This window comes from Paroedura picta, chromosome 7 (genome assembly GCF_049243985.1).
Source record: "Paroedura picta isolate Pp20150507F chromosome 7, Ppicta_v3.0, whole genome shotgun sequence".
Lineage (NCBI taxonomy): Eukaryota > Metazoa > Chordata > Lepidosauria > Squamata > Gekkonidae > Paroedura > Paroedura picta.
Genome location: NC_135375.1, coordinates 101,387,554 through 101,527,920, shown reverse-complemented (window position 1 = coordinate 101,527,920; position 140,367 = coordinate 101,387,554). Strand labels below are relative to the sequence as shown.

At 49.6% G+C, this 140,367-nt stretch overlaps 5 protein-coding genes across 7 annotated transcripts in view; 1 reads left to right on the top strand and 4 right to left on the bottom strand.

Moving 5' to 3' along the window:
• C1R (complement C1r) overlaps positions 1-25,913 on the bottom strand; it is a 31,248-nt gene extending 5,335 nt beyond the window's left edge. The window contains exons 1-8 of the mRNA XM_077345745.1: positions 25,780-25,913; positions 22,002-22,224; positions 18,776-18,968; positions 13,929-14,072; positions 11,661-11,857; positions 9,830-9,977; positions 9,622-9,743; positions 6,190-6,268 (exon numbers count right to left, since the gene is read on the bottom strand). Coding sequence (XP_077201860.1) covers positions 6,190-6,268; positions 9,622-9,743; positions 9,830-9,977; positions 11,661-11,857; positions 13,929-14,072; positions 18,776-18,968; positions 22,002-22,224; positions 25,780-25,781 — 1,108 coding nt within the window. The 5' untranslated portion in view covers positions 25,782-25,913. The remainder of the gene's footprint in view (positions 1-6,189; positions 6,269-9,621; positions 9,744-9,829; positions 9,978-11,660; positions 11,858-13,928; positions 14,073-18,775; positions 18,969-22,001; positions 22,225-25,779) is intronic.
• Positions 25,914-41,314: 15,401 nt separating this feature from the next.
• RBP5 (retinol binding protein 5) lies at positions 41,315-62,608 on the bottom strand. Of its 2 annotated transcripts, none has more exons than XM_077345743.1 (4): positions 62,333-62,608; positions 60,585-60,763; positions 46,987-47,155; positions 41,315-41,520 (listed from the first exon to the last, which is right to left on the bottom strand). In XM_077345743.1, exons 1-3 carry the CDS (start codon positions 62,403-62,405, stop codon positions 46,991-46,993), a joined length of 417 nt encoding a protein of 138 aa, XP_077201858.1. In that variant the 5' UTR covers positions 62,406-62,608; the 3' UTR covers positions 41,315-41,520; positions 46,987-46,990. The 2 variants fall into 2 exon arrangements, with proteins under 2 accessions (XP_077201858.1, XP_077201859.1); XM_077345744.1 differs by having other exon boundaries at positions 47,054-47,155; positions 62,333-62,602.
• A 9,824-nt stretch (positions 62,609-72,432) lies between these two features.
• CLSTN3 (calsyntenin 3) lies at positions 72,433-105,192 on the top strand. The gene is made up of 18 exons (XM_077345738.1): positions 72,433-72,723; positions 80,862-80,984; positions 84,879-85,074; positions 86,056-86,264; positions 87,915-88,064; positions 89,459-89,644; positions 91,482-91,751; positions 93,813-93,925; positions 94,073-94,235; positions 97,057-97,113; positions 97,745-97,902; positions 98,087-98,235; positions 99,476-99,702; positions 100,006-100,176; positions 101,048-101,193; positions 101,278-101,413; positions 101,909-102,126; positions 104,028-105,192. Exons 1-18 carry the CDS (start codon positions 72,648-72,650, stop codon positions 104,193-104,195), a joined length of 2,916 nt encoding a protein of 971 aa, XP_077201853.1. The 5' UTR covers positions 72,433-72,647; the 3' UTR covers positions 104,196-105,192.
• Positions 105,193-107,342: 2,150 nt separating this feature from the next.
• On the bottom strand, positions 107,343-121,316 carry LOC143841438 (solute carrier family 25 member 36-A-like). Its single transcript, XM_077345742.1, has 7 exons — positions 120,904-121,316; positions 114,082-114,258; positions 112,361-112,438; positions 111,349-111,449; positions 110,360-110,426; positions 108,790-109,073; positions 107,343-108,679 (listed from the first exon to the last, which is right to left on the bottom strand). The coding sequence occupies exons 1-7, from the start codon at positions 120,942-120,944 to the stop codon at positions 108,483-108,485; spliced, it is 945 nt and encodes a 314-aa protein (XP_077201857.1). The 5' UTR covers positions 120,945-121,316; the 3' UTR covers positions 107,343-108,482.
• On the bottom strand, positions 121,288-135,409 carry LOC143841437 (atrial natriuretic peptide receptor 2-like). Of its 2 annotated transcripts, none has more exons than XM_077345739.1 (9): positions 134,603-135,409; positions 133,417-133,619; positions 129,996-130,109; positions 128,688-128,826; positions 128,339-128,418; positions 124,643-128,078; positions 124,156-124,316; positions 123,758-123,912; positions 121,288-121,423 (listed from the first exon to the last, which is right to left on the bottom strand). In XM_077345739.1, exons 1-6 carry the CDS (start codon positions 135,267-135,269, stop codon positions 127,404-127,406), a joined length of 1,878 nt encoding a protein of 625 aa, XP_077201854.1. In that variant the 5' UTR covers positions 135,270-135,409; the 3' UTR covers positions 121,288-121,423; positions 123,758-123,912; positions 124,156-124,316; positions 124,643-127,403. The 2 variants fall into 2 exon arrangements, with proteins under 2 accessions (XP_077201854.1, XP_077201855.1); XM_077345740.1 differs by having other exon boundaries at positions 123,758-123,908.
• Positions 135,410-140,367: the final 4,958 nt, after the last annotated feature.

Sequence of the window (140,367 nt, the reverse complement as noted above, 5' to 3'; positions counted from 1 at the left end):
GCCCTGGTTTAATTGTATTTTTTTTTACGGCTTTAGAGGACCATGGTCTCTCTCACACATATCTCCTGGGAGTGTTTTATTGTTTTGGCCTTCCTAGGCTGATGCATCTCTTAGGAATGCCTTTGTAGTGTCTAAGCTGCTGCTCACTTTTGTGTGGGAAATGCTGTTCAGGCCTGGCCTTTCATCCAGCGTGCCTAATTTCAAATTGGGGGGAGGGGAATCATAGAACCATAGGGATTTAGAGAAAGTACATAGTCTGTTTGCTAGTCTGGTTCTTCAGTTTTAGCAAGGAACTACCTTGTTCACTGTTATTTCTTTTCAATAAAGCGATTTCCTTCAACATATGAGTCCGCTTATTGAGAGTTTGACAGAAGCTTGACCGATTGATAAAACTGTGATAGGCTCCTTCCTCTTTCTGGCTGATGAACCAGAGGGGGCAGTTTTATGATGTTTCAGAAGTCATCAGCTCCAACTCTGCCACAAATGTGCTGAGGTTAATGACTGTGGGGGGAATGAGAGAACCACCATCCCTGGCCCAGAAATACAAGTCTGGTAATGACCAAGGCGCAAAACGTACAATGCTTAAAACATGCAGTACTTAATTAGATGAATTAGATGGCTCTATCCCTGACAGGATTATTCAAATTAAAAGCAGACTCAGAAACTGCAATGGAGAATAGGAAAAACCAGAGAGGTGTCTTGAAAGTCCCTGACAACGGCAGGAAGATTGAGGATGTCCCACTTGAGTCTGAACTCACTGATGTCACAATGTTCCATGTGGGTGCAACCTGGAAGTGACAATGGGTGACTCTAGGAATTGCCAGAGAGTTTTACCATAGAGTTTCTGGCAGTTCCTAGAGCTATCCATTATCACTTCTGAGTGACATACCAGCACAGAGGCCAGAAGCGTTTTTATCTTATATATTTTTTCACTACAGTTTGCAGAAGAGATGATCAATGGAAGGCTTCCAGCTATACTGTTAAAAAAAAGAGGTGGATCACAATGTAGCTAACATCTAAGAAATAAACACATTGTGAAAGAGCTTATAGAAAATGTTATACCTCCCCCCTCCCTGAAAAAGTACCTGAATTTATAGTGTACACAAGAAAGGTATACAATGTTATGGACCTCTGCACATCAGCATTTTACATAACTCCACAAGACTACATATATCTCACCTCACTTGAATTCTCAGCTGTTATATGTTACCAGCTCAGGTGGAATCTATTTAAATGGTCTTTGTCTGTGAGGCTGCCTCCTCCAGGAATAGCTGCAGTTCCAGAGGGCTGTCCCACCAGGCCAGGGACTAAGATTGCTGACCTCCCCACTGACCCATTGACCTGAACGTTCAATCTGGAAGCCACCCATTAAAAAGGGGAAATCGCCTCAACACAAAACACAATCAGGACATAGGTTTTAACTGTAAATTAGAAAAAGAAGAAGAGTTGGTTCTTATATGCCGCTTTTCTCTACCTGAAGGAGTCTCAAAGCGGTTTACAGTCGCCTTCCCTTCCCTTTCCCCAAAACAGACACCCTGTGAAGTGGGTGAGGCTGAGAGAGCCCTGATTTTACTGCTCGGTCAGAACAGCTTTATCAGTGCTGTGGCAAGGCCACGGTCACCCAGCTGGCTGCATGTGGGGGAGTGCAGAATCGAACCTGGCATGCCAGATTAGAAGTCCGCACTCCTAACCACTACACCAAACTGGCTCTTAATGGTTTTTAGAGTTTTAAAACCTTAATTATTATATGACATGACTGTTTTGATTGTTTAAAGCTGCTTGTTCTCCACCCTGGGCTGCATAGGCAAGGGTGAGTTATAACAATAAAGTTTTGTTGGTGTTGTTAGGTGCGAAGTCGTCTCTGAGACCCATCGCGACCCCATGGACAATAAAGTTTAATTTTATGTAATTTAATTTAATTGCATCCTTGCAAAATGATCAAGATCTAGTGAGCCAAGTCTTCTCAGGGTCCCCAGCCCCAAAGAAGTTAAACCGGTCTCAACCAGGGCCATGGGTTTTTCAGCCCTGGCTGCGGTCTGCTAGAACGCTCTGCTGGATGAGATCAGGGCCTTACAGGACCACAGACAGCTCCACGGGGCCTGCAAGACACAGCTGTTTTGCCAGGCCTATGGCTGAGGCGTAGAAATACCACCAGTTGTCTGGCCTGACCTGAGGCACCAGTAACGCCCACCTACTGAATCCTAAAGATGCACTTTAGGTATTCCTGTCTCTCAATAGAAGGATGTGGCCCTTCTGAAATGCTTGAATTTGAATCTGTCATTGTATTTATTTAACTAAATCAGGATTTCATGTCTTATTACATAATGTTAGATTATTATGTCATGAGCTGCCCTGAGTCCCCAAGGGAAGAGTGGCATATAAACAGAAGAATAAATACAAATAAAAGCATCTTCTATACATTTAGGTACTATTTCACTGAAGTGTATACAACATTCTTTATAAGCCCTTTCATGGTACGTTTCACTGAAGCAGTAGGTGCAAACTTAAATGGACTCCAGGGAATGGCAGAGGACAGGAAGGCCTGAAGGGTCCATGGGGTCACGATGGGTCGGACACGACTTCGCACCTAACAACAACAACATGGTGCGTTTATTTATTTATTTATTTATTTATTTATTTGATTTGTATGACCGCCGCTCTCGGAAACCGGCTCGCGGCGGTTCACAAATACAATATATTAACCATTAAAATTCCCCATTAAAACCCCATTAAAATAATGACTGAGTCACAATGATGGCGATTAAAAAACTATTCCCGTACAGGCCCACTGGATGAGCAGAAGGGAACGGATGGATAATTGGGCATAGGGTGGAACAATCTGGGGAACCAGGTCAGTCTAGTACTGGCCTCCCCTCTCCGGGGAGAGGGGTCCAATCTTAGCCCCGGGCCATCACCCGGCCTTAGACAAACGCCTGGCGGAAGAGCTCCGTTTTGCAGGCTCTGCGGAACTCAGAGAGCTCCGACAGGGCCCGCAGCTCTTCAGGGAGCTCGTTCCACCAGGTAGGGGCCAGGACCGAAAAGGCCCTGGCCCTTGTCGAGGCCAGGCGTGCCTCCCGGGGTCCTGGGATCATCAGCAGATTCTTACCCGCAGAGCGAAGTACCCTGCGGGGGGCATAAGGAGATAGGCAGTCCCTCAAGTATGCAGGACCCAAGCCGCGTATAGTCTTGAAGGTTAATACCAAAACCTTGAACCTAATCCGGAAACAAACTGGCAACCAGTGCAGCTGATTCAGCAGAGGCTGAACATGGGACCTCCAAGATGATTTAGTGAGGACCCGTGCAGCTGCATTCTGTACCAGCTGTAACTTCCGGGTTAGAGACAAGGGTAGGCCCGCGTAGAGCGAGTTACAGAAGTCTAATCTAGAAGTAACCGTTGCATGGATCACAGTGGCCAGGTGTTCCGGGGGCAGGTAGGGCGCTAGTAGCCGAGCTTGGCGTAGATGGAGAAACGCCGTCCGAGCTACCTTAGTGACCTGGGCCTCCATGGAAAGTGAGGTATCCAGAATCACTCCCAAATTCCTGGCTTGGGGCACAGATGACAATTGTACCCCGTCCAGGCAGGGAAGACGCGCTTCCTGTTCCTGCTCCCTTCGGCCTAGCCAAAGGACCTCCGTCTTGGAGGGGTTGAGTCTCAGGCGGCTCCTCCTGATCCATCCAGCCACTGCTTCCAAACAACTGGCGAATTTTTCTGGGGGGAGATCTGGCCGGCCATCCATCAAGAGATAGAGCTGGGTATCATCAGCGTACTGATGACACCCAAGCCCATAGCTCCGTACCAGCTGAGCCAGGGGACGCATATAGATGTTAAATAACGTGGGGGAGAGCACCGCTCCCTGTGGCACCCCACATGGGAGTGCAAAGGAGTCGGATAACTCCTCCCCCACAGCGACCCTCTGTGACCTGTTCTCTAGAAAGGAAGATAGCCATTTAAGAGCCACCCTTCCAATCCCAGTATCAGCGAGGCGGTGAACCAAGAGCTCGTGGTCAACCACATCAAATGCGGCTGACAGGTCTAATAGCACGAGAATGGCCGACCCGCCCCGGTCTAGCTGGCGCCGGAGATCATCTGTCAGGGCGACCAGCACGGTCTCCACCCCATGGCCAGGACGGAAGCCAGACTGGTATGGATCAAGGGCCGAAGTTTCCTCCAAAAATGCTAGGAGCTGGTCCGCGGCGGCCCTCTCAACCACCTTGCCCAGGAATGCAAGATGCGATACCAGGCGGTAGCTGGCGGGGTCCCGCGGATTCAGCGATGGTTTTTTCAGAAGAGGGCGAACCACTGCCTCCTTGAGCCACTGAGGGAATTCTCCCGATGTAAGGGAGAGGTTTATAATCTCCCTCAGGGGAACACCTATCCGTGGGTCGCTGGTCTTAAGCAACCACGACGGACAGGGATCAAGGGGGCAAGTGGTTGCCCTCACTGACCCTAGCAATTTGTCCACTTCGGATAAAGAGAGCCGCCTGAAGCCATCAAACCTGATCCCCCGTAACGGCCACGGAGCTTCTAGTTCACAAACTGTATCAACTGTGGCAGTAAGGTCACGACGGAGCGACAAGATCTTATCCGCAAAATAGCTCGCAAAAGCCTCGCAGCCAAGTTCCAATTGTCTACTATTTTGGTGCCCTCCTTCGAGGGCAGTAAGAGTCCGAACTACCCTAAATAATTGGGCTGGGCGAGAGCTAGCGGACGCGATTTCCGCAGCAAAGTAGTCACACTTTGCCGCTTTCACCGCCATTTCATACGCCCTCATAAGCGTGCGATGAGATGTTCTTGTAGCTTCGTCGCGGGTCTTCCGCCACACTCGCTCTAGCCGTCTCACCTCCCTCTTCCTCTCCCGAAGCTCCGCGGTAAACCACGGAGCCTGCTTGAGGCGAGGGCGGAGAGGGCGCTCAGGGGCTATCTCGTCAATGGCGGCCAACAGGCGGGACTGCCAGTCCTCTACCAAGGCCTCCAACGAGACACCGGAGGGCATCGGGTCCCGCAGAGCATTCAGGAATCCTTCGGATTCCATAAGTCTCCGTGGGCGGACTAAAATGCGTCCGTCACCCAAACAGGGGAGGGGTGGCATCCGTAGGCGAGCCTTCAGGGTATGGTGGTCAGACCACGGAACGATGTTGTTTATTCCATAGTGGGAGGCCTGGCAACCCCACCTTTCCCTGCTTGCTGCTTGTATTCTGAGAAGGGCACACATCCCCCAGAACCTGGTCACAAAGGCCCCTGCATCTTCTCCCTGCTTGGGAAAGGCCTTTTTGAGGATTGGTTTGGGGTAGATGGAAGGAAAAGGTAGCTCCTCCCTCTGACTCCCATTCCTGCTCTTGAGTGTGGCCACTGCAAAAACCCACAAGCCAACAGTATGTTTGTGCAATCACACAGCTGAGCACTGCATGTAGCTGCATCCTAAAGCAATCTGAGGGTTATCCCATATTATATGCCCCAAGGCCAAAATCTTGGCAGGTGCTGGGCCATAGACTGGGGAAATTTAGAATGGTAAAACAACTCTGCAGCAAGCTGAGCAATGGGGCTCCTGTGGGACCACTCAGCCCACCTGGCTTCCTGGCTGCCCATTGCAGGAGGTCACTGGGGGAAAAAAACACACCCTGTCTCTTTAAGAGAGACTTCATGTGTGGAAATGGACAAGGGAAGCTTTTCATGGCATGGCAGTCAACAACATCAGCCTGGCAAATGGCTGGAACATGCAAGATCTGTTTCTTGGGCCAACACAAGGCATTTGGGCACTGGGGGGGTGCAGAAACTCCAGAAGGTGCCAGGAGTCTCTCTCTTGCACAGCCAAGTGCTAGAGAAAGACAGTCAGTCATTGGCCACCAGCCACCCATTGGTGCCACCAAGTTGCAACGAATTTTCAGTGACCTCTTAGGGTTTTCAAGACAAGAGCCATTCAGAGATGGTTGGCCATTGCCTACCTCTGTGGGGCATCCCTAGGCTTCCTTGGGGGTCTCCCACCCAAGTATTAACCAGAGCTGACCTTGCTTAGCTCCCAACATGTGACAAAGTTGGTCTAGGCTGTGCTGGGCCACCCAGGGCAGGCCAGGACCCCTTTAATGGCGCTCAGAATCTGCTACTCAGGATCACCACCTTGCTCTGGGACATGGTAGGCCTGCCTCCACTTGGAACCCACTGCCACCTGTAACAACCATTTTGTCACTCACTTTGACACCTGGGCATGGGGCGGTGCCAGGTCCCGTCAGCTTCACAGACAGCAGTGAAAGATGGCAGCCGCTTGTCTCCCTACTCAGAACAGAAGAGATGAAAATTAGGAATGTAGGCTGGGGGGTGCCTGGCGGTTTGGACTGTGGAGCTGAGGAGGGGGAGGTTTGGGGAGGGAGAGGGACTTCAAGAGGGTACAATGCCGTAGAGTCCAACCTTCCATAGTGGCCATTTTCTCCAGGGGAATTGATCACTGCCACCAGGAAAACTCCAGCCACCACCTGGAGGTTGGCAACACTATGCTCTGTTCTTGCTCGCACCCCCCCAACCTAAAATTAGGGACTGCTTCTTGCATCACCAGATTCACTTCAACTCCTTGCATATTCCAGAAGACTTCTCCATTATTTTGCTTTCCTCATCTAACACATTTTTTCTTAAAATTTTAGAAATGGTAAAAGCAATATTTTGCATGCAATTAGAAGAAAAGTTTTATACTCCGCTTTTCACTACCCAGAAGAGTCTCAAAGCAGCTTACAATTGCCTTCCCTTCCTCTCTCCACAACAGACACCCTGTGAGGGAGGTGGGGCTGAGAGAGCTCTGACAGGACTGCTCTGTGAGAACAGCTCTGACAGGACTGTGACTGGCCCAAGGACACCCAGCTGGCTGCATGTGGAGGAGCAGGGAATCTAACTCGGCTCACCAGATTAGAGGCCGCTGCTCTTAATCACTACACCAGTCTGGCTCTCTGAAACAACAAAATAACTCAAATATGCTTCATAATATACTAATATTACTTTATATATATTGAGAGAGAGAGCCAGTGAACTTGGAAGAAGCCTGCACTGAAGACAATAAAGAAGAGAAATCATATATTCACCCCCTCAAAAAAGGATTAACTCGGTCAGTTAAAAACAAGAGGTTGTTTTACAGGGGATTGCATCACAAAAAGTTCTCAAACAAACAAAAGCAAGCCATTTGGCTTGAAAAAACTTGTGTGTTTACCCAATCTCTTGGGTAAGCAAATGCAATAGGCAAGCTTTTCCCATAAACATGCAGTCTCACAGCTGCAGATTCCAAACAACTATGGCTTTCTGACATCATGCAAGCACTGAACCCTCTGTCGTGTCTAAAGAAGTAAGCAAGCTGTGGCTGTCAAAAGTCCCGAAAGGTAGTCAAAAGGACTACCTCAGGTGTGAGAATGTTGGAATGACAGGTGAGTCTTCCTATTCCTAGAGAAAATGAGATACCACCGTTGCTGAATCCACAAAGCCAAATCTGAACCTTGATCTATCAAGATTGGTAATGTCTACGATGAGGTCCAAGTTCATCCCGTCTTTTTAACTAGAGACAGTGGGGATTGAACCTGTGACCTTTTGCAATGCCAAGCAGATGCTCCACCACTGAGCCTGGCTGTTCCAGGATTTGGTTCCTTCAAAAGTTCAAATGGGGGCTGGTAGTGCTCAAGTCCGCAAGGAAGCTACAAATCCTTCCATAAACTACATGAACATTTTTGCGGGGAGGACTGTTACTCAGTCATGAGGGGAAGTCACTTTGTGCATGCTCAGAGGGGCTCACAGTTGTTTGCTAACGATTTGTCTCAAGCCAAGTCCCGACATGCAAATCAAATTCCAGACAAGCCCCAGGGCAGATTTAGCCATTTCCTTGTTTTATGCTGAGCTCTCGGTTTCTGCTACTTCTGCATTAGCCAACCCCAAAATATTGTGCAAGCCTCAGATCTCCTTCTGCCTCAAATCAGATCCTCCAGCACGGCACGACTCTGCCTTGCCTTCGAGGCAGAGGTTCTGTTAGACTTCTAAAATGTCTCTCATGCCCTGACGTGTTAGATCTCATACCTGTCAGAGAGACAAAGAATTGTAGGGAAGTATGTAGGGAAGAGAGAGGTCAAAGCAAAATGCAGAGGTAGGAGACAGGTAAAAATGAAATGCAGGGGTGGTTCTCCAGACAAACCACCCAAGCGACTGTTTGAGATGTTAATACTCACTCCCAAACATTCAGGATTGGAGTATACAACTGACACTCCCTCCTAGGCCCATGTTGCCTCTGGCAATGTAAAAGCCTGTCTTGGCATAAGCCTGCAGTGGCATAAGCCCAGGAGATCACACAGAGCTGGAAGTTATCACCAAGGGCCATCCAGTCCAGACCGTGACCTTCTTGGGGACTTAAAAATCACACACCCTCCTGACAGGCGCTCATGAAGAAGAGGAGTTGTTTTTCATATCCCGCTTTTCACTGCCTGAAGGAGTCTCAAAGTGGCTTCCAATCGCCTTCCCTTTCCTCTTCGCACAACAGACACCCTGTGAGGGAAGTGAGGCTGAGCGAGTTCTGACAGGACTGCTCGGTCAGAACAGCACTATCAGGGCTGTGACGAGCCCAAGGTCACCCAACTGACTGCATTTGGAGGAGCAGGGAATCAAACCCAGCTCGCCAACTTAAAAGCTGCCATTCTTAACCACTACACCACACTGGCTCATCCAATCTCCTCCTGAAAACTTCCAACCAAGGAGACTCCATCCCCTTCCAAGGCAGCATATTTCATCTACAAACAACTCTCACTGTCAGAAAATGCTTTCAAATATTTCAGTGGAACCTCTGTTCCCTATAATTTGAACTCATTGTTCCCAGTCCTCATCTGTAAAGTTGCAGTAAACAGTCTGGCCCCATCTTCAACATGTCTACCTTTTACATAACTATCCTATCACCGCTTGCCCTCCTCTTCTCCAAGCTACACATACCCAACTCTCTCAGCCTCTCCTTAGTAAGGTGTGAATTCCAACCCCTCCACCATCTCAGTTGTCCTTCTCTGAACACATTCCAACTTGACAATGTCCTTCTTGGACTGCAGCACCCAGAACTGGGAACAATATTCCAAATGAGGTCTAACCAGTGTGGAATAGAGTCGTATTATAAGTTCCCTTGCTCTAGATTCTGTGGTCCTAGTAATACAGCCTAATATTGCATTAACCTTCTTAGCTGCTGTATCACACTGTTGGCTCATACTCAAGAACACCTAAGTCGCTTTCACATGTACTTCTCTTAAGCCAGGTATCCCCCATCTTACATGATTAGGGTTTCTGGCTCTGCGCTGGTGCCCAGTAGGAGCCTTAGAAAGAGAACTGGGTGCTTTTGTATCCTTGCTTTTTACTACCTGAATAAGTAGTATTCAAACCATCTTACAATCGTCCACCCTACCTCTCCCCACAACAGATGCCCTGTGAGGTAGGTGAGGCTGAGAGAGCCCTGATACTGCTGCTCAGTCAGAACAGTTTTATCAGTGCTGTGGTGAGCCTGTGGAGGAGGAGTGGGGAATCGAACTCGGCTCTCCAGACCAGAGGGCACCACTCTTCATCGTGACACCAAGCTGGCCCTCCAAGAAAGAGGCAAAGGCACGCAGGAGCCAGAATGACGGCCTCACCTCCATTAGGTTATAACCCTTCTGACAGCGGACAATGAAGTAGTCCTGGAACCGATAGATGGGCTGTGGGTTTTTGATGACGGTGAACTGGTCATTGGGCACGGGCTGCGGGCAACGGATCCCTGTTGAGGACAAGGCAAGAATGAGGCAGGGCTCAGCAGATGGCCGGATACTGCTTATCGGAGCGTGCTGGGTGGGGAAACATTACTTTCTGTGCTGTACCGGATCTTCCACCCACGGCCGAACCCCGACTCGTCTGTGAGGAAGAAAAGGTCCACCGAAGAGCTGTTGGTTTCAATGCTGTCTGGGGTCACCGTGCCGCAGAACTCGCCAATCTCCTCGCCCCCAGCCTGGATCTGGAGAGGGACAAAATAGTGCAGCTGAGATCTTTCCTCCTCACAAGTCAGACCAGCAGGCCTCATTGCCCAGGAACAGCAAACCTGTGCATTCCAGTGCCAGGAAGCAACATTACGGGAACACCTCGGCCTCTACGCCCTGCTTATTTGCCCCCTCTGTGAGAACTGGTTGGTCGCTCTGCAAGACAGGGTGCTGGATTAGATGGACCACTGGTCTGATCCAGCCCAGATCTCGTATTACGCCTGCCAGCTTAATATCTCTGGTATGCCTAAAGAGACTAGCAGGAGGCAAATCTTCCTCTTTTGGGCTCAGAAGCGAGACTTGGTGTTCCAGGAATGGAGCTCCCTGCATTTTGTTTTCAAAATATCACACATGTGGCACCTGATTAGGATTGGGCCTGTGATGGGTGGGCCTGAATCTCTCTTGGGTGTCATTTCTCTGACTGGAAACAGCACTAGTGAGCTGTCATTTGCCACACTGGGACGGGAAATGGTCGAGAAAATCCCCACAGACACAGGGAAGAACAAAGATAGAAGAACATACTAGAGGAAGTGAGAAATTCAAATCTTCATGCTCAGCAATAAACACATCTGAGTCAGCAATACTGGTGTTTTCAAAACACCAGGATGTGCGCTAGCTGCCCATCGCAATACGTCTTTTTGTCTTGTTATAAAAATCACAAATTTGTGTTGTGCTTTGGTTTCTCACTCCTCCAAGTAAGTTGTTTGACCTTTGCTCTTGCCACTGGGGGAAACGTGCAAGGACCCATATCAGCCTCTCTGGAGGCCAATGGGACTTCCCAATTCTCTCCCCAAATCCATTCACATCTGCTTCGCTCATGTGTAATTGGATGATTAAAATGTTCACTTCATGGTCTCGGTAAATGGGCTGTCCCAGACTAGAACTTTCATATCATGTCCAAAACACAGATTGGGGGAAATGAGAATATGTCCCTAGAAAAGACCCACGAGCCATTCCTAGGAAAGACACCGCACCCTTTAATTTGGGGACCCCTAAATGTGGTGCCTGTGGGCACAATGGCACCCACTGACACATTTTCTGGCACCCACTAAGAAGGGTTTCCAGTTCTGGGTTGAGAAATATCTGGAGACTTTGGGGGGTGGAGACAGGAGTGGGTGGGATTTGGGAGTGGGAGGACCTCAGTGTTGTATCATACTATGGAGCCCACCCTCTGAAGCAGCCATTTTCTCCAGGGGAACTCATCTCTGTCCCCTGGAGGTGAGACTGCATCGTAACACAATCCCAGAGTATTAAAAATGAAAAGATATGCCCCGTGCTGCCGCAAAGTGAGGCAGACCCTCTCTGCCCCGGCTGTCTCGTCTAGAGGCAGAAATCTGGGGTGGTTTACTGGTGAAAACAGTCCCCCATGGGGATGCAGAAAGTGGCAGGGCAGGCTGCCCCATTGCAAACACATGGTGGCAGCCTGGTGCAGAAAGGGTATCAGACTCAAAAAAATTATCCGCTTCTGAGCACAGGGAATGAGACCCTGCAAACAAATAGATCCCGTGGGCAACTGCATCTTCATTCTTTTCTCCTTGACAATCTGCTTCAGGGAATATTCCTCCTTTGGCTGCCATTTTGTGGCTGCCTATTCTTCCTTTGGCAGCCATTTTGTGGCCGAGAGGGGCCTTCCCGGCCGGGGTGTGATTGAGCCACTATACCTTGAGCTGGTCATAAGGACAGCGGACTTGCTGATGATCCTCGATGTCAAAGGGCGTGAGGAATTTGAGCGAGATGGCCAGCCCCCTCTCCACTCGGATGCTGTAGTTGCACCGCAGGTCTGGCGGGTAGGGTCGAGGGTATCCAGGGCTTGACACGTATCCACTGAGCTCCGTGAACACCTCGTTGCTGCAGTCCACTGCAAGGCAAGAAGCCGCAAGAAGGTTGAGTGGAAGCCAAGTCTGTGGGGGAAGGGCTTGGCTCAGTGACAGAGCCTCTGCTTTGCATACAGGAAATCCCAGGTTCAAAACCAGGCATCGCCGGTTAAAATGATCACCTGGTAATGTGGAAAAGACCACTAGAGAAGATGCTGGAGAGTCGCTGTCAGGCTGAGCAAATGATACTATCATTGATGGGCTGAGATTCAAAAGTAGGCAGCTCCATGTGTATTAGGTTACCTGTGGGTCATCTTTTATACCAGGCTTTCTCAACCAGGGTTTCACTTCATCATCATCGCTAATCATAATAATCATAACAATCATAACAACAACAACAACAACAATAACAACAACAACAATAACAACAATTCCATTTATAGCCTGCTTTATTTCAAAGCTCAAGGTGGGTTACATACATATGAGGAATTATTGAAGCCATGGTTCCCTTAGAACGGATCCCATGGAGATACCTTCCACTGTCAAGACCCTTGGTTCACAGCAAGGGTAGCCAAACTATTGCTCTCCAGATATCTATGGACCACACCAATGTCTGGAGCTCAGGTGATTGTTCATGAAAGAAGCTTTTTAAGTGAGGTTAAGCTTATCCAAAGAGCCTCTTGTCGCGCAGATTGGTAGGGCAGCAGACATGCAGTCTGAAAGCTCTGCCCATGAGGCTGGGAGTTCAATCCCAGCAGCTGGCTCAAGGTTGACTCAGCCTTTCATCCTTCCGAGGTTGGTAAAATGAGTACCCAGGTTGCTACTGGGGGGTAAATGGTAATGACTGGAGAAGGTACTGGCATGGTACTGAGTCTGCCATGAAAACGCTAGAGGGCAAGCACCATGACCCGGTGCTTGCACAGGGGATACCTTTACCTTTACCTTAAGCGTATCCATATATGCAATTTAGACATGTGATCGGGTTTGTATGATGTTTTACCAATGACCTGATGTGGGTTTTTTTTTTTTGCTGTACATTATCTTAAGAGATTAATTTTGGATGTCAGTCCTGGTAAAGAGGTTTTGAAAACAGCTATGACCAAAAGCCAGTTTGAAGAAGAAGAAGAAGAAGAAGAAGAAGAAGAAGAAGAAGAAGAAGAAGAAGAGTTGGTTCTTATATGCTGCTTTTCTTTACCCGAAGGAGTCTCAAAGCGGCTTACAGTCGCCTTCCCTTTCCTCTCCCCACAACAGACACCCTGTGAGGTTGGTGAGGCTGAGAGAGCCCTGATATTATTGAAGAAGGAGGAGGAGAGCTGGTTCTTATATGCTGCTTTTCTCTACCCAAAGGAATCTCAAAGCGACTTAAAGTTCCCTTCCCTTTCCTCTCCCCATAATAGACACCCTGTGAGGTGGGTGAGGCTGAAAGAGCCCTGATATTACTGAAGAAGAAGAGTTGGTTCTTATATGTCACTTTTCTCTACCTGAAGGAGTCTCAAAGCAGCTTACTTTCGCCTTCCCTTTCCTCTACTCACAACAGACACCCTGTGAGGTGGGTGAGGCTGAGAGAGCCCTGAAATCACTGCTCGGTCAGAACAGCTCTATCAGTGCTGTGGGGAGCCAAGGTCACCCAGCTGGCTGCATGTGGAAGAGGAGTGGGGAATCAAACCCGGCTCACCAGATTAGAAGTCTGCACTCCTAACCACTACATCAAACTGGCTGTATGCACAACTCTCTCTTGAAAAAAAAATTAAAAGAAGTAGGAGACATTTTAGTATTAGAAGATTTGTTTTGCCTCAGATGGTTTCCCTCTCACTCTCACCTGGGGACTGGCATCCCTAACATACGGGGTGTGGCCTTCTTTTGATATTGCCTCTGAACATGGGTGTTCCCTTTGGTTACCATGACTCACAACCACAGATAGACCTGGCTCTCATGAACCTGTCTAATCTCCTTTCAAAGCTGTTGATACTTGTGGCCAATTCTGGCAGCATATTCCCCATTTAAATCCCTCATTTTGTAAAGATGTATTTCCTTTAAAGCTGTCCAGAACCTACTGCCCATCCACTCAGCCGCAGCTATCTGACCTTCTTAGTTCTTAGTACTTGTTCCTGGTACCTTTGCAAGAATGCTGGTCACTCTGGAGACGGTAACCAGGCTGGCAGGAGCAGAAGTAGCCGCCTACATAGTTGTGGCAGAAGTGCTGGCACCGTGGTCTCTGTTCGTCTTCGATGCCGTTTCTTCGGGCACATTCATCCAAATCTGAGAAGTTCATAAATCAAGAGATGGAACGAGATTACAACTGAACCCGGCTTAAAGGTTTATAGTTTTCCAAGACTCTACAAGTCCTGGGTACATTCTGCACACACATTTTTTTCCCACTGTAAATCTTGCCGAATTCTGGTCGATTCGAACCTGTATCTACAGTCTTCCTTTCCCCGAATTTAAACCCCTCGCCCTTCTGCATTAGCATTGTGCAAACTTTCACTCTTGATTGGGGAGGGGTTGGGTGAAGCTCCAGCCAGCATTGAAGGAGCACAAGGCTGGAGAGTGCTTTATTTACTGCCTTTTGACTCCCGAGTCTACAGCCAGAGCAAGCCAGGGGAGGGGCAAGTGGAGCACGGGAGTCTGGGGAGTGTAGGAATTGGGGACGGGAGGGACCTCCTCTGTATGTAATGCCATAGAGCAGGGATCCTCAACCTGTGGTCCTCCAGATGTTCATGGACTACAATTCCCATGAGCCCCTGCCAGCAAATGCTGGCAGGGGCTCATGGGAATTGTAGTCCATGAACATCTGGAGGACCACAGGTTGACTACCCCTGCCAGAGAGTCCTCCCTCCAAAGCAGACAATTTCTCCAGGGGGACTGATCTCTGTAGTCTGGGAATTAGCTGTAATTCCAGGAGATCTCCAGGCACCACCTGGAGGCTGGCACCCTAGGAACAAGCCTCTTACAAGCCAAGTGAAGGAGACTGGTGGCATCTTGATTCCAGCCTCAATCTTCCCGAGTCAGAGCTCACTTCTTTCAGAGGCAGAGGAATGTCATTCATGTTCCCGACACGCTCTCAAAGTAAACCCTTCTTGCTATAAGCATGATGTTTGCTTCCGATTTTGTTTCTCTCTGTGTGGGGGAAAGTATGCCTTAACCATCAGAAACCTGGGAAAGGCAGCTATAAACCCTGCAGTGTCCCTTAATTTGATATACTGTAGAAATTGCCTCTGCTTATGGCTAATACAAATGTTTTGTATATATTTTGTCATGAAATCATATTCAAGGTCGCATATTAAAAGCAAAACCATGACAACGTTGCAAGCAGCTGAACTTTAAGAATGGGGAGTATTCCAGTTGGTTCGCAAAGTGTAATCCAGAAATCTCCAACTAAACCAAGGGAACTAACCAAGAGTTATCAGGAGAGAACCATGCAGTCAATTAGCTACTAAGTGCTTAGATGCAGCATTGGTGGGGGCTCATGGGAACTGTAGTCTATGGACATCTGGTGAGCCACCCCTGGCACCTGGCTTAAGCATGGCATAATGACATCACTGCATGGTGCTGTGTTTGAGCAGCCATGGCGCTCTTTAACCATTTCACAATTTCTACTGGCAAGAGGTCAACTTTTCCTTCTGTTTTCAGTGGCTATTTAGGGCTTGGCTACATCTTACAGGTTCTTCCTCCTTTTTTCCAATTTAGCAAATCTAGGTTCCAAGACTGCTTTATCCGGGTGGGGGTGGGGGTGGGGGTTGCACACAGGGAACCATTAACCCTTCCCTCTCTTTCTATTATCATGCTGGAAAAGCTACACCTGAGCTGTTATAAGCCCCCTCTTCGGCAAAACATAGACTGTTTCCACATTAGTGATATCGTTCAGATTTGCATTTTTAAAGGGTTGATGTTTTTGTGACTAGATGTGACTAGCCCAAGGCCACCCAGCTGGCTGCATGTGCAGGAGTGGGGAAACAAGCCTGACTTGCCAGATTAGAAGCTGCCACTCTTAACCACTATCGCAAGCAGGCTCTCCAGCAAGTCACACAGTGAAGATTCTTAGAATCATAGAATCATAGAGTTGGAAGGGACCTCATGGGTCATCTAGTCCAACCCCCTGCACTGTGCAGGACACTCACATCCCTATCACTCATCTACTGTAACCTGCCACCCCTTTGCCTTCACAGAATCAGCCTCTCTGTCAGATGGCTATCCAGCCTTTGTTTAAAAATTTTCAAAGATGAAGAACCCACCATCTCCCGAGGAAGCCTGTTCCACTGAGAAACCGCTCTAACAGTCAGGAACTTCTTCTGGATGTTGAGACGGAATTTCTTTTGAATTAATTTCATCCCATTGGTTCTGGTCCATCTCTCCAGGGCAAGAGAGAACAATTCTGCTCCATCCTCCATATGGCAGCCTTTTAAATACTTGAAGATGGCTATCAGATCCCCTCTCAATCATCTCCTCTCCACACTAAAGAATGTTGCAGTGGCTGCTGCTGTCAAAGTAATATTTAAAAACAATCTCCCTGGCGAATCAAAGCTCCACTAGCTAACCTTGCTGGGCAAAAAACCCATATTCCCCCACCTACTTTCTAAAAACACTTGGTGGAGGCCAGAAAAGGTTTCTTTGAGGTGGGGACTCCTGCTGCTGTAAAGGAGAGTTGAGTCCTTAGAATGGCGAATGATTGCTCAAAGGAACTCCTCACATGCCAGATGTGAGTCGTCAATCGCCCGGACCCTCCTTTTGGCAAGTGAGTTTTGACCTCTGCCCAAATTTTGTCAGTTCCAGACATGATACTGTGTTCTACGGCAGCGATCCCCAACCTTTTTATGGTTGAGGACCGCCTCCGGGGGTGGGGAAGAGCCGGCGGCCCAAGTGCCACGCATGCACGTTCGCGCCCCCTGGTGGCGAAAACGTGCATGCATGGAGCTGCTGCGCATGTGTGTTTTCACCACCAGAGGACGCTAATGCACATGCATGCCAGCTCCGCGCATGCTCGTTTGTGTCCGCTGGCAGCCACGTCTACCTCTTCCCCCCTCTCGCAGCAAGAAGCTAGCCGGGCTGCGAGCGAAGCGGCCGCATTGGCAGCCCCCTCTCTCGTGGCCTAGTGAGCTTCTCGCTGCAGTGGGGGAGAGGCAGGCGTGGCCGGCGGCGGCCCATTACTGAGGCCTTTGCGGCCCGATACCGGGCCGCAGACCGAGGGTTGATGACTCCCGTTCTACGGGGAACAAAGCTTGTCACTTATATCAGCAACATCCAGGAAGTCAGTCAGAGCAGGGGTTGGGAATAAGGGCAGCAAGGGATGGGATTGCGTGAAATTTCAGCAAATCAACGAGCTTTACAGCCCAGAATGCGGTTGCTCCTGGAAAGCAGATGATTCCGTAGGGTCAACCTTGCTCCTGATGTAAGTCTGGAAGTAACCATTGTGTGGATCACAGTGGCTAGGTGTACTGGGGCTAGTTAGGGTGCTAGCAGCCCTGCTCGGCTAAGATGGAGAAACACCAGCTGTGCTACCTTTGTGACTTGAGCCTCCAGCATTAAGGAGGTGTCGAGGATCACTCCCAGGTTCCTGGCCAATTGTGCTGCACACCGTTCAGCCTGGGAAGGCACGCTTCCTGGGTCCTTTCTGCACTCACAGTTTAATTTCGATTTGAAGCAGTCTCTCTCTAATCCTCATTCTGTTCACATCTGTTCCTGCCCTCTGCACCTATGTTCTTTCTCGGATATTGTCCTCCAAATCACAGCATTTAAATCTGCATGCTAATAAGAAAAGTCGGATTGCCAAGGTTTTTTCCTCACCCTCCCTCCATTTGTTTGAGCTGTTAATTGGTCTCTGTTGATTGGTTTCCGGCAGGAGATGAGCTTTCTCTGCTGGGCTTTGCATTTTGCATTTCAGTGCTTCTTGTTTTAAGGTTAAGAGGACGCTTAGCAGTTGCTTAAAAAAATTATTGTATGTGGGGGGAGGCAGGGAAACACTTTTCAAAATCTTTGCTGATGAGCCACATACTGCATTCAAAGCCTCTATGACAGGTTTTCTGGTGTTTTCTCACAGGCAATGTCTCCTCCTCACTTTAAGTAACAAATTGCCAAGCTTGGAAGGAGAGAGCAACCCTTTTCTCCTCCCCCCTCCTTGTGTAGCATGTGTGGGCTGACCTTTAACTCTTTCTTGAATGTGTGCTTCTCGCATTACTTAAAGAGGACTTGTACATTAGGGGAAACAGCTTAGCTCAGGCAAATTTTAGGAAGCACCAAAAATGAAAGAGTCTTCTACTGCCAGGAGCCAGCCACTCAGCAGAGACCTCAGCACAATGTCCGTGATGAAGGCATGGGTGGGGGGTGAGGAAAGAAACTCCACAAGAGGCAAAGGCATCTGCACCTGAAAGAGAACGATGTGGGCCCACATTTCCCTGCTGATGCAGAGGAAATCCATTGTTGACTATGCCGGCGAATAGGGAGTGTGACTGCAGAGTCAACTGTCAGCTGTGCAAATGGGAGAAAAAACCCAAGCAGCATCAGAGTGGAAATCAGAGTCAGGTGCAGACGGCTTTTTAAAACTGAGCCCAATGAGCTTTAAAATCCCAGTGCAGATCCTAGCCTGGACCCTTCTTCCCCAGCCACAGGACCTCTGTCTTTGAAGGGTTCAGTTTAAGATGGCTTGCTTTGAGCCACTTAGTAATTCCCTCCAGACACTAGACCAATGTGCTCAGAAGGGCATCTGGCCGATCATCCATCAGGGGATAGAGCTGGGTGTCATCAGGGTACTTTCTCAGCTGCTTTCTCTCAGGGTGAGCAGATGGATGGTGGAAAAGGCTATTTGTCTGCATCCGATTGGCATGGATGGCCAAGGGATCACCATTTCCAACCAAAGGCTTCTGCTAAGCACAATTCAGGTCCCTCATTTAGGCCTCTACTGATAGGCTCATATTATCCCATTAGCGCAACATGCTTCTTCCCCAGGGTCTGGGGGGTCAGATGCTTACCTACAGCTTCATAATAGGCCAGGAAGCCTTTGTAGAAGACGAGCTCTCCATTATCTTCATTGGAAAAGTCAGAGTGGAACTGCAGCCGCATTCGGTTCCCAGAAGACACCAGCTCTCGCCTCCCGGGGTGGTTACCCGTGGTTGAGTCCAGCTGGCCACAGAACCGGCCCAAGTCCTTCTTGTCTGCTGTGATCTGGTAGAGCCCAGTTGGAGGATACACGGAGGAGAAGGAAGCATGAAAATCAATGAATTTGACATGAAAGAACAGCACAACTGGGTCTATAAACCCAACAGGACTTTGGCCAGATAATTCTCCATCAAATCTATGTCTCCATCAAATCTTAGGCCTCACTTGGAGTACTGTGTTCAGTCTTGGGCACCCCAGTTGAAGAGGGATGTTGACAAACTGGAACGTGTCCACAGGAGGGCAACAAAGATGGTAGCAGGTTTGGAGACCAAGACCTATGAGGAAAGCTTGAGGGAGCTTGGTCTGTTTAGCCTAGAGAGGAGACGACTGAGAGGGGATCTGATAGCCATCTTCAAGTATTTAAAAGGCTGCCATATAGAGGATGGAGCAGAGTTGTTCTCTCTTGCCCCAGAGGGACAGACCTGAATGAATGGGATGAAATTAATTCAAAAGAAATTCCATCTAAACATTCGGAAGAAGTTCCTGACAGAGCAGTTTCTCAGTGGAATAGGCTTCCTCGGGAGGTGGTGGGTTCTCCATCTTTGGAAAATTTTAAACAGAGGATAGATAGCCATCTGACGGAGAGGCTGATTCTGTGAAGGCAAAGGGGTGGCAGGTTACAGTAGATGAGCGATTGGGATGTGAGTGTCTTGCATAGTGCAGGGGGCTGGACTAGATGACCCATGAGGTCCCTTCCAACTCTATGATTCTATGATTCTATGTCCATTTGTGGAAGGGGGGGGAGGAGAAAGACACATGGATGATTGTCTTGGAAAGGGAGGTGAATGTAAACACCTGTCTCTGCTAGGGGCTTGCTATTCAATAGCAGGAAAAGGGGAAATTCCTACTTGGGTTGTTTCCATGTGGCAACGGATCTCTCACTGCTACCGCAAATGCAGAGGCATTCACAGCAGTAAGAGAACACCTACCTGCTGGTTTGCCCTGCAATTTCCCTGCCCAGTCCCCTGAATAGGTCACCCCAACTCGACCTATAGAAAGCTTGGAGGGGGTGGGGTTTTACTTGGTAATTGATATTTCACAATATTCACAATGATACATCAGTTGCCATTTTCCAAATGCCCCCCATAGCCCTCAGGTGACATGAAGGGAGAAAACATCAGCTATGACAGTGGTGTAAGGAAAATAGTGCTTATGTGAGTGCTACTGGGAAAGATTCTGATTTTCCCATCCATACAGCTCCCACCCCAGATTTGCTGTGATACTTTCCAAAAGATCGTAGGACAATGAATTTTGATAGATGGGGGGAAAGCCAAAAGGCGCATGAGAACACCAGCATACTGCACAGAAGCAGGGAAATAGCCCTCTCCCTATCTGCACCTATGTCAGACCAAATGCCAATGTGGATGCAGCCCTAGCAAGCCCTTGGTTGGGGCTAAAGAGGATCTTGGGGAGGGGGTCAGATAAGGAAATGGCTAATGCATGATATGGAAGAGGATAACACAGGTAAGAAAGAGGAGCAAAGATCATAACAATGAGGGTAATGCATGGCAAAGAAGAGGTTAATGCATGATAAGTAAGAAGGTAATATAGATAAGGTAATGTAGATAAGAAAGAGCGTAGTGTAAGGTAATCAAAAGGGGGGGGGTGTGGAATGGAAGAGGGGAATGCTTGAGAGCCACGGCATGCCTAGCCTGAGATCATTAGATCTTGGAAGCTATACAGGGTTTGCCTTGGTCTGTGTTTGGATAATAGACCTCCAAGGAATAGGAGGAATAGTAGGATTGCTACACAGAGGCAAGCCATGGCAAACCACTCTGAATGTTTGTTGCCTTGGGGCCCTAAATTGGCTGCAACTTGACAGTACTTTCCACCCCTCTCAATGCATGATAAGCAAGAAGGTAATGCACAAGAAGGAAGAAGGTAATGCCTGGTGAGGATCGTGTTAATGCATAAGAATGAAGAAGGAAGAGGGTCATGCAGATTAGTAAGAGAATACTGTAAGCATAACATTTCTCCTTTTTTGGGGGTTCCTTTTCTCTTTTTCTTGGCTGAGCAGGCCATTTTTCTTCTTCTTTGTTTTTTTCTGTCTGTCCCACCCAATTGTTTAAATGTATATAATATGTTGACCCAGCCTAGGCAACTGAGAGACCAACTAAAATCCTTCTTGTGTCTTTGTCTGATAATGGAACACAGGAGGCTGATGGTAAATCAATACTAACAAACTGCTTTATTTCACTTGTGAGGGGGAATGGGCAGGTAGGCATTAGGCTTAGGACTTAGATGGAGAACAGGCAACAGGAAATTATAGAAATATAAACAATAGCTAGTCTGTCAGAAACAAGTAGATGTTTAGTTATATAGACAGATTTTTAAAGTTGAGGAAGGAGATTTCTTGGCACTCTACTTAAATAAGCCATAAACTTTCCTTGACTCAAAGATACTTATGTTGTTTAAGGCGGGAACATTCACACAAGTTCCCTTTCTTAACCACTTGATAAGTGTACTTGGAGCTATTTCTCTCAGACGATAGGGATTGCCTCCCTGTTAGTTGGAGGGGATGTTTACCTTTGGCTTAACAGGGATTTCCCCCTCTTACTAGTAGCATTTATCTCCAGCTTGATAGGGATCACCCCACTTTATTAGGAGCTATTTGCTATAGGAAAGGGCAACTGGGCAACTCATACTAATTCCATAACTCAGGATCCTTCTTGATCCTCTCACTCTGTTTAACTCCACTTCATACTCAACAGTCTGAGTCTTAACTGCCCCTCTCAACTGTACAATTCCATTTGAAGCCCCTGTCACTCAAGATTCTCAGACCGGGTTAAAGCATTAACCATTTACTGTCTGTCACAGTAGGAAAAAGGGTAATGCATAATAAAGAAGGGGAGTAATACATTATAAGGAAGAGGGTACTGCATAATGACAAAGAGGGTATTGTGCCAAGAAGGAGGGTAGCGTTTCTCATTCAGCAGAAAGGCAGCATACGATTGTTGTAAATATAAAAATAGACATGGCTATCTCCAGATACCCCCTTCTCAGTCCACACTGCACCCCTGTCTCTATTCACACACACACCTTGACATAGTCGTACAAACAAGCCTCAGAGGGCTCCAAATCGAACTCCCAGAACTTCAGCTTCACTCGGAAGCCCTTGGGCACTGCAATATCCCAGGTTTTGACGTTGTTGTTCGGGTATGGCTTGGGGTAATTGGGGGACCTGATCTCTCCAAACTGGGCTGGACTGGAATAGACCATTCCAAAGAGGAGAGCTCCTTGCAGGAGGAGGACTGGAGTGAACCTGTAAATAGAGCCAACAACAAGGAGAGTGAGAGATGTATCAAAGACTCAGGGCTTATAGGGACTCCCACCTCCCAGATTTTGCACCATGAACACCTCAACTGTGCAACTGGTAAAAATGTCTTAAATTTCACTGATTTTGCATGACTTATTATGCTTCCGTTAATTATTGGGACTTGGGGCTGTCAGGTCCCTCTGGTTACTGGTGGTGGTGGGTTGCCAGCTCCAGGCTGGGGAACTCCTGGAAATTTGGGGGTGGAGCCTGGGGAGGACCTCAGCCCGCCTGCTAAAACATTCCATTTCTTTGAGGAAACTGATCTCTAGTCTGGAGATGAGCTGAAATTCAGGAAGATCCCCAAGTCCCACTTGGCATCCCTATTAGGACTGTCAAGGAACCGGGTGCCTTGGGAATGCTAACCTGTACCATAAATAAAGATGGAGAGGGATGATGGGAGGAGTTTGGACTCATCGCCTTCTAATTGGGCCCCTGGGGAGTCACTCGCCACGGAGCACCAATCGGGCAAGGGATGGCCTGCTCCTGCCTCCACATCCCTGATTGGCCATCAGGGAAGGCACTCATCCCCCAAAGGACCAATCAGGTGGGAGACATGCCATCCCCCAACTGCCTCCCCCTCCATCTTCCAGCCGCATAAAGGAGCAGTCAGATAAGGTGGCCCCAGCCCGAGCAGCCCCACTCAGCCTCACCAGGTCTTGGTGAGACTGCCCAGGTGGGTGGGTGGGTGGGGGGGGGGAGAGAGGCAAGAAGTGCCCACCCAAGCTTGCCCATACCCTGACCAGCCTCGCCACATCCTGGTGAGGCCTTGGCAGGATTGCCTGGGTGGGTGGGTGGGTGGGTGGGGAGCAAGGCAAGGAACGCCTGCTTGAGCTCGCCCTTGCCCCTGCCCCGAGCAGCCTCATGGTGGCCTGGTGAGGCTGAGGCAGGGCTGCCCAGGTGGGTGCATGGGTGGGGAGGGAGGTGGGGAGTGCCCACTTGAGTTTGCCCCCATCCTGACCAGCCTTGTTGCAGCCTGGCGAGGTCTCAGTGGGGCTGCCCAGATGGGTGGGTGCGGAGGTGGGGAGCACCTGTCCAAGCTTGCCCCTGCTCCAAGCAGCCTCTCTGTAGCCTGGCGAGGCCTTGGTGGGGCTGCCCCAGTGGGTGGGTGCGGGGAGGTGGGTAGAACCTGCCAGAATTCACCCCTGCCCTGACCAGACTCACTGTGGCCTGGCTAGGGCTTGGGTGCTTTGGAAGGCGGACTCCATGGCGGTATACCCCATTGATGTCACTCTTCTCAGGCTCCATCCCCCCCCCCCAAATCTCCATGTATTTCCCAACCTGGAACTGCTAACCCTGTGTATCTTGGGCTCAGGCTGCACCCATTGGATAATGTGCCTTTGCAGCTGAATTTTCCCGTGTCAACAGGAAAATCTCCTTCTAAAGGGCACTGAAAGTGGATTATCCAATGTGTGCAGAAGGGTCAGCAATAGTATTGTCTGCTCTGACTGGGGGCAGCTCTCCGGGGTCTCAGGAAGAAGTCTTTCACATTCCCTGCTACCTGAGCCTTTCAACTGCAGATGCTGGGTATTGAACCTTGGCCCTTTTGCTACTGAGCCAGAAAAGGTTGGAAGCTGTAGCAAAAAAGAACACAAGTTTTGCATCCTGGGGGCAACACTGGAGCTGGGGAGTGAGGTTGAAAGCTCACACAAAAACAACTTGCAAGCCTTTGCCTGACTCTTGGTTTTGCTTTCATTTCTCCTCTGCTGAGCTTTGTTCGTTGTGCCCCTGAGTCCTTTCCGCACACGCAGCTGTTTGGATTTTAAGAGCACAGAGTTTCTGAGGGAAAAATCCCCAGCCAATTTGAAGAACCTGGGCCTAGGTAGATGAAGGCCTGCCTTTCTCTGCAGTGGTTGAAACGAAAATGGCTTCAAGAAAGGAAGCCACATGGCTTGTAGATACTCACTTCTCCAAAAATTCCTCCATAGGATTTTCTTCAAACGAACTGGAATTTGAAATATCTTGTCTTTTAACACAAATGCTTTTGTTATGCCAATAAAGGTATTTTAACTTTGATACTAACTTCTTCTGCTTCATGGGGCAAAAACCATCACAGGGCTCCTGGGAGCAAAGATGTGTAAGCACATGCTATGGGAACTGCACTTCCAGGGCCCGCAGGGTGCTGAACAGTTAGGGGGCCTGAACACTGTGATTCTTGGGGGTCTTTGTTCTTATGAGCCTTGTGGACTGTAAGAATGAAGAAAAGGGCAGTATGCATGCTCTATTCGTAACTTGCATACACACCACTCACTGAACAAACCTGTGGACCACGAGCTGCGTAAGTGTGAAGGCCCCTTAGATACTGGGGCATTACGCTGGTGCCAGTTGTGCTCTGCTAAGGTCCCATTAATCCTCAAATTGGTTCTGGTGCTACGGCCCACCACAAATCCTTAAACCAGGCTTGCCTGGAAGGCCAGATACTTTGGTAGATCACAATCAACAGTAGGGCAAAACCTTACATTAGGATCGACCACGACATCTTAATGGACCAGCAGAAAACAGATTGGCCCTTAGCTGTAGCAAGATAGTTCCCAGTGGCCCATTCGCATGGATAATGGCTTCGCATGGCCAGAAGCAATTTGAAGAGGATTGCCAATCTCCTGATGGAGTCTGGAGATCTTCCAGCCTTGTACCTGATCTCCAGCCTATAAGGATCAGCTTCCTTGGAGAAAACAGCTGCTTTGGAGAATGAACTCCATGTAGGGTTGTCGGGTCGGGTTTGGGAAACAGCAGGAGATTCTGTGGGTGGAGCCTGAGGAGGGTGGGGTCTGTGGAGGGGGAGGGACTTCAATGGGGATTAATTCCATAGAGTCCACCTTCCATAGTGGCCATTTTTTTCAGGTGATCTCTGTCTCTATCACCTGGAGATCAGTTGTAATCCAGGAGATCTCCAGCCATCCCCTGAAGGTTGGCAGACCTAATCCCAATTGAGGTCCCTCTCCAACCCAAACCCAGGTTCTAATCTTCAGTGCTCCTGGAATTTCCCAGTTTGGACCTAACAACCTTTAAAGTTCTCCCGCTTGGTTCATCTTGCTTAGGTGGAATTTTAAGGTCCTGATTCACCACCGTGGAGAAACACAGGGACTTGAAGCTTCTGCTTGCTTTTAGACCAGCCTTTTCCAATCTGGTGACTGTGGAGGAGCCCCAGAGATATTTTTCAGGCTTCAAGGAGACCTGGAATCAGGCCGTCCATTGAGGCAGGTTAAAGGGGAAAGGCTGGGGAGCCCTTAAGGAGCTCCCACGAAATCCCCAGGATCCAAGGAGCCTGGTTGGGAATCTGTTTTAGACTGTTGTTACACATCCCCATAAAGACAGCTCTGAAGGTCCATCTCAGGGTGACCCCAGTTGATTCATTTGAACCTAGAGCTGTATCCTAGCTTAGTTGTGGGGCAAAGAGTTAACGCTGCCCTTTGCCAGAGACAACCAAATCTTTTTAGTGTCTCCTTGCCAAGCCTGTGCCTTGCTCAAATCACCCGCTCCCTTCCCCACAGATTAAACACTCACATGGTCAGCGGGTTGACTTAATCTCTGTCTCTTTCACCCTCCGGTTCTCTTTGACTGTTGTGTTTGGGAGATGCAAAGGCGGCTCTGGGAACTCTCAGCCCTGCTTGCCGTGATTCACTGAACTAGGGGCAAGACCATGCTGGGAGGGAGGGAAGGCAGATAGCGGGAGTCCAAAATTAATTGGGCAATCTGATGATGGTTACTTTTGGGATGGAGTCTGCTGCCCCCTGCTGCCCTTGTCTGGAATGGGCCAGACATTTTAGGCCTATTATGCAGGGATGTTTCGCCTTGTTTTCACTGTGCATGTCCATTGGATTTTCTTTGTTGCTCTGCAATGATTTTCCTCCCTTCAGTGCCCCGGCTCGCTTTCTGGTTGCTGTTTCCTTGGATTTTCTGAGAGTGTTTTTGTGCCAATTATTCCTTGGTTTCACTTCACATCTGAAAGTACTTCAAAAGTGTACAGATTTCTTTGGATTTTCCCTTTGCCCTTTTGCTGCCCCTCAAAGGTCACTCCACCATCCACATCAAGGTTGTTTGCTGCTCCTGTATCTTTGGTTATCTTCTACCCTTCATTGGTTTACAAGCCCCATCCCCCCCATTGTGTGTGTGTTTTTTTTAAAGATAAACAGCATGAGTCTAGTGATTCAAAACTATTGCTAGTCTTGGATTACTGAACTTTAAAAATTTTAATGATGGGGGAATTTAAAAGGAGCTGTGCAAGGTTTAGTTCCCTGCTAGTATTGACTTGAAAGGGGGATCAGAGAGGAGGCAAACGGCAGCATCCCCACTGTTCTCCTGAGGATTTCAGTGCTGCAACCACCAAAATAAAGGAGGGGGATAACCAGCGTGGAATGGAATTGACATGAGATGGGGGAGAGAGAGAGACTGGGATGGGAAGCCGAAAGCTTTGAAAATATTTTCCCCATTGATGCTTTAGTGAACAAAATTGTCCAGAAGCCTAACATTAAAATAGCAGCTGAACCACATGGATTTTCTGCAAACTGCCAAACCTAAGGATCTTTTGGGCTCGACAGAGTGCAATCAGAACAGGACCGGTTTTAAAAACCTGACCAGTGTGCAGGATCAAATTAGGGAATCACAAGGTTAAAACCATGAACATTTGCAAGGAAGAGAAGGAAATTGCTATGCTAGGGCTTAGGCAAAATAGTCCCCCACATTTTTTTTCCAATTTAGTGGCACAAGACTAAAAAATCTCTCCAGAGATTCTGCCAGAGGACTCCACTCCCATACAAACTGCAGCCTTGTGCAAACCATGGTGGAATTGCAGCTGACTTTGCACAGGTGTACACACACACACACATTTGCTAATGATCACAGCTTGCAGGGACCAGTGTCAGTGAGTTCTATGTACATTCTGTACACTCAACATGTTCCCCTACATTATGAGGTCAGGTGATACGATCATATATGGTCATGCCCACCTGCCCCTCCCAAATGGCCAATGAAGGACTTTGCAAAAATTTACTCTCCATATCTTTTGAAGTCCATTGTGGTCCCTTCCAAGATTGGTAGAAAACAGTTTATCCACATTAACAATCTTCTTACAGTTACTGTAATTATTAGTTATTTGTCTTTGATCAGATGATACTGAGGATGTTTTTAGCCTAGCTGAATTGTGGAATGTCTTTAAGAACTTTATTTCCATCTTTGCTGCCTTTCATGCTGACAGGGCTGCTCCAAAAGTTGCCGATTGGTGAAACTGGTGGAAATGGCTTTTCTCTTCTGCGCTGCTTATTTAAACATGAAGCACTTATCTAACCTCCTTGTAATTCCTTGCAATTCTAATTTATCCAACTGCCTTCTTTTCTGTTCTCTTCTACTTAACAAATTAATGCCAGAATGCACATAGAAAGCCTAAACCACACGGATTTAAATGGAAGGAGCTTTCTGCATGCTACCGCACAGGTGCGATAGGGCAACTGTGTACATTTCTTTAAAAATTGGACAATCTGCCCTCCCCCCCGCATCACAAATGATGTTCCACCCTGACTTAGAAAAGTGAGGTTTTAAAAATTGTAGCTGCAGAATAAATATACCGGAAGAAAAAGGATAATGTGTAAGGCGGGCACAGTATCCGAAGTCAGGATTAAAGGCTTATTGCTCTGTAAATCTGCAGTAAGATGCGTGTGCGTAATGGTCCTAATGGGCCTTAGAATTCACTTTCAGATTAGCAAATGTTGATCCCTTCTTGAAGGGGAACAAACCCAAGTAAAACCACCAACGATTCTGCTAGCATCCTCTTGGTGTATCTTTAAGGCATGAGCTTTTGATAGGGAATGGTTACTTCATCTAAACCAGCTGACGTGGTATAGCAGTTAGAACATCGGACTAGGATCTAGGAGACGCAAGCTGGAGTAGGGTTTCCAGACAGTGGGTGGCAACTGTTGGGAGACAGGAGGATGGGGATACAGGGGGGCTGCCAGCATTGCTTACGCAGTGCTGTCATTTCCAGGGAAAATCAGAAGTGATGTCAGGTTGCTCTAGGAATTGATGGAAACTCTATGGTAAAAGCAGTTTTCCTCGGAAGTGATGTCATATTTTTCTCCTACTGCCCTACAACTTGGCCAAGGAAGGTGACTGAGCCAGCTTGGTGTAGTGGTTAGGAGTGCAGACTTCTAATCTGGCGAGCTGGGTTTGAATCTGCGTTCTCCCACATGCAGCCAGTTGGGTGACCTTGGGCTCACCACAGCACTGAAAAAACTTCTCTTGGGCCAGTAGAGGCTTTTCTCTTCTCTGTTGCTTATTTAAACATGAAGCACTTACCTAACTTCCTCGTAATTCCTTGTGATTCTAATTTACCCAATTGCTACACCATGCTGGCTCCCATGCATAGTGTGGTCAGTACAATCGAGGGTTGGAACATTTAGCAAGCAGTGCATTAAGGCAGGGATAGGCAAACTGCAGCCCTCCAGATCTCCATGGACTACAATTCCCATGAGCCCCTGCCATTTGCTGGCAGGGGCTCATGGGAATTGTAGTCCATGGACATCTGGAGGGCCACAGTTTGCCTACCCCTGCACTAGGGTTAGAGCTGTAGCACTATAATGTATTTTATTGATGTTAGCCGCCACACCATTCTAGGGAGGGGCAGACAATAAATCTAATTAATAATAATTTAAAAAATATTAATAGACGGTCATAGCCAAAACTGACCAGAGTCAAGACTAACAAGATTTTATCCTAGCACAAGAGCATGGCCTAGACCAGCCTTTCTCAAATATTTTTACTGTTGAAACCCCCCTGAAACATTTCTCAGGCTTCGAGAAACCCCAAAAGTGGCATGATCGTGCAGAATATGGCTGGGAAGCAGAGTTGTGGACACACCCATCTCGGGCCCCTCCCCTTCCCACCCTCTCCAGGCCCATTATAGGCCATTTTGGGGGTGGTGGTGGTGGCTCAACACAACCATATATAGTTGTATCACCCAATATCTGTTTAACCAATTAAAAATATATATATTTAAAAATGATTAACTCCCACCCATTCAGGAAACCCTTCTAGAGCCATCAAGGAACTCCAGGGTTTCACGAAACCCTGGTTGAGAAAGCCTGACCTAGACAGAGCCTGAAAATCTATCCTGAAAAAAATAATCTTGAAAGTGACATTAGACTGTTGTCGAATTTTGGCTGCTTCACATATCAAATGAAGAATATCTCACAGTGTCCATGGTGTGGGCTTTCTTTTCATTGCAAATCAGATCTCACAAGGCTGAACATCTTTTGAGGGGCGGTAGAATACAAGCAACCCCTGTGGCAGGCCTTGCTTTGCAAGGGCTTCAAAAACGATGTGAGGGAGATCAACGAGGGTGTTTGAGAATCCTCCATGTGTCTTCAAAGCCCATCCTGCTTCATTGAACATTATTCAGAGAAGCTTTCATTCTTTAGGAGATCTCTCCCACAGGGAAAGGAGGAAATGTGTTTACTGTTTTAATAATTCACTGGGCACAATGAAAAAGAGATACATATGCTTAAACCAAGAAACTGCTTATCCTAGTAGCAAATGCGGCACATGCAGTTCCAGGGCCCCTGTGGTGCTGTCCGGTTAGGGGACCTTCATACTGCATGGGGTCCAATGAACATTTGTGACTTCCACCAGCAGCTTGGGGGTGATTCTGGATTTCTCTTGACCATGGAGGCTCAGATAGTGAATTTCACTCGCCTGGCATTCTTCTACCGATGCCAGGCTCAACTATTAGCACTCTGCCGCTCACCGCTTGATCTAGCCATGGTGATCCATGCAACCATCACCTCCAGACTAGACTTCTGCAGCTTACTTTATACAGTGCTGCCCTTGAGACTGGTGCTCAGAGTATGTCACCGGATCAAGGCAACCTAGCAGGCTTCCAGGGCAAAGTGGGGACTCAAACCTGGCTCTCTCAGATCTTACTCCACTTACCACTGCATCACACTCTCTCTCAGCACCTGTGAGGGACCTCTCTGTCATTTGCCCATTGGGGAACTTAACATACTAAAAGTTACAGGCAGGTTTCTGCAGCTGGACAGATAAAAGCTTCCTGGGGTCATAGCAAGTCAATAGGCAGCAGGGATTTAGCCCCCTGCCCCTGAGGGCCAGTCCAAATCTTCACAGTCAGCTTTAGTTAATTTTGTGTCACTTGCTAGCTTGGCCACTGCACTACAAGCCCATAGTTCCAGATTATTTATGGGCCAGTGTGGTGCAGTGGTTAAGTGTGGTGGCTTCTAATCTGGTGAACTGGGTTCGATTTCCTGCTCCTCCACATGCAGCCAGTTGGGAGACCCCGGCCTTGTCATGGTCCCGATAGTGCTGTTCTCACAGAGCAGTTTCTCTCAGAGCTGCCTCAGCCCCACCTCCCTCACAGGGTGTCTGTTGTAGGGGGAGGAAGGGAAGGTGATTGTAAGCTCCTCTGAGACTCCTTCAGGTAGTAAGAAGCCGGGTACAAACAAAAACAGCTCTTCTTCAGGAATCTTTGACAAGATACCTTGTCAAAAGCCTATATGATGTCTACCGGGTCATCATTGTCTACAATGCTTGATCATCTTTCTTGTCCTCTATCAGCTCCACAGAGCTTTTGAGAAGTTCCAATTCAAACAAAGCCAGAAAATTGTCCTTCATTCACAGAAAGCCATTCTGACAACTCATGTTTCCTGACCAACCTGAATGTTCATGAACATTCTGTGGCGGCACCTTGACCAATCCCACACAGCTATAGGTCCAAAACCATGTCAGTTCTATGCAGTCTAGATTCTAAAAATACCAAGCACAAATTAAATGTCTCATAGCTAATTTTTAAAAGCTGCACTAGCTTCTAAGCCAAGTTGGTTCCACCAGAGAATCGCTCCATTTAGCTGTCTTCAGGGAGGGGGAAGTAAATACCCAGCTGGCAGAGAGGAAAGCCAGTGAATTATTGATTTGATTTTACTTTATTTATACCTCACTGGGGACCCAAAGGAGGTTACGCTGTTCTTTTCTCCTCTATTTTATCCACAAATCCGGTGAGGCTGATCAGGTTACGAGTGCGTTACCATCCTAAATTTCCATGGCAGAGTGGGGATTCGAACCCAGGTCTCCCAGATCTGAGCCCAATGCTTTTAACCACTACATTGTGTTGATTTAGTGCTTCTCTACACCCTCTCTGGAGCTGTTGCTCTCCATTTGTCACCAACCCTGCCTTCCTGCAGCTGAGACATTCGGTTAGAACAGCCATTCTCAGGGCAGGCCCTATGGTCCCCTCGGGGGTCCTGGCAAATTTGAAGGGGGGCACAGACTGAAAAAAATGTAAGAAGGGGAGCCCAAAGGGCTTAAGGGGGGCCCTGGTAACTGAACCGATGAAAATTCAATCTTCATCAAGGGAAAGAAAAAGAGATCACGTCATCCATTCCGTTGTGTGTGCATGAATTAACTGAAATGTCTTATATATTTGAACTGTGGTGCCAAAGGTTATACTACTCTAAATGACCACAGATAGAATCAAAGAATCATAGAGTTGGAAGGGACCTCATGTATCATCTACTCCAACCCCCTGCATCCCAATCGCTCATCCACTGTAACCTGCCACTCCCTTAAGCCACCACAGAATCAGCCTCTCCGTCGGATTGCTATCCAGCCTCTGCTTAAAAATTTCCAAAGATGGAGAACCCACAACTTCCTGAGGAAGCCTGTTCCACTGAGAAACCGCTCTGTCAGGAACTTCTTCTGGATGTTTAGATGGAATTTCTTTTGCATTAATTTAATTGCATTGGTTCTGGTCCGTCCCTCCGGGGCAAGCGAAAACAACTCTGCTCCATCTTTTATATGGCATCCTTTTAAATACTTGAAGATGGTTATCAAATTCCCTCTCAGTCATCTCCTCTCCAGGCTAAACAGACCAAGCTCCCCCAACCTTTCTTCATGTGTCTTTGTCTCCAAACCCCTCACCATCTTTGTTGCCCTCCTCTGGACACACTCCAGTTTGTCTACATCCCTCTTCAACTGGGGTGCCCAAAACTGAACACAGTACTCCAAGTGAGGCCGAACCAGAGCAGAGTAAAGCAGTACTATCACCTCCTGTGATCTGGACACGATACTCCGTTTGATGCAGGCCAAAATCCCATTTGCCTTTTTAGCCACTGATATAAATAGGCCAATTCTGCACATGTTGAATAATGCACTTTCAGTGTGCTTTTTCAGCTGGATTTTCCTGTGCAGAACAGGAAAATCTGCTTCTAAAGTGCATTGAATGTGCATTATCTAACATGCGCAGAATGGGTCCAGGATTATGTGCTTGAATTAGTGCATTCAAGAGAGAAAAAAAAAATGAATTCACAGGCTTCCCTTGGTTGAATTGGGCGGGGGGGGGGGGTCTGAAAAAGTGTTCCTGGCAGCAGAACCAATGTTTGGACCTGACACTACCATATGTTCTCTCAAAGGGGACAGTCCCTTGAATGTGGGGTGTATGACATGCGGTGCTCCAAGCATTATTTGGGGTGCATTTCCTTATTCAAAGTTCCGATTCAGGCATCTTGGGGGTGGACTAAAACAGTGCTTCTAGCTGCACAACCAATGTTTGCTTTCAGGGGACAGTCTCCCCAAGTAGGCGATGTGTCATTTGGGGTTGTCCGAAGATAGTCCTGGGGGCCAGCGTGGCCCCGGTGTCCTGATGTGCGGCCGACCTGGGGGCACCCCACTTTGGAGCAGCTGGTGCAAGAACCGGGCTTTGGACCAAGAACTAGCACATGGAATAGGGAACAAGGAACAAAGAACCAGCCTCAGCCTCCTCCCCAGGGCTTCATGAAACCCTGGTTTGAGAGACCCTGCTCCAAGGGATCGCCCTCAAGTGGCAGCAGATGGCAACAATAAAAAGTCACCATCAAGTTTCACCACAAGATATTTATAGAGAGAGATTGCAGCACAACAGGCTGAATCAAAGCTTAGGAGCTAAGCAAGGTTGACCACAGCCAGTGCTTGGGGACAAGATAGGGATGCCAACCTCCAGGCTGGAGATCTGGTCAGTTCCTCTGCCTTTTAGTAGTCTTAGCAGTAATAGGAATGTAATTAAGGGAATTATGGGGTTTTATTGTGCTTTTATCCTTTTATTGTTGTAAACCGCTGTGAACCCAACCGGGAACGGCGGTATAGAAATCAAAGTATGAATGAATGAATGAATGAATGAATGAATGAATGAATGAATGAATGAATGAATGAATGAATGAATGAATGAATGAATGAATGAATGAAAAAAAAATTGCTTTGGAGGGTGAACTGTATTATGCCATACAGTCCACCTTTTCCCAGGATCCACCCACAAAATCTCTAGGAAATTTCTCCATTGAATGCCAACTGTGGGGGAGGGAGGCTAAGATTGCAAAGCCATGTCTTGCTGTGCCAGGAAATTTCCCACCTAGAACTGGCAACTCTGCTTGCTATGCAGGGATGAATAGATTTCAATGCGCATAAATGGGTTTGCAGCTCTACCCTTTCTTTTTTTATATAAGAACCCAAAATCTGGGCCAGGTTTAGAAACGGCATGATCCAGGAGTTGCCATGAGTTGGGACACCGTTAGCATCACTGCAGCATCAGCTTGCATGGATGACGTCCCTTTCTGCCCTCACAGCACCCGATGCAGCCTGGCTTAATCCGTTTCCTTTGTTTTCTTCCCCTGGGTTTGCGGCGTGGATGCTCTGCATTTCATCTCACTTCCTGGGGACGTGGGGAGCTTCTTACCAGGTAGAACATGAATAGAAAATTTATGTTAAAATAAAAATAAACAGCAGGCTACAGGAGTCATCAAATGCAGGAAGCACAGGGTGACAATGTAATTATGTCAAGATCGAATCTAATTGATGAGATAAGAGAAACCATTCATGAGTTTGGCTGAGCCAATCAATGCCTCTGTAGTGAGCGGGGACCCCCAAACTTTGTTAAGGTTGTTCACCCCGATGGCGAGTCCAGAAATCCCAAGCCTGTGTAGGTCAGAACTCTTCCTGGGCTTCTGCTAGATGTGGCAGTAAAGCTGTTTTTAGAGAACACCGTCTCAGAGATGCATATCTGAATATGCTAATTACATATCTCTTCCCCCCCCATGCCCCCTGCAGGGTATTCTTCATATCCTTTTAAACCAGGTCTGCTACAGATCTTGCAGATGGAAGGCAGCATCAAGCATTCATGGATGATGAAGAAGAATTGTTTTTCATGCTCTGCTTTTCGCTACCCAAAGGAGTCTCAAAGCGGCTTCCAATCACCTTCCCTTCCTCGCCCCACAACAGACACCACATGTGGTAGGTGAGGCTGAGAGAGCTCTGAGAAAACTGGGACTGGTCCAAGGCTACCCAGCAGGGCTCATATGTCACAGAGGGGCTTACAATCACTTTCTCTCCCTCTCCCCACAACAGACCCCTTGTGAGGTAGGTCAGGCTGAGAGAGCTCTGACAGGGCTGCTCTGTGAAAGCAGCATTATCAGGATGTGAATGATGTGAGTGTCCTGCATAGTGCAGGGGGTTGGACTAGATGACCCATGAGGTCCCTTCCAACTCTATTATTCTATGATTCTAGGACTGTGAGTAGCCGAAGGCCACACAGCTGGCTGCACGGGGAGGAGCAGGGAATCCAATCCAGCTCTCCAGATTAGAAGCTGCCGCTCTTGACTGCAACACCAATCTTGCTGTATGTGGTCTTCAGTTAGGCAACGGTTATCATGGGGCAACCTTGATTCTACTATCTGGTCTTCAGGGTCACTCTTTGGCATAAACAGAGTGTGCTGGTGGGGTCAGTTCATGCCCAGGGTTCTTTGTGAGCATCATTTCTATCCTTTGCTGATGGAACTTTATGCTGCAAGGGAGCATTGCTTCCCCCTTGACACACCACAAACCCTCTTTTTACTTGGAGTGACAGGAAGCCACACTCCTTCCCACAATTCACAGTGGGAAATTCTCCAACCTACCTCGGACGCTTGTGTAACTGAAAAGCAAGAGCTGCAAACCAAGAGCGAAAATACAATAACATTTGTTACCTCTGCCACCTTTAATCTGCAGTAGGGATGTCAGTCTCCAGGTAGAACCTGGAGATCATCCAGAATTACAGCTGATCTCAGAGATCAGTTCCCCTAGAGAAAGTGGATGCTTTGAAGAAGAAGAAGAAGAAGAAGAGGAAGAAGAAGAAGAAGAAGAAGAAGAAGAAGAAGAAGAAGAAGAAGAAGAAGAAGAAGAAGAAGAGTTGGTTCTTTTCTCTACCCAAAGGAGGCTCAAAGCGGCTTATAGTCGCCTTCCCTTTCCTCTCCCCACAACAGACACCCTGTGGGGTGGGTGAGGCTGAGAGAGCCCTGATATCACTGCTCGGTCAGAACAGCTTTATCAGTGCCGTGGCGAGCCCAAGGTCACCCTGCTGGCTGTATGTGGGGGAGTGCAGAATCAAACCCGGCTCACCAGATTAGAAGTCCGTACTCCTAACCACTACACCAAACTTGGAGGGTGGACTCTGTGATATTGTACCCCACCAAGGTCCCTGTCCTTCCCAGGCTCCCTCCCCACATCTCCAGGAGTTTCCATACCTTGATCTGGCAACCTTACAAGTCCCCCTATTTCCTACCAGTGGCCAGGCACCCCAAAAAGAGCTGAATTCTGTGATCTATATAGTGGCACACCCAGTTTTAAAGGTGACTAAATACTATGCAAGTGTATATTAGCTATAAGCCAGCATCAGGATTGGGCTGCTTATTATGCAGAATGGACTCAACTGCAGGGTTTCTGCTATTTCAGACCATTTGCCAGATGTTTGGAAGCTGCAGCTGGATGATTAGAGCAGAGCCACCTGAAACTCAGCCCTTCCTAGACGGAGGTCCTGTGGCTGGGCACAACACCTACTCACCGTGGCTGGGGTGCAACTCAACATCTCACCCTCGGCCAGGAACTTGAGGGTGATCTTGGATGCTTCCCTTTCTACGGAGGCCCAGGTCACAGGAGTAGCACTCATGGTGTTTTTCCACCTACGCCAAGCAAAGCTTCTAGTGCTTTACCTGTTGTCACATTGCTCGGCCACAGTGATCCATGCAACGGTCGCCTCCAGACTGGGCTTCTGTGACTCGCTCTGTGCTAGTCTACCCTTGTCCCTGGCCCAGAAATTGCAGCTGATGCAAAATGCAGCTGCTAGGGTCCTCACAGGAACATCTTGCAGGGCTCACATCCAGCCGGTACTGAGGCAGTTGCCGGTTGCTGTCCGGATCAGGTTCAAAGTTCTGGTGTTAACCCTTAAGGTCATCCATGGTCTGCCCCCCTCATATCTGCAAGATTGCCTGTCTCCTTATGCCCCCACCTCAGGGCATTATGCTCTGCAGGTATGAATCTGTGGGAGGTCCCTGACCCAAGGGAGGTTCGCTTGGCCTCAACCCGGATCAGGGCCTTCTCGGTCCTGGCCCCAACCTGGTGGAATGAGCTCCTGATAGAGGAGGGCCCTGATGGAACTTTCTCAGTTCCGCAGGGCCTGCAAGACAAAGCTCTTGCACCAAGTTTTTGGTTGAGGTCAGGGCAAGTTAGATCTGGGCCCCTCTCTGCCTAGCCAGGTCATCAGGCACCCCTGGAATTGTCCCCGAGGCACTGCGCTATAATAGGGCCTGTTGTATCGGGATGTGTGTGTGGGATCTTTTGCTGCCTGGGGGTGGATTTTTATAGGGATTTTATTGTTTTAGGCGGCTTTTAACGTATATCTATGATCGTAACCTGCCACAAGCCATGTTATAGGAGTGGTGGGATATAAATAAAATAAAATAAATAAATTGGTGCTGCTTTTGCTAGTTAGAGGGAGGGACTCGGAGCACTGAAAACCCCAACCACAAGACACATTGCTTATTAATTCCTCTGATTTCTGAGGTGTCGTCCTAGTTTCACATCTATCCTTACAACAATAAGGACTAGAAACATGTAGGGTTTTTTTGTAAAGAGATTTCACAGGTAGCTTGAATTCCTCCCTTGGTATCTGTTCTACCCATTTTTCCCTGAGCTTCTGCAAGTCACAACCACCACACTGCCCCGCTCACAGCTTTGTCTACCAGAAGGCAATTCACCATCCTATCATGCGCCTAGCAAAATTGCTTGCAGAAAGAATGGCATCTCCCAGACATCAGCTCAGAACAAAATCTCATAATTACAATTCATCTGTCTGCGTCAACGTTCTCCCTCCTGCCCCTTGGGCAATTTGTGATGTTTCATTTCCTTCCCTTTTGTCTCTCTGAGATGCCTCCAATGATTAATTTTCATATGCACTGGCTTGTTCTGTGAATTGGTGTGTGTGTGTGTTTGTGCGGGGGTAAGATTTAAAAACCACCCCAGAGGCAGCCACAGAGATCTCCGCATCCTCTGGATATTGCCAACTTTGGTGTCTATGTGTGCAGGGCTCAAAAAGTAGTGGGCAGATGTGGATGGATGGAACCACAGCGGGGAGGAAAAGGATATTTTGGGAGCAGATGTGCAGCACGAAAATGATTTTGGGTTTTTTTTTGAAAACTCGAAAGGGGATGGCTAGGAGGCGATGCACAGCTTCTCCAAAACTGTTACGCCTTCCAGCAAGATGAGAACGGCCAATTATAATGGATGTAAATAAATAAAATAAATTTTGTGAAGGGCAGAACTTGGAAAAGCCCTTATACTGAATTAAGCCATCTACGGTTGCCAACTCTCCCCTGCCCACTGGCAGCGGATGGGGGAGTAGGGTTTATTTGTTTGTTTATTTATTAAACCTCTATGCTGCTGCTCCTAGCCAGCTAGCTCATGGTGGCTCACAACACTGGTTAAAAATGCCACACAATTCAGGTTAGGAAACTCCCAGAGATTTGAGGATGGAGTCTGGGGAGGACACGGACCACACAGAGCACCCTAGAAGCATCCATTCTCTCCAGGGGCGCTGATCTTGGTAGTATGGAGAATTCCAGGGGATCTCCAGGCCCCACCTGGAGCCTGGCATCTCTAAGGCCATCGGGTCCTTCGCAGTCAGTATTGCTTGCTCAGACCGGCAGCGGCTCTCCGGTTTCTCAGGCAGAGGTCTCCCGAGTCACCGCCTGCCCGAGCTCTTGAACTGGACACGCCGGGGATTGAACCCGAGACCTTCCGCACGTCGGACCGAGTTCCGCGCGGCTGCTAAATTGGCCGTTCGAAAGGCAGCCCTGGCCTCGTCGGATCCCCGAGCGACCCGGACCAAGGGACACCTTCAGCGGCGGGGAGGGGGTCTGAACCCCGGGGGCTTCCCTCTCCGCAGGCACAAGACTTCAGCCTCCCTCCCACGCCAGGATGTGAGCGACCTCTGGCCATGGAGAGAGGGAGGGGATAACATCGCGCCGCCTGCCCGCCCCTCCGTCGACGGGACCGCAGGGCTCGGTTCCCACCAGAGAATCGCCTTTGTCACGGACGGCTCCGCCCTCCCCTCTGCCGGGGAGTCCCGGGCTCTTATTCTGAAAGGACGGCCCCGCGGCCACTTGAAACCCTGGTCTCTCTCCCCCCCCCCCCCCGCCCCGGGGACCGCGCCTCGCAAGACTATCCCCCGTGTCTGCTATTAATTACTAACATGGCCAGTTTCATGTCTCCAGTGTTTTTGTGAACGGCAACGGAACTCAGAAGGACTGATGAGCTGTTTTAGCAAAGAATGATCACATGGCATTCTGTGGCAGGATTTGGATCTGATGACACAGTTTACTAATCGGCCACAATTTGCTTTTGCCTTATATCTGATCCTTGTTGCAGTAAGAAAGCTCATGCCTTGAATAAGCCTTTGTTGTTCGTAAAGGTGCTACTGGACTCCATTTTTGTGGTGCCCCTCCAGAAAGCCCTCCGAGCAGTCAGGAACTGCCTCGGCTGTGGCCTCCGGGGATGCCAAAACACCCCTCCCCCCCGCCAGACCCTCCCCCCCATCCCCCTTTCCTTCCTGCTGACGTGGGATGTCAAGAAGGGCAGCTGGAGGGCAGGTTGGGACATCTTAACCGCACATGAACCTTGGCGCGGTGTCAGTCCTTCCAGGGCCGGGGGAGATGAAGGGCAGGCATGAATAAATGAAGCAGTGGGTCTCTGGCACGGCAGACACGGGCTTAATTGCCCCCCAAGGGCTAAGCCTGGGGGGAGGGCAGCTGGGCCACTTCAGGCCATGGGTGGAAGGCTCCTCCAGACAAAATAATTTCACCTCCAGTGGAAAAGCAGCATTGCTGAAAGAGGACCAGAGGGACCGTGGGCTTTCTCCGTTGCTGTGGCGGTTACTGATGCACTGCTTTTGGGAGAGGGGTATTACAGGGCAGCTTTCCCCACATTTCCGTTGCTACAGTCCCTTGTAGTGGCATGGTGTCGTCTGATGGTATAGCCCCATCTTGTCAGATCTTGGAAGCTAAGCAGGGTCAGTATTTGAAAGGGAGACCACTAAGGAAGGATCTGAAGAGGAAGACAATGGCAAACCACCTCTCCCTCTCACCTGGAAGCATTTTGCTAGAGTCACCATAAATTGGCTACACTTACATACATAGGGACTCCCTATGGTGGCCCCCCAATAACACTGAGGGGTTTGTACAGTTTTTTTTTAAAAAATCAGCAAATGACATATATTACAGTGCTATCACATTACAGTGACCTATCTCTGAGGTTCTGCCGCCTCCGCTTTCATTTTAAAGTCTGTAGCCCTTTCTGTTATGGAGGTATAAGGGGAAAGGTGTACTTCCCAACAAAAGGGCTAAATACACACTTAAAAAAAAGAAAGTGGGGAATTCAGAGAAACGGACAGATTGTGACACAATTATAATGGTAGAGCAATATGACAATTGCTGAGTTTGGTTTTTTTAGTTTTTGCAAAGAAAGCCTTTAGGTGGTGGGGGAGAAATAATCTTGGCGGGAGACCAGGGCATGGAAAGCAACACTGTTGTGGGCAGGACAGGGACACTGGAATTCCCTGTCCACAGGGTAGCCAGTGTGGTGTAGTGGTTAGAGTGTGAGGGGGGACTCAATTTTGAATCTCCACCCTGCTGTGGAAGATATCTGAGTGACCTTGGGTCAATTACACACTCTTAGCCAAATCTACCCCACAGGGTTGTTGTAAGCATAAGCCTAAGCTGCTAAGGCAGGGGTAGTCAAACTGCGGCCCTCCAGATGTCCATGGACCACAATTCCCATGAGCCCCATGCAAATGCTGGCAGGGGCTCATGGGAATTGAAGTCCATGGACATCTGGAGGGCCGCAGTTTGGCTACCCCTGCGCTAAGGGGTCCTCTCTAGGGGAGAAAGATCCAATATTAAAACATCAATACAGAACATAAACAATAAATATCAGAGCAAAGATGGGAGAACACAGGAGCACCACAGTGCTGTGAGGAAATGGGGGGAACCCCTTGTTTCCCATTAGCACACAAACCAGGGCAAACAAGCCATGTTTAAGAGACCTTGTTGTTCTCTCTGACAGAGCAGTTTTCTAAGTTCATGGATTTGCATTGGAGGGGGGGGGGATGCATCACGTAGGCTGCCATGTGCAATCTGATGCTGTAGAGACCTGTTCTGTGGTTGCCAGCACAGTCAGAAAGGGGGTAGAAGATCTGTATCTCATGGCCCATAGATCCTAGCCCCTTTCACAAGTTACACCGACACGTACAATCCATGTGAGGGGTAGCCTCGATTTTTCTTCATACGCACCTCGAGTAATTCCCATGTCATGCTCAACACACTTACAGAGGAGTGTTTAACTCAAACCACACGATTATCCACATACAGGGCCCGTTTCATTTGGAAAGTGAGCCAGGGCTGGCTACTTTGTACAAACAGGTCTATGCACATAAAAGTCCCAATCTAGATAGCTGAGGCTAGCCCATCTTATCAGATCTTGGAAGTTAAAACAGGCTTGGTCTTGCTTAGCATCTGGATGGGAGACCAGCAAGGAAATCCAGGGTCTCTACACAGAAGCAGATGGAGTCACCATAAGCTGGCTGCAGTTTGACAGCACCTGCCATTCACCATCATGCACATTTGTGGAGAATGTATGTAACATGTTAATGCAACAAAAGCACACACCAACAGAGATGACAGTTAACAGAAAGAGGCTGACACAGAAGGGGTATCCACCGGGATTATTTTATTGCAAAATCTAGGGTTTGGGGCAAGTTGTGAGGAACAGACAGCTTTTACCGCTGGGCTATAACAGCTGCTGTATTCTGAAGTCAGTGCTTGGTATCAGGCGAGCCCTGGGTTGGGGGCTGGGCTCATTTCACTTCACTTTCTGGAAAACTTGGACACAGACCTCATCTTCTGCCGTCATGCGCTAGGAAATAAGAAAGGGAGAATAAGAAGAGCTGGTTTTATTCTACCCTGCTTTTTACTACCCAAAGGAACCTTAGAGGGGGTTACAATTGCCTACCCTTCCTGTTCCCACAAGAGACATTCTGTGAGGTAGTTGGGACTGAAAGAGGTCTGAGAAAACTGTGCCTGGCCCAAGGTCACCCAGGACGCCTCATATGCCTCAGAGAATCACCTAGCATTCCTCTCTCCACAACAGACACCCTGTGAGGTAGGTGAGACTGAGAGAGCTCTGAAAGAACTGACAATTCCAAGGTCACTCAGCAGACCTCACATGTCTCAGAGGGGTTTAAAATTGCCTTCCCTTCCTCTCCCCACAACAGACATGCTGTGAGGTAGGCAGGGCTGAGAGAGCTCTGGCCCAGGGTCACCCAGCTGGCTTTTATGTGAAGGAGTGGGGAATCAAACCTGGTTTTTCAGATTAGAGGCTACTGCTCTTGAACCATTACACCAGGAACCCCTCCTTCCTCAGGTGATGTTTAAACCAGCTCATGCCTCTTCTGGAAAATCTACACGGGCTGTGGTGAACTTTGTTCTTTAACGTTGGCACACGCCATATGTGAAAGGCTCTTTTAAACACAGGAGTAATTTCCCCCCAGATTCTGAAGAGGGAGATTCACAGCAAGGTTCAGCAAACCACTCTTCAATAAATCCAAGGTTGCAGCAGAAGAAGCTGTTTATTTTCAATTCCCACTTGCAGGATATTTTTAGCTCTCTGGATAACCAGAGGTATTAGGTGCGCCCGGTCCCCTTCGGTTGCCAGGTCCCCCCTAGTAGGGGATAAGAGGACAGGGTTGCCAGCTCCAGGTGGAGAAACTCCTGGAGATTTGGGGATGGACCCTGGGGAGGACAGGGACCCCAATGGGAAACAATGCCAAAACATCCATTGTCTCCAGGGGAACTGATCCCTGTAGTCTGGAGATAAGCAATAATTCCAGGGGATTCCCAGGTCCAACCTGGAGGCCGGCATCCCTATCAATCTCCTTTCTCCTGAAGTGGATATAAGGGATTCCTGGAACAGGATACAATTCCTTCCTTTCCTGTCTGGCTTCAAAAAGTCTCTGCCATTAGGCACCCCAACCCAAGCTCCCCTAGAGACAATGGCTGCTTTGGAGGATGGACTCCACAGCATTAGACGCCACTGAGGTCCCTCCCTGCCCCAAATCCGACCCACTGCTGGCTCCACCCCCAAAGCTTCCAGGGATTTCCCAACCCAGAGCCGGCCAGCCTACTTCCCCTGGAGAAAATGGCTGCTTTGGGGGGTGGACTCCATAATATTATACTCCACTGAGGTCCCTCCCTGCCCCAAATTCTGTCCAAACCCTGCCCACGCCCAGCTGCACCCCCAAAACCTCCAGGTATTCCCCAGCCCAGGGCTGGCAACCCTACGTAGCAGCCACAGGTCAGACCCATGGACAATGTCAAGTCTAGTTTGGCCCTCAGAAGGTGCCTTCCAGCCTGCTGATCCCCCTGAACAACACCCCAAATCTATTTAAGGCTAAGAAGCTGCTTTAGTGTGGGATCTCTGTGGTACCTCTGGGCATTGTGGCACCTGGTATATTTCCTGGGGCCCATTTGCTTCTTCCCCAACAGAGGACCAATCTTGGCTTTTTCTGGCCTCCTTTGTGTTGTTGTTATGTGCGAAGTCGTGTCCGACCCATCGCGACCCCATGGACAATGATCCTCCAGGCCTTCCTGTCCTCTACCATTCCCTGGAGTCCTTTTAAGTTTGCACCTACTGCTTCAGTGACTCCATCCATCCACCTCATTCTCTGTCGTCCCCTTCTTCTTTGGCCCTCGATCACTCCTAGCATTAGGCTCTTCTCCAGGGAGTCCTTCCTTCTCATGAGGTGGCCAAAGTATTTGAGTTTCATCTTCAGGATCTGGCCTTCTAAAGAGCAGTCAGGGCTGATCTCCTCTAGGACTGACCGGTTTGTTCGCCTTGCAGTCCAAGGGACTCGCAAGAGTCTTCTCCAGCACCAGAGTTCAAAAGCCTCAATTCTTTGACGCTCGGCCTTTCTTATGGTCCAACTTTCGCAGCCATACATTGCAACTGGGAATACCATAGCCTTGACTAAACGCACTTTTGTTGGCAGGGTGATGTCTCTGCTTTTTAGCATGCTGTCTAGATTTGCCATAGCTTTCCTCCCCAGGAGCAAGCGTCTTTTAATTTCTTTGCTGCAGTCCCCATCTGCAGTGATCTTGGAGCCCAGGAAAATAAAATCTGTCACTATCTCCATTTCTTCCCCATCTATTTGCCAGGAATTCAAAGGGCCGGCTGCCATGATCTTTGTTTTCTTGATGTTGAGTTTCAAGCCAACTTTTGCACTCTCCTCCTTCACCCGCATCAACAGGCTCTTTAGTTCCTCTTCACTTTCTGCCATTAGAGTGGTATCATCTGCATATCTGAGGTTGTTGATATTTCTCCCTGCAATCTTGATCCCAATTTGTGACTCCTCTAATCCCGCCTTTCTCATGATGTGCTCTGCATACAAGTTAAATAGACAAGGCGACAGTATACAGCCTTGCCGAACTCCTTTCTCAATTTTGAACCAATCCGTGATTCCATGTTCAGTTCTCACTGTTGCTTCTTGACCTGCATATAAATTTCTCAAGAGACAAATAAGATGCTCTGGTATTCCCATCTCTTTAAGAACTTGCCACAATTTGTTGTGCTCCACACAATCAAAGGCTTTTGCATAGTCAATGAAGCAGAAGTAGATGTTCTTCTGATACTCCCTAGCTTTTTCCATGATCCAGCGTATGTTGGCAATTTGATCTCTAGTTCCTCTGCCTCTTTGAAATCCTGCCTGTACTTCTGGAAGTTCTCGGTCGACATATTGCTGGAGCCTAGCTTGTAGGATTTTGAGCATAACTTTGCTAGCATGAGAAATTAGTGCAATGGTGCGGTAGTTTGAACATTCTTTGGCATTGCCCTTCTTTGGGATTGGAATGTAAACTGACCTTTTCCAATCCTGTGGCCATTGCTGAGTTTTCCAAATTTGCTGACATATTGAGTGTAGCACTTTTACTGCATCGTCCTTTAAGATTTTGAATAGTTCAACTGGAATGCTGTCACCACCACTAGCTTTATTGTTGCTCAGACTTCCTAAGGCCCATTTGACTTCACATTCCAGGATGTCTGGCTCCAGGTCAGTAACTACCCCATTGTGGTCATCAGGGATGTTAAGCTCGCTCTTGTATAGTTCTTCTGTATAATTTTGCCACCTTTGCTTAATCTCTTCTGCTTCTGTGAGGTCCCTACCATTTTGGTCCCTTATCATACCCATCTTTGCATGAAACGTTCTCTTCATATCTCCAATTTTCTTGAAAAGATCTCTGGTCCTCCCCATTCTATTGTTTTCTTCTATTTGTTTGCACTGTTCATTTAAGAAGGCATTCTTATCTCTTCTAGCTTTTCTCTGGAATTCTGGAGGTAATTCAGAAGGGCCCAGGTGGTCTCATCCCTGTGTCTTCTGGAACCACTCGTTTGGGAACAGCTGCATCCATCACAGGAGGAGAATTGGCTTGCGATCGGTCATTTTGTTCAGCTTCCTTTGTGGTAGCCATGGTGATTGCGCCTGCCTCCCGTGGCAGCCATTTTGTTGTGGGCCTGGGACATAACGTTCTGAAGAGCCCACTGCTCCTCTAGGAATCAGGAAGAGATCCATTCCAAACCACCCCTCAAAATCTGAGCTCCTTCCGTTTGGCTTCTGGACTTGTAAGGCAGTCAGCTTTGTGACTATCTTACATTCGTGCACGTCAGTCATTTCTGCAAACTCCAGCACACAGCAGCTTCTTTGCAGGGGCCTTTTAGCAAAGGGTGATATACGTCAATGCTTTTTAGGCGTTTTGTTTTTGTAAATTAATGTGCGCTCTTTCCTCATGACGGCTGTGGGCGTATCATCTGAGCTGACTTAGTTTTATCGGTTCAAGCTGTTCTGCACTGTTGTATTTTATAGAGGTCTTATATTTTAAAGTGAGGTTTTAAATAATCCGCTGTGGACGAACAAGCCATTTTGTAGCCTCTTAAAATACAATTGAGGAGGAGGGTTGTTTTGGGTTTTGTTTTTTTGCTCCTCTGAAATGTTTCATAGAATCCTAGAACCATGGTTGGAAGGGGTCATCCAAGCCATCTAGTCCAGCCCCCTGCTCAATGCAAGATCAGCCTGAAGCATGAGTGATAGGTATCTGTCCAGCAGCTGCTTGAAGACTGCCAGTGAAGGAGAGCTCAACACCTCCTTAGGCAGCCGATTCCATTCCTGAACTACTCTGTGAAATTTCCCCTCAATATTGTTCTCCACATTGTTTAAACCCATTACTGTGGGTCCTATCGTCTGCTGCCAACAGGAACCTTTCCCTGCCCTCCTCCAAGTGACAACCTTTCAAATACTCCAAGAGAGCCATCATGTCCCCTCTCAACCTCCCCTTCTCCACGCTGAACATTCCCAGCTTCCTCAGCCTTTTCTCGCAGGGCTTGGTCCCCAGGCCCTGGATCAACATCCTTGCTCTCCTCTGCACCCTCTCAATTTTGTCCATGCTGCCCTTTTGGAAGTGATTTTCAGTATATGCTTCTCTCCCCCCTACGCAAGTTCAGAGTGGCAAACATCCACCCGACACAGTCCAAAAAATCCACGGACACCTCCTGTGCCCTGCCAAGCAAACTCACACCCTTTTAAGCTTAAAAGGTCATAGCTCTGCACAGGACGGGACTCAGACTGCCAGTGACCTGCAGATACTCTGTGTGAATACAAGGCGAGGGAGGATTCATGCCTCTCTGTTCAACGCCCTGCAGGCCTGTTCGTTTGTTTCCCTCACCAGGCCTGCCAAGTCTCTTTCATCTCTGTCTGCAGGCGTCCACGTCAGAGCGTCTTTCCGAATTTCTGAACTGGTGATGGAGGAAGGTTATACGCTGACCCACCCTGCCTCCCTCCCTCCCCCTCACCAATGCTGGTATCAGTAGGTTCTAGGACAGGGGTAGTCAAACTGCGGCCCTCCAGATGTCCATGGACTACAATTCCCAGGAGTCCTTCCCAGCATTCGCCAGCGAATGCTGGCAAGGGCTCCTGGGAATTGTAGTCCATGGACATCTGGAGGGCCGCAGTTTGACTACCCCTGTTCTAGGAAGAGTGCCATACCTTGAGACAGTTCTGTTTTGATCCAGTGTGTTCTCCCTTCCTCTCTCTGAGCTTTGAGAGCAATGGGGTGAGGTGTGTGTGGAGGGGGGGGGGTCAGATTTCAAGGAAAGGATGTGACAAAGGGTGGATTCTGACTGAACTCAGCCAAGTCAACTTTTGAACTCTTGGGAAGGATGTTTTTGTGCAGCAGGCTGTTGCCCCCAGAGAAGGCGCACATAACTCATGAGGCCCAGCCCCGATTTCCCAAGGCGGGGGGTAGGGCTGTCCCATTCCCTACTCCTGAGAATACCCACAATGTTATCTCCCACAGCTTCCTGTGTCTTGAGCTCTGGGGTGCGGCGTTAGAGAGCCCCTCCTCACCAGATGCAGCCGGTCCCCTTCCAGCCAGTGCTTCCAGCCTCGATTCCTTTTCTCTCCACGCTGTTCACACACCAACTGGTCTCCGTCCCAGTCCACAATAGTCTGCAAAGGGAGGGGAAGGGGTTGGAGGAAGAGAAGCAAACAGCCATCAGCTGAAAGGGAACCTATTTTCAACTGAAGATCGTTTCAGAGTCTGCAATAGAATAATGAGATTCAAGTCTAGGAATCCACCCGAGTCCACGGAGACAGGGCAGAAAATAAATGAAATAAATGGTAATAGATAATAGAACCTAGAAGCAAACAGGATTCTCAGGGTATAAGCAAGGTTGGACTCGAGAGCCAGTTTGGTGTAGTGGTTAGGAGTGCGGACTTCTAAGCTGGCATGCCGGGTTCGATTCTGCACTCCCCCACATGCAACCAGCTGGGTGACCTTGGGCTCGCCACGGCACTGATAAAACTGTTCTGACCGAGCAGTGATATCAGGGCTCTCTCAGCCTCACCTCACTCACAGGGTGTCTGTTGTGGGGAGAGGAAAGGCAAGGCGACTGTAAGCTGCTTTGAGCCTCCTTCGGGTAGGGAAAAGCGGCATATAAGAACCAACTCTTCTTCTTCTTCTTCTCTTGGAAAGTTATACAAGTTTAGTTAAAAAACTAGTGGAGACAGCGGCAAAGAGACCAGATGCATGCTGGGCATTCCATGTCTGCGGCTTTCAGAAATATTTTGAAACTCCTTTCTCATCTTGAGCCCAGCCCTGAATATGGAACTTCCCGCAGACATTTACTTGGGCCCTGAGCAATAGGCGAAGAAGTCTCGGTTTCATATCTGAACTTGCCATGAACCTGGCAGGTGAGATTAAGCCAATGCTTGATTCTCTGCTTCCTATCTGCAGTAGGGAAACAAAGGTGCTGACCCATTCCACAGCGCTGTTATCGGTGAACATGAGATCATGCACACAGAGAGGCCTCTGAACATTCACAAGCGCTATACAAATCTTTTGCCAAGACTTGGGGATTTTGTTTTCTCGTGGCTGAAAAGATTTGAGACAAGAAGTAGAAGTTGGGTTTAATATCCCCTTTTTCACTACCCGAAGAGGTCTCAAAGTGGTTTACAATCATCTTCCTACAACAGACATCCTGCAAGGTAGGTGGGGCTGTGAGAGGTCTGAGAGAACTGTAACAAGCCCAAGGTCACCCAGCGGGCTGCATGGGGACAAGTGGGGATTACAGGCCACTGCTCTTAACCACTATACCACGGTGGAGGGAAAAATAGAAGACTCTGTCCTGAAATTTTGTAGGGCTACCGGGGGACATGTCCCAAAACCATTCCAATTTTAGACATCCTGGAAAGGAAATTATACCCACAGGTTCTTTGTGGAGTAGAAGTTTGGGATGTTTACTGCTGAGGTCAGAATTGCTTCTGAACATGCCTTGGCATGTTATTTTTGGCACCCCAACAGCGTTTGTTTTGTGAGGGGTTGAATTGCGAGTCAAGAACCAAGGGGAAAAGAAAAAAGAACATGCCCATCTTTGTTTGCTGGTTAAAATGCATCCATTGGGCCAAAAATGAGCTTCCAAGGATTAATTTTCATTCCTCTCCATGGCTGCTGAGCCTCCAAAGAAATAGTTTAGTGCAGGGGTAGTCAAACTGTAACCCTCCAGATGTCCATGGACTACAATTCCCATGAGCCCCTGCCAGTTTCTGCTGGCAGGGGCTCACGGGAATTGTAGTCCATGGACATCTGGAGGGCCGCAGCTTGACTGCCCCTAGTTTAGTGGGTCCTCCTCAGGGTCCCAGTCCCAGAGGAGGTGAAATTAACCTCAGCCAGGGCCATTTTCCCCCTTCAAGGATCGCTGCCTTGTTGTGGCAAGGGGGCTTGCGTAGCTCAGTGAAGCTATGAGCTATGCCGTGCAGGGCCACCCAAGACGGACAGGTCATAGCTGAGAGCTCTGACAAAAGGTGATCCACTGGAGAAGGAAATGGCAAACCACTCCAGTATCTTTGCCATGAAAACTCTATGGACAGTTCCAATAGGCATAACGATATGACGCTGGAAGATGAGCCCCTCAGGTCGGAAGGTGTCCAATATGCTACTGGGGATGAGCAGACGGCTAGTACGAGTAGCGCCAGAATGAATGAAGCGGCTGGGCCAAAGCCGAAAGGACGCTCAGTTGTGGAAGTAACTGGTGGCGAAAAGACAGTCCGATGCTGTAAAGATTTTTATTCCATAGGAACCTGGAACGTCAGATCCATGAATCAAGGCAAGCTGGACGTGGTTAAACAAGAAATGAGAAGACTGAACATCGACATTTTAGGAATCAGTGAACTAAAATGGACAGGAATGGGTGAATTTAATTCAGATGACCATCAGGTATACTACTGTGGACAAGAATCTCGCAGAAGAAATGGAGTAGCCTTCATAATCAATAAGAGAGTAGGAAAAGCAGTCTTGGGATACAATCCCCAAAATGACAGAATGATCTCAGTTCGAATCCAAGGCAAACCATTCAACATCACAGTGATCCAGGTCTATGCCCCAACCACTGCTGCTGAAGAGGATGAAGTTGATCAGTTCTATGAAGCCCTACAACACCTTATAGAAGCAACGCCAAAAAATGATGTGCTTATCATCATGGGGGATTGGAATGCTAAAGTAGGAAGCCAAAAGATAACTGGGATAACAGGCAAGTTTGGCCTTGGAGTACAAAATGAAGCAGGGCACAGGCTGGTAGAATTTTGTCAAGAGAATACAATGGTCATAGCAAACACTCTTTTCCAACAACCCAAGAGACGACTCTACACATGGACATCACCAGACGGTCAACACAGAAATCAGATTGACTATGTACTCTGCAGCCAAAGATGGAAAAGTTCTATACAGGCAATAAAAACAAGACCAGGAGCTGATTGTGGTTCAGATCATGAGCTTCTTGTTGCAAAATTTAGGCTTAAATTGAAGAAAGTAGGGAAAAGCACTAGGCCACTCAGGTACGAACTAAATCATATCCCCGACGAATATACAGTAGAGGTGACAAATAGATTTAAGGAATTAGATCTGATAGACAGAGTGCCTGAAGAACTATGGACGGAGGTTCGCGACATTGTACAAGAGGTAGCAACTAAAACCATCCCAAAGAAAAAGAAATGCAAGAAATCAAAATGGCTGTCTGAGGAAGCTTTACAAATAGCTAAGGAGAGAAGGGAAGTGAAAGGCAAGGGAGAAAGAGAAAGATACACCCAATTGAATGCAGAATTCCAGAGAAAAGCTAGAAGAGATAAGAATGCCTTCTTAAATGAACAGTGCAAACAAATAGAAGAAAACAATAGAATGGGGAGGACCAGAGATCTTTTCAAGAAAATTGGAGATATGAAGAGAACGTTTCATGCAAAGATGGGTATGATAAGGGACCAAAATGGTAGGGACCTCACAGAAGCAGAAGAGATTAAGCAAAGGGGGCAAAATTATACAGAAGAACTATACAAGAGCGAGCTTAACATCCCTGATGACCACAGTGGGGTAGTTACTGACCTGGAGCCAGACATCCTGGAATGTGAAGTCAAATGGGCCTTAGGAAGTCTGAGCAACAATAAAGCTAGTGGTGGTGACAGCATTCCAGTTGAACTATTCAAAATCTTAAAGGACGATGCAGTAAAAGTGCTACACTCAATATGCCAGCAAATTTGGAAAACTCAGCAATGGCCACAGGATTGGAAAAGGTCAGTTTACATTCCAATCCCAAAGAAGGGCAATGCCAAAGAATGTTCAAACTACCGCACCATTGCACTCATTTCTCATGCTAGCAAAGTTATGCTCAAAATGCTACAAGCTAGGCTCCAGCAATATGTGGACCGAGAACTTCCAGAAGTACAGGCAGGATTTCGAAGAGGTAGAGGAACTAGAGATCAAATTGCCAACATACGCTGGATCATGGAAAAAGCTAGGGAGTTCCAGAAGAACATCTACTTCTGCTTCATTGACTATGCTAAAGCCTTTGATTGTGTGGAGCACAACAAATTGTGGCAAGTTCTTAAAGAGATGGGAATACCAGAGCATCTTATTTGTCTCTTGAGAAATTTATATGCAGGTCAAGAAGCAACAGTGAGAACTGAACATGGAATCACGGATTGGTTCAAAATTGAGAAAGGAGTTCGGCAAGGCTGTATACTGTCGCCTTGCCTATTTAACTTGTATGCGGAGCACATCATGAGAAAGGCGGGATTAGAGGAGTCACAAATTGGGATCAAGATTGCAGGGAGAAATATCAACAACCTCAGATATGCAGATGATACCACTCTAATGGCAGAAAGTGAAGAGGAACTAAATAGCCTGTTGATGCGGGTGAAGGAGGAGAGTGCAAAAGTTGGCTTGAAACTCAACATCAAGAAAACAAAGATCATGGCAGCTGGCCCTCTCAATTCCTGGCAAATAGATGGGGAAGAAATGGAGATAGTGACAGATTTTATTTTCCTCGGCTCCAAGATCACTGCAGATGGGGACTGCAGCAAAGAAATTAAAAGACGCTTGCTCCTAGGGAGGAAAGCTATGGCAAATCTAGACAGCATCCTAAAAAGCAGAGACATCACCCTACCAACAAAAGTGCGTTTAGTCAAGGCTATGGTATTCCCAGTTGCAATGTATGGCTGCGAAAGTTGGACCATAAGGAAGGCCGAGCGTCAAAGAATTGAGGCTTTTGAACTCTGGTGCTGGAGAAGACTCTTGCGAGTCCCTTGGACTGCAAGGCGAACAAACCGGTCAGTCCTAGAGGAGATCAGCCCTGACTGCTCTTTAGAAGGCCAGATCCTGAAGATGAAACTCAAATACTTTGGCCACCTCATGAGAAGGAAGGACTCCCTGGAGAAGAGCCTAATGCTGGGAGTGATCGAGGGCAAAAGAAGAAGGGGACGACAGAGAATGAAGTGGATGGATGGAGTCTCTGAAGCAGTAGGTGCAAACTTAAAAGGACTCCAGGGAATGGTAGAGGACAGGAAGGCCTGGAGGATCATTGTCCATGGGGTCGCGATGGGTCGGACACGACTTCGCACATAACAACAACAACAACAGGGCCATTTTGGCTCTGGCCCCAGCCTGGTGGAATGCACTCCTGGGAGAGATCAGGGCCCCGTGGAATTTAAATCAGTTCAGCAGGGTCTGTAAAATGGAACTATTCCACCAGGCTTATGGACGAGGCCTAAAATAACATCCACCAATAAAAGTGGACCTCGCTGTAAGAGGAGTAAAGTTTGAAGACTGGCTCCTTTACCCAAAAATGTTCCATCTAGGAGTTTTAGCTGGAGTGCCTTAGTAATATTGTAAAGGCTTCAAATTTTTAAAACTTTGTATGATCTTTTAAATTGTTGTTATCCACTCCTGAGCAAAGCGGAAGAGCGGGAATTTATTATTATTATTAGAGTTGATTCTTCTATGCCGCTTTTCTCTACCCGAAGGAGTCTCAAAGTGGCTTACAGTCACCTTCCCTTCCTCTCCCCACAACAGGCACCCTGTGAGGGAGGTGAGGCTGAGAGAGCCCTGATATTATTGAAGAAGAAGAGTTGGTTCTTATATGCCACTTTTCTCTACACGAAGGAGTCTCAAAGCAGCTTACAGTCACCTTCCCTTTCCTCTCCCCACAACAGACACCCTGTCAGGTAGGTGAGGCTGAGAGAACCCTGATATCACTGCTTGGTCAGAACAGCTTTATCAGGGCATGTGGGAGAGCAGGGAATCAAACCCAGCTCAAGCTTATTTAAAGGGGAGGATGGGAGCAGTTGGCCTACTCAAGTGTCTGAGAGCATATAGAATCTTGGAGGGGAGATATTTGGGGGGGGGGGGAGAATGATCAAATTGTCCCATAACTCCTCCTGTGCCCCCAGCTTGTCTGTCTTCAAACGGCAAAAGCCCAGATGCTATCTGGCCTAGAATGAAGTGTCACCATGGCGTTGAGCATTCTTGAACAGATTTTATATTTTAAAAATCACAGTCTGTTTTTCAAACCCAAGCTTCTCAAAGGAGACTTACAGTGAAACAGTGAAAACTCAGCAGAGTAGGGGGGAAGACACATGTGTATTGGAACAGCTCTGCCCTGGGTAGCACAGGCTAACCTCCTCTTGTCAAATCTCGGAAGCTAAGCAGGGTCAGCCCTGTCTACCATTTGGATGGGAGACCATCAAAGAATACCAGGGTGGTGACAGAGAGGCAGGCAATGGCAGGCTACCTCCAAACCAGGGGTGAGCGCTTTGGCGCGGTTTGGCTGCCTCAGTGCAGAGGGGTGCTGGCTGCTTCGGGCTTTGTTGATCGCCGAACCGCACCAAAGTGCTCAGCCCTACTAAAAACATCTCTTGCCTTGAAAATCCTAGAGGGTCACCATAAATGACGGTATTTTCCACCACCGCTGGGACAGTCTAAACTATGCAGCAGCAGAAATATACAAGTCATGGTTCCTTAAGATAATTAAAAATCAAATGTTGGACCAAACCAAAAGTTCCTCATAAGGCCTAGCTCCTGAATGGGCAAGCCTCTGGTGGCAGGGATTTCCACAAGCGTAGGGTCAATACAGAGAAGGACCTGGATTTGCACTAAAGGAACTTTTAATATTCACATACTGTATTCCCTAAATCAAGTCCAAGGGTTTAACGTTTTCACAGTCCCTATTCTGCACGGTCCAAACAAAAATAACTTTACGTTGCTGGCCTTCCAAGGAGCACTCCCTGCTGTGTTAGACATCCTAACCCCCTTCGACTCAAGCCCTGGCCGAGACGCAAGACATTCCGTGCTGCTCTTCAGCTTCCACGATAACCAAGTCACAAACAGTCCGCTTCCTGTGCCTGCTACTGAAAAAGCATGTCAAGTGGCCAGGCCGGCAGAAATTAGACTCTTTCCTTGCAAAACAACCACGGAGGTCATCCAACCATGGCAACCTCAGCCTCTGCTGCGAGAAGACGTCAGCAGCAGCAGCAACAAAAATTTCTCGGTAGCCGTGAACCTGAAAGCCGAAGCTGATCTATTTTATGATGTATTGTGCTGTACTATGCCTTCTATTTTACCTTCAGGGTAACACAGGTTGGAGCAAATGGCAAAGCAGGTGCTATGCTTTAAGACAGGGGTAGTCAACCTGTGGTCCTCCAGATGTCCATGGACTACAATTCCCATGAGCCCCTGCCAGCAAATGCTGGCAGGGGCTCATGGGAATTGTAGTCCATGGACATCTGGAGGACCACAGGTTGACTACCCCTGCTTTAAGAGACAACAGGTCAGAAAGCTTAAAAGGAAGGAACCCCTCTTCCCAAAGAAACAAGAGGGGGAAGATCATCAGTGGTCCCCAAGCTTTTTCTCACAGGGGACCGGTCAATGCTTGACAATGTTACTGAGGCCGGGGGGGGGGTAGTTTTTTGCCAAGAAATGTCACCACCACCACCTGAGCCCCTCGTCCACTGGTGCCCCTGACTTCCCATCACCCGCTGGGGAGCACCAAAGGTGAGCTGGCGGCAGAGTGGCAGGGCAGCCCCCGAGGCAGCAGCCAGGGAGGAGGATGAGGAGGAGCCACGGCCAGGTACTGAATGATCCACGGACCGGTTCTGGTCCCCAGACCAGGGGTTGGGGACCACTGACAGCTTGGTGTGATGGTTAAGAGCGGCAGCCTCTAATCTGGAGAACTGGGTTTGATTCCCCACTCCTCCTTTACGTGCAGCCTGCTGGGTGACCTTGGGCCAGTCACAACTCTCTCAGCTCTTTCAGCCTCACCTATCTCGCAGGATGTCTGTTGTGGGGAAAGGCAGGCAATTCTAAACCTTTCTGAGCCAAAAGCTACTGAGCCAAAAACCTTGGACCAGTAACAATTCTCTCTGAGATCTCTCAGCCTCACCTACCTCACAGGGTGTCTGTTGTGGGGAGAGGAAAGAGAAGGTGAATGTAAGCCACTTTGAGACCCCTTTGGGTAGAGAAAAGCAGCATATAAGAACCAACTCTTCTTCTTCAGTAATATCAGAGCTCTCTCAGACTTGCCTACCTCACAGGGTGTCTGTTGTGGGGAGAGGAAAGGGAAGGCGAATGTAAGCCACTCTGAGATACATGAAACCTACTGGGTGTCTGTTGTGGGAAGAGGAAGGGAAGATGATTGTAAGCCACTTTGAGACTCCTTCAGGGATCCTACAAACAGCTGTTTCTTCTTTTGTACATGCTTGATAGAGAAAGAGGCTCCACAGAGGGAAGGAACCACGCTGCGCCCTTGGGCTCCCGGTTCTGGGCTAGCAAATACCTGGAGATTTGGGAAGTGGTACCTGGAGAGGTTTTGGGGAGGGGCAAGTCCTCAGCATGGCCCATTGCTGCAAAGCAGCCATTTTAAACAGCTCCCTGTAGCCTGGAGGCCGGTTGCAAAAGCAGGAGATCTCCAGGACCCACCTGGGGGTTGGCAAGGCTACTGAGCCTGCACAGACCATCAGCACCATTGTGGTGCCCAAACCTGGGGGGGGGGGGAGGTGTGATCTAGCTGGAAAAAAATTCCTGACTTCTTATTTCTCTCCCCCCTCCTCCCCCATGGGCTTGCTGCTTCTGGGTTTTCCTTAGTTCGGGATTCATTTTATCCCCTCCCCCTTCCTTCAAGGTGTGTCTTTGTTTGACTGATCAGCTTCCTGCGATCAAAGGCAGCAGACTCCCCCTTCTGTGCACAGACGCCCGTTGTCCTAGTGAAGCCCTCCCCATCAAGAGGTGGCTTCTGTCTGTCATGCAGAGGCTGGTTTTATTTTCTTCTCCAGTCGATATTCCTGTGTGGTTCTTAGAGAGGCTTTGTTGCTGTTGTTAGCCAGCCGATTGGGGGGGGGGGGATCTCTAGTTGATTCTTTTTTTAATTGCACAAGCAATTTTCAAATATTTTTCCCCAACAGAAAGGGAAGGCGTCACTCTCCTAGCAAGTTTTGAAGGATAAAACCGAAAGAATTCTGTTACACAGGCATCCTGTTCCCTATGATTGTTGTGTTATTTTCTCAGCCATCATTTCTTCCCCCCACCTTCCCCAAACACTCCAGGGACTGGATTAGATTCAATCCATTTATGTGCGTTAAAAAGAGAGGAGGGGGTTCCCTTTGACCACAAATAAGGCTACACTGGGGGTCATTTTCAAGAAGAAAATGCTGGTCACTTGGATAAAAAAAAAAGAGGAGAGAATTTAGGATAGCCAAGTGGCCAGAATTTTCTTCTTGATTTTTGGACTAGTCATCTGACCAGGCTTCTCAGCTTCCTGGTAAGAGCTGGAGATCTCCCAGAATTACAACAGAATCTCCAAACTTCACAAATTGCTGGCTTATTTATTTTAAACATTCTATTTCTCCTGGAGAAACGGGCTGTTTTGGAAGGTGGACTGCATGATCCAACCAAGGTCCCATCCATTCCCGCCCCCAACCCCGTCCTCCCCAGGCCGTACATCCAAATCTCCAGGTATTTTCAAATCTGGAGTTGGCAATTCCGGAGGATTTCCATGGATGTAAGTCACGTGCAGCAGAGGTTGTAGTAAGGAGAAGAACGGAATGAGATGACGACCAAGTGAAAAAGTTGGCTGGGTCCAACCCATTGCCTCCATAAACGGCATATGGAACAAGATGATCCGAACATCACAGGACCTGATTGGCTATTGCCAGTGAGGTCACAACTCTCCCCTGTCAACCATGTTTATGTATTGTAAACTTAAAACAGGAAGAACTCTACAAAAACAATAAAAAGACAAATAAGGTATCCTTGGTGACCAGGTACTCCGCTATGTCTTACTGCTACTTTTTTAAACATTAAAAAGACAGGTTTGAAAAAACAATCAGCAAAGCTTATGGGAGGTGACCTTACCCTAAAAAGAATGAGGAGATGTTAATTCAGACAACAGCTCCTGGGGTTGACAGTGATAGCAACAACTTCTCTGCCTCCAGCATCCAACTCTACGTCAAAAAGAGCTCCAGCCCAGAACACCTTGGATTGTGAAAACGTCCCTGAGGGTGGCCCTTACCTCATGCTGACCTCTGAGAGACAACTCGCCAGCTGCCATGTCAAGAGACTGTTAGGATCTTCCAATAATTGTATAAGTCCATTCTTTCATTAAATAGGTTTTCTGATTTTTTTGTTGCTGCTACCTTCATTGGGATACACATTTAACAAGAAACTGTCTTCTGAGCCAGAACCCTGGAAGCAGCTCTTCTGAGTCTCAGGCACAGAAGAAGAGCTTTTGGACCTACTTGTTACTACCTGAAGGAGCCTCAAAGCAGCTTACAATCGCCTCCCCTTCCTCCCCCCACAACAGAAACCCTGTGAGATAGGGGGGACTGAGAGAGCTCTGAGAGAACTGTGACTGGCCCAAGGTTACCCAGCTGGCTGCATGTGAGGGAGTAGTGGGGAATCAAACCCAGCTCTCCAGATTAGAGGCCGACATGTTTTGGAGACATTTCAGGGACCTTCCCTACCGTATGTCAGTCAGGCAGAAGACGGTACTCCTATTTTAACATCCTCTACTTTGAGCAGGCACAAGGAGGTGTATCAACACTGAATTTTCCCTCTTTTTCTAAGAGTTTCTAGGTCAGGGGTTGCCAATCTCTGGCTCCCCAGCCATCCATGGACTACAATTAACATAATTGCAGTCTGTGGATATCTGGAGAGCCAGTTTGGCCACGCCAGCTCTAGGTTAACTTAAAAACAAAAGAACAAGGCAGAATATGCACACAAAGGCAGCCATAGAATCCCCCAGTTGGAAGGGGCCATCCAGGCCATCTAGTCCAACCCCCTGCTCAATGCAGGATCGGCCGAAAGCATCCAGGATAAGGATCTGTCCAGCCGCTGCTTGAAGACGGCCAGTGAGCCAAGCCCAATTCATCCCTTTTCTCGAAGCTTGATTTGGATGCCAGCTGGTACTGAAAGCCACTGAACAACGCTTGCTCGCAAGCTGTGGTGTTGTTTAAAAATAGACCCCCCCCCACACACACACAATGCCTTTACATGTGAACCAACAAAAGCTGGGCATAAAATAGAATTTCTCTCATTTAGTTCCAAACAACAACAACCCCCCCCCCTCTGTTTTTCCTTCACAGTGCCTTGTGAGTTCAGAACCTACCTCATTTTTGCATGCCTTGTGTGTGTGTGTGTGTGTGTGTGTGTATGGGGGGGGTAGAAATTGTCTGAATTCCTCCCCATTACAACAGCCAGTCTGCATTTTGTGGAGTACAACTAACACATGTACCTTCTCTCTCCTGTAGATGCATGCTGCTGTGGGGGGGAGGGGTTTGCTTTGCCTCTGATTTCCTCCATGTCTGGATTTTACAGGATATAAGGGGGGAAAAAACATTTACATCTTTCAAGGAAATTGCCTCTTGTGCGAGAGGAGCCTCTGCTTCTCTTGTGCTTTCGTTCCCCCATGTAGCATCAGCTTTCAGAGAATACAGGCTAAATGTTTGCCGAAGCAGACAGTCAGCACTAAAACAGAAAGCAGACTGACAAGATACCTGAGCTCAAATGTCTGTTTGTACATGGCAGTGCCACAATGACCTGAAAGTGAAAATATTGGTCATGTAAATGTTGACTGAAACAAACCTCTTCGACACAAAGATCGGCTAACTCTTCTGGCTGGAAGATGCCCCTGTCAGTTAACATGCCAAGTCACTTTCTTCCTTCGCACAACAGTGAAATAACATGTAGCATGTCAAGATATGCATGTGAGAATTGCCCTGCTGGAATAGACCAGTAGTACATCTAGTCCAGAATTCCATTTCACCAGGGCCAGCCAGTTGCCCTGGAGGGCCAACAGACACAGCACAGAAGATAAGGCCTTCCTTGCTGTTACCTCATTGTTTAGAGCAGCATTTTTCAACCTTTGGACTGTGGAGTAACCCCTGAAGTATTCTTCAGGCTTCAAGTAACCCCAGGAGTGATGGCAGCTGGTCACACCTCCCTGCCACGCACCCAGAAGTAACATTGACTGTGTGCATGGCATCACTAATACAATAAAATAGTTAAATAAGAAGTTAACCATTTTTATGGGTGCAGTACCTTGCCTGAGCAAAACAGCTGTCATAAAGTTCATAAATACAAAGCAGCAGTTCTCCTCAGGGGAAATGCCAGGGCAAGAGGAAGCCTGGGAAGAAAGGAATCCTTAGGCAGGCTGAGCACAGTCCTTGCACTGGATCCAGGTGTAGTAGCTCTCTGCTAGGGATGCCAGCCTCCAAGTGGGACCTGGGGATCCCCTGGAATTACAGCTCATCTCCAGACTACAGAGGTCAGTTCCCCTGGTGAAAATGGCTGCTTTGGAGGGTGGAGTCTGTGGCACTGGACACAGTCCTCTTCTGCCTGAATATTTGAAACCTTTTGCTGGTGGAGCTCTGAGAAGAAATTCTGAGGGAGGGGAAGGAGTCAATGGGAGGAGTGCATCAGCTCTTCCCTCCCATTCCTATCCCACTGTGTATGAATTCAACAAGGCCACTCGGTCCCCCTGACTCCTCCCTTGGTTAGTCACACACACACACTAAAATATATCAATCCCCCTCTCCCCGAAAAAAAAAAAAAAACCCTGGAATAAGCCCTCTTGGGGTTACTAGAAATTCTGGTTGGGAATGACTGCTTTACTGCCTCTGATGAGGAAATTCCCTTTAGTCATCATGGCTCACAGCTCTTGACGGACCTCTCAGTGAACTTGTCTGATCCCCTCTGAATGAACAACTAGAATGTCTGAATATCCCCACCTGCCTTAATTTAGCAATTGCATTCAGGATATTCAAGAATCAGGACTGAGACTCCTTCAGCGGTGAAAAGCGGGGTATAAAAACAAATTCTTCTTCAAAATCGGTATTGTCTGCTCTCTAGGGAATTGGGCATAGGTCCTTCACACCACCTGTCACCTGCTCCTTTCAGTTGGAGATGCTGGGCATTGCACCTAGGGCCTTCTGCATGTCAAGCCGATGCTCTTACCACTGAGCTGCGGCCCCTCTCCTCTAAGTCACTTGCCCTTGGTGTAACCTACATTGCAGGGTTGTTAGGAAGATAATACAGAAGGGTATGCCCTCCAGAGCACCCTGGGAAAAAAGGACAAAATAAAAATTTCAGAGATTGGTAGATATTGATGGGCTTTGAAGGTAGGTCAGACAGCACAGCTAAGGTCGCCAACCTCCAGATGGGCCCTGGAGAGCTCCCAGAATTAGCACGAGCTCCAAACTACCAAGATTAGTTCCTTGGAGAAAATGGCTGCTTTGGAGGGTACAGTCTAGAGCAGGGGTGGCCAAACTGTGGCTCTCCAGATGTCCATGGACTACAATTCCCATGAGCTTCTGCAGGAGCTCATGGGAATTGTAGTCCATGGACATCTGGAGAACCACAGTTTGGCCACCCCTGCTCTAGAGCGCTATACCCTGATGGGGTTCTTCTCCAAACCCTCCGAAAATCCTCAGAACTTCCCAACTTAGAGCTGGCAACCTTCAGCACCACTCAAGGCCTCCAAAACCATTTCTGGCGACTCGGTTCTCTTCTCGGAGGGGGACAACACTCGAGTCTGCTCCCCTCAGCCCCACCGAGGCCTCTCACCTGGCACTTGCGCCCGTCCACCGGCCCCAAGTCCTCTTCGAACTCAACGCCCAAGTCAAAGTCCATGTTGTAGTTTCGAAGTGAAGTTAGTGTGCGGATGGTCATGTGGTTCCCGTTGTGGATGATCTCCTTGTCCGGCTTCAGGAGGCAAACCAGCTTCCTCAGCGCAACGTTAATGTCTGAGGGAAAGAGAACATAGGTGGGACTGAGAGAGGAGCTCAGGGAGGTGAGGCAGACTTATAAAGCTAACAGAGAAGAGACTGGCCATCACCTTTAGGTTCCTACTTCCCTACCCCATAAACACCCCAGTGTTTACAGCCTGTGGTAAGGAAGGTGGGAAGAGGCTTGTTTCACGGCCTACAAACACAGCAATCGCAGCTATTTATTTATTTATATATATATGTATATATCTGTGTATATATCTGTGTATATATATGTATATGTATACTTGGCCACTCAGGAGTTGAGTACAGATCAGTCCGCTTAAAACACACAAAACAAAATTTCTCCTTAGGCATGCTACGCTCTTTGTCTCAGCCCTTTGTTCCGTCTGCAGGGTGGAAGGCAGCAGGGTATAGTGGTTAGAGCAGTGCTTTTCAACCTTCCCAATGCCGCGACCCTTTAATACCGTTCCTCATGTTGTGGTGACTCCCGACCATAAAATTATGCAAGTGCTCTTTCACAGAAATTAAACTGAACTGGACCAATGGCGTGAAGATCCATTGTTCATGATTGTATATAAATTGGTTATAAATTGGTTATAAATTGACGGGCACCTTGAGGGGGGGCGGCAACAGTGGCAGGGTGTGTGTCTCTCCCCCCCCCCGCCAAGCTGCTCACCCTGCCGCGACCCCTGTGAAAGAGTCATTCGACCCCCAAAGAGGTCCTGACCCCCAGGTTGAGAACCACTGGGTTAGAGGAATTGTAAAAACATGTTAGAAATGTAACAATGCACCAAGCTTCAGTGGCTTGGGTTTCAAATCTTACTCTGCCAAGGATGCTTGCTAAGCAACCTGGGGCCGGTCACTCCCTCAACAGACAGCAAGGTGTAGTGGTTGAGGATGGTGGCTGCTAATAGGGAGAACCGGGTTTGATTCCACATTCTTACACATGCAGTCAGTGGGGTGAACCTTGGGCGAGTCACAGTTCTCCCCGAGCTCTCTCAGCCCCACCTACTTCACAGGGTGTCTATTATGAGGAGAGGAAGGGAAGGCGATTGGAAGCTCCTCTGAGGCTCGTTCGGGTAGTAAAAAAAGCAGGGTATAAAAAAACCACCTCTTCTTCTCAGCCTAACCAGCCTCATGGGGCTCTTGTGAGGAGAAAAATGATGCACGGTGACTCAAATTCCTTGGAAGGAGGGTGGGATGATATGTGCTAACATGTCCAAAAACAATAATCTACGTTAACAAAAATATTGTATACCGAGTGGTGTAGAAGTATTACAGCCAATTTACACATTGTTGCTGTTCGTACTTAAAAACCAAACAAACCCAAAACACCCAGGGATCTATGATGCCCCCCCCCCAAATCTCCTCTCCCAGATGGATCTGACAGCAGCAGAGCCTTCCAAAGCAACTCTGTACATGGCCAGAGACAATACTAACAAACGACAAAAATCACTCCCATGTTCCAAAACTGAACTCCAGCAGCCACAAAGTCGACAAGACAAAACGTTCCACAAAGACTACAAAGGGGACAAGACAAAAGGCGCAGAAAGGGGGGACGGCGGACGGCGGACGGCGGCTTACCTAAGGCACGGAGGTAATTCTCCATGTTGTCCTGGGAGACAAATCGGTAGTAGCCGGAGAGATTGGGAGGCATCCCGGGAAAGAGCAGGCGAAGGAAAGGGTCGCAAACGCGGCAAGGGGCACCCGACGCGCACGTGTGAATACAAAGGGGCAGGGCAGAGAGCGACTTCTGGACTCCCCGCGCCGGCTGTGGACTTTGGCGAGCGGAGTCCGCCCGGGCTTATATAGCGCCGCAGCGGTGCAGCGCTCCCGCCGCCGTAAGAGTCGCTGGGCTCCGGGGAAGAGGGCGGGGAGGCGCTGCGTGCCTGGCGGCCGGGGTGAGGGGGTTTGCCCGGGGAGGGCCCTGCCCGGCAGCCCCGCCTCCCGCCTCCTCCCCGCCTTCTTGCCAGACAGACGGAGGCTCCTTTGTCGCCTCGCACGAACTCGGGGAACTTCGCCCCGCGCTTCCTTTTGCAGGGCCAGGCTCGCGCGCTAGGGCGCTTGCTTTCGCACGCGCCAGACGGGGCATTTGTAAGGCGCTTGGCCACCGCAGTCAAACGGTCGCCGGATGGAAACCGCGTTTTGAAGCATGTGTGAAAGCGTCCGTGCGAAGAGCCAGCTTGGGAATGGTGAAGAACGGCGGCCTCTGATCTGGAGAGCCGGGATCTTAGGCCGGTCACAGCCCCGTTAGAGCTGTTCTCACTGAGCAGTTCTCTCAGAGCCCAACCTACCTCACAGGGTGAGAGGAAGGGAAGGCGATTGTAGGCTGCTTTGAGACTTCTTCGGGGTACAAAAACCTCCTCTTCCCCCTCCTCCTCCTCTTCTATAATCTTCAAGACGTGGTTTTGTCCTGAGCAAGAATGATGCCAGAGGTAGGGTTGCAATTGCATCGTCCTTACAACGCTCTTGTGAGGTAGGCTGGCAGTGCCATTGTTATCTCCAGATGCAAAGCGTGGCTCGAACGTGGTGGGCTTATTTCAGGCCGTAGGTGGGGGTTGCCAGCTTCCAGGCGCTACCTGAAGTTCCCCTTGGGAATGGCAAGGGGGCTCCCGATGATAGAGACCGGTTGCTAGGATAAAACGGCAGCTTCAGAGAGTAGCTCAGCCGTGGAATCGGCTGTCCAGGGAGATGGTGAGCTTCCCCTCACTGCCAGTTTTCAAGCAGTGGCTGGACTTTTTCAAATGTTGAAACTCTTCTGTTGTGGGTGGCACAATATGAGATGTTGGTTTATTTGCTGGGTTGTTACAGCCTATATGGGTATAACACGGTCAGGGCCCAGTGTACCTGAGGGACTGCCAGCCTGCCTATGTCCCTCAAAGAGCTTTACACTCCACCACCAACAACAACTGGCTAATGATCCCTGGCCCTAAAGAAGCTTGCCTGGCCTCAACCAGGGTCAAAGCTTTTGCTGTCCTGGCCCCCACCTGGTGGAATGAGCTCCCGGACAGTTCCGCAGGGCCTGTAAAAGGGAGCTCCTCCGCCAGGCATTTGGTTGAGACCAGGTGAGCAGCAACATCTGCAGGGCCCCTGCACCCTCCCAGAAATCCATCCATGCTTTGGACCTGTTTGCATTGTAATACTCTGTAACCTCTGTTACAGTTAATACAGAGAGCCAGTTTGGTGTAGTGGTTAGGAGTGCGGACTTCTAATCTGGCATGCCAGGTTCGATTCTCCGCTCCCCCACATGCAGCCAGCTGGGTGACCTTGGGCTCGCCACGGCACTGATAAAACTGTTCTGACCGGGCAGTGATATCAGGGCTCTCTCAGCCTCACCCACCCCACAGGGTGTCTGTTGTGGGGAGAGGAATGGGAAGGCGACTGTAAGCCGCTTTGATCTTCCTTTAAGTAGATTCTTCTTCTTCTATTGTTATTGTGAAAAGCTGAGTTTCATGTACTGTACAATTTTATGTAAACTGCCCTGAGCCTCAGGGGAGGGTGGTATACAAATAAATAAACAAACAAACAATAAATTGAAACAGACGCTCCTGTAGTGTGGTGTAGTGTGTATAGTGTAGCCAGAAGATCTGAGGATTGCCTGGAAGTCAGGGAGAGGTGGTTTGGAGGTAGTTTGCCCTTGCCTGCCTCTGCGTCATGACCCCTAGTGGTCCTTGGAGGAACCACCACCCAAATCCTTTGAGGTCTCCTATTCAAATACTATCTCTGCTTAGTTTCCGAGATCTGAGCAGGCTTTCTCAACCAGGGTTTTACGAAACCATGGGGTTTCCTGATGGCCCTGGAAGGGTTTCCCAAATGGCTGGGACTTAATTATTTAAATATTTTTGATGTGAAACATTTATCGGGTGGTATGACCATATATGGTCATGTCAAAACCCCCCCCCCCAATATGGCCAATGATGGGCCTGGGAGGGATGGGAAGGGGAGGGGCCCCAGGTGGGCGTGTCCACAGCTCTGCTTCCAACCATTTTCTGCACAATTGTGCCATTTTTGGGTTTTCTCAAAGCCTGAAAAATGTTTCAGGAGCTTCTCAATAGTGGAGAAGTTGAGAAAGGCTCTCGGAGAGGATTGAGCTTTCCTGGCCTACCCCGGTTAGAGCATCCAGTGTTATCCAAGGCTTCTTACAGTGAAGCGGACAGAAGTAACCACTTCACTGCCCAGCCTGCCAAGATGCAACAGCATACCTGGGTGGCTCCATTCTCCCTGAAAGCCCATGTTCAGAAACAAAAGTTGTCGGCAGGCCCAACGGCAGGGTGGTATCGCACGTTCAGAAACAAATGGGCAGCAAAGATGAGATAAACAGAGCGGTAGGAAAGCAGAAGGAGGGGAGCAGGATGCACTGTGTGTATACAGAAGCATGCCTGTAATTATTATTTACTCCCTACTTTAAATGCAGTGGTAATTATTGTTGTGTGCCATTCATCTTAGCAGAAAGTGGAGGTTATATGGCCCAAACCAGGCAGGCCCAGACCAGCCTAAACTCGGGAGATCTTGGCTACTAAGCTGGTTACTGCTTGGATGGGAGACCGCCAAAGAATTCCCAAATCCCTATGCAGAGAAGGCACCGGCAAACCACCACTGTCTCTTGCCTTGAAAACCGCCCTATAGGGTCACCATAAGTCAGCTGTGATTTGACATTCTGTGATTCCCCATTCTTCCACATGCAGCCAGCTGGGTGACCTCGGGCTAGTCACAGTCCTGTTATAGCTGTTCTCACAGAGTATTTGTCAGGGTTTTCTCAGCCTCACCTACCTCACAGAATATCTGCTATGGGGAGAGGAAAGGAAGGAATTGCAAGCTGTTTTGAGACTCCCCCTGGTAGAGGAAAATGGGGTATAAGAACCAACTCTTCTTCTATTATTCTGCATCTAAATTCTGGGATTTTGGGGAAGAAATTATGGTTATTAATTAGAGAAAAATGTTTTAGTTATTTTTAATCCATATTTCAAAAGAAAAAGTCTAGATATATGAATGTGATACTGGGCAGGAACAATCACATTAAAAACAGGGCGTGTGACGAAATTTAGAATATTAAAAGTTGTTAAGCTTTTTTGTTAATTATTTCCCTTCTTCTGGATGTACAAGAAAAATGTAGGCATTAATGTCAAAATGCAAGTTTCATTTATTACACTATACTCTATTTTTCTTTTCTTTAAATAAAAAAATATGTTTTTTAAAAAAAAGATGCCATATAGCACTTTCGAAGTCCTTTGCATATGTCCATTACAAGGGGCCTGATATTATTTGCCCCATTTTGGATGGTGGGGGTGGGGGTTTCCCCCAGAAAATGCCTTCTTCAAGCCACTGACAGTGCGTAGCTGAGGCAAATCAGTATGCCATGCACCAATATATATATATATATACACACACACACACACACACACACACACTGCCTCTTCCAGTTTGTGTTATGAACGTAGCTCTGTGTTCATGCCATGATCATATCGTGTTCTAAATCTGTACTCTGTCTATGCCATATTGATACCTTGATCTGAAATATGATGATTACATCCTGCCCAGTAGCTGCTTGGCCTAGCTTTGCTTGATTAGAATCCCAGGGCTGGCTGGGTAAACAGTATTATTCTAACTTTTAACCCTGGGGAAGATGATAGTTACATTCCATAAGTCTCTTCAAGGCCCCTTTCCTTATCTCTTATGACCTTGGGTGGTAGGCAGTGCTTGACTCCATTTTGCAGGCTAGTTCCCTGGGAACGCCCCTGGGTTTGGGTGCCAAGGGGTGCTATAGGAGAGGGGTTGGGAACATCTTAAATCTGGATCATTGCTTGTATGCTTAGTTTTGGCAAAGAGTTTTCATGTGCCTGTTTAGATTACTCCATAATAAAGAGAATTCTTCAACGAAGAGTCTGCTTATTGGGGAAATCAACTGGAATGTGACAGTTTTTCTCTTCTGTCTGGAACAGGGTCACCCTCTATCTGGCATGCCAGCATATTCAGGCTGACTCACATGTGCAATTTATTCACATCCTCAGTGGGTGCATGTGTGAATGCTGATGGGTCGCAGGCGTAAATTCAGCACCAGAGACAGAGCTTTCAATATAACCTAATGTCTATTGCAGGGATAGTCAAACTGCGGCCCTCCAGATGTCCATGGACTACAATTCCCAGAAGCCCCTGCCAGCATTCGCTGGCAGGGGCTCCTGGGAATTGTAGTCCATGGACATCTGGAGGGCCGCAGTTTGACTACCCCTGGTCTATTGGCTTATTTGGCTGCTGTCCCTGAGTCCCCGGTTCTGCCTTCATGTGTGAATGCCCCTTCGAGTCATGTTCAAGTCTTGCTTTTCACTGCCTCTCTTAGCCATGACTAACCTCACTTGACTTAACGCCTTGATTGTGTCAAGAGTTAATCCTTTCATTTATTGTCTGCTACACTCAAGGTGGATTAGACTGCAGTAAAGACTAGCTGAAGGTATGCAAGGAAGAATGCAATAAAAGTGGGTCATACAGTGAAAGCTGTAGCCCGATCTTGGAAGCTCAGCAGAGTTGGTACTTGGAGGCAGAACCACCAAGGAAGGCCATGCAGAGGAATGCAATGGCAGATCACTGCTGCTTCTCACTTGCCTTGAAAGCCTATTGCTGGGATCTCCATGAGTCAAATGCAACTTGACGGCACGCGCACACACGGATAAAGAACAATGAAATTAGAACAGTACAATATGTCCAATACTTTGGATTTCACCCATTTCACCCAATAAACTGAATTTCTCGGTTACAGCAAAAATGAGATAAACAATGCAGAATGAAGGTGGGAGGAAGGAAAATGAAGATTAGCTAAAATTGTCACTCTCCCAAAAAAATACTCTGTGCTCTCCCACTCATTTTCCTTGTATTTTACAGCAGTTTCATGCTTTGAGCAGGGCCTGTCCTCCATCTTTGCCTGGTAGGCTCTTGAGAGTGGCAAGAGCTTTTAGCGGCACTGAGAATCGTACAGTGCAATCCCAAAAACACTTTCCTGGGAGGAAGCCCCATCGAACAGACCCTAGCTGACTTGCATAGTTTGGAACTAAAAAAAAAAGCTGGAGTCCAGTGGCACTTTTAAGACCAACAAAGCTTCATTCAAGGTAATAAGGGCTAAGCCCGTTGCATTCAGGAATACAATGGGTTCTAGATGGGTGGTGGTGGTGGAAGAACTCTGTGGATGGCTTGCCCCTTCCCTCAGTACCTGGAAAGGCTGCAGGCAGCTGTTAGGGAACTCACCAACGGGTAGCTCTCACTCAGCAGGGATCTGCAGCCTCCGAGCCTCAGAGGGAAGTGGAAGGAGGAGGGCCATTGGCTGGCTGCTGGACAGACAGGCAAGCTGATTGGAGGAGGAGGTACTAAGGGGTGGGACAGCCACCCTGAGTGGGTGTTAAGTGCTGAGTGGCACTTAAGCCATGAGACACACTCCTCCCTCCTTACCAGGAATATTAAGTGGAACAGATAAGCTTTCATGTGCAAGCACATTTCTTCAGATATAATGGACCAGAGTTTCCTCAACCATACATATAGGCAGAGAAAGGGTGGGAGGCAAGTTTAATTGCCAGGAAGTTTAGCTAGAGTTCAGATGCAGAATTAACTGGGCTGCAGGATGGAGGCAGTTATCAGAATCATGCAAATGGCCATCAAGAAGAGTGAATGAACAGAAGTTTGAGATCAGTGGCCAACAAGTTCAACTCTGGGTGCAAACAGGAACTGAGAGACTAGTACATGCTGCAGAATACTCCTTAAGTTGCATTTGAAATAACTTTCCTTAAATGTTATCCATAGGCAAGGTTAATAAGAATAAAGATGTGACATTAACCAGGCAATAAATACAGCCAAGATTGGAACAGTACATTTGGCACGACATTACAATTGGCATAGAGATGAAAAAAGAACAAATAACAAATGTGAGAACTGAGTGTGAGTTCAGTGGTCCCCCCCCACCCCCCCAAAAAAAACCCAAACACACGGAATTCAATTTCTGGGGATAAGTAAGTCCTGAGTGACTTAGTATGTGTAGTGAGATTAGAAGCCAATGTTTCTGTTGAGTCCAGGGAGCTTCATTGTCATGATGGCCTTGTTTGTCTTAGCTGACACCAGTGGAGGAAGGGCCAATCTGAGTCCAGATCTGTACAGAATGATATGGTAGGATCCTGGTAGACCACATCATTTCATACTGCTAGTGGGGAATGTCACGCTTGCCACTTCCTGTGGGGAAAGAAACAGTTTCCTGCAAGCAACCGACCAGTGCAGAAAATTCTAGGTCAGACTTTGCTCTGTCCTTATGGGAATTGGAATGCTCCTTTATAAAAAAACAAAAAGCACCCACCCCCACCCCCTTCCCAGTACGCTCTGGAGCAGTAGACTCCATTCTGCCACTTTCTCCTCTGCAGAAATCTAAGAGAACTTTGGGGTGCAAAACCAAAGGGCAGCCAAATGTCTTGGCTCAAACTTCTTCCTATGGACACAATAATATAATGCACAGGGCAATGACAAAGGGACAAAGGAGAAAAGTCAGTTTTATCTTTATACCCCACTTTTCCTGTCTTAGGGAGTATCAAAGTGGCTGACAATTGCCGTTCCTCTCTCCACAACAAGACCCTTGTGAGGCAGGTGGGGCTGAGAGTATGGAGAGAACTGTGACTGGCCAAGGGGTACCCAGCAGGCTTCATGGGGAAGAGTAGGAAATCAAAACTGGCTCTCCAGATGAGAGTCCCCATCTCTTAACCATGACAGCACGATATGGCGATGTGGCATCATGGCTCAAAACTGAAGGTTTTTGTTGCTTCTTTCCCACAAAGTAGGCTTAGTTCTGAGACATTTAAAACCATGCTGTCAGACAAGAATCTTCAACTAACTTCTGCCCTTAATAAATTTGCATGGGCAACAAAAATAAGGAAAACCTGGGTGAAGCTGGAGTGATCTTGACAAAGTGGCATTAATTACTAGTTGGAATGTATTTTAATTTCAAATTGTAGCTCTATTGATTCTTACAGCTCTAATCTGGTTCCATTTTAACTTTTAGTGTATTTTATTTTTATTTGCATTGATGTTTCTGGTCTAAAAGGTAAAAAGGTAAAGGTATCCCCTGTGCAAGCACCGAGTCATGTCTGACCCTTGGGGTGACGCCCTCTAGCGTTTTCATGGCAGACTCAATACGGGGTGGTTTGCCAGTGCCTTCCCCAGTCATTACCGCTTACCCCCCAGCAAGCTGGGTACTCATTTTACCGACCTCGGAAGGATGGAAGGCTGAGTCAACCTTGAGCCGGCTGCTGGGATCGAACTCCCAACCTCATGGGCAGAAAGTTCCAGACAGCATATCGCTGCCTTACCACTCTGCGCCACAAGAGGCTCATTTCTGGTCTAGTACTGTATTAATACACCGTTTTTACTTTTTGGGGGAACACCTGAAACCACTTTGAGAATATGTTTCAAGAGAAGGCAGGATCCCAAGTTTTTAGTATTCCAGTATGTTAAAAATCCTGCCATCTCTCCAAGGAGCTAAGGACCTCTTACCTGGTTCTTCTGTCCTCATTTTATCTTCACAGCAACCCTGCAAAGTAGGCTTGGCCAGGAAAGCATTACTGGCCTAAAATCACCCAGTGAGCTTCCATTGTGGGGGATTTGAACTCAAGTCTCCCAGACCTTAATGCAGACATTCTAAGTGGTACATTACAGTAGTTGTCACTGAGGAAAGATTGAGCATGGCGCATATATGCAAGTAGCAGCCCTTTGCCTTTTTCAGCTACTATCTGCACTCGAGATCTCATTGCAAATTTTTGATGCTTACTGGAGTATACAAGAGAACTCCAGAAGAAATGTAACTTTCTTTTCCTAGATTACAAACAAAGCTCTTGACTGTGTGGCTTATGGAAAACTACGTCTGGCTTTAAAAGAAGCACATGCACTACAACACTGGATTGTTTTGATGTGCAACCTAGACAAAAGGCCTCTTTCAGGGCAGAATATGAGAAATAGGACGGTTTCCAGTTGGCAAAGGTGTCAGATCTGTCTCTTCGACCTGTATGCAGAACATCACAAAGAAAGCTGGATTAGGTTCAGATGAAGGCAGAGTGAAAACTCGTGGAAGGAACACTAACAATCTGAGATAGGCAGAGGACACCACATTATTGGCAGAAAACAGTAAAGGCCTGAAACGACTACTGATGAAGGTCAAAGCAGAAAGTGCCAAAGTAGAATTACAGCTGAACATCAAGAAGACACAAATTATGGCTGCTGGGGAACCGCACGACCTCAAGATGCTGCTGATGGAGAAACTGAAAGTGTTCAAGGTTTCTGTTCCTTTGCTGCATCTTCAACTCAAAGGGAGACTGCAACCCAGAAGTCGGAAGGGGATTGAAACCGGGGAGGGCAGCCATGGAGAAGCTAGAAAAGACCCTTAAAGCAGAGGTAGTCAAACTGCGGCCTTCCAGATGTCCATGGACTACAATTCCCAGAAGCCCCTGCCAGCATTTGCTGGCAGGGGCTTCTGGGAATTGTAGTCCATGGACATCTGGAGGGCCGCAGTTTGACTACCCCTGCCTTAAAGCGTAAGGATGGTGATCAAGATCACGGTAATTCATGCCATGGTATTCCCCATTACTGGGTATGGGTGTGAAAGGTGGGCAATGCAGGAAGCTGGTAGGAATTTTTTTTTAAAGATAATAACAAGAGAGTTTCTTTTATAATTAAGGGGTACACAATAAGTTATTGCAGGTGTATTTGTCATAGGGAAAATCCGAAGCTTCTTTTTTTTGCATTTTTTCCCCTTTTCCCCTTTCTTCCTCTGTATCAGTGTCCTTATTTTCCTTCTCTGTTTTTATTTTCATTTCTTTCCTTTTGACCAATTTGTTTTTGTTACGTTTTGTCTGCTCCCCCCCCCCCCAAAAAAAAAACTTTGAATAAAACTACTTTCACAAAGACGAGCAGGAGGAAGGCTCGTAAGGCTCGCCGGAAAGCGAGTCCACCCTTTGAAGGCACAGAGTCCACCCTTTGAAGGCTGACACGTTGCCCAGGGGAACCGATCTCTGCTGCCCGGAGACCAGCTGTAATCCGGGAGATTTCCAGGCCCCGCCTGGAGGTTGGCACCCCTTGTAGGTGTGCGAGTTGTGCGTGGATTCAGCCTGATCGGGGGGGGGGGAGAGTGGGGGGCGGGATGCAGCCCGCACAGGAGGAGGCGATGCTTGTTTGGGATCTGTGCATGGGTCGTGTGCTTGTGCGTGCGGAGTGCGGGAAGGGCTGGATGCGGGGCTGTGCCTTGCGCGCTGCGGTCTGTTGGGTGGGCTGTACGTCCGAGGGCGTGGCGAGACCTGTGGGATCGCCCGCGCTGTCTCCGCACAGCATGCATCGCCCTGTGTGTCTATGGGGGAGACATCGGCGTGCGGGGAGATGCGCAAGTGGTCCACGAGCGTGCCTCTGTGCCGCCCAGCGCAGAAGCCTCCCGCTCCCCCTCCCTCCCCAACTCCCCCCAAAGTCCCCGCGAAGTTCCTCTTGGGCGCGGCGGCGGCGCCCCCCAGCGGCCGCCCTCGAGGGAAGAACCTGGAGCCCCCGGCCGCCCGCCCGCCCGCCCGCCGCCCTCCCCCTCCTGCAGCACCTGGCGCCGTCGCCCCTCGCATTGGCTGCTGGCGCCCATCAATCAGCGGCGGCCGCTGCTGACATCATGCTGCAGTAGAGGGGCTGGGCCGGGCTGGGGCAGGGAGCCGAGAGGCAAGCGGGCGGGCGAGCGAGCAGGCAGGCAGGCAGGCGATCAGAGCGGGCGGCAGCGGCTGGCCAGCAGCAGCAGCAGCAGCAGGGGCCGTCCCCGCAGAGCTCGCCCAGGCGCGCCCTCGCTCCCTCCTTCCCCCCCACTTGCGCTCAGGGCGGCCAAGAGAGCCTCGCTCCCCGCGCGGCGGGCTCCGGCAAGATGGGCTGGCGGCAGCCCCTCGCCTGCTTCTCTCTCGGCCTCGTCCTCCTGCTCTCCGGCGCCCTCGGCAACAAAGGTGAGTGGGGGGATGAGAAGGAAGAAGGGGGCCCGCGGGCACCGGCCGGCCGTGCTGCTCCCAGCCGACGCGCGCTCCAGGCGTGCCGCGCCGTGCCCGCCCTCTCTTGCGCCGCTCCTCGCTTGCTCTTTTTTGGGGAGGTGGGTGGGGGACCGTCTCTCTTCTTTCTCCCGCCCCCAGTCCAGTTATTTGGCTTGACCCACCCCCCGCTCCTCGCCCCGGTCCATTCGGGGCTTGGCCAGAAGGAACACGCCCATGCCCGGAGCTGTGCCCCAAGCGCCCGGGGGCTGCGTGCCACTCTCGCCCGCGGTAGGCGGCTCCTGCCTCGGTGCAAAGCCAGGGAGCCGCCCGAGCGCCCCCCACCACTACCCCCCCCCGGTCGCCCTGCCTCCTTGGGCTGCCCTCTCCCAGCCGCCTCCTCCAGAGGGCCGATGCGACGCCCCCTCGGGGGGCTTCGGGCATTCCGAGCACGGCGGCGGGAACCAGCATGCCCAAGGACACGCGTGCCAGGGCTGCACATGAGAACGAGCCCCATCGAGGGGGCTGGCAGCCAGGGAGGGGGACCGAGGAGCGGGCTGAGAAGGGGGAGAGGGAAAGCCCTTGGCCCACCTGCCTCTGGGGGGGCGGGGAGGCAAGGGCAGGACGGGAGTGCCAAGGAGGGCTGGGCATCAATGACCGATCTGCAAAATTCGGGGGGGGGGGTGAGCGCTCGCAGGGGAGCAATGCAGCAGCGACATTAAGATTCCGTGCGCCCCGATGGCTTTGCAGAGGGGTGGAATCAATACGCCGCCCGCCCCCCCCCTCCCCAGATGCCGCCAGTGGGCGGTCGGGGTGTTTCTGGGCGCTTCTCTGCGAGGGGGTGGGACCGGCAGGCACCCTCTCTCCTTGCCAAGCAGCCTCCACTCAAGATACCACAGGGGACCCTCCCAGTGGCAGATGGAAGGCTCTCTTCTTCCTCCGCCGCCCCCTCCGTTGCCCGAGCAACAGGGTGTGGAGCTTGCACCAGCGCAACCCCCTCCCCACCTTCTCGGGCCCCCAACATAGGTTATCGGCAGGACTTGAGAACCGTGTCCACGGCTGGCTTTGCATTCCGGGGAGAAGAGCGAGTCGACCACGATGCTGGCTACATACTGATGAGAGAGAAGGAGGCAGCGGAGATGCCTTGCCGGGTCGTGCCGCCCTGCGTGTTGGGACGTGTTGGGCAGAGCTGCCACGGCCCTCCCTGGGATCTCTGCTGTGCCCTTCTCTTGCACTCTTTTCTGAACCCACAGACAGCCACCTGCCCCCCGAACCCCGCACGATTGCCAGGTTTTGTTCATCTCGGGCTGCCGGAACCCTCCTGCGATCCCGTCCCCTGGGCCGCCCTCTACGACCGACCCACATTCAGGGTTTCTAGCCCCCCCTTCCTGCTCGGTTGCGCCTTCAGCATCTGCTGCTGGATGTGTGCAAGAAAACAACAGCTGCTTTGTTGGGCGAGCAGGACGTGCAAATCCCGCTTCTCTATTTTTGTCCCTATTTCTCAAAGGTATACTGCCTTGATACATGGAGGTTTGAGTTAGGTCTCCTGGAGGAAAGCTCTGGATGGGAGAGAAGGGCAGAGCTGGCTCAGCTTAGCCATGTGTTAGTGTTTAAACCAATTTTAAAGGATCCGCAAGGGGAGGGGGGGGGACTGCTGCCGTCAATGCGTCTTGTGACAATGAAAACAACAAATAACTTGTGGGCTGTATGGAAGAAGCCCTTTTTGATTTGCTCCAGGTCCGCTCCCCCCATCTGCCCCGGGTCTGTTTCCAAGTTGCAAAGCCGCTGACTCTGCTAGGAGGTCCCTAGTAAATGCTGGATGCCCTGAAGGCCAGCCGGGTGGGACGCAGATGTGTCGGAGTGCGATCCGGCAGGCAGTGCCTCTGTGCCAGACTCATGGCAGCGTCTGGGAGCGGAGCAAAGAGCATGGTGCGCTTCTAGAAGGGAGACTCTGGCGATGCGTTGTGGCCCCCAGGGGCAGTTGGACCCTGGACTCATTGTGCCTCTCTGGTGGTCAGCAGCAAGTAGACAATAATGTTGGCAGGTCTCACCTGTGTGGCTTATTCCAGGACACCTGGTGTCCCACCTTAATTTGCGGGACAGTGGAAGTCCTGGTCTGAGTTCCACCTCAGGCTCCCCACCATGTCTTTGCTCAGCCCCAAGGCCGGTGGGTTCGCAGCCAAGCCATAAAGCCAGCCCAGGCTCATGTCAAGGGGGTGTTTGCTTTTTATTTCTGTTGTTGATGATGATGATTCCTTGCTTTGCCCTGGGAACCTGAAGCACTTGGAAGCCCCTCTCACAACAATGAGGCTGTCTAGGTTGAGCGTTCTTTCAAGGTCACCCAGCAAGCTTCCCAAGGAAGGTTCAAACCTCAGCCCAACACTCAGCCACTCTATGCCAGAGCTGAGTATGTGACTCTATTGTTGTCACAATCCCCCCCCTGCTTTTTTGTCAAGCTGCCTTGATCGTACCAATGACAGCCTGAGTGCATTTGTGTTTATTTTAGCCAGTTGTTGGTTTGTTCATTTACACCCCATCTTACTCCCCATTGTTTGTCTTGCCTGCCTTTCATCCCCCCAAGAACCCTGTGAGATATGGTAGACCAAGACGGTATAACTGCCCCAAGGTCACCTGGTAGGCTTTCCGCTGCTTTTGAACCTGGGTCTCCCACATCCTGGTGGTTCGCAAGAACAGCGCCTGACTGGTTCATGTGTACTGGTTCATAAGAACAGTGCTTTAAGTACAACTTGGCCGGGAATTCTGTGGCTTCCAGGCCAACCAGGTGGAAAATCCATATGGCATCTCCTTTTGATTGTTAATGAAGTTCCGCAGGGCCTGTAAAATAGCACTCTTCCGCCAGGCTGTTCAAAGCTTTACGGGCTTCCCTCCACCTCCTCTTCCTTAACCCCCCCCCCCAACACTTATTTATTGTTATCTTCAGTCTGGGGTAGCTGCCAGAGGGAATGAAGTATGTGTGTGTGTGTGTGTGAGATGGATTTTTAAATTTTAGTACTGTATTTTATTGCATTTTTACGATTGCATTCTGTTTTACTGTGTATGTGGTTTTTATTGTTGTGAGCCGCCCTGAGCCCATATGGGGAGGGGCCGTATAGACATCAAATAATAATAGCATGGATCATCAGTATGTTCCGCTGCCCAAGGGTTTGGGCTTTACCTATTCATTTCAGTGGTTGCTTGCCCAGGAGCAGATTGTCCGGACTCAGTTGTTTGGGTCCGACGGGATACAGTCTCCTCTGCTCCCCTCGATGGTTCCCCAAAACTACCCATTTGGCAACACCTCTCTTCCTTCCTCCCTTTGGGTCTGCTGCTAAGTGACAGACATCCTGTGGGAATTTTGTAGGAACATTGGCAAAGCCAGGGTGAACCAGTCCAGTGTATGGGGGCCCTTCCGAATGGCCCTTCAGTATCCTGAGGCTGGGGGCTACTGGGCAGTAGGGAACGGGGTCTTACGTGGGGATGTTCCCAAGGGGCTGTTGACCCCTCCAAGGCGTACTTGCTGACGGCCAGACAGCCTTGGGGTTCTTGCAGCCCTAGAGGTCAGAGGTTCCAAGATGGCCGCTGTGTACCTCAGTTATGAATGGACCAGACTGTGTTTCCATGGACGATAAGTCCGGCTTGTAACTAGGCCACTGCAATCTAATCCCTGAGACCCACTTTAGCAGAGATTGGTGGTTGGGGACAGAGTGTTAATTTGTAATGATTTTTCTTCTCCGGCTTTCTCTCTCTCTCTCTCTCTCTGCCCTCCCGCCCCGCCCTTCTGTTTTTCCCCCTGCCCTGGAGGTTGCGTGATAAAGATTAATTTGCTATTTCTGGGCCTGTGACATTTTTTTCGGAGCCTCCCGCCGGCTGCTGCCTTAATGTTGGGTCTGGCCTGGCTCCAGCCAACGGGATTAGTGTGGTGGGCCACAAGGAGGGGCTGCCGGGGACATGGCATGGGCTGCGATGGAGCCAAAAGGGTAGGGTTACCAGCTCTGGGATGGGAAAAACCTGGGCACTTTGGGGGCGGAGCCTGTAGAGGGCAGGGTTTGGGAAGGGGAGGGACTTCAATGGGGTATAATGCCACAGAGACCACATTCTAAGCAACCATGTCCTCCAGGGGAACTGATCTCTGTCGCCTGGAGAGGAGCTGTAATTCCCAGTCCCACCTGGAGGCTGAAATCCCTAGGAAAGAACAGAAGGGAAGGTGTCTCCTGAGGACACCTCTGGGACCATGGATGAGGAAAACCTACTGTTTTACCCTAACGCCTTCATCACATCCCTGTATATTTGTCCTCGGCCGAAACGAAGCCTAAAGGTATTTGGCTGTGGGCATTCACAATTTCTCCATAATTCCGGAGGGGGTAGCCCTATCAGTCTATTGCAGCAAGAATTAACAGGTGTCTCTCGGGCACTGCATGGACAAACATTATACTGATCCCACATTATGTTTCCAAGTGGGGCGATAGTCCATGGAAGTTCGTACTGGTCAGGTTTAAGGTGCCACCAGACTTCAGTGTATTCATTCCTATATTTCTGTTGTATATTAATCTGGATTCAGGGCCTCCCAATACATTGCCTTATCCACGTGGCCCCCTGGCCAGGGATGCCAACCTCCAGGGGGGACCTGGGGATCCCCTGGAATTACAGCTCATTTCCAGACTGCAGAGATCACTTCCCCTGGAGAAAACAAATGTTTTGGGGGTTGGACTCTATGGCATCGTACCCCAGTGAGAAGGCCCTGTCCTCCCCAGATTCCATCCCCACATCTCCAAGAGTTTCCCAACCTAGATCTTGCAACCCCAGCCCCAACCATTGGCTCCTGCCTGCCCTACTGGAGAAATGTACGTGTAACCCAGCCCCATGACGGGACGGTTCCCCGGGACCATCAAAGGTTTGGAAAATGGCCTGTCAGGAAGACTCAGTCCCCTCTCCCGGGTCCTGGTTCACTGCAGTCCTGATCCAAATTGGGTATAATTCCCAGGGGGTGTCTGTTCAAGCAGTACTCATGTGTGTGTGTGTGTGTGTGTGTGTGTGAGAGAGAGAGAGCACATAAGGGCAATGACAGTATAGTGTATATAGATAGGCTTTTTGGAGGGCAAACTCCTTGCGACAGGGCCTGTCTCTGTCTCTCTCTTTTTTTTTTGCTTACGTGGGGGAAAATTCATGCGCACGGAGAACACAGCATACCTGGCGAGGCTGTTCTGTCTCAGAGCCATCAGGCGTTCTGTTTTCAGTCTTCCTTTTGTGTCAAAGCAAACACATTTCTCTCTCTGGAGCGCTCTCCGGATATGATCTCTGTAGCTCCTTATGCATTTATTTTTGAAATGCCGGGCTAAAACCTTCGAGTGCTTAAATCCTCAACGACCAGAGTATCCGGGAACCCTAAAATTGAGTACATTTGCAGGGCTTTATGGTGATTGATATGTCCCTTTAATTGTGAGACCGTGTTACGGTGTAATGATGTTAAATGTTCTGAGGGACTATATTATGGATACATAAACGCACAAACACATGGGGCTTTTTTGTAGCGATACTCCCTGGTATTGAATACCGGCACCATGGTATTCACCAAGACCTGAAGCAGGATCCGGTGGTGAGTGTCACCTTTCATATAAGTACTGGCAGTTTTATTCGTTTATTTTATTTTATTTGGAGATTTCTGAACCACCCCTCTCCAAAATTGGTCCCGGGGCAGTGTGCAACGGTAAAATACAGAGTACAAATACAACTGATGAAACAATAAAATTTGATTAAAACCAGAGTCTTAAATCCTATTGAACTCAATTTGTTCTCGATGAAAGTATCTGGCCATCAGGGTGTATTTCATAAGAGCCTAACTCAGGGGGAAAAAAAAGGTTTGAAATGGCTCGAAAAGTGGGGGGGGGGTTATTCCAACAAAAAAAACCCGTTATGGGGGGTAAGCAGGGGCCTCAGAGGCCTAGTTAAGGTGCAGCTCAACCAAATGCCTGGTGGAAGAGTGCTGTTTTGCAGGCTCTTCAAAACCGCAAGAGCTCAGTAAGGGCCTGTGTTTCTGCTGGCAGCTCATTTTAAACAACAGGTTTAACCTTGAAGGGGTCAACAGTCCCTTGGGAACAGCCCCACAGAAGGCCCTGTTCCCTGCAGCCAATACCTCTAGCCTTGAGACATTGAAGGGCTGTTCGGAAGGACACCCTACATTGGGCTGGTTCACATTTGCCAGATGTTCTTACAAAATTTCCTCAGGATGTCTGTCCTTTGGTGGCAGACCCAAGGTGCAGTGGCTGAAGGGGTGTTGCTAAAGGGGTGGGCTTGGGGAGCCATGCATGAATATCTGTCTGTCTGTCTATCATCCATCTATCAATATCGATCTGTAAATAAGTATATCTTTAATACTGTCAAGCTTTTGAGAGTCTAGATCAGGACAGTTCCATATAAATGGAGTGGAGTAAATCACTAATCCTTATAAGTGTTAAGAGACAATTTGTAGCATATTTATCATTTTCCTTTGGGCTCTTGATCTTCATTCTGTCGTTTTATTCCACGTTGACCTTGACATCTTTCTATCCTAATTTTATGATGCCAGTTTTATATGCCAGTAAAGAATTTCTGAAGGGTGGTACAAATCCGATGCAGTAGATAAGTATCTAGCATCCTGTGTGACCTGATTTCATTTCCATTCACTGAAAAGTGAGCCCCACAGAATGCGATGGAACATATAGAATCATAGAATCATAGAGTTGGAAGGGACCTCCTGGGTCATCTAGTCCAACCCCCTGCACTATGCAGGACACTCACAACCCTATCGCTCATCCACTGTAACCTGCCACCCTGTTGAACATATATGATTGCAGCCTTATTCATAACTGTCCCTTCGGCTCTTTTAAAACACAAAAATATGGTGGGGGAAGTAGGGGGGGGGACTAGGCACAGGAAATTCATGGGGAGTCCATGACTGTGGTGTGGGCTACCCTCAAATGCAGTGTTTGGAGGGGGGGGTGTCTGATTGGAGCCCTGAGCACTCTGTCTTGCGGGGTTCTGGAGGGGCTCTCAGCAGCCAGGCTGAAAGATGGAAATAGCATTCAGGTTATCTGAGGGAAGGTGGACAGAGGGAGACTCAGTGGGGATGGAATTTTTGCATGCCAACCAGCCAGCGGGTCGGAACCCTTGGATGATTTCTGTCCTGCCAAGAGCCCGTGCATGAGAGGAAGTGCAAGAACCAGCCTCCTTCTGCTTGCTCTAAGCTGAAAGGGATTTTACCTTGATTGTCCTGCCCGTGTGCACAATGATCTTTCTTCTGAGAGTTTCAAGCCGTGTTGGTCTGAAGCAGCAGAATGTACTTTGAATCCAATAGCACCTCGAAGCCCAACCAAGTTTACCGTATATACACGCATATAAGCCGACCCGCATATAAGCTGAGGCACCTAATTTTACCACAAAATCTGGGCAAATGTATTGACTCGCATATAAGCTGAGGGTGGGAAACGCTTCATCATCACAGGCTTTCCCTTCCAGCCCCCCCCCCCAACAAATACAGAAAAGTCAAGAGGATGAATAGCTGCTGGTTTTTGTACCACAGAAACCAAAATAATAGTTTGGAAGAAGTGATTAAGAAGAGGAAGAAGTGAAGGCAAAAGGGAAAAAAAAGATCAAAGTCCCTCAGTCAAACCACTGATGTCCTACAAGCTGCTAGAGCAACGATTGGCTGGCTGGAGCAGGATTTTATTTCAATTACCGAATATACCAGCTTCTAAGCCAAGCAGGACTTTTTCAGTGTGAAAAAGGTGCTGAAAAACTAGGCTTATACGCGAATATATAGGGCATTTAAGGTATGAGGTTTCATGTGCGTGCACATGGAACCTCATACCTTAAATCAACTTGGTTGGGCTTAGAGGTGCTGCCGGACTCGAAATTTGTTCTTCTGAGAGCTGCTTCCGAACACAGATAAAGACGAAATCATACGGTCCCACCAATTGCGCATTGCATACCCTCCCTGCATGCACGCTTTAAAAACGAAGTGGAAGTGCTTTGTGCTGCTGCTTCAGCACCTTTCCCGTTCTGCTCATGGCTCGCTGGACCCAACCGTGCGACTGATTCTGTTCTTGTCTTCCCACCCTCTTTTTTTACACCCTTTCCCCTCTCAGCCAATAAGCACAAGCCCTGGATCGAGGCGGAGTACCAGGGCATCGTCATGGAGAATGACAACACGGTCTTGCTGAACCCGCCCCTCTTTGCTCTGGACAAGGATGCTCCGTTGCGCTATGCAGGTATGAGGTTTGAGGAAGAGGAGGGCCCAAAGTGACTGGGGGAGGGAGAAAGGCTCCGGGACAGCTGAGGTTGACAGTGTCCAGATGGGACCTGGAGATGTACCAGAATTAGAACTGATTTTCAGATTGTAGAGACATATCCCCCCCCCCCGGAGAAAATAGTTGGTTTGGGGAGTTGACACTATGACATTGTACTCCACCGAGGACCTTGCCTTCCTCAGGCTGCACCCCAAAAACTCCTGGACTTTCTCAACCAAGATTTGGTAGCCCCAGTTCCATCTCTGCCTACACCCAACCTGTACCTGAAGGTGGGAAGGGTCAAGCAGGGTCAACCACGTGGAAAACATAACGACTCAAGCAGGAAGCAGCCCAATCCTAAATCCCCAAATCCTTTTTACGTCGCCGCCTTTTGTTCTGCCACTGTTAGCGCTTCCCACCCGACTCGGCGGGACTTCCTTCTAAGTGTATGTGCTTAAGATCGCCACGGTTAATGCGCTCCGTTAAGTCGGGTGGAATAAAACGCCGTTTTAATAACGTTATTTAAAAGCACGCGCACAAAGCATCTCCGTGCTTGTCAGTCATCTTAATCCTTCTTCCGCTCATTACTGAGGACACGGGAAGCAGGGCGTGCAGAGCTGACTGGTGGAGGGCCGGGCAGAAATGCTGCCAACACTCCATTCTGTGCGTAAGTGAAAGGGCCAGAGACTGACAGTACGGTCGAAAGGGTATCTATGTAAATGATGATGGGGAGGGGGGGGGGAGGCAAGGGCCGTTAATTGTAACTTCAGATTACCTGATGCAAATCAATAAGTTTAGAATTGGCTCACTTGGGACACCCATGCATAATCCAGTCCGTAGCTGTGTGGAGGGGAGGGTGCTCCCATACATAGAACAGCATCTGTGAGATGAAGAGGAAGGGAATCGGCAAGGTACTAGATCAGGCCCTTACGTTTAACGAAAGCGGAGACTCCTGGAAGGGCCCTCGAATGTCTTGGAGGGCCCCCGCCCCCTCAGGCCCTGTTATTGCTGTGGTCCAGGGTTTGATCTGAAGTTTTGGTGTTTTGGCCTCATTGCAAGGGAGCCAGATTTTCCTCAGAGACCATTTCCATCTTTCTTTCCCCATTCCAAAGTCTGAATCAGGGGTAGTCAAACTGCGGCCCTCCAAATGTCCATGGACTACAATTCCCATGAGCCCCTGCCAGCATTTGCTGGCAGGGGCTCATGGGAGTTATAGTCCATGGGCATCTGGAGGGCCGCAGTTTGACTACCCCTGGTCTGAATCATCCTTTTCCGTAGAGATTGTTCTCCCAGTGTTAGTTTGTGCTGGGTCCTGGGCATCCCCTGCTTTTACACTGATCTCCAGGCTGCAGAAATGAGTTCCTCAGGAGAAATTGGCTTCTTTAGAAGCTGGGTTCTGTGGTATTGTGCCTGGCTGAGGTCCTTCCCCTGCCCAAACCCCACCCTCCCCCGGCTCCACCCCCAACCTCTCCAGGTATTTCCCAAACCAGAGCTGGCAACCTTAGTTTGTTGGGGGGGGGGCAGCATTGAGAGTGACCATGAGGTGAACACTGCTGGAAGCATAATCTGTTTTCAAGACATGTAGGAAAGTGGGTAGTAACCTCTGTTCTCTGCTCTCACACGCACCAGCTCTGCCTCTAAGTTTTACAATTTGTATTCTACAACTGTGTGCAGACTTTGTGTTGAGGTCTGGCCTCTCTGTGATCTCTCAGTACAGGTACTATCATTACCACTGTGCCCTTCTGCAAGGTAGCTTGTAACCGGATCAAAATAACTCCTCTCTGTAATCTGTGTTCCATGGCAAAATCAAAACCGGAGCAAAGCATTTGCAACCAATAAAGCCCAAGAAAACTCAGTTCCTGCTTCCGGATCAATTATCTAGACAAATAGCCATATCAGTGAATTTGATTATGTTTCTGCAGCTTCCGTCCATGGGCAAGCCTTTATCTAAACTCAGTGCTCAGATCTGAATCTAGGTTTTCTGCCTTTCCCTGCTGTCCAAGTAGAAGGCCGAGGCCTTTTCCTGATAAGAACATAAGAAGAGCCCTGCTGGATCAGACCAATGGTCCATCCTGTCTCACTCAGTGGCCAGCCAGTTCCTCTGGGGGCCCAACAAGAGGATACTGAGACTGAGGTCTTCATAAGAACATCAGAAGAGCCCTGCTGGATCAGACCAGTGGTCCATCTAGTCCAGCATCCTGTCTCACACAATGGCCAACTTCTGGAATTCCAACCACAAGTCTTTGGAGATGCCAGTATGTTCAGGAGGGAATTTTTATATAAGGAATGGTGAGGTGGAGAAACAGTTCTGAAAAAAGGGATAATAGGGTTCTTGTTTTACTTGCCTGTTAATATTTTTGGGCTGTTTTCTACTTTGCCCCTTTATACTGTATTGTTTATTGGATATACTGCACCATATTTTATTTCGTTGTTCTCTAATTGTACAATCCATTTTATTGGATCATTGTTCTCCAGTTGTGAAATCCGGTTTATGAGATGTATTATACTGTTTCTTTTTATTTTAAGGATTCTTTAATTGGATAGCGCGATTTTATTGCATTCTTCATTGTACATATGGCCTTTATGGCACTATTTTTATTGGTCTGTAATCTGCCCTGCGACAGAACAAGAAAGGTGGGCAATGAGTGAAGTAAATCAATAGATAAATAAATGCCAGTACACACTGCTGAGAGTCTGCCAGGGGGGAGCAGTGCCCTTTTAGAACTTGTTCTTTCACATCCGAAAATGCTGCAAATGCCAAATCCTGCTAAGAGCCACGGTGCAGGGAGATAAGGGGGTTCCTGTGTCCCCACCATGGAGATGGAGTGAATTGTTTTTGAGGAAATGACACAAGGGATGATAGATCCCCCCAACTCCCAACACAGCCCCAAATCATGGCTTCTTTGACTGCCTCTGCACATTCCAACCAGATGATGGTCCCTTGCCCCAAGGAAGGATAGCTGACCTCAACCAGGGCCAGGATGTTTTCAGCCCTGGTCCCCTACTTGGGGAAAGGAGCTCCCAGAGGAGATCTGGGCCCTGCTAGAGCTGGCCCATTTCCACAGGGCCTGCAAGACTAAGTTCTTCTGCCAAGCCTTTGATTGGGGCCAATGGCCCTTCAACATCTAGCCCCCCCACCCCCTGACAAACCCCCCCCCCCCATAGGGCCAGCCTGGAAAGATCTACACGTAATGACCAATAAATAGGCTCTAAGGGGAGAAGTAGTGTTGGAGATCTGTGACAGGATCCGTCAGTGTGGCTTTTACCCTTCAACTGTGACTAATTCAGATCAGCGTAGAGCATCGGGCAAGGGGGATTTAGCTCTCCCCCTGTACCATATTCCCGTTCCAATAACGGCTCTCCAGTGAGATGTGTAGTTTGACCCAGAGTAACCTGCAGGGTCTGGTTCTGAAAACGGCGTGTGGTAGTTCTAGCACTCATCTGGGTCACTGAGGACTAGTAGTGAGGGATGTGCCTTCTCCTCTGCCCTGGAGGTTATCTGTTCACACCTCAGCTCTTAGAGAAGGATCTTAGCAAAGCTGTCGTGCCTCCTGCTGTCTCTGGGACTGATGCGGTGATGAGGGCTGGAACTAAACAAAAGCCTTCTCATGGCTTGTGCGGGAGATCTTCCCAGTAAATCCTTTGCTAGCATTAAACGTGATCATCTCCCATTCTTCTGACCTTCACGATGCTCAATGTCTTCTTTGCATTATGGTGCCTGCTTAGCTTTGTCTCGTGGTAGAGGGGCTCCCCCTAGCATGGGGAGGGTGGGGTGGAGGAGAGCTAGTCTGCAGGAAAACAGAATTGCTGTTTTGGGGTCTTTGCTTCACATTCCTTTCCCCCTCCCCCCTCTCTTTCTTCTTTCTGGGATCCCAGGGGAGATCTGCGGTTTCCGGATTCACGGGGCTGGGGTGCCCTTTGAAGCAGTGATCTTGGACAAAGCCACGGGCGAAGGGTTGATCCGGGCCAAAGAGCCAGTGGACTGCGAGGCCCACAAGGAGCACACTTTCACCATCCAGGCCTATGACTGTGGTGAAGGACCAGACGGCGCCAACACCAAAAAGTCCCACAAGTAAGACGGAGGCGTCGTCAGCTTTGGAGTGCTGCTGATTGTCCCCCTTAAGATTTTGAACCCTAACCCTTCAGGCCCAAACTGAGTCCCACGCAAATATTCAGCATTTAGGAAATGCACGTTGGATTGCAGTTCAGTGTTCTTAAAAATGCATAATTCCCCTCTGCTATACATGGTTTTAATGTAGCCACTACTTAGAAGTGCTAATCTTTAGGTATTTGATAGATGCCGTTAATGTGGACAGCGTAATAGTATTGTTACGGAATTTACAATTACCGTGGTTATTGTTATTACTGTGGACAGTGATAAGGATTATAACAATTATTAGGGGCCAAGCCCATTGCAAGCCCCTGGGAACTAGATTGGGGTGTGTGTGGAAGAACTCTGCAGACAACCTCTTCCTCCCCCCAGGACCTGGAAAGGCTGCAGGCAGCTATTAGGGAACTCACTGTCAGGGGCAGCTCTCACGCAGCAGGGATCTGCAGCTCCCGAACCTCAGAGGGAAGTGGAAGGAGGAGGGGGCGGTTAGTGGTGGGGGACAGAAGGCGATTGGCTGGCTGCTCGTCAGACAGGCAAGCGGATTGGAGGAGGAGGCACTCAGAGGCAGGACAGGCGCCCTGAGTGGGTGTTAAGTGCTGAGTGGCACTTAAGCCATGAGACACGCTCCTCCTCCAAGCCCTTATCAGAAATATTAAGTGGAACGGATGATAATAATTGTTTCTGTATTTAGAAATTTTATATGCAGCCACTCCAAAGACCTGCTCAGTATGGCTCACAACTGAGAGAATGGCAATAATAATATTTTTCTTAAATCCCCCAAATGTTTTACATATCTTAGGTTGGGGTGGCCAAACTGTTGCTCTCCAGATGTCCATGGAGCAGGATGTGCAGCCCTCCGGTAGGCCTTGTGGCCTAGCACTGCTCTCCTCTAGGCATTGATTCCCAGACTCACCTGTTGACCGCTTTTCGCCCCTTTGCCAGGGCCACGGTGCATGTACGAGTGAACGACGTCAACGAATTTGCCCCGGTTTTTGTGGAGAAGCTTTACCGTGTGGCGGTCACAGAAGGGAAGCTCTACGACCGCATCCTGCGTGTGGAAGCCATAGATGGTGACTGCTCCCCTCAGTACAGCCAGATCTGCTACTATGAGATCCTCACTCCCAACGTCCCCTTCCTCATCGACAACGATGGTGAGGAACTCAAGAAGCTTCTGGTTACCAAATGGGACCCAAAATTAAATGGCAGCACCATCCAAAAGATACAGTTATAAATGATGGAACTGATAGCCTTAGGGAAAAACTAGGGGAAGAAGAAGAACTGGTGTTTTGTATCCTGCTTTTTACTACCCAAAGGAGTCCTAAAGTAGCTTACAAACACCTTTTCCTTCCTCTCCCCACAACAGACATCCTGTGAGGTAGGTAAGGCTGAGAGAGCTCTGAGAGAACTGGGACTGGCCCAAAGTCACCCAGCAGGTCTCAAGAGTCTCTGAGGGGTTTACAATCTCCTTCCCTTTCTCTACCCACAATAGGCCCCCCCCATGCAAAAATGGAGAAATTTTTGGTACAGAGAGATTCCCAAGAGGCATCCCTCTCTGCCTTCCGCTTCTCTCCTCATCATGAGGCACAGAGTTGCCAACTTCCCAGTGGAGATGGGGGTCCCCTGCCAGGCTCTGTCCCCCAGTCATGGATCAGCTGGCCAATGTGGGGACTAACCAGGAGAAAGAGGAAGGCCCAGGCCACATCAGCAGTGTCACACAGGAAGTGATGTAATCACACCAGCAAAACTCTGGGTGGCACTCTGGTATTTAAGCCAAAAATTCTACAGTAGGAGCAGTTTTTACCATAGAATTTTAGCCCAAGTACTAGAGTGCTGCAGTGACATTACAGTGTGATGATGTCACTTGAGGAGCAATGCTCTCAATGGGGTTTGGGCCTTCCTCTTTCCCATGCCCCAAGTGAGGCATGTTGGTCAAGTGAGAGAGTGAGACAGCCAAGGTCCCTTAGCACACTGGTCATGGAGAAGGGAGAGTAAAATCTCCCCCACCCCACCATTGGCCAGTTTGCTCCTCTCCTGGCAGCCCCTCAGGAGTTTGGATGAGAGTGGCCAGCGTGTGACAAGGTGGGGGGTTGTTGGAAAGGACAAGCATGTTGCTCCCTTTCCTGGCATGAGACCCGCTGTCCAAGGAGACTAATAGCTCACCTGTCCTCCAGTCCCTCTTATGGCAGCTGTTTCAGGTGTGAGCCATCTGCCAACCACAAGCATCCCCAGTCCATGTCTATGCCCGCTTTCATGGGACACGAGGTGGGTGCCATTTTGGGGAAGAGTGCTCAGAAGATTGCTCCAGAGCCGCTGAGTATGGCTGGAGGAGTGTTGATGTTCCTCCTGATTGCCTCTTGGCTTGTCTTTATGCTGTAGCCGTGAGGGAAGAGAGTCTCACCCAACTCCCCTGTGTTGGATAAAGATAAAGGAGCCATTCATGAAAGCCCCACCCCCTCCCTTTAGCCCCACCCACTGTTCCTCACAAGCCACCACCTCCCAGTAGAAGTATTTGGCTGTTCAGGCTACAGACCAGAGTACAAGGCCTGTTGGTTTGGGTCCTGCTATTGCCCAGGGATATGCACAACGTTGATGGATTCATTCCTCTCCAGGGGTACCCAAAGTGGCTTCCTTCTCCGTTTTTGTTGGAAAGGTTCACCTCACCCATACGGAACGGCCCTGATACAAAACAGGCCTTCCTCTTGTATAGAAAGAAAACAAATGCTCAGGATTGCTGGTGGTGGAACTTCTAGCCTCAATGTTCATCTTGACCTTAACTCTGGGATCTTTCTGCTTCCTGCCAGGGAACATTGAAAACACTGAGAAACTGCAGTATAGTGGTGAGCGCCTCTATAAGTTCACAGTGACAGCCTACGACTGTGGTAAGAAGCGAGCCTTTGATGACGCAGAGGTGGAGATTCAGGTGAAGCCCACCTGTAAGCCCAGCTGGCAAGGTAGGCGACGCCCTTCCCTGTGTCTTCCTCAACGGCTTTCGTCAATTGATTCCACAGGATAATCAGTCTAACCCTTTGCTTTCTTAATCTTCCTCCCTTCCTTGTCTGAAGGCTGCCCTCTCACCTTTATCGCCTGGCCTTGTATGCATTGACTTAAAGGTCAAATAAAAATGCAGCCTTGTTGCTTGGTTTTCAGATGATGCACAATGTCTGAGCATTCCTCACCTGGGCCAAGATCTCTTTGGAGATGGTGCCTGCTGCATGCTTGCGTACATTTCTGTATCAGAAACAATGAGTTGTGCTAAAATACCTGTTGCCTGAGTCATCAAGGACACCCTTGTGATGGGTGAATCAGACCACTCAATTGACTACACCTTGCAACCCTTGATAAATAGATAACTGAAATTGTAAGCTGCTGGGGGCAGAGATTTTTTTCTTTCCTTACATTACTCTGTGAAGCTCCGTGAGCTTTGAGAGTGCCATGCAAGTAAACATGACGATGTGACTTTAAAATAAGAAGTCTGTGGCGTTTCATGTTCTGCCATAAATGGATTTCATCGATTCATGGAGTTGGAAGGGGCCATACAGGCCATCTAGTCCAACCCCCTGCTCAACGCAGGATCAGCCCAAAGCATCCTAAAGCATCCAAGAAAAGTGTGTATCCAACCTTTCCTTGAAGACTGCCAGTGAGGGGGAGCTCACCACCTCCTTAGGCAGCCTATTCCTTCTTTGGAATAGAAGATTTAACCCTTCTATGCGTGTAGAACTCAATGATGCAGAAGGGTGTGACTCTGATCAGGATGGCGGTCCCATAATTCCCCCGAATTTTCAGCAGGGTGAATTTTGAGGAAGGGCAGGGTGCAATTTCCAGTTTCGGGTCAGTTGGCGAATTAACAGCAGGAGTTAAAAGCCTGATTGTCGATAAATTCTCTTCCCATTTCCGTTGCATAAATGCAGTTTATTTAAAAGGAATTTCTATTGTGGTCCATTTCCTTCATGCCTGCTAACAAGGGCTGCTGGTTTTCGAGTCGGACCTGAGTTGAGCCCGAAAATCTAGTGTGGTGCAGCAGAGAGATTGTTTGACTTAAACTGAGACTACCTAGGTTCAAACCCATATTCTGTTGTGAAGTCCAAGTCTAACTTTGGGCTATGTTGGTGTGGCCCAGCTATTGCATAGATAAAAAGGGCAGAAGAGATTGTGTCCCCTGCCCTGGCCTTGGAGAAAGATCAGGGGGAAGATATAATAAAGAATAAAAAGTGATAAATTGGCTTCCCCCCAGATCGGTCTGTTCTCATTCTCTGGGGCATGTGCTGAGTCCGTGCCTGCTTCTTCGATCTGGACGTAGTCTAGATCCACATTCTAACTTTTCTTCTTTTTCGAAATTCTCCCTCAGGCTGGAGTAAGAGGATAGAATATACTCCCGGGACTGGCAGTCTTTCACTTTTCCCTAACATCCATCTGGAGACCTGCGACGAACCCCTGTGGAACATCCAGGCTACGGTGGAGTTACAGACCAACCACGTGGCCAAAGGTTGCGATCGCGACAATTACTCTGAGAAGTCCCTGCGCAAACTCTGTGGTGGGTATCCTTTTACTGCCTCGCTTGGACAGGAGACAGGCTGAAGGGATAAGGGGAGATGGCCAGTTTGGGGGAAGTTCTATCCCAGATTCAGTGTGGCTGCTGGTGGTACTGGGGTCATTATTTGAAGTGTGCAACCCTCCAGCCCCCAGTATTCAGTTATAATGGACTATAAAATTCCAGTATTCCCTAATATTCCCTAATACTACTAATAATAATATGGTATTCAGCTTCGGTAAATGTTCGGGAAAGCTGAATTTTTCATCTCCATGAATCTGAGACATTGAAAGGGACTGAGATCCCTTTAAATGCCTCAGAGTCTGACCTCACTCCAAGGCCAGTTGGAGGGGAGAAGGCATTTAAAGAGATCTCAGTCTGTTTTAATGCCTTAACTCTGGCTATCTGGTGGTCCTGAAAAATCCCAAAAATATTCTGGATTTTTCGGGATCAGCCATTTTGGGAGCTGGAAAAATGGCAATAAATAAACGCAGAACAACCTGGCTGAATTAATATCTGAAAAATACCAATAAGACATGTTTCAGGTATTTTTCCAGCTTGGACTAGCTGAATGTACATTACCCTCATAACCTTTTCCTGAGCAAGACCAAGGTGTTAATTAACCTGAGCTTCCATCCATCTGTGTAAATGGAGATTGCCTAGGTGCTCTTCCTGGTAGTTTGTGTCCCTCCGTGACTTAGAGGAAGTGGTAAGCATGCCATATTGATTTCCCCCACTGAACATGGAGACAAGACCCAGTGCAGGGTAGCTGACAGAGTGGCAGAGCAGGATCCTGGGAGACCAGGGCTAGTATCCCTTCTTCTGCCATCAAGCTTGCCCAAGAATAGAGCACAGGGTTGTCATAGTCTCTCAGCCTGGCCGACCTTACAGGGCTGTTGTGAGAAAATGCAGGCAGGGAGGACAATGTAAGCTACTTTTGAGTTGCAAAAGGGGAGGAAAGTGGGATATTGATTTATGATTTATATACATTGTTCGGAGTCTGCCGTTCTCACTGGGACACGAGGTGAGACAATGCAATTGGTCTGAATGAGTGTAATAATAAACTTGGACTTTGATCCAGTCAGCAGAATGGGGCAGTCAGTTAAGAAATGCAATAGGATTGGGGTAGCCAGTCAGGAACCAACCAGGAACTGAAAACAAAAACAAAAACCTCAAGCAAACCAACCAGATACTAACATGCACGTTAAACAGTGTCAAACTCAGGTAATATGATCCAGCTGACAGAACGCTGTTCATAATGGAATAGACCTCAGTCCCGTATCGTTGATCCAAGTAACCCCGTAAGCAGTTTTGTTCAGAGAAAATTCTGCTACCTGTATTAAGAAAACCCTCTGGACTAAATTTTTTTTTTAAAACCCGGAGAGTGGGACGTCAATGAGAATGATGTTAACCATTCAGTCGCGTCCAACATTTGGTGATCCTACAGCCCAACTGTCACCACATTTTTCAATGTTGCACCCCTATTACTATTACTATTACTATTACTATTACTATTACTATTACTATTACTATTACTATTACTATTACTATTACTATTACTATTACTATTACTTGAATAATGCTCTGGCCAGTGTCCGTTTTGATCACCTCTAACCACCACATTCTTTGTCAGCCTGCTTTCCTTTCACCACTGACAAATCCTGGCACAATTGCTCTCTCCATGAAGTGGCCAAAGGAAGTGCATGTAAATAAATAAATAAATAAATGCAAATGCATGCGCGACTCTCTTGCCCTGCCTTGTGGCTTGTGAGGGGCACCGCTCATCTTTCTCCAGGAAGACACAGTCTGATCTGACGGCTCTCCCCTCCTCTCTCCACAGGTGCCGCCACAGGAGAGGTGGACCTCCTGCCCGTCCCAAGCCCCACAGCCAACTGGACGGCACGGCTCTCGGTCCACTACAGCCAGGACAGCAGCCTGATCTACTGGTTCAATGGCAGCCAGGCCACCCAGGTGCCGATGGGCAGCGGGACCGGCGCTCTGGAAGGCCTGAGCGACCATTTCACCCTCTCCCTGTGGATGAAGCATGGCGTGACGCCCAGCAAGGGGAAACGGGAGGAGGAGACGGTGATCTGCAGCACGATGCAGAGCGGTAAGGCCTCTTCCCCTTCCCTGAGCAAAGAGCACGACGGATTGTCCCTGGGGCGGAATTGAGGTTGGGGATGGTGATGTTTGGGGGCCTACTCTTAAAGGAGGATGCTCCAAGGTTAGCTGCGTGGGTCAGTCCATCTTGAAAGGTGAACTGAAGAGGTCTGGGGGCCCGCTGTGTTGGACTGAAGCAGCAGAACAAAACTTGTGTCCAGTGGTGCTTCTGCATCTAAGGCATAAGGTTTCATGTGCAGGTGTACGTCTTCAGAGCTGGTAGTGGGGAGCGTGCGGGGACCCACCTTTTGCCCCGTTCAGCCTTGTGAGAAATGCCCTTGTAGGTGGTAGCAAGCGAGCTTTAAACTTGTGAGCCAGTGCTAATTATGGCCCAACTTTGCGCCTTGGAGACAGTGTCAGACTTCGAATTATTCTGCAAAAGTGGATGGGCCCATTTGAAGGAGAGCAGATTCCCTAATTCTCATGCACGCCTGTGGTGAAAAAAGCACCTTAGGTTTAGCTGGGAAGCCATCTTTTGCTCTATTCTTCACCAAGAGCTGGCTTTTTGTACCCCACTTTTTACTGCTTGGAAGAGCCCCATAGCATCTGACAATCGCCTACCCTTCCTCTCCCCGCAACAGACACCCTGTGAGGTAGGTGAGGCTGAGGGAGCTCTGAGAGAACAACTCTGTCAGGACTGCGACTAGCCCAATACCACCCAGCTAGCTGCATGTGGAGGAGCAGGGAATCTAACCCGTATCGACACTCTTAATCACTACACAGCTTTTGCTTACAGCCAGTGGTAGTAGTTTAGAAATGCTTAATCCCACAACAGATGTGGGATTTATTCTAGGATGCCTGCAAATCAGGCTTATTCAGCACCGTTTTGCATCTGGCATTTGGGCATGCGTGGGTGTTGAAGGGAAGCAGCAGGCTGGCACTCTGGGCCCTTGTCTATGAATTTATGTGCACATTGATGAGAGTCGAGATAAATCTGTTTTTCTGCACCACTTTAGATACTTATCTCTCCAGAGACTGAAAGGAGGGAGTTAATGCACATTTTTATTGGTTTAAAAAAACGTCGTCCCCCAAATCTCCACAAAGAAGCAGAAATGGAACAAAATAAGGGTAGGGTTCTACCAGGAACACATTTTAGAAATCTGGCTTGTGTCTGGAGACAATATATTTACTTATTGGCTTCATAAAATAAAACAAAATTAATCCTTTTTCAAGCCCACACTTCCAGTACAGTTAAAGGGCAGGGGGGCAACATCATTAAAAACAGTAGGACCATCGAGTTGGAAGGGACCTCCAGGGTCATCCAGCCCAACCCCTGCAGAATAAATTAGGTTAAAACATTGCCTCATTTCTCCCAACTAAATGCAAAGCACTTGGGGCTGGTGATGGTTGTAGCCTTTATGGAGCCGATCTTCCCCATTCCCAGCGGTGAGGCCAGGACTTCGAGATGGTCATTTAAGGCCCCGACCAGAAGCCTACTGGAACAGCTGCATCTTGCAGGCCCCGTGGAACTCACTAAGCCAGTGGTCCCCAACCCCCGGTCTGGGGACCGGTACCAGTCCGTAGATCAGTCGGTACCGGGCCGCTGCTCCTCCTCATCCTCCTCCCCGGCTGCTGCCTCGGGGGCTGCCCTGCCACTCTGCTGCCGGCTCATCTTTGGTGCTCTCTGGCGGCCACCATGGCTAGGGCTCCCCCTCAGCGTGGCACTGCACAGCTGCTGCTGGCACTGCCCCCCAGCGGGCGACGGGAAGTCAGGGGCTCAGGCGGGAAAGCAAGTGGAGCAGGGGCTCAGGTGGCGGCGACGTCCCTTGGCAAAAGACTATCTCCCCTCCCCCCGGGCCTCAGTAAAATTGTCAAACATTGACCGGTCCCCGGTGATAAAAAGGTTGGGGACCACTGCACTAAGCCATTCCCTACCAGTGGGCTCCGGGCGGCTCACAGCCCACATGTCTCACACTGTATTACATAATCACCATTAAAACATTGTGAGAAGTGTCCCCGGTCAGTCCCCTGCCGCCTCTTCAGGCCTCGTCCCTTCTGTGTCCTTCTGCAGAGGACGGATACTCCCACTATTCCTTGGCCGTGCACGGCTGTCGCATCGCTTTCCTCTACTGGCCTCTGCTGGAGAGCGCGAGGCCGGTCAAGTTCCTCTGGAAGCTGGAGCAGGTGAGGGGAAGGGCCGGGGGTGGGGTGGGATGGGCTGGCGGCGGAAAGGGCTCTCCTTCTCCTTCCTCTTGTCTTTTTGTGCGCGCCTCTCTTTTGCGCTCGTGTCCCCGAGTGAAAGCGCCCTCCTTTCCTTCCCGCCGGCTGCAGGTCTGCGACGACGAATGGCACCACTACGCCCTCAACCTGGAGTTCCCCACCGTGACGCTGTACGTGGACGGCGTCTCCTACGACCCTGCTCTCATCCACGACAACGGCCTCATCCACCCGCCGAGGCGAGAGTCCTCACTCATGATTGGCGCCTGCTGGGCTGGTGAGCTTTTGCCGGCGGATCACCGGACTGATATCTTCTAATGCAGGGGTAGTCAACCTGTGGTCCTCCAGATGTCCATGGACTACAATTCCCATGAGCCCCTGCCAGCAAACGCTGGCAGGGGCTCATGGGAATTGTAGTCCATGGACATCTGGAGGACCACAGGTTGACTACCCCTGTTCTAATGGGCATCAGAGGATAGAGGGCAAACACTGGGAAGCAAGGGGGATTCTCCCCCTCGGAGACCATTCTCTTCCCCGCCAAGTTTTTAAGAGAGGCTGAAATATCCATAATGCAGACTGAAACTAGCAAACATTAACATTATTCATTACGATTGGCTCCCCTGGGCCGCCGTGTTGGTCTGAAGCAGCAGAACAAAGTTTTGAGTCCTGTGGCATCTCTAAGGCCAGCAAATTTTTATTCAAGCACACATCTTCAAACTTTATTCAATAACTTCTTCAGACATTATTCAATACCTTATTCGTAAATGTTTGTCTTTGCTGAGACATTAATTTGTCAAAGCAGTACAACTTTTTTACAGTTGAGAAACTCCTGAGACATTCTTCAGGCTTCGAGAAACCCCAGAAGTGGCACAATCGTGCACAATATATTTGGGAAGCATCGCTGTGCACATGCCCACCTGGGGCCCCTCCTCTTCCCACCCCCTCCAGGCCCATCATTGGCCATTTTGGGAGGCTCTGGGTGGGCCGACATGACCATGCATGGTCTTATCATCCGATAAATGTTTAACACATTTTTAAAAATATATTTAAATTAACTCCCACCCATTCAGGAAACCACAGAGTTTCACGAAACTCTGGTTGAGGGAGCCTGGCATCAAAGATGTGAAAAGTGTAAACGTTCTTTGGTTGTTGATTTAAGTAGCATTTACTCACGTTTTGACTTTTATTCCGCCCTTTCTCAAAAATACTCACTCATGCACAGTCACTCTTGAGATTTCTAAGCTAGTTAAAAAAAAATAAATCAAATGGTATATAACAGAATTAGCCCCACAGAAACCACAATAAAGTAAAACACCATGAACAGTGTTTGTAGGACCTCTCTATGTCAGAGGATTTTAGATGACACATAGCTAACACAAAATCGTTGTCGAAGAGGACACCAGGACACCAGAAAATAGCTCTTCAAAGGTAAAACATGAGCAAACAATCTATTGTTCTCCTCTGGAGTGCTTATAAACATGGATATATTTCAGTGGGAGGGCATGCCTAGGATAGTCCAGGTGCTGTAATTACAGCAAGACTATAGAGCAGGGGTCGTCAAACTGCGGCCCTCCAGATGTCCATGGACTACAATTCCCATGAGCCCCTGCCAGCATTCGCTGGCAGGGGCTCATGGGAATTGTAGTCCATGGACATCTGGAGGGCCGCAGTTTGACGACCCCTGCTATAGAGATTTGCTCCCTGGAAGAAATGGCTGTTGAGCTCCCTCCCCTCCCCAAACTCCACCCTCCCAAATTCTCTGCCCCCCAAATATCCAAGAATTTCTCAAGCTGGAATTGATAGTCATAGGCATGCCAGAGCTCTGGGACAGCCACTGAAAAGGCCCTGCTACAAGTGAGAGGACAACCTGTCCATCGTTCGAGGGAGTGTCATGAGCCTCTGCAGGGGATTACAGTTGCTCACCATTCCTCTCCTCACAACAGACACCCTGTGAGGGAGGTGAGGCTGAGAGAGCTCTGGGAGAATTGTGACTGGCCCAAAGTCACCCAAGCAGGCCTTGTGAATCAGAGTGGCTTAAAACCCTCTACCCTTCCTCTCCCCACAACAGCTAACCTGTGAGGCAGGCGGGGCTGAAAGAGCTCTGGGAGAACTGTGACTGCCCCTTGGTCGCCCTGCTGGCAGTATGTGGAGGAGTAGAATTAAATGAACACTGAATGCTAAGACATTTAAAACCCCCCACCATATTGATAGTTGCTGTCTCACCAATTAATTTGCTCCATGTACATTTGTACGACTGGACGCTGAGCAGTCAGCAGAGAACACAGGTCTGACGAGGGCGGAAGGACTTCTCCGAGGGTCCCAGAAGTCCTGCCGATGGGACTGTGCTCTTTGAACCTGCCTCTGTCAGTTTATTCCAGCGTGAGCTTCCGTGGGTGGGCCAGGCTAGTCCAGTCAGGTTAGATCTGGGAAGCTAAGCAGGGGCCAGTCCTGGATGGGGGCCCACCAGAGAAATTCAGGGTTGCTACAGAGAGGCAGGCAATGGCAAAACCACCTGTGAATGTCTCTTGCCATGAAAACTGGACTCACCACCAGTCCACTGTGCCTGGAGGGCCATTTATTTTTGTAATGGGCTAGCTAGAGCTGATTTCTTGGGCTGCAGTGCTCAGATCCCTTGCCGTGCTCTTAATTTTTTTTGCTGGGGGCTCAGGTGGGGGGGGGAGGCCAAAAAGCCAACCGGAGGGTTAATGCCACGTGAAATGCGGGGATGGAGTGAAATGCAATTCTGCGAAAGTGAAATGGAATTAAGAAACATGCAAAGACTAATTACGCAAAGCCCGTTGTTGACACCTATCTGTGGAAATAGATTCCTTGGTTCCCAGCTTGGAAGCGGGCTTCGTCCTCAGCATCTTCAGCCCTGCAGGGCCAGGCAGTAATTAAAGGCCCCCGTTTTATTTCCCAGCCCACAGATGGGGCCTCTGAGCTGTGACTGTCTGGCTGCCTCCTTTCCACTGAGCTGCCTGCGGGAAGGAACCCCCCGCAGTGCGGTAACCCCGGGAGTGCCGTCATCCTCCTCGGCTAGCGAGCGACTCTTGTTCAATGCTCTGGATTGAATCCCTGTCCTGTTTGCTTGTTTGCAGAGGAGAAGAACAAAGAGAAAACAAAAGGGAACGAGAACTCCACCGACGCGGGCCCAGGTACGCAAGCGCCTCCCTGCGCTGAACATCTTTTTCGCCCCCCCCTCTTCATGCATGATATTTCTCCCACTTGCCCCTCCCTTCCTCAGTGCTGGGGGAAAGTCTTGGCGCCTTGAGAACTTGGCAGTTTGGCCTTTTCCGGACCGGGCGGCGTTTGAGCCAGGGAAGCTGGGACAGAACGGGGTCGATATTCCCATCCAAGATGGATTTGCTTAATTTTGTCCAAAACATGTTACCTTTTTTTTTTTGGGGGGGGGGTAATCTTGTCATTTGCATGTCAGGGTGGCTTCCCCCCTGGTTGCCTTGTGGAGACCTTCTTCTTCTTCCAGAAGCCCCTTTCAGAGAGAGCAAAGAGTCACGGGGTCTGCACTCTCCCCTCATGTCATTCGACGCCTCTGTCCTTGGCCGGCTATGCATCCGAGTTTTTCTTCCCCTGGCTCCCTTCTTCTGTTGCCTCTCCTGCTGCCCACGTTCTTGATCAGAGTCTCTCTTCCCCCTGCTCCCTTATCCTGTCGCCTCTCCTGGCGCCCACGTTCTTTATCCCCCCCTCCTCCATCATTTGGTCCTTTTCTTCTCCCCTGTTCACTCCACCTTGTCTCTCACACCGTCCCCTCCTCCTGTATCGCCACAGGAGACCCTCTGCCGATCCACCACTACTTCCACGGTTACCTGGCTGGCTTCACGGCACGCCCCGGCAGCCTGGAGAGCCGGGAGGTGATTGAGTGCCTCTACGCATGTCGTGAGGGGCTGGACTACAGTGACTTTGACAGCCTGGGCAAAGGCATGAAGGTACACCCTCCCCACTGCCCTCCTCCGGCATGCCCTTCCTGTCCCCTGCTAGCACCTCAGCTTGGCTCCCTGGGATCACCGCTGTTCCCGCCCTCCACAGAATCCCCTCTCGTTCTCCCGTGTGTCTCTTGACCGCCACGCTTAGGCATCACCCTGGAACTTACCTCAGCTCCTTTCCCAACAGGTCCACGTTAACCCCTCCCAGTCCCTTCTCACCTTGGAAGGAGACGACGTCGAGACCTTCAACCACGCCATCCAGCACGTGGCCTACATGAACTCGCTGCGCTTTGCCACCCCGGGGGTCCGACCCCTCAAGCTAACCACCAGCGTCAAGTGAGTAGCACCACTTTGGCGGTTCTGCAGCCTGCCAGTTCTTCTGCCACAAGGTTAGCCATTGCTGTAACCCAAGAAGAGAGGTCCTGCCTCCAGGAAGTCAAAGCCAAATATAATGCCTTTCCTTTGCTCCAAACTAGAATTTCTGTAGTTGCTGTATTGAGGATAATAAACATAATCACCTACACTGTTTGAGGGTGGGTGGTTCATAGTCTGTTCCTCTCACCATTGCCATAGCCTTATGAGTTAGGTGACTATTATCCCCAGACTGCAGATGGAAGAACTGAGGCTGAGCGAGAGGGACTTTTCCCAAATGTCACCAAATGAGTTCTTGACAGAGTCATGATCCAATCCAGGAACATCTTGGTCCTCAGCTGAGCCCCTTGGCTGGTGTGCGCTCTCTTTCATCTGAGTGTGTTCCTCAGACCCCTGAGATGAGAAACTGCACAGTGTAGATGTCCATCTTGCCGATATCACATATCTCGATTGGTGTAGTGATTAGGAGTGTGGACTTCTAACCTGGCGAGCCGGGTTTGATTCAGTGCTCCCCCATTTGCAACCAGCTGGATGACTGTGGGCTTACCACAGCACTGATAAAGCTGTTCTAACCAAGCAGTAATATCAGGGCTCTCTCAGCCTCACCTCCCTCACAGGGTGTCGTGGTGAGAGGAAAGGGAAGGCGAGTGTAAGCCGCTTTGAGACTCCTTTGGGTAGAGAAAAGCGGCATATAAGAACCAACTCTTCTTCTTCAGTAATATCAGGGTTCTCTCAGTCTCACCTCCCTTACAGGGTGTCTGTTGTGGGGAGAGGAAAGGGAAGGTAACTGTAAGCCGCTTTGAGACTCCTTCGGGTAGAGAAAAGTGGCATATAAGAACCAACTCTTCTTCTTCTTCATTCCCTTTCTGGATAGTGGAAGCTCTGGCCCCTATAAGAATCACATCTGGCTGAAAGAACAACGTCGCATTTGCTGGCATGCAGGAACCTGTGGTGGAAATGGCATTCAGGGCGTCCCCAATTTTGAACCTGAACTGTGCCTTAAGTTCATTGGGATCCCGCCCAAAGATGATGGTGTGGTTCTCAGCACATGGTTGGCCTTGAAATACTCCAGGCAGAGTGCCTTTGTATTGTGATCAACCAATGAAATATGTTCCTGTGTGCACATAACAAAAGGGAGACCTGCCTTCTCCAAGACCGGGTCAGTGGCAATTCTCCCTTTCTCTTGGTTTCTGTCATCTGTTAGGTGCTTCAGCGAGGAATCTTGCGTCTCCATCCCAGATGTGGAGGGCTACGTGGTGGTGCTTCAGCCCGACGCTCCTCAGATCTCGCTGGGTGGCAACTCCCACTTTGCCCGGCCGGCCTCTGACTTTGAAGGCCCCGAGGGGGTCCCCCTCTTTCCGGACCTCCAGATTTCTTGCTCCATCTCGCACCAGGTGGAGGCCAAGAAGGACGAGAGCTGGCATGGCACGGGTGAGTGAGGGCCCTGGAAGGAGAACTTGTTTCCTGTGAGCAGGGCCTAGACTGGGAATCACCAGAGACAACCTCAGGAGTGTCAATTGGCAGCCTTGGCACTCCTGGGTGGAAGCAAGTGGTGAGTCCTTTCTGGTAAGGACTTGGAGGAAGAGCACATCTCATGGCTTAAGGGCAGCTTCCTTCCCACATGGTGGAAAGGCATAGAGCCTTTCATAGTCGTCGTCCCCCCATGCCTCTCAGTGGCACATGTGATTGAGTTCTGTGCCTGTTTTATCTGATTCCGTCTCCTCTTCCTTGCAGTGGTGGACACTCGGATGTCCGACGAGATTGTCCACAACCTGGACGGTTGCGAGATCTCCCTGGTCGGAGAAGACCTAGACCCAGAGAGGGAGTACCTACTCTTGGATGGAGCCTCTCTTCGGCAGCGTGGCCTGGAGCTCATCAATACCTCAGCCTACCTCTCGGTCACAGGTGTGTACCTTTGGGAGAATGCCACCTCCTTCTAGCCTCACTCCTTAAACAGTGCTGCAGAGCTTTGGGCACTGCAAAGTCCTGGATGCTCAAGGGAGGGCAGTCTGGTCAGTCAAGACCAGAAGATCCTTGTGTGTAAACCGAATTGTGTGTCCCGAAGTAGGAGCTGGGTTTGAGTTTGCTGGCATAAAGGGGGCCAAACTTTTTCCAATTCTGAAATTTATTTCATTGCAGCCTGTAGTTTCAGGTGGTTTTCTCTAATAATGGAGGTGATTAGCTCCACAAAAAGTGCTTGGAGAGCCAGACAGAAGGGGCGCACCCTCCAGCATGTTCCTGTCTTCACTGCAAAACAGGTTAGGGCAGTGAAGATCAGGAGCGGGGAGCTGGAGAAGTGACCTTCGGAGTGAATTGTTGGCATCTTGTCACTCATGGTTTATGTGTTCCATCGATTTAAATCTAGGGAGGTGCCTGTGGATGCCATAGCAACTGCCAGTATCTTTCCTGGAGGCACTAAGTGTTCTTAGAAAGTGGGAGGGGCCAGGTGAGCCTTCTTTCCCCTCCGGGATTCTGATTGGCTGTGCAATTTTTCAAAGAACACTGCCTTGGCAGCTGCTGCCACCACAGCACAGGGATATTCATGGTTTGATGGAGCCACAGCAGCCATTTTGTGGCTGGCTCTGCCTCCTGTGGCTGCCATTTTGTGGCTGCGCCCGCCCACCACCGTGTTTCAGAATTACAAAGGTGCTCATTGACTCAAAAAGGTTAGGGCGTTTAGTTTATGATCCGGCCTCCTGGTCAGCCTTCCACCAGCTTGGGAATTTGGTTTTTAAAAATTAATTTTCAGTCCTGAGCTTTGCCTTCCCATCCGTAGGTGTGGAGAGCATTGCTGTGTACGAGGAGATCCTGCGCCAGGTGGCATACTGCACCCGCCATGGCGCCGCCCTTTACGAAAGGAAGTTCCGCCTTTCTTGCACCGAGATGAACGGCCGTTACTCCAGCAACGAGTTTACTGTTGAGGTAAAAGCCCATCACAGGTGGAAATTCAGAACTCAGTCAGCATGGTAACCTTCCAGTCTCAAAAACGTAAACATCTCTCATCAGGTGAACGTCCTTCATAACATGAACCGAGCTGCTCACCCCAACCACATCATGAGTTCCCAGCAGTTCATGCACCGTGGCCACCACCTGCCGCCAGAACTTTCCGGCCATAGTCTGGCCAACGTCCACCGCAACTCCAGTATGTACCCATTGATGGGGCTGATTCTCCTGCCACACCAGTCAAGTGGCTGTCTGGAGTGAGACAGCAAAGAGGTGCCAGGGTGATTCAGGGGCTCCGCTTGCTCCCGGCTCTCAGCCACGTGGGAGATGGTTGGCATCACTTTCTGGTTCCACACTGCCACCAGCTGTTGAGATTTGGCTTTGACCAAGCTGGTGGCAGCACAGGCCTGAGAGCAGATGGCCGTCCCTTGCTTGAGGCCACAAAATACCGCAAATTGGCCTTGCTTATTTATGTTCCACAATGCAGTGGGAATAAGAGATGCCACCTCTTGGTTGGGAAATTCCTGGATATTTTTGGAGGGGAGTGGAGTCTGGGGAGGATGATTAGGCTGTCAAGTGCCCCACTGGTCTTGCCCAGCCTGCTACCTTCTATCCTCCCAGAGGTAATGCCAGGGATTGTCTGTGGGGTTCCAGGATGCCAGGTATGACTTCCCTGTCCTTCTCTTCCCTGCAGTGGTCCCCAGTGCTGCCACCATCATTATAGTGGTGTGCGTGGGCTTCCTAGCCTTGATGGTGATCCTCGGCGTCTTGCGGATCCACTCCTTGCACCGGCGAGGGGACGGGCAGGAAGGCACAGGGGAGGCCGGCGGGAGCCAAGGAGGCAGCAGGGCCAGCGAAAGTGAGATGTTCTGGGACGACTCGGCTCTCACCATCATCGTCAATCCCATGGAGGTGAGAGGAGGGAGGGAGGGGAGAGGAGGGGAGGGGAAAGATGCAAAGGCCCAGAGGATAAAAAGACAGAACAATTCTATTTTTTATTTCCCCCTGAGGGTTTTTAATTCCAACTTTTGATGCCTCTTTTCCCTGACACAGAGTGCCCACCATCCTCAAACCTCTCTCAGGTTATGGATTATACGTAGGCAAGGAGGTCACAAGCTACCCTTCATCTGATCCTCTCTCTCACCCCCAGATACATCCACAGACAGGGCAGCCCAGCCCCTTTCATGGTGAAGAAGAAGAGTTGGTTCTTATATGCCGCTTTTCCCTACCCGAAGGAGGCTCAAAGCGGCTTACAGTCGCCTTCCCATTCCTCTCCCCACAACAGACACCCTGTGGGGTGGGTGAGGCTGAGAGAGCCCTGATATCACTGCCCGGTCAGAACAGTTTTATCAGTGCTGTGGAGAGCCCAAGGTCACCCAGCTGGCTGCATGTGTGAGAGCGCAGAATTGAACCTGGCATGCCAGATTAGAAGTCCGCACTCCTAACCACTACACCAAACTGAGAAGCATACTCATACAGAGCATTTTGGATTGGAGTTCAAACAATGTTCTGATCTCTCTCTCACACACGCACTCTCTCTCTCACACACACACACTCCGAGATGTTAAATTGTGTGTGTGCTGCTTTCCCTTATACAATGCAGCCTATGAAGGTAATCAGAACAAGAAAACTTTTTGTTTATGATATGAACAAAACACAGAGGAAAGTAAGGTATCAAGCTCAATGTTACTTACGGTTGTTCATACCAAAGTTTAAATGTACATTTAGAATGTCAAGAATATTTGGATATGGAATTTTTGAAAAAAAATTCTAACAAATACAAAACTTGTGATTATAATTCCATTTTAAAACGCCATTTGCGAGCCTTCGGGGAGAGGCTAGTAATACATTTAATAAATAATAATTATATATATATATACACACACACACATTATATATATATATATATATATATATATATATAAAAACAGTGCAATTTGGCTGTGTAGATCTGGTTTTCTCAAGCAGGGTTTTGTGATCTGGTTTTCTCAAGCAGGGTTTTGTGAAACGCTGGAGATTCTTGATGGCCCTGGAAGGGTTTCCTGAATGGGTGGGAGTTAATTAATTTATATTTCTTAAACTTTGTTAAACATTTATTGGGTGATACAACTGTATATGGTCAAGTTGACCTGACCCCCTCCAATGGCCAATGATGGACCTGGAGGGGGTGGGGAGGGGAGGGGCTCTAGGTGGGCGTGTCCACAGCTCTGCTTCCCAACCATATTCTGCACAGTTGCACCAGTTTTGGGGGTTCTTGAAACCTGAAGAATGTTTCAAGGGGTTCTCCGCAGTATAAACATTGAGAAACGTTGTGCAAAGCTATTAGCTCCTCTGCTACTAACTCCTACCTGACTTTTTCAATGTCTTCCTTTCTCAGTATTCGGTCACCTCTCATTGGTTGATCTTGGAAATAGGCTGACCCTAGCCCGTCCTGTCACAACCCAGTTTAATGGCTTCGGTTTCCTTTAATGGCCTTTCAAAATTGCTGGTTAAACAAGTAAAATCATACAGTAGATATGTGATAGGTGTACTGTTTAAATGGGAATAGTGTGGGCAAAATGCCACAATGCATTTGATGACAATACATTATTGAAGAGATCTGTAGATTAAATGCAAGGAGGTCTAACTTGGCAGTCAGATCCTCAGGTTGTCCGTCATCTCCCTGTGGGAGGGTTTCAGTCCCAATCACCACAGTTCCTTTTGCTTGTGGCAAAATTTGTTTTCTAATTCAAAGGCAGAACCCTCAGGAGGGCAGCAGTTGTTGGCCTCTCTTTCTTAACCCCCCACCCCCACCTCTTCCTGCCCTTTGACAGTCCTACCAGAGCTGCCAGGAGCAAGCAGCAGAGGCTGCCGAGTCTCAAGGCAGAGAGGCCGCGGAAGAGGAGGAGACCAGCGACTCCGAATCCCCCGACTCCCCGAGCAGCGATGCCACCGAAGACCAGCGTATTGTGAGCAACCGTGACGTCCCCTGCCACTACTAGAGAATCGCCATGGATGGAAGGATGGACGGAAGGCGGGAGAAGTGGAACATCCACGTGAGGGAGGGAGGGCCTGCTTAGGGTTAATATTTGGGGAGGGAGGGGCCTGCTCCCACATCTTTTCACTCCTCCCCCCCTTCTCCCACTCCCTGCCCCACTTCTTTCCGGACCCCTCTCGGTATGGTGAAGGCCAGCCCTAAGGAGGGGTGGTGCCTGGAGCCGGCAACCTGAACGGCACCTTGTCCTCCCAGTGACCCCCCAGGGGTAGATCCACCTTCTCCCAGAGTTCCCATGAGCAAGCCTCCTAGAAACCAACCTCCAGGTGGAGCCCCTTGACAGATCTCCCAGAATTTCAATTCCTCTCCAGCCCATGAGATCAGCTTCCCTGGAGAAGAGGGCTGCTTTGGAGGTCGGGCTGTAGGACATCATATCCCGTTGAGGCTTCCCTCCCCAAACCCCACCCTCCTCAGGCTCCACCTCCAAATCGCCAAGAGTTGCGCAAAAGCACTACTGGGGATGTGGCTACCATCAGTGGCTGCCCTTGGTAGGGTCCCAAGCCCACCTTCCAAGGCAGATTATAGGGTGCTCTACACAGGAGGCCCACCCTTGCCCATGGTGGAACGCAGTGGAACGGCCTCTCCACCATTCCGCCGATTCTTGGCTTCCTCATCTCGCTTGAGCACAGAGGGCAGCCCCCCCTCCCCATTGCCGTCCTCTGCCCGAGTTCCCCGTACCCCCTAGAGAAGGGCAAGGGGGGGTTGGCAAGATACGCAAAACCAGAGGGAAGCCCGTGGGTGGGGAGGACAAACGGGGTCCGCCAGCACCTCCAAGATTCTATATATATATATATTGTATATTTTTTCAATGTTGTCCTTTGAGGTTTATTCTTGTTTTCTTGTTTGAGGCAAAACAAACAAAACCCCTACAGCTTGTGTCGCTTTGTAAAATTGTCAATAATATTAAAATAAATAATGAGCGAAGGGGCAGGGGGGGGGAGGGGGAAACCGGACCCGGGGAAGGAAGCGGAGCAGATTTTAAAATAAAAATGGGTTTTAAAAAGTAAGGCCTGGATTGCTGAGGACTCTTCTTTTGAAGGCGGTTCGCTTGAGGGTCCCGGTGGCCCTTCTGGTGCCAGAGAACCGGAGAAGGGATAAAGTACGGGGCTGGGGGTGGTATGGTGCTTAATTCCTTCCTGGATTGCAGACCAGTTGGTCTTACATGAAGCTGCCTTATAGAACTCAAGCTAGTTGAAGAGGATCTATCCTCCTTCCTCCTTGCTTTCTTTCCGCCAGAATGATTTAAGATCAAAAGAAAGTATCTTGAAGACTGTATAACAGGGGTAGTCAAACTGCGGCCCTCCAGATGTCCATGGACTACAATTCCCATTTGCTGGCAGGGGCTCATGGGAATTGTAGTCCATGGACATCTGGAGGGCTGCAGTTTGACTACCCCTGCTGTATAATCTTTCAGGGCAGGAGCACCCTGACTCCTCCAGCTCCTTCTCTCTTATCAAGCAGATATATTTACTGCCAATCCAACAAGAGCAAATACATTCAACATGCAGACTCAATTGCAGGTTAGAAGAAGACGAGGAAGAGTTGGTTCTTAGAATTGAACCCGGCATGCCAGGTTCGCACTCCTAACCACTACACCAAACTGGCACTTAATCCATGGTAGAAGAGGTGGCTGCATTAAGGTTAGGATTTAGAAGGTATGACTTTGAAGGCTTAAAAGGTTAAAATGTAGAAATACCTGAGCTGAGTGTCAGTTGCTTTCTCCAGGTTGCTATCTTGGGTTCCCAAGGTCAGTATTTCCTACTGAGACTGGCAGCAGCTCACTGGGGTCTCAGGCGGGGTCTTTCAGATCAACCCCTTACCTAAGAACTAACATGAGGCAGTAGTTTAAAGTGGCAAACTGTAATCTGAAGAGCTGGGTTTGATTCCCCGCCCCTCCACATGCAGCCAGTTGGGTGACCTTGGGCCTATCACTGTTCTGTCAAAGCTGTTCTCCCAGTGCAGATCACTCAGAGCTCTCCCAGCCCCACCTAGCTCCCAGGGTGTCTGTTGCGGGGAGAGGAAGGGAAAGGTGTTTGTAAGCTGCCCTGGGACTCCTTCAGGTAGTGAAAAAGCTAGGTCTAAAAACCAACTCTTCTTCTGCTTCTTCTCATCTCTTTACCTGGAGAGGCTGGGGATCAAACCTGGGACCTTCTGCATGCCAAGCAGATGCACTACCACTGAGCCACAGCACCTCCCCATAAAAAAGCTCTGTCGTTCCTTTCCAGTGCCTACTAGACCTTAGCTCATGCATGGAAGGTTCAGTTGGGGAATTATCTGTGATTGGTGCTAGGGGTGGCTGGGAAGGCTAACATGGCGGCCCCTCAAAGTACAGGAGTGACACTCAGGGTCTTGAGAGCCTTGTGTGGTTCTTCTGGGCACCCATCCCGAATGGGGCACCTGCCCCATGTTACAGGGAAGTGGGCTATGCTGTTGTGTCAGAGCTCTTTCAGCCCCAGCTGCCTCACAGGACGTCTGTTGTGAGGAGAGGAAGGGAAAGGTGCTTGTAAGAAGAACAGCTGGATCTTATATGCTGCTTTTTTCTACCCAAAGGAGTTTCAAAGTGGCTTCCAGTTGCCTTCCCTTTCCTCTCCCCACAACAGACACCCTGTGAGGTGGGTGAAGCTGAGGGAGCCCTGATATTCCTGCTCTGTCAGAACAGCTTTCTCAGTGTTGTGGCAAGCCCAAGGTCACTCAGCTTGTTGCATGTGGGGGAGTGCAGAATCGAACCCAGCTCAACAGATGTCCACGCTCCTAACCACTACACCAAGCTGGCTGGTGTAAGCCACTTTGGGATGTCTTCAGGTAGTGAAAAGCAGGGTATGAAAATCAGCTCTTCCTCTGTAGTTCTATTGATTTCTGACTCTGACCCAAGTGAAGAGTTCTACGAGCCCACCCCAATGCTGATATGTCCCACCAGCCCCTGCATATGGAGGAATCTCTGGCCAGGGGGACTGGGGGGTTGCCTTGGTGGCTGGTTTCTGAGGCGAGGTCTTCAGGGGCAAAGGACCCTTCTGTGGATGTAGATGTTTCCTGGATCGCGTTCTGGGCCTTGATAACCGCGCCTTCGGGAAGCAGCAACTCGCCCACACTGGTGTTTTAATAAAATACTATGAATATTTTATTAATATATAACTTAAAACATAGCATTTGTGTTTAAAAATAATGTTTCCTCTTTCCGTCTGCCAGAGGAGGCCTGAAATCCACACAGGCTAGGGTAGATTCAAGGTATCCCCTGTGCAAGCACCGAGTCATGTCTGACCCTTGGGGTGACGCCCTCCAGCGTTTTCATGGCAGACTCAATACGGGGTGGTTTGCCAGTGCCTTCCCCAGTCATTACCGTTTACCCCCCAGCAAGCTGGGTACTCATTTTACCGACCTCGGAAGGATGGAAGGCTGAGTCAACCTCGAGCCGGCTGCTGGGATCGAACTCTCAGCCTCGTGGTCAGAGCTTCAGACAACATGTCGGCTGCCTTACCAACCTGAGCCACAGGAGACCATTTCATTCCTAAGTCTGCATAAATCAGAGTTTCTCTACTGCTCGCTCTCTGCAGTACAAATCTTGCATACTGTCAGCTAATAGGCTACGTCAGGGATTCCCAGCGGGGGTTCCGCAGCCTTTCCCAGAAGTTTGGATGGCCGCAGGCATCATTAGACTTCACTGGAGCACACTTCCCTGTTGCTCTACAGGCCTAGTTTTCTTTCTCCACAATGGAAAAAATGGTAAATGATCCATCGACTGACCGACTGGCTCCCGCATCTTACTGCAGTATCCACTGCAAGGGGCAGGTCGCCACTTTAGGGGGGCCTCGAAGCCTGGAACATATTTCAGGAGCTCCTCCACAGTCAAAAGTTTGAAAAAGGCTGGCTTAAGTAACAGCCCATGATCTCTGTGTTGGCTAGCACGTTGGAGTCCAGTCCTGGAAAGAGCTTTCTCTGTTGCTCCGGCTTGGTAAGCGCTACATCTCTCCGATTTGGTTTCTCCATCTTCCCATGATGCTTTGAGGCAGCTGCAGGTCCCAAGCGCTTGAGAACATCCTTGAGTTATCAAGTCTTGCAGACCAAAAATGAAGAGGGAGGCCACTAGCCTTCAGATCTTTCCTGTACAGCAGTTGGCGTCCAATCACCAACAGTGGACGTCCAATCGCCAATTGTGGACGTGGGAAAACATGTCCACTGTTAAGGCCCTCCGAAATGCATTTGCAAACCCTGGCCAGTCCCCAGGAAGGGAAAGGAGTCATATTTTCGTCGCCAAGTGAATAGTCAGTTCATAGGTGACCATGACGATCGCTGCATTGGGGATCTGTCGGATCAGGTGGGCCGCAAGCCCGCGGTAAAGAGCCGAAGGGCCCTCTTCTCTTGCCACAAGCTGCAGAGTTTGCACGAAGGAGCGGTAACGTGAGCCTTCCTCTCGAAGACGTGTCCGGATGACTTCTGGAGAGAAAAGAAAGGAGAGTGTTGAGGGAAGAAGGGGAGCTGGCTGGGAGGATCCCCAGACTTGGATGGATGGACACGGGGGAAACCACAGAATTCGAGCTGCTCACCATGTGGATAGGCGATGCATGAGGCACAGGTTTTTGAGATGGCAGCTGCCCCCATCAGCCCAAAGAAGTCCTGGCTGTTGGGCGGGAAGAGGAAGGACGGGGACCAGAACAGCCGATTTTCCCTCAGTTGCTGCTTCAAAGCCTCGTAGATGACAAAATGGATGACTGTTTCAGAGACTCCGGCGTAGGAGGCCGAAATCCCCCGGTAAAGGCCTCGCAGGCCCTCAGTGTGGTAAACCCGCATGGCGCATTGAAGGGCATTGCCACGCACTTCACCTTTGGACCTGCAGAGATCAAACCGAGTATAAGTGTATTCTTATACTACCTCTTTCCCATAAGGAACATTCCTCCTTGACTTGGCCAAGAAAAAACTTGTGTATTCTGCAGCAAAAGCGGTGAAATCCCCACAATTTCAGGTTGTTCTCAGGTTCCATGCTCAGGAAACAGCTTTGTTCTGGTTTTGCAAATGATGTTGATTCCTTTGTGGGGAGGGGAAAGGGGTGAATGAAGCAGGATTACAAGCCTGCAGTGCCAAACCCTTGGGAGGAATCTGGAGGCAGGGCCTGGTGCTACCATGTATCCTGTGCACTTACATTTTTTTTGTGTAACACAACTTTTTTCTACCTTTTGACCACAGAGGAGCCCCTGAAATTTTTTTTTCCAGATTTCAAGGAGCCCCAGAAGTGATGTCAGCTGGCCACGCCCCCTGTCACACCCCTGGAAGTGACATCACTGCTGCAACCTTAGCCTTGCTCCCTCCCTTCCCCTTTACTACTACTGTGGCAGTTCTGCCTCATGCAGGCTGGAAAGGAGCAGGAACGGAGAAGACAGCCCAGACCCCCCCCCCCCCCAATAAAATGTCACTTCAGAGTTCCCGCAGACCCCTGGTTGAAAATTCCTGCTCTGGCATATGAAAGCTTTGCCACTGCAAAATCCTAGAGAGTCTCCTCTGTCACATGTTTTTTTACAGGGAATGATGTGAGCGTATCAGCACACTGCATATGCTGGTGCGCATTTGGCTTCCCCATTTCCTCCAACCAGCACCCGAGATGCTGGCAGGCAATCAGAAGGAATGCTGGGAGGCATCATGCTATAGGACAGGGGTGGGCAAACTGTGGCTCTCCAGATGTCCATGGACTACAATTCCCATGATCCCCAGCCAGGATCGTAATTGTAGTCCATGGACATTTGGAGGGACATGGTTTGGCCAACCCTACTATGAGAATCCCTGCATCGAAATCCTGCCTTCCCATCACTGGAAACCTTAATCAGAAATTACTCAGGCTATAGAAACTGTGTAGGCATCACCTGGCAACTTTTGACATTTTTCTTCAGGGGAAAAGAAAGGTGGGAGAGGAAGAAGGTGGAATCCCTTGGGCAGCTGAATACTGTGCTTGACTCCCAGTGCTGTGCTTTTCAGGAATGGGGGGTATGTCCATCCTTACAAAAATCCCCACTCCCACATGTGCGGGTGGTCTCCACACAACTGCTGGCTTTCCACAAGGCCTGTGACACATGGATGCAATCACTCTACCGGTGTCTGAGAAGGAAAAGGCCCTTCTTCCCTTACCTGGCTTCCAGCTGCATTCTGGTCTTCACCAGCCAGATGGGGTTGGTCAGCGTGGCCGAAGTAACTCCTGTGAAGAGGAGGAGGAAGTGGCAGTCAAAGGTCTCTCTCTCTCTGCAGTGGGGTGGCTAAAGGTTGGCAGGAGTCGGAAGGACTCATTCAGGGATTCTCGGCCAAGAACAGCCAGGATGCGGCCTAGCCAAAGGTAGGTCTTTTCATATCCGACTGATGATCTGATGTAGTCCGTTGACATCTGGAGAGCCACAGTTTGGCCACCCCTGCTGGGGGCAGCCCAACTGTGGCTCTCCAGATATCCATAGACTACAGTTCCCATGAGCCTCTGCCAACATGCTGCCAGCAGGGGCTTATGGGAATTATAGTCCATGGACATCTGGAGAGCCACAGTTTGGCTACCCCTGCATGTTTTGAGAGTAGGTTTGTCAAAGGGCATTCCCTTTCATATTCTTTTGGGCTTCATTCCCATACTTAAAATTCAATCATTAAAAGATTCTTTTCCTCCTCTTCCAATTGTTTCTTCTTCCTCTTGCCTTGGTCCACCCCTCTTTTCTCTTCCCAACAGTGAAGACACAGATCTCCACACGGAAGGTTTGATCCCTTATTCATGGCAGACGTATACAACGCTGTATCCGTTTCTTTAATATTATGCCCCATTTCTAATGTCCAGTACGTAAAACGTGAACACATGAAGCTGCCTTTGGTCCATCCACTTCAGCACTGCCTACCAGAAGTGGCCAAACTGTGGCTTTCTGGATGTCCATGGACTACAATTCCCATGAGCCCCTGCCAGCAGCATGGTCTACTCAGACTGGGAGAAACTCCCTAGGGTCTCAGGTTGAAATCGTTCTCATCATCCACTGATTGGACCTATTAACTGGAGATGCTGGGGATTGAACCTGGGACCTTCTGCCTACCAAGCAGAGGCTCTTCCACTGAGCTACGCAGTGCAATGGATACACATAGTGGGTGTTTACCTGCACAGGCTGCTGACAGCATATGAACTTTCTTGGACTCAGGTACCAGCACCATGTTGAGTTTCTCCTTCGCTCCTGAATATGCAGCAAAGTAAATGGCCCTGGAAGAGGAGAAGGAGAAATGGTGTTATCAACCCAGGAGTTGGAGCCATAAAGTGTACTTTTGGTGTCTTTGCTCCCCCAAATTCTATTTCGGTGTTTCTTTGGAGGCTGCTGAGGGGAGAAAAGCAAAATAAAAATACTCCAGTAAAATCCGTGGGCTGGTTTCCTTGGATGCAGGGAAGGGGAAAAGTCCCGAAGCCTTTTACGTTGCCTATGAAACTGGGGTATGTGGGGGAGAGCTTTTAAAGTCGTAGTTAACTTATGGTAGCCCCTGTCTGGTTTTCAAAACAAGAGGTATTCAGGCCTGGCTGGCCATTCCCTGCCTCTGGGTAGCAAACCTAGACCTCAGCTCTCTAGCCTGGTGAGCCGGGTTTGATTTCCTGCTCCTCCACATGCAGCCAGCTGGGTGATCTTGGCCTCGCCACAGTCCTGTTAGAGCTCTTCTTGCGGAGCAGTTCTGTCAGAGCTGCCTCAGTCCCACCTACCTCACGGGGTGTCAGTTGTGGAGAGAGGAAGGAAAGGCTATTGTAAGCCGCTTTGAGACTGACTCCTTTGGGTAGTGAAAAGCAGGGTATAAAGACCAACTCTTCTTTCTTGGTCGTCTCCCATCCAGATACCAACCAAGGTCAGTCCTGCTTAGCTTCTCAGATCTGCTCAGAACAGACTTGCCAGGGCAATCCAGTCCATACAAAACTACGAGAGCATGTTATCACACACCATCCTAGTTCTCTGGCCACTGGGTGTCAGTAGAACTCCCTAAGCATGGGTGCTACGGATCATGCCTCTTTCATCAAGCCACCCTTCTGTTGAGGGAGGGGGACTGGGTAAGGGCTGATTCCAGCCAGACTCCCGGGGAAAATTGCATCTGGGAAACTAGGCGAAAGAATTTGCCCTCATTAGGCATGCGTACCTGGAAGGGGCAACTCCGACGAGATTAGGCCCCAGGCCTCGGAAAAGGGAGCGGACTCCTTCTTTCTCGAGAATACTTCTATGGAAAGAAGGAAAGAGGGAGCGGGTCAGGAGAAAAGGCCCAGAAGGCATACCCATATCCCTGTCCACAGTCTAACTTTCCATATTTTTCTGTCTTCCTTCCAGACATAAAGGTTAGGGCTATTGTAAGGATTAAAGAGAGGAAGAGAGAAAAATGCTAGGGACAGCTCACCTCCAGAATAGAGAGATCAGATGCCCTGGAGAGAAGAAATGCTTTGGAGCAGGGGTGGTCAACCTGTGGTCCAAAGCAAATGCTGGCAGGGGCTCATGGGAATTGTAGTCCATGAACATCTGGAGGACCACAGGTTGACTACCCCTGCTTTGGAGGGCATTGTACTCCAACTGAGGCCCCTGTCCTCCCCAGGCTCCATACCTGAGGTGTTTCCCAACCTAGATTTGATAAGTGTTCCCCATCCCCTGTGGGTGGCCAGGGGGTGTCTGGCAACCCGAAACAATGCCCTGAGCTCCTCAGGAGGACTGTCAACTTTCAACTGGGAGCCTCCTGGATTTATAACTGATCTTCAGCTACAAAGATCAATTCCCCCGGATAAAAGGGATGCTTTAGAGCAGGGGGTGGCCAAACTGTGGCTCTCCAGCTGCCCATGGACTACAATACCCATGAGCCCCTGCCGGCAGGGGCTCATGGGCATTGTAGTCCATGGGCGGCTGGAGAGCCACAGTTTGGCCACCCCCTGCTTTGGAGGGTGGACTCTATGGCAGCATCCCCCAATAGGACTATCCCTTCCCCAAGTCTCTCCCCTCTCAAGACTCCACTCAATATAATGTCCAAGGATTTTCCCAACTTGTGTTCACAACCCTAAAGATGGGATAAAGAATGAGACACCTTGGAGAAAATGGCTACTTTGGAGGTTTGCCTCCATGACAGTCTATCCTGCTTGAGATCCCTCTCTGTATAAAAAAGTATACAGAAATATCTCCTCATACTTCTTTATATAGAGAGGGATCAAAATGTGGAATTTGCTGCCAGGGGATGTAGTGATGGCCACAGGTGCAGACAGCTTTAAAATGGGATTAGACAGATTAATGGAAGATAAATCTATCTGTGGCTACTAGCCATGGTGACTGAAGGAAGCCTCCATGTTCAGAGGCACGAAAGCTCTGAATCCCAGAGCCAGGAGGTAACCTCAGGGGAAGGCCTCCGCCTCTATGCCCTGTTGCTGGCCCTCCAGAGGAACTGGCTGGCCACTTTGTGGGACAGGATGCTGGACTCGATGGACCACTGTTCTGATTCAGCAGGGCTCTTCCTATGTTATCTGGGGAAGGCCTCTGCCTCTATGCCCTGTTGTTGGTCCTCCAGAGGAACTGACTAGCCACTTTGTGGGACAGGATGCTGGACTCGATGGACCCCTGGTCAGAACCAGCAGGGCTTTTCTGACATTCGCCAGGCTCTAGCACTAAATCTCCAGGTATTTCCCACACAGGAGCTGGCAACCCTAGTAAGGATCCTTCCCGAATGTCTGCTTACAGAAGTCTTGCTTGTATTTGTGAAGTCACGACCACTGTGCTGCCACTATTTCCCCTTCTCGGCTTTCCTCGCTCAAATGGCTCAACGGACTTCAGCCTTCTTCCCAGGTTCCCATTCCTTCAAGTCCCCTCAGACATCATCCCTTCCCCGCTCACCTCAGCAGCTCGAGCACCCCAACTGAGGGGAGACCCGGGCGGATCAGTGCCCCGTTCACCCCTTGCAGCTGCACTGCAGGGAGGTAAAGAGGCCTCAGGCCCAGGGTGGAAGACTGCAGGCGTGTTTTCACCACTTCCAATGGGCAGGTCAAAATGGCTCCTGCTGTACCACCGAATCTGGGAAGAGAAAGAAGAGATGTCTAGTCAGAGCCAGCTCAATCAAGTTTCCCAGGTTACCAGCAGGACTGTTATCCTCACATGGGTCCCATTCAGTGAAGTTTCAGGGATGCCTCAAAAATTACACTGAGGGGGAAAAAATCATATGTGGGTTTTAAAACATGCACATTGTATAAACACACCAGTCAGCGAGTTAAGATTGCCTGTGGTGGCAAAGGTTTATGGCAACTGTGGCCCTCCAGATCTCCATGGAGTACAATTCCCATGAACCCCTGCCGGCGATTATGGGATGTGTTACACGTGAAACAACCAGACATGACAGTTGACTACCTTGGACCATCTAGAACAGCTTTTCTCAACTTTTTTTTACCACTGAGAAACCCCAGAAGCTTTCTTCAGGCTCCAAGAAACCCCAGAGGTGGCGTGATTGTGCAGAATAGGGTTGGGAAGCACGGCTGTGTTCAAGCCCATGTGGGGTCCCTCCCCTTCCCATCCTCTCCAGGCCCATCACTGGCCACTTTTGGGAAGGGGGAGGTGGTCGACATGACCACGTATAGTCAATGTCACCTGATAAGCCTTTAACCAATTAAAAATACACATTAAAATGAATTAACTCCCACCTATTCAGGAAACCTTGCCAGTATTGTCAAGAAGCCCCACGGTTTCACAAAACCCTGGTTGAAAAAGCCTGATCTAGAAGCTGCTCCAGGGATTTTGTCAAAGGCCAGTGGCTCTGTGAATCATAGAATAATAGAGTTGGAAGGGACCTCCTGGGTCATCCAGTCCAACCCGCTGCACTATGCAGAACACTCACAACCCTATCACTCATCCACTGTAACCTGCCACCCCCTTGAGCCTTCACAGAATCAGCCTCTCCATCAGATGGCTATCCAGCATCTGTTTAAAAATTTCCAAATTTGGAAATGTTCCACTCCTGTGGAAGGAGTGGGAGTCTGAGGGCAAGATCATGAGAACAGGGAACAGGGTCTTGACATCTCAGTGTATCGGAATCATCTACAAGCTCAACAAAGGAAGGACCGCTAGGCTAGCCATTCATCAGAAGTGGAGGGAAGAGGAGCTGCACCACTGGCCTCCATGCACCAGCTTCAACTGGTCAGCTATCTCGAAGCAGACCTTAAAAAAATATACAGCAGCCCCTTTTGCCCACTGAGTCTAACACTGCGGTACTCTTTGCACAATTACGGACCTTGAGATGGAGGAGTCAAGAGCCCCAAGTCCTGCCAAAAGCCTGCTGACTCAACTCACACCAACTGCCTTTCTAACCAATCAGAGCAGAGATTTCTGCCCTTTCATTACTGTTACGGCAAGACAACCGATTACACAAGGCAGGAGTGTGCGTAACCAAAGTGAGGCAACTGCTCCAGCTACCTCTGCGTGTCCTCCCTGCTGCTCCTGAGCAGTGTGTTACTGTCTGGATGTGCGTCACACACACACCCCGCCTCCAGAATTGCAACTGATTAACATGCTGATGCCTGGTCTTGGATGCGTTCCCAGCAGAGATGCCCAAAGAGCTAAAGTCCAGTGGGAGTCGAGGGGGTCCAACCATCACGGACTTGACACACTGGAACTGCTCTGAGGCAGTGATTTCCTAGGAGGTCATCACATAGTGCAGAGGTGGTCAAACTGTGGCTCTCCAGTTGTCTATAGACTACAATTCCCATGAGCCCCTGCATGTTCTGACAGGAGCTCATGGGAATTGTAGTCCACGGACATCTGAACAGCCACTGTTTGGCCACCCCTGGCATAGTGCCTTTCTGAGCAATCTGGAAATTGGTCCCAACCTTCACCTTCTTCCTGCCCCCATAACAGACCTAGTTAAGGATGCCAGCCTTCAGGTGGGCCTAGGGTTCTGCCAGAATTTCAGCTAATCTCCAGGCTACAAAGAGCAGTTCCCCTGGAGAAAAAGGCTGCTTTAGAGCAGGGGTAGTCAACCTGTGGTCCTCCAGATGTCCATGGACTACAATTCCCATGCTGGCAAATGCTGGCAGGGGCTCATGGGAATTGTAGTCCATGGACATCTGGAGGACCACAGGTTGACTACCCCTGCTTTAGAGAATTGACTGTATGGAATTGGAGCCAGTGTGGTAGGGCAAGAAGTTCTGAATTTTCTGCATTCTGAAGGGGGGTGGACTAGATCAGTGGCTCTCAACCTTCCTAATGCCGCAACCCTTTAATCCATTTCTTCATGTTGTGGTGACCCCAACCATAAAATTACGCAAGTGTTCTTTCACAGAAATTAAACTGAAACTGACCATGGCATGAAGATCCATTGGTCATGATTGTATATAAATTGGGCTTTCTCAGTTCAGTTCTGCCTCTTGTCCCACCATGCCAATCTCGCTCTTTTCCGCTGCTCTAGACAAACAAGCGCTCTATCTAGATCTACCTCACAAGGCTGTTGTGTGGCTGGCAACGCCCCCCCCGGACAAGCTGCTTGCCCTGCCGCGACCCCTATGAAAGGGTCATTCGACCCCCAAAGGGGTCCCGATCCCCAGGTTGAGAACCACTGGACTAGATGACCCTGGAGATCCCTTCCAACTCTTATGATTCTACGAATGCAACAATTTAAAAGGGCTCTTCATCAGTTCCTCGGCTAGGGGCTTTACGAAATTTCTGGGGTTTCTGGCAGCCAGGGACTTTGTGAATTACTTTAATGGGAAGGTTGCTTGTTTGGCCACTGGGCAGGAATGATAGTCACATTAGCGCACTGATAACTTAGAAACCTAATATCTAACGGGCTAAAAGGAACCACATTTTTTTCCAAACCTCTCCCCAAGGAGTCCACAAGTTGAATATAGTCCTCCTCTCCTTGAGCTATATCTTCACAACACCTCTGAGAAGTGGGTTGTAACAAGACAGAATGACTTGCCCAAGGTCACTAACTTAGCAGAAAGGCTGATTGGGGATTGCCTATCTCTAAGCCCCTCCCCTCTTCCCTGCTGCTGGCTCAGCTGCTGTGATGTCACAGAATGTTCTTGACCATTCTATCTCACAAGGGGAACAAAAGTCTTTCATGGAATGTTGAAAACTAAAGGGAAGGAATGTGGAAAAACTTCACAGAGGGGATAGGGAGGGACAAAATGGGCTCTGTATCACAAGGGGGGCTAAGGTCAGAGGAAACCTGGGGGGGCACTGGGTCCCGAGAGGGAGGTGGGGCTGGAACGATTGTCAAAGAAAGCCAAAGATGTAGAACAAGCTGCTAACTGAGGGAGCGGGCTGTACAACTATTTGCCTAATAGTATTATTTCATGCTATGTGCCAGACAGATTCATGACTGGAGGCTGGACAAGGGAGACGAAAGGTCCCTCGATGCATCGGGCCAGAAGGTCAGACTTGCATAACTCACGAGCCAGATTGTACAAATATTCAGCTAAGCAAACAGTTGACCTGCGGTGAGGGGTAGAAGAACTATGTCTTGTAGCTGTGCCAGTAAGTCCTGAGAGGGGTCCAAGAACATGTGTGAAAGCACCCATGTACAGAGAGAGGGCTTAATAATACACCCATAGTGTGAGAACCAGTGGCTCAGTGAGGGCAGATGTGTCACAGCAGACAGAATGTTGGACTACGATCTTGGGAGATCCGAGTTCAAATCCCTGTTTCTCCCGTCAAAGCTTGCTGAGTGATCATGGGTCTGTCACACACACTCAGCCTAGTCTACCTTACAAGGTTGTTGTGAGAAAATGAACCACGTTGAAGCCATTTTAAGTCCAACCAGAGAGAAAAGCGGGCTATAAATAAATAAGTGCATGTAAATATAGATGTATAAGCAATAGGGTTGCCAGCTCCCATTTGGGAAGAACCTGAAGACTTTAGGGGCGGAGCATGCAGAGGGTGGGGTTTGGGGAGGGGAAGGACTATTGTCCAAATGGTACAGATGTTCTACCTTTCAGGTCCTAGCTAATTCCAGTTAGTTTTTTTTCCCCAGTGCCAGCGGATGGAACAAAGAATGCATCGAGTCCAAAAACTGGAAGGTCAATATTGCTGAGAAACCAGGCCAGAGTCCCCGTGGGAAAGAAAGCGAGGGGGGCTGGCACATTTTGGCCTGCGAGACACAACTCTGACCAATAGTGCTGCACGGAAAGAGGCATTGAGAATGAACCAAATCATCAGTTATTCAAACAGCATTGTGTTTTCTTTTCTCCTTGGGAACGAACTCCAAGAGGGTGAAACCTTTCTTAAGGTGAAATGTCCGGAGAGTTCTCTGCACACATGCATACACCCCTCAGCCAGCTTGGTGTAGTGATTAGGAGTGCGGACTTCCAATCTGGTGAGCCGGGTTTGAATCTGCGCTCCCCCACATGCAGCCAGCTGGGTGACCTTGGGCTCACCACAGCACTGATAAAGCTGTTCTGACCGAGCAGTGATATCAGGGCTCTCTCAGCCTCACCCACCTCACAGGGTGTCTGTTGTGGGGAGAGGAAAGGGAAGGCGACTGTAAGCCGCTTTGAGCCTCCTTAGGGAGAGAAAAGCGGTATATAAGAACCAACTCCTCCTCCTCCTTCTTCCCCCAAATCCTTCATGTGGATAACTAGATGCTGGGGAGAGGGGAAAATAGCCAGGTCTTCAGGCTGGATCTCTAAGGTCACCATTATGTTGAAAACAAAAGAGCATTCTGAAGGGGTAGCCTGTCTCCGGCCTACAGGGGTAACAATCAGATCCAGTCTGCTGTTTGGGAGAAAGAAGGTCTGATGTGGTAGGTCCTCCACATGCATTTCTTCCCATGTTCTCAATGGGAAAAGTGGAGACAGGAGCCTTGGGGGGCTTAGACAGCCGGCATGGGGGTAGTGCTTAAAGAGTGGTAGTCTAGTGGTTAATTCTGGAGAATTGGCCTTGATTCTCCACTCCTCCACATGCAGCCGGCTGGGTGATTGTTGGATTATTATGCTGGTTTTTGGCTGCAGAATAAATTCTGTTCTGCTCTGCAGCCAGCTGGGTGACCTTGGGCTAGTCACAGTTCTCTCAGAGCCATCCTTACTAAGCAGTTCTGTTAGAGCTCTCTCCACCCCATCTACCTCACAATGGGGAGAGGAAGTGAAATGTATCTACAAGCTACTTTTGGGACTTCTAGCGGGGTATAAAAAACAGTTCTAAAAAAACACACACACACACACAACTAAACCCTGCTCTGGCCTGCCTTAATTCTTGCCCCTTCAAGTCACAACGGACTTATGGCCACCCCATTGCATTGTCCAGGCAAGAGAATATGGCCTAGGTCTGCATCCTGAGGATTTGGCTCCCTGTTTGTCTCCAATGCTGGAAGGGAAGTGAGCAGCATGGAAACTGCTACAGATGGAGGTCAGAAACATGAAGGGTTTGGGGTAAACCTTCCCTCATCTGTACACATTATTTTGTCTCTCTAAGCACATCTGCTTACACAGATGCTCCCCTTTCAATGTAAATTGTTGTTATTATGATTATTATTTTTAGGCTGAGTTTACATGGTAGAATGTATACAAGAACTGAAATAATAAAAACACAGCATAAAACAATACAGTGACCGGTGGCTGTTGTTTCTACCGGACAGGAGTAGAGCTCCTGTCATTAAATGAGTTGGGTTGATTAAGTTATTCTAAATTCTGCATTCCACTGGTGGGGAATAAGAAGCATTAAAGACAGACATGCCCACGGGCACTCCAAAATCAGCATAACCGTGGGAAATTTATGTTGAAACCTGCAGTGCACATCAATTAACAGGGACTCTGATCTGAAATCTGCTGCCTCCGCCCAGGAAAAAAAGAAAGGCCCATTCCTGACATTTTTGCTTCGTTTTGCCCAAAAGCTCTTAGCAAATCTCTCCATAAGAATACACAAGAAAACATCCTGAGAGCAATCCTCAGCCGGTGGACTCTATCTACCACCTCTGACCAATTGCAGGAACGCAGGAGGAGAATTAGCCCAATACATACAGCTCCTTGCAGGTGGTTCAATCTGCCTATGCAATTTAATGTTTGCCCCACTTTGCTTCAGGTCTGCCTGCAGATTCTGGGTTTTGCATCACTTTGCTTCAGGCCAAGCTCGATTGCGTGGATCCCATTGACTGACTCCAAGCAATCCCACTTGGGTTCCAGAGAGGGAGGCGGACTATAAATACGGCAAACAAATGTAAAAAATAAAACTGAGTCCCACCAGGGCTCGTTCGCCCACGATGGGTCATGCACTTTCAAGGTGCTTTTGCAGCGGGATCTTCCTGTGCGGAAAATCTACTTCCGAAGTGCATCGGAAGGGCACTACCCGGGTCTGCTCTAGAGGAGGCGGTTCAAAACCGTGGCAAGGCGACTGGCAAAGGAGCCCGTTCTCAGAGTCTGGAGCACGGGTGGGCCAACTGTGGCCCTCCAGATGTCCATGGACTACAATTCCCATGAGCCCCTGCCAGTAGTCCATGCACATCCGGAGGGCCACAGTTGGCCCACCCCTGGTCTGGAGCAACCGGAAACAAAACGGATTGGCTGGAACAGGGGAGAGGCCCCAGACCGCGGCTGGGACTTTCTCCCCTCGGGGCGGGCGGGGGTCTCTCCCTCAAGCAGCCTCTCCCTCCCCAGAAAACAGAAGCAGATCCCAGCTCCGCTCCGGAAAGGACTGGCTGCGGAGCAATGCAAGCAAGAAGCGACGCACTCCCTCACTCACCCGCCGGCCACGAGGTGCAGCGCCGTGCTCCGTCCGGCCATGCCTTCCCCGGGCAGAGAGCTGCGTCTCCCGCGCTGCCTCGTGGCTCTGCTCGCCGCCGCCTCTCCGCGTGGCTCGTCTTGTGCGCCCGGGGGAAAGGCCGGCTGGGCTGGGCAGGGCAGGGCTGACCCGCCTCCCCCTGCCGAGTTGCGCAGCAGCCCGGCGCCTAATTGGGAGCGGCGCCCGCGCTGGCCGAGCTCCAGGCCCTGCCCAGCCCGCCTCTGCCGCCGCGCGGTGGGTCTGGAGCCCGAGAGCCGCGCTTGCGTAGCCAAGCTGGCCGACCAGCCAGCCACTCTCGCTCTCTTCCGGCTCGTGCCAGCGCAGCCAACAGCTTCTGATATGAAGCGCCGGCCTCGATTCCCCGCTCCGCCTCCACAGGCAGCCAGCTGGGCGGCGTCGGGCCAGTCACAGCCCTGTTAGAGCTGCTCTCGCAAAGCAGTTCTCTTGGAGCTCTCTCAGCCCCGTCTACTTCGCAGGGTATCTGTTGTGGAGAGAGGGACGAAAAAGGAGGTTGTAAGCTGCTTTGAGCCGCTTTCTGGGAGAGAAAACGGTGGTATAAAAAGCTAAAGCTGTTGATGTTGCTGCTTAAAGTCGTTTTGAAATGTTTTGGGGCTGCAGCATTACCCCCCCCCCCTATTTTCCCCTGCCAAAACAGCCCCCCCTTTAAATAACTTTAAAATGCTGGTGATGTCCTCAGCGTGGTCATGAGGGTGCTACAATGTCCAGTTTTGGCCCTCAGGAGAAACAAGGCCTCTTGCTCAGCTGAGAGACATGTTAATCATTCTACTGCAATTATTGAGACAGTGTGGTATAGTAATTAGCAGTGGTAGTTTTATTCCCTGCTCCTCCACATGCAGCCAGCAGTTCTCTCCCAGCTCTGTCAGCCCCACCTGCCTCACAGGGTGTCTGTTGTGGGGAAAGGAAAGGAAGGCGATTGGAAGTTGCTTTGAGACTCCTTCAGGTAGTGGAAAGAGGGGTATACAAACCAACTCTTCGCTCAGCACTCAAAGGGGGTGGCATGGGACTGAAATGTGACCAATTGGCCACATGTGACCACTTTTCTTCTTTAGGTACCAAGTCATAACTCCTCCGTTTGTTGATGATGTTAAAGGAATAGAATCATGTGGCCTCTTAAGGGCCTGCTGTCAACATCAGAGGTACCCAGCTGGACCAGGCCCCGGTCTAACATCTGGATTCCAATGATGGCCAGTCAGAGGCCCCAGGCAGGCCCCACAGGAAATAGCTGTCCCCCACTGGCTGTTCCCTGGTTATTTCATGATCAGAGGCATTCTGCTTCGGAACCTGGAAGCCCAAATATCATGGCTCACATACTGTCCTCCATAAACCTGTCCAGACTCCTCTAACATCCAGCAAAATTGTTGACCACATCTGGTGGCAGGGAGTTTCGCAAGTCAACCACCATTGTGTGAAACATGACTCCTTTTTCTTCTGATTATTTTTTCAGGGAGTATTTTGTTGTAAGCCACCTTGGAAGACCAAAAGTGAGGAATAACTCTTAAAACATACATATTAGTATTTCAGGCAACTTGCTGGCCCATATATGGAAATATCAGCATACAATACACCCCCTTCCTGTGCATTCTGTGACTTATCCTTTAACCATTTATTTAGCTGTTCTAGCCTGCTCTACAGGGGTGGTTTGGGAGGCCCTAAAGAAACCTGGAATGGGGGGAGGAGAAATAATGGAGGGGGGAAGAAAGAAGAGGGGCAACCCCACCAGAACTTTCCCCAGTAGCCCTAATGATTCCTACATTGAAACACTTTTTCATTTGCTCTCAGGAAAAGTGCAAAGGAAATTTAAATCATGGATAAAAAATCTTTCATTAAAATAATAGGCATTCATTATGAATACCACAAAGTCAATGCAAGCTGCTTTTGTCACAGCTGCAATACTGCGTGGGGCCACAGGGGGGCAGATCTTACCATCAGTGGGGTTTAAGCAGCCTATACGTAGGGTAGTCAAACTGTGGCCCTCCAGATGTCCATGGACTACAATTCCCATGAGCCCCTGCCAGCTGGCAGGGGCTCATGGGAATTGTAGTCCATGGACATCTGGAGGGCCACAGTTTGACTACTCCTGCATAGTCCTGTTCATCCCCCCCCCCTCTGGTGAGGGTGTCCGTGAGCTCCTGTCCTTTTGCTGTTTTACCAGTTTGCACAGTGCTGGATTAATTCCATCGAGGACTGGTAAAAAAAGAAAAGAAAAAGAAACATTCTCTGCCCTCTTCCCCACTCCTGCTGCTAAAAGATTAGAAATAAGGCAGTGAAGGGGAGAATTAGCCTCGCTGTTAATATTTTAATTATTCTTATAAGACTATACTTTTATACCTTCCATATTGTTTATACATGTTTGATGTAGCCCACCCTGAGTCTGTGAAGAAAGGGCAGGTAATATAAATATAATAAATCAATAATTATCATAATAGAAAACGGTTTTCACTTCATGGCCCCGATGAAATGATAGATTTTTTGTGCATCACACAAAATCGCAGTTAGAATCATTATTGAAATCTCATTGAAACACTTCCATGTTCTGTTGTTTTGGCCAGTGATTCTTCTGTCCCACCTCTTCAACTAGTTTGTGACTTCGATGGGGGTTAGTCTGGTTCCAGTTCAGTGGAGGGAAGAACAGAGATGTGGGGAGGGAGGCCTGTAAAAGGACCACCCCTCCCAATGACAGCAACTCTGAGGAGAGCCTCTGGAAGGAGTCACCGTGGAAACGGGTAAGGACCACTGTGGCTCCTTTATGAGCATATTCTGTGCTGGCTCCCATCTTGTGGAAGGGCATACTTACAGAGGCCAGAAAGCCTTCCACCCTGCTGTCTCTTTGGAGGACGTGTGAAGCAGACTTCCTCAGCCTTCCACTGCTCCGCCAGCCAGGCTGAATGTGCACCTCTTCCATCTTCTCCCGGTGGTCGGTGTACTGCTCCATAGAGAGTGGCAGCCTGTCTATGAAATTTCTCAGTTTCAAAACCCTGGTGATCTTAAATAAGTTCACTCCAGTTCTGAAAGCGTTATACTTGTACATGGGTACAAAATTTAAACCTTTCGATAGAACAGATTCTTCGGAAACAGTAAGAGGTCGATCTGAAAGAGCGCATAATATTTTGTTTTTGGGGGGCAGGAAAGAAGCAAGGCTAAGACAAGGAGGGAGATCAAACTTTGGGCTGCTTCTGATTTCTCCCTTCTCACCTCTGGTGCTGAAGTCCATGCTCTCAGTGCGTAAGGCCACACGGAACGATCCCCCACAGAGAGATTCTCAGGAACAGTTAATGCCTCTAGTCTGCACAGCCGAGGGGGGCGGGAAACACTCATCTCCAGGTCAGCTGCTGTCCATGGTCCTGGTGGGGGAGCTTGCCAGGGAACAGAGGAAGAAAAAAAAGGGTGAAGAGGAGGTCCTGAGTGGGGTGGGGGGTGTGGGGTACCCAGGACACCGAATGGGAGTGCTTAGGCAGGGCTGAGGGCAGCCAAGATGGCACTCCCTGTCCAGGAGAAAAGGAGGAGGGTGTCCTATGAGAACGTGGACAAACGGAGATCCCAGAGATTGTTGCCTTTGCAGGCAGGGGACTCCACTCCCTCCACACTGGCTCATCTCTGCACTGAGTCCCTGCTCCTGTGCCTCTTTCTGGGCCAGACTCCCTGAGAAAACTCCCCTCCTGCCCTACTGACAATCTCTCACCTTGAAGTTGTCATTGAAGGATGTGTCCAGTTCAGCCAGTGCTCTCGCTTGCCAGAATACCTGCAGAAGAGGCAGAGCACAGCATAAGGGCCATGCAGCATTATCGCAGGTGGAAACAGACCCCAAGAAATTCTCTGAAACTGGCCAGGCCTTCAGCATCCCATCAGAGATGGCGGTTCATGCCATATTGGCCTCACCCAGCCCCTTTGCCAATCCCCTACCCAGCAGGCTGAATTCATACAGTGGCTGCTGTCATGAAGGTACCAGGTTCTTTCTTACCTGCCAGATGAGAAGTAAGCTGCATTCTGCCACATGATGCAGAGGCCAGGTGTGTCCTGGAATACCTTGTTCCCCCAGCTGCAGAAGCAAAGGGTGGGCTGTCCCTCCTTACAGCTGAAACTCCTCCACTCAAATACTTACTGGAGTCACAGTGGAGCCAGGAGATATAAGAGTGACCCATCTAGATCCTGTCAAAGTCATCGAGTTGCCCCATTATAGGACTTGGTTCCTTGGATGGCCTCAGGTGAAATTCCCCATCCCCAGGATCAGGGGTGATTAAGCAGGGGAGTATATCATGTCTGCAGTTGCCGATCACCCCTGAGCCAAGCCCTGGATCCGCTCACCTCTGTCCTGTCCATCACGAGCAGCTGCTGAAGAGCTTTGCAGCCACGCGGTTCCCTGGGTTGGTTCAGTTGCACATCCTTTGGCCTGCCAAGATGCTTTTGTGTTTGCACAGAGGGTGAAATGGAGGCCTCTCCAGACAAGTAATACGCACGCAACTCTATCACAGGCAAACACGTACATGCACAAAATTCCCTATGACAAGGCACACTTAAATGACCTCAAAAAGACTTTGTTTTTAAAAGATGTTTATTTATAATCCTTGTCTGACCAATCAGATTTGTGTTTGCACAGAGGGTGAAGTGGAGGCCTCTCCAGACATATAATACGCACGCAACTCTATCACAGGCAAACACATACATGCACAAAATTCCCTATGACAAGGCACACTTAAATGATCTCAAAAAGACTTTGTTTTTAAAAGGTGTTTATTTGTAATCCTTGTCTGACCAATCAGTTTCCTCTTTCTTCGTTTTTATGACCCGCTGCTGAGGAGAGAACTGCTCTTTCTGGAGGAGGCAGGACTCCCATCAGGACGTGCGAAATGCTGCCAAGTGCACGATGCTGTCGGAATGTGTGAAAACTTACCTGCCAGGTCGTCTTGAGATACCCCTGAGTGGCTGAAGAGCCTGGCAATGAACTTCCTGCTCCAACCAGCAAGAAGATTGTGGTCTGAACCGGAGAGCGTTTGAGCATCCCTCCTTAGGGCCGGACAGCCTAGCAGAGTGGAAGCCCCACTCCAGGCAGAAGGGTGCATTGGGGAGGGCAAGCAGAGTGCCCCTCCTCAAGCAGAGAGAACCAGCCGGGCTTCCCTCGCAGGCCTGGATCTGCCCACTGCCTTGCTCGGAAGATGAATGCATCAGGCCAGCCAAGTCGACAGAAGCCCTCCCTCAGAAGGACCAAGACACAACTCAGGGGTGTCCTGCAGAAACAGGTCCTGGTTGGGGGTCCTCAGGCTCATTGCCTTCTCCCTTTCAGGGTCCTTTTGCATCTGCGTGAAACAGATGCTCCCCGAGGCAATTGATACGGAGGGAGGACGAGAACTTCCGCAAGGCTGAGCAGAAAGGCGCACGGAATGAAATGAACACTGAACAATAAGACATTTTTAATACACCATATTGATAATACTTTTATTTATTTTATACTTGGATGTGTTGTCTGCCGGTAGGTCTTCCAGCATCCCTACACAGGGCTGCTCAGCCCAGCAGAGGGGAACTCCGGCAAGCCATGGGGGGGGGGGGAGGGTGCAGTGGGCAAGGCCTGCAGGATGCCCGTCACAGCGCAGAGGAAACCTGCCTTCACTCACAGGTCTGGATCTGCCCTGTAGTTGCCATCTTCTCATGGCGTTTTGCTCATTGATCCTGGCCCCTTCCTGCTTTCATTTATTCCCTTATCTCTGCATGCAATTTGGGGGCCTATAATTTTCTCTTCTTTTTTTTTTCCATTTATTCCCCAAAGCCCTGCCCACCTTCTGAGACCACTTTCACCCCAGTCCCTTTCTAGAAACCAGTTCTGAATTGCCCTTTCCCTAGTTTTTGTTTGTTAGTTTTGATTCTCCTGCTCATCCCCACCCAACTCTTGGTGTCTGGACTGTTGCCACACCACACCTGCCCCTGCCCCCGCCCTGAAGGTGACCAGTTTCACTTTTCAGGGTTTTATTTGAACACACTAAACATTTGATATATTATGTAGTCTTGCAATTGCCGGTCATGCCCGTTCTCTATTTTTTCAGTGCTCCTTTAAAAAGATCTCTAGCACTTTCATAACCTTATGAAGGAAAGAAAGAATCAGGGACTTACCTAAAATAACAAAAGGGAGTGAGGGAACTCAGAGAACCCACTCGATGTAGGTCATGACAACAGTATATCTACATTTTAGCACAAGCATGTGCAAGAATGCAAAAGGAGTGTTTGTGCCTCTGACAAGATGGACTGCGTAGCTTTTAAAATGCAGAAGGAGAGAAGTGCACAAGAACCACACTGATTTCAGCACCAAGAAACCAGGAGTGAGTCGAGAGTGCAGAAATGCCCTTTCTTGCCCTGAGGACAAACGTATCAGACTGGCAATATTGAGAGAAGGGCTCATTCAGAAACCCCCAGAAAGCAGCACAGGGGTGGGATGGAGAGACGGGCAGGCAAGTTCAGAGGGTTCCAGGGTCATTACCTTCCCCTTTCAGGACACTTTTGCACCTGTGCAGAAGGTGAAACTGCTGTTCTGCCAGACAATGACAAGGAAGTACTACAATTCCCACGAGGCTCAGTGAAAAAACATACACAAGCAAAACCTCAACACAAAATACACTGAAAAACCAACAGTGTTTATAACCACTGTCTGGGCAATGAGCTTGTTCTTTCCACATTTTTGGAGTAGCTGTGATGTGGAGAGCAGAGACGATAGGACTGTGTGGGAGGGGGAAACCTGGACTCCCCACCGGGATATGTGTACAACCTTGACCACACTGTCTGATTGCACAAAGACTTACCGAAAGAAGAGGCCTCAGTGGCTCAGGAACAGCCCAGCTCTGTGGCCACAGCCATGGGGGCAGAACAGGAGGCCACCTGGCAGGAGCGTGAGCCTCCCGACTTGGGGCTGCCCCACCTTGCAGACAGGAGCCACTGAGGCTCGGAGGCAGCAGAATGGGAGTGGAAGGGCTGAGGCATGGCCAGTGTGGCCCAGCATGGGAGAGCAGCTCCCTCAACCCCTCAAGGCACTCACCTTTGTCATCGGAGGTACAATTCACGCTGAGGTTGGAGGGCAGGTCATTGAGGGGAGGGTCCTTCCACCCCTCTGTTGATCCATTGTAATGATCCACAATCTGTGGGAAGGAGACGCCAGATTCTGATCACAGATCTGGGCTGCACTTTCCTCCCCTTCTGTGCAGCTTCCCAGAATCCCTTGCAAATACAAAGGCCTGGAGATCCAGGTATTCCTCCTCCCACCATCCCCTGGTCCCCCAATGCCACTCAAGGTGCTTAGAGTTCCCAAACGGATCCTGAGACCCAGAGGGGCTGTGTGAGGGTCCCTGTTGCCAACCATGGACAGCATCAGCCCCCAACCCCCCCCTCCCCCGCAAACCTGGTATTGTCCACTCGTCACATCTACCATCTTCCACAAGTCGTAATTTGTCTTATAGTTGCACACCGCCCCAGTGACACCTGGATGGGGGAGGGCAGGGAGGGAGACAAATGTCAGTTCTCCTAGGCCCCTGGCCCCAGTTACCCCTCATGAATCATGGATAAGATTCCCTGCTGGCAGGCTTGGGGGGGGGCTCCTCTCTGCAGCCTGACCCCCCTTTCCCCCTCCCCCCTGCTTCCTCCTGGCTCGATCTCTCAGCCTCCCATCTGCTCCTTCCCCACAATTTCTTTGCAGCCTCCCCATTCTCCACCCCACCCCCTCTCTTGCCCCTCCAAACATGATCTGATACCCTGGAATTCCAGGCTCCTCATCTTATTCAGGATGCTTTCGAAATCCCGCTTTGATCCGCCTTCATGCAGTGTCTCAATCAGTGTCCTGATGTATAACAGCAGCCCATCATGGAAGCAGCCGGCCACCAGGTTCTTGTGCTAGGGATAACCAGAGAGAGACACACACACACACAGAGAGAGAGACAGACTACCTTAGACTTGGAGGGCACCATCAGGGAATCTTCTAGAAACAGTTCTGGAGAGCCAGCTGGGGACCAGTGGAGTTGTGTCTCCCCCACCTGGCAGCCTGGGTCCTGAATTGGTCCAGACCAGCAGCTTCTCTCTTAGAGGCTGGGACCCCAGCAGCCTACCTTGGTTCACAATGATTTGTTCCCCACCCTGCATCAGCAAACACAGAAGTAGCAGCCCATAAAAGGAATGGGGCCTGGAGCTCTTCAGGGCTGCTACCCAAGAGGCAGTCTACCCCTGTCCCACTCATTTGCTGGAAAACGCCCAAGATTATTCCCAGAAAATACCCCTCTTTCAGATACTGGTATACTGGGGTAGAATCTGTGATGACCAAGTCTGGTTGGGTGAAGGATACAGGAGATGAAGGACAGTTCAGAGCTGGGTGCCACAAGGCAACCCTGGGGAAGGGAACGTGATGGAATGGGACAAAGGGCCAAACTCAGCCCCAAGGCCAATCCCTGGTCCCTAGAAGCTTCCCAGCTCTATCCAGGCCCCTCCACTGAGAAAGGACCCCCAGGAAAAGGGTCACACAGAACCACCCCCCGTTGGGCTCCAGGGCCTGTACACCAGGTGCCCAATCTCCAAAGCTTGCCCCCAGGCCAGACCAAAGAACCTGCAGGGAGCGAGAGAAGTCCTGTCTTTGTGCCAAGGTGGGTGGGCCAGCCCTTCTTCCTCCAGAGTCATTGGAGACACACAGCATCCCAGGACGTACACAAGAGAAAACTTTTTCAGGACAGTAAACAAGAAAGCCAGGTGGAAAGGAGCAGCAGAGGCTGCCCATAACCACTGAGGAGGTCATTGCAACAACCTACATCAAGGCTAAGGGAGCCTCTTGACCTGGCCCTAGCAAGCCCACCCAGGCGACCAGCCAGCAGAGGGAGGCCAGGGCTGCCCCCTCTCACCTCAAGATCAGGGAGTCTCCTGTGGTAGTTCATCCTGATAGGAGATTCCCAAGGCAGAGGTGAGAACCGAGTTTTGCCTCTGATCTCTCTCACCTCTCTTCTCACAAGGGGCCATGTGCTCCATCCCATAACAACAAAGCAGAGAGGAAGAAGGGAGGCAGGGATGGGTGGATTTACCTGGGAGTCATTGAGAGCCACACCAAAGTCCCTCTGGGCACGCAGGATCAGCTCTCTTTGGAAGTGCTGGTATTCGGGTGTTTGGGGCGGATGGAAAGTGAGTATCTGCACCACCTGCAAATAGAAAAAAAGGTGAGGGGAGAATTAGGGGCCAAGAACCAGGCAGGAGACCAAGACCGTGTTCAGGAAGCGGGGGAAGGGCTTCAGACATAAGGACAGCCCAGTGGGATCAGAGCATCCCGTCTCCCACCATGACCAACCATGAGTACAGAGAACAAGGAGGGCACAGAGACCTTCTCTGATGCTGCCTCCTAGCACTTTTTTTCAAAGATATACTTCCTCGGGATGTGGAGGTTCTACGTTTCCTGGCTAATACCTGTTCTTGGCCTTTCATCAATAAACCTGTCTTTTTAATGCCACACGTTATATACACTGGCAGTGAAATCACAATCTCATTGCTTTTGAAGTATGTCCTATTGACCCCAAGGGGACCCAAGTTCTAAAGTTATGTAAAGGGGGGGGCGGGGTTTAAAGATTTCTCTATGTCTCACTTCAGGCATATTTTTTTTAACTTACATTCTCTCCTCCCCTGTCATCTCCCCCTCCCTTAAACTGGAAACTCCTACTGTTGGCACAGTTCTCCAACCCCTCTATCCTTGCAGTTGGTCTCTTCAGCATCTTCCTCGGTTGTTGTGGTCCGGTCCAAAGAGATGGGCAGAAGTCCTGCACTGCTTTCAGTCTAGCGCTACCAGTCAAAGAGCCCCCAGCCAACCCCCCACCTCAGCCCTGCTTGTCTCCTTGGGCCCCTGCCCTCCCTGGTCAGCTCCAGAGGTCTCCATGGATCCTCCATGCCAAGAGGCCAGCCGTACAAGGAGCAGAAGCTTTGGCTGCTTGAGTGTGTTTTCTAACTGTCAGCCATCCCTCAGGGAATTTCCACACCTTTAAAATGTAGCTGGAGAGGCCCGAAATGTTGGCGGCATATTCCGGCCCCTCCACATTCAGAGTCTGCTCAGCTGCCGGCTCACTATTTCCTCCATTTTAACGCTCGACTTGGTGAATCCCAAAAAGTGGATTTGCCACCCTAAAAAGTGCTAAGGACAGGAGAGCAGCCAGCAGGCAACCAGTAGAAGGAAGGTTTGGAGCCTCAAATGCACTGAAGTCACCTGCTTCGTCTGGTCCTTGCACCTGCCTCTCTCTCCCTTGTTTCCGGGGAAGGGAATTTCTTTTTTAAATGGCAGCCTGTCTGGAGCAATGAACAGGCGTACAGACAAGTAGGCTTTTCCAAAAAATAAACTAATATTTTATTCAACAAAGCATGCCTCTCAAAAATTTGATCCCCCCCAAATCAGGAACAATATCAATTAATTAATTTATCAAAGGACCCATGATCCCATAAGGGGTGGCATTCAAAAAGCGTTATGCATCTAGGATTCCACACATGAGCATTGCAAAGGAGAAGGATGATTTTAAAAAACAATTAGCAGGAATTACAGGACCTTTAAACTGTATCAAAATATGGAAGAGAGGGATTGGTTGCCTGAATTGATTGACAGGTGGAAGCGCAACACATATAAGGCATGTTGCTCTCTTCCACCTCTTCCAGCAGCAGGTGAGGAGGGTAAGACGCCTAAAAAGGAGACAGACAAAGCCAAGACAGCAAGAAGGTGAGGAGGCCCTGGGAGGTGCAATATTATTTTGTCCTTTGCCATTCTGTGGGTGTGAAGCTATTTTTACTAATGTGCGGAAATTCCCTCAGTCTCCTCTCCAGGCCCCTCCTGAGTCCTGCCTTGGACCACTTGCATGACTCTGCCTCAGCAGCCCCATAGCTGTCCTGCCGCCCCTCCTGCCCCACACCAGCTGTACAAATGCTGCTTGCTCTCTGCCCTCAGAATCACCTTCCCCTCTCTGACTTTAAACCCCTTCTCACAACCATTTCTGCTCCTTTGCTGCTGGATCACCAGTGAATCTGTGCTTCCCACAAATTACACCCCCTCAGCCTCTCTCCTCAGCCCTGCCCCATGGCGCAGTGGAGATGCAGGCCTAGCCAGGGTCGTGAAGGAATACAGAGAAGACCACATCGGCAATGTGCCAAAAGTTTATTAGTTCTTCACCAAAGAGCCAAAACAAGCCCCAGGAACTATGCTTCATTTTCAACCCAAAAGAGAGGGGAAAAAACCTATCCCTAGACTACTAACATTATTTCCAAAATTAACACAGAATAAAGAAAAGTAAACTAAAACGTCTCTTTGTTCTATGTGGCTTTACTGTAGGGTCCAACCAGATAGGTTTCTAGACATCTAGACCCAGGAACTCTGCTTCATTTTCAAGCAAAACATTCTTCCTCAGTGACTCTTCTGTTTTCTTCACTCTAATAATAGCAGTTCTTGTTCATTTCTTGCAATAAGTTCCAAGTGATATACTTTTTAGAAACTTTTAAACTTTTTGGCACATCGCCATCCTCTGCTTCTCTGTATTGCTTGTCTCCGACTGACAGGTCTCTCTGGTTGTTTTATGATTTTGACATAATGGCTGCATGGCTGGAAGGGTTTACTTTCAATGAACCAGAGAAGAATAGAATTCAATACAGCCTTCCATCACTTGATTTGGGGAACTGACGCAGAGGAAGACCAGGATCCTGTGCCAAGAGGGAGCCTCTATTGGGTCTCAAGCTCAGAAGGTTCCACCACTCTCATGTCTGCAGCTGGGCTGATGGGATGTTAGCTCACAAAATGGTGGTCTCTGCATTATAAACCTTACCTTCAATGCATGAATATGTGGTGAACCTTTCTGAATTGCATCAGACGCTTGGGTGTTTTCACCCCAACCAGGGACAATTGCATGCAGGAAGGAGTCAAGGTGGCATTTTTGACCCAGCCTTCACTTTTACGCTCCCACGATTGCCCTCCTTTCCATGTTTCGAAAGTGAAGTCACCAGTTCAAGTGAGGTTTGGGCTCTCGTTTCATGCAGAAATGGTGGGTGGGGACATTCCTCCTGTACGGGGCTTGACACAGAACAGGGAAAGCATCTCCACCTGTGAAGGCCAACCCTGTACATCCCCTCACACCCTCTCCAGGTGATCAGCCAAGGAACAATCCAAGGAGGTCCGGTCTGCAGGTCATACTCCTTGTTGAAGGTTCAGTCTGGAAGAGCCTAAAGGCAAACTTGCCTATGCGTGGAGGACAACAGCCTGGGTGTGATGGCTCTCTCAGAGGAGGAAAGATCTCTCCCTTTTACAGAAGCACTGCTGGCCTCATTCTGGCTTCATGTCTTCTGAGAGCTCTGGCCCAAGATGACAAACCCTCCCTGAGCCTCCCCAGATCTAACCACATACTTTAGGCTGTACCACAACAAACCGAATGGGGGGGGAGCACATTTTGCTGAGATTCCCCCCCCTTCCCACCCACAGACTTTTGGACTTACCTGGAAGGCTTCTCGGAGGCCTCCCGAATCCTGGCCCTCCTTGCTCTGCCAGGGCTTGGCTGCCTCGCGGTGCCCATCAGCTTGCAGGCTTTCCCCCAGAATGTCCAGGTAGAGGAAGACATAATCACCATTGGTCATATTCTGAGCTTGTGCCTGGCGCATCATCTGCTGTACCATCTCAGGGGGACCACTGATGTAGATCACTGAGGAGAAACCACACCGGCCAGAGGACCACATATCAGGTGCAAACAAGCAATCCAGGCAGGTGGGCCAAGAGGTGGAAAAGGTGCCCATCAGCCCTTCCTGCAGCACAAGGCTTGACTCAAAAGGTTCCCCAAGGAGATCTGCAATGACAGGGCAGGGAGGTCCTTCCTTGGGCTCTTTCTTCCCTCAAAGGGAGGGAAAGTGCAATTGCTCTTTAAGCCATGGCCATTTTTAATAACCAATTACTAATTGCACTTGCAGAGAGACAGGGCCGGGAGGATTAAGGAGCAAAGAAAAGTACTCATGAAGCCAAGAAGCAGCAGGAGGAAAGCAGAAAAATCAGACAGGACAGTCCTCCTGGAAAGCCTCCAGTGCACAGCGCAGGACCCTGCAATTACAGAGCTGCAGTTTAAACCCCAGAATGTGCACAGGGCAGGTCTGGAAATAGAAGGGGGGATAACAAGGAAGACCCTGGGATGCGATGGGCAGGCAGTGAGCTCCGGACCAGAGGATGGACACTCAGCCATGTTGTTGGCAGACCTTCTCCTGGCCTGGCCTGAATGTGCTGCTCAGCAATTTCATTTGGAGATCCAAGTTCTGATATTAAAAACGAATAGAAGCCCCTTCCTGTGTTGAAGGAGACTTCCTGTGGTTTCAGGGTCAAAATCCAGATCATTCAACCTGGATCCATTTCAGATCCTCGAGATCAGACTGTGCCTCAGTCCCACTTAAGAGGAAACCCTCCACTCTCTGCAGTTCCATGTGCACCCAGGCTCACCTCCTTCGGGCCTCCTCCCTGTTGTGACCCCTACCCTCCCGCTGCCCTCCGAGGCCGCCCTTTGCATTCCAGGAGGGAGGGGGGCACAAGCGAGGTGCCAGGCCTAGGCATCCCGCATGTGGTGCCAGGGCTTTTGGCCTTCCGCGTCCAGGACGACCTCTCTCCTCTGCCACGGGACTAGGAGCCAAAGGGCCGCAGACTCACCTCGTTTACGGGTTCGGACGGAGCAGAGCTCCTCCTCCAGCCTTCCGTGGAGGTTGATTAAGTAGTCGCCAATGAAGTAGCTGCTGGGACCATGGCGCAACCACTGCAAAAATCGCCCATAGTCCTTTGACTGGTGCCTGAAGACAAAGATTCCGCCTGTGTTCCAGTTGAAGTGGAGGCTCAGGTGCCCCAGATAGAACATGAGTCCCCGGAAATCGGCTGGGCTGACGTTCACTGTTGTCCAAGCCGAAGGAGGCACATCTAACTCACCGGCGGAGAGGAGAGGCAGGTCCCAACTCGAGGCCAAGTGACTCAATGCGTCTTCAGTGTAGTCGCAGCCGAGGCCGAGCAGCACGTCGGGGTCCCGGGAGAGCTTCAGCTCCCGGGTGTTCTCCAGCACCGATTCCTCCGAGCAGTCGCCATCCTCGTCCGCCGGGGCGAAGGCTATGTGGACAGCGAGGCTGGCGTTGCGCAGCTCGGGCTCCAGCGCCTCCAGGGCCAGCTGCAAGGCGGGCGCCACCCGCGGCCAGGCCCAGGCATAGCGCAGGTCGCGCTCGGGCACGACCACCCCCACGGTCACCTTCGACGGGGCGGCCGGGGCGGCGGAGGGCAACAGGGCGAGCGCCTGCAGCAGGAGCAGCAGCAGCAGTAGCGGCGGGGAGGCCATGGGGGCTCTGGGCGCGATCCTCCTTCACCCGCCGGAGCCTCTCTGGGCGGCCGCTGCGCCCCCTCGGAGATAAGGCCCTCTGGCCCCTCCCCAGGCGGATGGCGGGGAGTGCAGCAGGCGGAAGCGAAAGGATTCCAGAGGATCCGCCCCAGTCCCTGGGATTTCCACCCAGGATTCCCTCCCCCCCAAACCACAGGAGTTGGATCCAGGGCTTCCTAATGCCCCTGGGCTGCAAGAAATACGCTCAGACGCCCCCCCCCCCCAGTTCGTCCTCAAATCCCGCCCAGTAACTGACCGGCACCCGGCAGCCTGCTGGGGAAGGAAAGGAAGGCACTGTGGACAGCATAGCACAAAACAAGATGAAACTGCATAAGAGAAGACAGGATAAGTCCCTGACCTCTCATGATTTATGAAGCCTGTAGCTTGGTCAAAGTTCCACCCTGTGTTCGTCCTGGTGCCTCAGAACGCCGTTTCCACCTCCTGGCCCCTGTGAACCGTCTTCCCCAGAGCCCGTCCAGGAAAATCAGTGGGGTTCAGGCACTCCCTCAGAAAGTGGGGGACTGGGACCCCCCCCAGCTCTGCCCAAGTGTCTCTCCATTGGTGACTACAGGACCTCTCTGCCCCCCCCTTCCTCCTGAGTGCCAGCTGTTTCTCCCCCTATTTCTATACTTTCTTCTCTACCTCCGGGAATGAGGTTTCTTGGCAAGAATTGGAGGAGCCAAGGGGATTTTTTTCTAAGATTGAATTGGGGAGATCTAGGTTCAAAGCTGCTTTAATTGGGAAGCTTAAGTCTCTCTCTCTCTCTCTCTCTCTCTCTCTCTCTCCGCCTAACTCACCCCGCCTAACTCACCTTTACAGGGTTGTTGTTTGGATGAAAAAAGGTATCCCATGTGAGTTTCATGGAGGAAGGCAGAGTACAAAGGTGAGAAACTGCAGGAAACTCTGCTCAGTTAAAGTCCTCAGTTAGAGGAACAAACTGCAGGGAAACTGAGCTTGCTTGTGGTGGGGGTGGGGGTGTATTGTTCAACAGTGCCCAGTGAGATTCCAGAGAGAAGCCCCCAAAAATTGTTTTCTGCTCTCTGCCCATGTTCCAGTAACTCACTCCCTACCTTGACCTGGCAAGCCAGGTCAGACCAGACCAGAAGCCATTTTTTTTTTCATCCTTTTGACTCTGGAGGCACGCCTGAAGTATTTTTCAGGCTTTGAGGGTCCCTGGAGGTGGTGCCCTGCCCCTTCAGAGAAGAAGGTGTGGAAGTAAGATGCGGGAGCCAGCTGGTCAATCATTTACCATTTTTATTGTGCAGAAAGAAGCTAGGCCTATAGAGCAGGGGTAGTCAACCTGAGGTCCTCCAGATGTCCATGGACTACAATTCCCATGAGCCCCTGCCAGCAAATGCTGGCAGGGGCTCATGGGAATTGTAGTCCATGGACATCTGGAGGACCTCAGGTTGACTACCCCTGCTGTAGAGCAACAGGAGAAGGGGGCTCCCGTGATGTCTAGTGATGTCAGAAGCCATCTGAAGTTCTGGGAAAGGCTGGGGGGACTCTCACATAACCCCGAGGTTCCCTGGAACCCTGATTAGGAATCAATATTAGATTAATGTAACACAGTCCACAAAGGTCTACCCTTGAAGACAACTTGCAGAGTAACACAGTGTTTGCAGTTTTTAGTGACATTTAATGGATGAGACTTTGAGACTCCTTTGCGTAGAGAAAAGCGGCATATAAGAACCGACTCTTCTTCTTCCTCAAAGCGGCATACATTCGCTTTCCCTTTCCTCTCCCCACAACAGACACCCTGTGAGATAGTTAAGGGTGAGAGAGCCCTGAGATTCCTGCTCGGTCAGAATAGTTTTATAAGGGCTGTGGCAAGCCCAAGGTCACCCAGCTCCCAGCATTAGACTCTTCTCCAGGGAGTCCTTCCTTCTCATGAGGTGGCCAAAGTATTTGAGTTTCATCTTCAGGATCTGGCCTTCTAAGGAGCAGTCTCCTTAGAGATCTCCTCTAAGACTGACTGGTTTGTTCACCTTGCAGTCCAAGGGACTCACAAGAGTCTTCTCCAGCACCAGAGTTCAAAAACCTCAATTCTTTAACGCTCAGCCTTCCTTATGGTCCAACTTTCACAGCCATACATGGCAACTGGGAAGACCATAGCCTTGACTAGATGCACCTTTGTTTGCAGGGCGATGCCTCTGCTTTTTAGGGCTTCATAGAACTGGTCAACTTCATCCTCTTCAGCAGCAGTGGCTGGGGCATAGACCTGGGCTGAATCTGCACTTACTTTGTTTATTCCGTTGTGGATCCTGCTGAATCCAGATCGATTTGTCCTGGCTGAAGAGGGTGCAGGATATCTGGCTTGGCTTAAGCCTAGACTGATGATGGATGGCATGGCCAATTGGGCATGGTGTGCCAGTCCAGTGATGAGGGGTTCCATCATCCGCAACACTCATTAAGGATGACCAGCCTAGCAGACTGCAAGCCCCACTTCAACAAGTGATGGTGGGTGGAGGGATGCAGGCAGAATGCCTGTCCTGAAGCAGAGAGAACCAGCAGGCCTGGATTTGCCCACTGACTTGCTCAGAAGACAAATGCATCAGGCCAGCCAAGTCAACAGAAGCCCTATTGAGTATGCTGAAGTGCCCTCTATTGCTCTTAAGCAAAACGTGTCCAACAGGTAAAGATGATAAAAAAGGCTCATTAACAAACCACCATAAAGCAAGACAGGGCTGGGATGGAGAGACTGGCACAGAAGTTTGGAGAGTTTGAGGCTCATTTCATCCCTGCAACGGCAACACACTCCAGGATCTCCTTTTATCCATTTTCTCATTGGCCTCCCTCCTCCTTTTCTCCCCGGACAGAAAGGCCACCCTGAGCCCTGCTCTTCCGAATTAAGCACTCCCATTCAGTGTCTTGGACGCTGCAGAACGGAGACTCCCCCCTCCCCCCAGGAGGACATCCTCTTCCCTTTCCCCTCCTCTTCCTGTATTCTCTGCCAAGGTCATCCACCAGGACCATGGACAGCTCCTGATCGGCAAGAAGAGCATCACTCCTTCTCATCCATGCAGAGAGGAGGAATCTACTGTTTTTGGAATCTCTCTACAGAGGATTGTGTCTTGGGGACTTCTACACTGAGGACATGGACTTCAGCTCCAGAGGGAAGAGGGGGAGAGGGGAGAGGGGAGAGGGGTCAGTCAAAAGCAGTTCAAGATGGTTTCTGCCTGGTCTTAGCTGCATTTTGGGGACTGCACTTGGATCCTTTGCTCCCCCACCCCATGCCAGGCACTTGAAGGATGTCAGTGCTGGACCTTCATTATCAGGGGAAGGAATCTTAGGCTTTGCACTTGTAGAGCCCTCCTGCAAAAGGGACACCACCCTCCCCATTAATATGGGCTGTGGACTGCTTTGGGGGAGGGACCCCTGTTGCCACATGGTAGGACAAGGGGGTTCCTCAGCACACTATATCCCCTCAGCAAATATGTGCTACCCCTCTGCATTCCTCCCCCCCACCAGAACTGCAAAAGGGCAGAGACCACAGAGAGTTCAGACAGTTTGTAGATGTGCTGAGAATAAAACACTACAGAATCCCAATAAAATCCACGTTAAGAGTTAACATTATAGTAGGTTTATCAGTTTTTCATTTATCAGCTTCAGTTGCATCATGCTTTTGTGGTCAGGTGTTCAGGGTGTCTCAGGAAGCCGCACACTGATAAATCTTTGCCTTCCTGGAAACTGTCCTTATCTCCCGCAGTGATCCTGAGCCCAGATTAGCCCCAACATATGAAATGTACCCAGAGGCAGGAAGCCCTCCCTCCCACTGCCCAGACAGCCATCTTGTTTCCCCAGACTGTTCCTCAGAGTGGGGACAGGCCAAGCAGCCAGTGGGGTGAGGTGGGGTGTATAATGGGGGTTGCCACCCTGGCCCTTAATGCAGCAGAAGAAATATCCTGGTGCTGACCATGCAGGGAACATGCCTGTTCTGTATTGATCTCTCCCAGCCCCAGTCCCAGTTGCCCAGATGGTCTGGCCCACCAGCATTGCATCAGAGGCCCAGGCATGCCTCTCCTCCCATCAAGGTCTGCTAACAGGCAGATCCAGATGGAATCCTTCTGGAAAGCAACATCAGTGAGGCTGAACTGGAAGCCTTTGGACAAGGAGGGCTGTGGACCCCGCTGGAGGAAGGATCTGTGCCCAGGATAAGGAGGGCAAGCACTGATGGCACCCCCAAGCGACATTCAGGGTTTAGACTCAGTGGACTCATCCCACCATTTTGCACCATCCTACGAAAGAGGGAAGCCTTAGAGCAGCAGTGAGCAGAGGGACTCTTCCTTCCCTGGAATCTGCAGTGAAGGTCTTCCCAGGCATCTCTTCAGAGATTTGGGGTTGGGGGGGGGCAACTAACGGAGCTCATAACAGAGTTTGTTGTTGTTGTTGTTAGTTGTGCAGTCATATCTGACCCATCATGATCCCATGGACAATGATCCTCCAGGCCTTCCTGTCCTCTACCATTCCCCGGAGTCCATTTAAGCTCGCATCGACTGCTTCAGTGACTCCATCCAGCCACCTCATTCTCTGTCATCCCCTTCTTCTTTTGCCCTCAATTGCTCCCAGAATTAGGCTCTTCTCCAGGGAGTCCTTCCTGCTTATGAGGTGGCCAAAGTATTTGAGTTTCATCTTCAGGATCTGGCCTTCTAAGGAGCAGTCAGGGCTGATCTCCCCTAGGACTGACCGGTTTGTTCGCCTTGCAGTCCAAGGGACTTGCAAGAGTCTTCTCCAGCACCAGAGTTCAAAAGCCTCAGTTCTTTGATGCTCGGCTTTCCTTGTGGTCCAACTTTCACAGCCATACATTGCAACTGAGAAGACCATAGCCTTGACTGGATGCACTTTTGTTGGCAGGGTGATGTCTCTGCTTTTTAGGATGCTGTCTAGATTTGACATAGCTTTCCTCCCCAGGAGCAAGCATCTTTTAATTTCTTTGCTGCAGTACCCACCTGCAGTGATCCTGAAGCCCAGGAAAATAAAATTTGTCACTACCTCAATTTCTTCCCCATCTATTTTCAGGAATTGAGGGGGCTGGATGCCATGACCTTAGTTTTCTTGA

What these genes read in the sequence shown, in the direction of transcription:
- RBP5 (XM_077345743.1), bottom strand. Translation starts at nt 62,405, where the DNA reads ATGCCTCCCAATCTCTCCGGCTACTACCGATTTGTCTCCCAGGACAAC. An exon ending in GAATTACCTCCGTGCCTTAG is followed by an intron (nt 60,764 to 62,332) that starts GTAAGCCGCCGT and finishes TCTTTCCCTCAG; the next exon opens with ACATTAACGTTGCGCTGAGG. An exon ending in TGGACGGGCGCAAGTGCCAG is followed by an intron (nt 47,156 to 60,584) that starts GTGAGAGGCCTC and finishes CTCCCTTTGCAG; the next exon opens with ACTATTGTGGACTGGGACGG.
- CLSTN3 (XM_077345738.1), top strand. Translation starts at nt 72,648, where the DNA reads ATGGGCTGGCGGCAGCCCCTCGCCTGCTTCTCTCTCGGCCTCGTCCTC. An exon ending in GATTGGCGCCTGCTGGGCTG is followed by an intron (nt 94,236 to 97,056) that starts GTGAGCTTTTGC and finishes GCTTGTTTGCAG; the next exon opens with AGGAGAAGAACAAAGAGAAA. An exon ending in AGCCTACCTCTCGGTCACAG is followed by an intron (nt 100,177 to 101,047) that starts GTGTGTACCTTT and finishes TCCCATCCGTAG; the next exon opens with GTGTGGAGAGCATTGCTGTG.
- LOC143841438 (XM_077345742.1), bottom strand. Translation starts at nt 120,944, where the DNA reads ATGGCCGGACGGAGCACGGCGCTGCACCTCGTGGCCGGCGG. An exon ending in CTGCACCTCGTGGCCGGCGG is followed by an intron (nt 114,259 to 120,903) that starts GTGAGTGAGGGA and finishes TTCTCTTCCCAG; the next exon opens with ATTCGGTGGTACAGCAGGAG. An exon ending in AGAATGCAGCTGGAAGCCAG is followed by an intron (nt 109,074 to 110,359) that starts GTAAGGGAAGAA and finishes TGATCTCTGCAG; the next exon opens with GTCCAAAGGTGAAGTGCGTG.
- LOC143841437 (XM_077345739.1), bottom strand. Translation starts at nt 135,269, where the DNA reads ATGGCCTCCCCGCCGCTACTGCTGCTGCTGCTCCTGCTGCAGGCGCTC. An exon ending in TGGCTCTCAATGACTCCCAG is followed by an intron (nt 128,827 to 129,995) that starts GTAAATCCACCC and finishes GGTTATCCCTAG; the next exon opens with CACAAGAACCTGGTGGCCGG. An exon ending in GAGGAGCCTGGAATTCCAGG is followed by an intron (nt 128,419 to 128,687) that starts GTATCAGATCAT and finishes TCCCCCATCCAG; the next exon opens with GTGTCACTGGGGCGGTGTGC.